Source organism: Vidua macroura, chromosome 2 (genome assembly GCF_024509145.1).
Source record: "Vidua macroura isolate BioBank_ID:100142 chromosome 2, ASM2450914v1, whole genome shotgun sequence".
Classification (NCBI taxonomy): domain Eukaryota; kingdom Metazoa; phylum Chordata; class Aves; order Passeriformes; family Viduidae; genus Vidua; species Vidua macroura.
The window spans coordinates 56,571,614-56,715,792 of record NC_071572.1 but is presented as its reverse complement, the minus strand read 5'-3'; the positions used below and the strand labels follow the sequence as shown (position 1 = coordinate 56,715,792).

Sequence of the window (144,179 nt, the reverse complement as noted above, 5' to 3'; positions counted from 1 at the left end):
TAACAGCAGACAAAGAGTTAACTCAGATGGCTTTGGGGAAAATCCCCTCTCACAGAAAATAGACAATATATTGGAGTTGCTGAGATGACAGTGTTTGATTTGACAGGGTACATAGAACCAGAATCACAGTTTGGATTGGAAAGGGACCTTAAAGGTACCATGGGCAGGGGCATCTTCCACTAAATCAGGTTTCTCAGGGACCAATCTGACCAGGCCTTGAACACTTCCAGGGATGAGGCATCCATAGCTTCACTGGCCAACCTGTTCCACTGCCTCATCACCCTCACAGTAGAGAATTTCTTCTTCACAGTCTAATCACAGTCCCTCTTCTTTTAGTTTAAAACCATTAAAACCATGTCGCCTTGTCCCATCAATATCTGCCCATGTAAAAACTCACTGTCCCTCTTTTTCAGAATACCCTTCAGGTACTGGAAGGTGCTATAAGGTCTCCTCAGAGCATTCTCTTCTCCAGGCTGAACAGCCTCAGCTCTCTCAGCCTGTACTCATAGTAGAGATACTCCAGCCTTCTGACAACCTTCGTGGCCTTCCAGTGAACCCTCTCTAACAGGTCCTCATCTTTCTTCTACTGAGGACTCCAGGTTTGGACATGGTATTCCAGAAGGTGTTCTTGCAAGGGCAGAGCAGATATTTAAGCAAAGTGGCACAGAAAACATAGATGTAGAAATGGACTTTTCCCAACAGCTAGTAGGAGTTTGTTGCCATTAACTTAGGCAGGTATGTATTAGTGACAATTAGAGTACATGTTACTGACCAGCAGTGGATATCTCTGAGAAATGTGCCTTTATGTATTGTGTGCAAGGTGTGGCACATGTGTGATTCCTTGCAGTTAGTGCCAGCTGACTGATGGCTCTGTGCATGCGGGTGCCATCAGGAGTTACCCCTCACAATCTGGATAATGAACTGGGACTTAGAGAATTGCCCTGAGACTTCTCAGTGTCAGTCCTTGTTACTAACAAGTGAATGTGCTACAAGTGAATCAGCTGTTAGCCAAGCTTTGCCAGCTTGGACCACAATGGGTCCAACATGCTGCTGGTGCTCACTGGCAACTCCTGCAGCACTGCTGTCGGTCACAGAAAAGCTTACAGAACACAGCTGCCACAAGTTCTCATGATGAGGGGGGTTCCCTCCTGTTTCCTTCAGCAATGGCCCTTTGCTTTTGTTTTGAGTTTTGTTGTTGGTTTTGGTTTTTTTTTGTTGTTTTTTTTTTGTTTTTTTTTTTTTTTGTGAGGGGGTGGTGGGGGGGTTGGTTTTTGCACTTTAGGCATTGCTGGAGATAAAAAAAAAAAAAAATCCACAGCTGTCCAGTATTGGAGAGCATCAAACATATTTCAGCATTGGCTATTTGAGTAGGCTGAAGAATAATTTTTAAAGGAAAATAACTAAGTGAAGAGAAAGCCAGGAGAAGGTCATTCAAAGAATGACCACAAGGAAACCTCTTACCTTTTCTGAAGATGTGTTTCTAGCACCTGTTTCTCTGGTAGTTGAGTGTTTTTGTTTTTTTTTCTCTCAGCAGGACTAAAGGTTGATCAGCTGATGATCTCTGCAGAAGACTTACCTGTCCTTCATCTTCCTGTAAACCAAGACTATTGAAATAATGCATCCAATAGTAGTTTCTTTGTATACAGGAGTGGTTAGTCAGTTGTTATTACAAACCAAATAAATGTAATTAAAGTCAAACTGAAACAAAGGAAAAGACAAAAGTTGAGTGCTGCATTAACCTGCCATGCTAGCCCAGATCCTGAATGCAATCTTAAAAAGTATCATTTGTCTGGTTGTAATTATATTTGACTAATAGCAGAAATTGATTCTTGGTCTCATTCATTTTGGATTATCCCTATTTGTAAAATGAGCAATTAAAAGGACCTTGATCAAAGAGTATTTTTAAATTGTTTGCTTTTTAATGAGAGAAGAGAGATCAAACAGTAAGCTAGCTGTACCTCAGAGAAACGAATCTGTTAAGGGAGTGCAATGATTAGGGAGATTTCATCTGTGTAGAGGAGAGAAATCTGAAACTGCTCATTCAGATTCCAGTCTACTTCACCTGTGCCACTTAGTGAGGCAAAAGCTTGACTTTAAATTTATACACAGGAGAAAATCTGCATTAATATAAGGTGACTAAAAGTGGGGGGATTTTCTGTTTTCTTTATTGTTTATTACAAATTTTTTTGGGGTTAGATCTAATAAATTGTGGCTATGCAAACAACCAACACATACGTTCAGATAAAAAGAGCAGAATATTCTCAGTGTTCACTGACACGTGCAGTTAGGTGGCCCATTAGCACTTTTATCATGTGATGCTCCCCCATAGGAGCATCAAATGGTGAAATCTGCATTTTGACCTAACAGGGCTCTGAGTCACTCACCCAGAGAGAGAGAGCTCTGTATTCCCCTCAACCACTCTTGCACACATCTTTAATATCAGTTCTCTCCATAGCGCACTCGTACTGTATGTTATATTTTATAAGTAAATCTTCCAGCCATGGGAATTTACAATTAAAATAATCTTCACGTTGAGGACATTTCCGGTACTAGCTCTGTCCCTCATTATCCTACTTCTCTTTAAGCCTCTTAGATGTGAAATTGAAATGGTTAGTTATACGTGGTAAAACAAGGAAAATCTATTTTTATTTTCAAATGATGAAACTTTCTGGTGCATTGGCTGGGACTAAACTTGAGGGTGGTAAATTTTCAGCATGGTATGTAGGGAGTTAGCTACACGACTCATTAACATTAATTCCCATCTGTAAATAATTTTGAAATACTTTAACCAGCAGGGGAGCTATTTCATCTTTTATACTTAGCTAATTGTAAAAATGTATGCTGAAACCATCTGGCCTTAGTGCTTTGATGGACTTCAGGCTTTTAATAGCCAGTCTGATTTCCTTTGCTGAATTGGGGTTTTCTGATCCCTGGCCCAATTCTCCTTCCAAACTAGGCAATACTGTGTTGCTATTTGTTTGTCAATCAATCCCTATCTCACCAATTGAGATGAATAACAGAGTTGGTATAAAAACTTAAGAAGGCTTTGGGCCTCATTCTCATTCATGCTAAAGTTACTTTACACTACTCTGGTTGCTCATTTACTGGGTGTAAATGCAATTTACTGCCTGAGCAATATAAAGTGACTGTAACATAAATGAAAATCAGGTCCCCTATGTTCAGAGCAGCTAACAAATTCAAATTGCTGAGTACTATTTTCCCACAGGAGCTAGTGTACTAGAATTTCAATGCATATAAAGAATGCAACAAGCCAATTAAAAATGAAGATATTAAAGGAGAAATTGAATGGTTATTTCTAAGGTCTGTGTAGAGATGGTTGATCTAAACAATGTGACTGACTTAGGCTGGCTGTTTCCAATATACCAACTTCATCCAAAGTTCAGTTCTAGATGGTGCTTGGAGATTTGCCACAGTACATGGAACAGACTATTCCTATTACTTGGAGAAGGAGGACTACATTTCAGAGGTGCACGCAGGGCTCCTTGACTTACCTGATAGGATTTCCCTCCCAAGGACTGTCACTGAGATTCAACAGTTGTTAACTACTGATGCACAACAGTGTGTTTTGGTAATGGTTGAATGAGGGGATAATGGCAGAAATATCTTGAAACTGTACCTACAACAAATGCCAAAGCAGACGCTGCTACCTCACTGCTTCCCCTGTTTCTGAAGTCATGGTTTTTATTGCCTAAAATCTTTAAAAAATGGGTTTCCTTATAGTGCTCTGTAATGATGTTGATGATCTGAGCCAGTGCTGGTGGTCTATAGGAAGGAAGATATTTGATGGGAAGTAGATTGTTAGTGGGCTATTCCAGTTTAGACAGAGGTCAGTCAGCCCATGTTCTCCTTAGACCTCTTACCCCTCTCTTACACCTGCATATTCATATCAGCATGAACATTCACTTTGATGTGAAGTTCACATTCCTGTCCCTCTCCTCCTTTTCTTTTGGTCTGCTGAAGACACTTCAATAACTCACATACTAGTAAGGAGTTGTTCTGTTGAGAAAATCACAGGCACAAGAAGACTGATTTGTGATTTGCTAATACATGAATCCATATATGCCATAATTGTCCCCTTTGTTCTGTTCAGTACTTCAGACCTATAAATCTGTGCCTATTCTTCTCCCATCAGCTGCTAATCAGCTGATTTCAGTCCTACCTTCACCTTGCTGAAGAGCACAGGGGATGTAGTGTATATATCATCTTATACAAAGGTTAATAGCCTTCTGTGGTTGCTAAATAGCAGCTTGGTTGTCTAACCTGGGTCTCTGTTAAGGTGTGCAGATCACAGTCCAGATCCTTCCTTTGCTTCAGCAGCATTCTCAGGTATCGCTCTGTCTTTGCAGTACTCCTCGTGATGAGCAGCTCCTGAGGCTAGATTCTGTGAAGGAAAACCCATGTGGTTCCTGTCCTGAAATAGCAGGTGTGTTCCTGTTGCACAAATAAACATCAACAAGCTTTGTCCATTTAAAAGTGACTTTTGTACTTTTCTGAGGAAGACCTGTGCCTAAAATTACTTCGCTGATTTTTAAATGAAATGTAAAATTCAGCCTAATGCTCCTATAAGTAGACAACAGACTTTGTGCTTATGGCTGCTAATAAACAGAAACCTCTTATTTTTTGACACTGAGCATTGTGATTTACACCATTGTAATTGATAGTGGAATATTTTCCTAGTTCTCAGTTCAGATAAATCAGTGTAAAAAGTAAAATATTTTTGAGATGTTGCTCCTTCTTTTGTAACTTTCCATTTTGCTGTGAGAAAAAAAATCTATGTAAGTATTTTAGAGCTAAGTTGATCATCATATATTACTTAGGCAGTTATGATTAGTTTTGCAAATGTTAAAATGCTATAACATTATTTAATGTTGTCGTGAATGTAGGAATTTGTAGTGCCATCTATTGTTGGAAGATGTAGACTTGTAAAAGTTGATTTGCATATTCTATGGTAAAGGAGCATAAAAATTTAATGTCTTACTGAGTTTTATTGCAAAATGAAATAGTTTATGTAATTGTATATTTGGAATGTTTTTGCTTTGCATTTTTTGAAATTTGTCAGTCTTCACTGAGAATATGTCTGGGTTTTATTTTCATTACTATCTTGCATTTGAAACCAGACTCTATTTCAGTTTTAGACACTGAGTAAAAGCTTGTAGTGATTTACTGTACAATAGGAAATAAACCAAATTTTTGCTTGTTGGATACAGTTAATTTTGATTAGAAGATTCTTCAAAGGTGCACAGTAATTTGAGCCTGAATTGTCATTCCTAAGCAGTGCTGGGATCTGTTCCACTGATCGAGAAACATAGGTCCATTCTCAGGCTCTTTCCTTCACATATTTGTGGTGTTTGAAAAGTAGTCCTGTCCTTTACTTACAGCAGAGTGACATGAGGCGTGCAAGATGTCTGTGCTGGAAGGGGTGAGTGGCTCCAAATAGGCCTCAGAACATCTAACTGCCAGTCCTACCTTTCACCATTGATGCAAAAGGAAACCTCTGATGAGCAAAGCTGAAAGAGCAGACGTAGAGACAGGGATTTTCTCACCCTCAGCATGCTTGTGAGCTGTTGCCTTGGGAATTGCAGTGGTAATTCTTTTCCTGTGGAAAAGGTGAGAGCTATTTCCTACCACTGTTAGAAGCCCTGAAGAATTGCTAGAGCATATCTAGAGCTCTGTGGTCTCTGGCTGCCACAACAGGGGATATTTGTCTTGGTGACATTTGAATGATGATTTCTTAGTGTTATTTTCCTGTATTGCAACTATTTGCTGCATCGTCACACTCCATAGGAAAAATATTTGTCAAAACGGGGCCAGTTTTACTCCAGGAGTGTTAATCTGCCTTGGAAATGCCTCTAAACCACACACTTCATCACCTGGCTTTTGGGGGCATTCCTGCTTTTTTGCTGCTGTTACTGTACAACAAATAGCCAGAAAATTTTATCTGTGGGAAGAAGGCAGTTATTATCTACATCAATAGGTACATTTGCAGGGTGCTGACACGATTAGAAAGAATGCAGTCTAGCTAAACCCTTTTTAAATGAGGCTAAAAGTCAGCTATGTTGCCCACAGCCATCCATTCCAACTTGGTCTGATCCCTTACTCACTCTTATTTGGTAGTGGTGCATTCCTGCCTGTCCCTTCATCCTCCACTGCAATCCCCACATAGGCAGGCATTCTTTTGGCTCAACTCAAATCCCTTCAATATACCTTGATTTTCAGACATGAGCACGTCATGACCTATGCAGCATTGTGCAGCTCAATATACAAGGACCATGTGGAAAAGCAGAGAAGCAAAACCTAAATAAAGGTTTGTGGAAAAAGAGGGAAGAGAGCAGTGATTTCCAGACAAGGCTTCTCGAACAGGAATGCTTACATTAAACTGTATTTGTTTAAAAATACCAGCAACCTTCAGAGCAAGGACCAAAGCAATGGACCTCCCATGTTCCAGCAGAATGCCCAGAACACTTCCTGTTTTAGCATAAGAAGATCAGGCAGTTTGTGTTTTTTCTTTTTGAGTATGTTGTCTTCATAAGAACAGAAATGTAAACTTTGAAAAGTTATTCTATTTCTTTGCCACTGACAGGATTATTTTTAACAGTTAAAAATAATAATGCAAGAAGAAATAGCTATACCACAGAATGATCAAAATAACTCTAACTGAAAAATATTCTATTTCTGTATGGAAAAATGGCTTTCTTATGACAAATTAGCATTGCTTGGGTAAGTCGCTTCATAAGAAAAATATAGCATTTAAATATAGAATGATTTGCTTTTAAATTACAAACTGTATGTTTTAGGTTTAAATGAATGTGCAATAATCCTTCATTGCCTCACAAATATATTTTTGTTTTTCCTTCAGTTTGTAACCCACAAAATATAACATTTTGGAAATAACATCCTTCTTTTCTCTTACAGCTCTATAATAAGAAGAATAGCAAGACACAATTCCACAGAGATACAGCTTGAGAAGTTAAGCAGTTTGAGACCTTTCAGATTGTTTTATTTTCCCCTGAAATTGATTTTGCAATCAAAAATGTCTTTGTTGTAAACTTGTTTATTTTTGAAAAATGTACATGGAATCCTATTTTCCTGAATATGGTGGAAAATAAGAAATAGGAGACACATCTTTCATCTGATAACATTTTACTTTGAATTCTCTTGTTTGAACTGCTCTCTGACTTAATTCTCTTACTGTTTCCTGTGTTTTCCTTCTGATGTACACACATGCACACATAGTAATTTCAACTCTGGTTATCTATTAACACTTAATCTGAACTTAGAACACAAGTCCTATGAGGAGCAGCTGAGGACTTTGTGTTTGTCTAGTTTGGAGTGACACAGGCTGAGAGGTGACCTCATAGCTCTCTAGAGCAACTTCCTGCAGAGGAGAAGTGGAGAGGGATGTTCTGATCGCTTCTCCCTCTGACCCAGTGATAGGACAGAAAGGAATAGTTTCAACCTGCACCACAGGAGGTTCAGACTGGATTAGGAAGCATTTCTTCATGAGAGGGTGGTCAAACACTGGAACAGGCTTCCTAGAGAAGTGGTCCATGCCCCAAGCCTGTCAGTATTTAAGAGGCATTTGGTCAATGCCCTTAATAGCATGCTTTAACTTTTGGTCAGTCCTGAACTGGTCAGTCAGCTGGACTGGATAATTATCTTAGGCTCCTTCCAACTGAACTATCCTATTCTAAGGTTCCATTGCACTCTACCATTAGTAAAACAGTCAGAAATTGTACTGCTTTTTTCTTTGGCTTAAGTGAAATAGCTGGTCTTGCTAACCACATAAGCTTTCTAGAATCTGTCCTATTATAAGCCATTCAGATTCCTGCATAACAGCTGAACTGTGACAAAACATTAAACTTAAGCTTTTCAGTTGAGATATTTGCCTTATGTTTTTATGGCACTTGGGGCAACCAACAAGATCAAGACTTGAGCGTGTACAATGCTGATTAATAACAAATTATGTCGTGCCAAGTTTCAGAAAGAAAAGACTCTCACAGGCAAAAATGAGTTATTAAACATGAAATAAAAAGACGTGAGAGTACTCTAACTCCAAATTCAGAACCTTTTTGAAGAAGCTTATCTACAAACTTTAACTTAATTTTTAGCATTATGTTGAAATTTTTTGCTTTGGTTTGTAGCAATAGATGAGCCACTGTCATAAATATAGAGGAACTGTTTTTTAAAAAAAAATCTTATAAATGGCCGCAGGCAATTTAAGAAGTATAATTCCCAACTGTTTTGATAAAAAACATCTTAGCAGATTTTCAGTTGCCAAGTGTTTTTAATGCCATTCTGAAATTGGATAGAAGTTTGATTGAGTTGATTTTTCACTCAGAATAAAATTACAAATCTATAAGCACATTTTAGATCTGCTAGCTCAAATAATTAGGTGTCACAAGGCAAAACACAAGTCAGTGAGGAAGCTGAGTTTTATGGATCAGATATGTTCATAACTCTACGGGGGCAATCCACTTGACTGAACACTGCATGTGCATAAGATCCATTAGAAACATTTCCAGATACTGTAAATATATTTTGGAATGTTTAAAGGTACATAATATAGATGTTGAAATGTCTAATACCATTTGCAGTATTCCTTGTATTATATGGATACAGCTTATATTGGTTCCAAAGTTCAACCATATCACCTCTTACATACTGATTTCCAAATTTAAGAGCACTGTTTATATTTGTCACTATCTGACGTCTTGAATCATCAGAATGACAGCTGAAGCCATATATGTATTCATGCTTGATTGGAGGAGATAATGGCAGAGAGCCTGAGCTGTAGAAAGAAAGAGGAAGGTACAGAAGATTACCTTGGCTCTGCTTGGCAAGTGTGATGGCCCAGCAGGGACTCCTGGATAAGACATTAATGTCATTATGGTTATGTATTCATATCTTGACAAATGCTGCTTTGTGCATACATCTTACAGATTGAACATGTAGGAAGAACCGGAATTAGTTTTCAAATGTTATTTGGGGTAATTTGAATTAATTTCCACCCCTTCTCTGTAATTAAAATGAGAAATTATGAAAACTACTAAGAATAACTTTTGAGAAATTAAAAAATTATAAGGCGTATATATGTCTTTTGCTGGAATGTCCAGATTTACCTACAAAGTGGCAAGTGAAATCTTTCATGTGCTTAGCTTGAGAACATGAAGTTACATGCGCATATTTTTTCTAAAATTGTGACTTTTTCAATACTTTCATTTGATACAGATCAAATTAGAGATGCTACAAAGATGATACACTGGTATGGTAGATTAGCCATGGCTAACAATCTGCTACCCTGCTGCTCTCTCCCTGCTCCTCCTCAGTGTGACAGGATGAAAAAATAAGAAGAAAACAACTCATGGGTTAAGATAAGGGCAAGGAGATTGCTCACCAATGACTACTGTGGGCAAAACAGCCTTGATTGGGAGAAAATTACTTAATATTAACAATTAAAATAGAGTAGGATGGTAAGAAAAATAAGCAAAAACTAAAGCACTTTCCCATCACCCTCATTCCCCTTTTCTCAGGCTCCACATCATTCTTTCATTCCCAACTTGCTCCTACCCCCAGTCTGGTGCAGAAAGAATGGGGATTGCACCCAGGCCAAAAGAGCTCCTCTTTCTCATGCCTTCCTCCACTTAGTTTTCCTCTGCTCCAGCATCTGCCCTTCCATGGACTGTAGTCCTTCAAGGTAAACCTTCTTCTGCATGGACTCTTCAGGGGCTGCAGAGTCTAAAGGGAATAGGATCTGAGGTTAATACTTCTGCCAGGATTTGAAGATAAAAACTCTGAGATAACTTTTTATGTGAACAAAGCTACAGATGATGGTGCCATTTTGTGGTGATCTCCATGGGTCTAGTTTTCAAGAGGGTTATAAATTAATGGGGGTGGGAGAATTTTAACACATTGACTCACTGGTATAGTTGGCATTCCTTATGGTGCTATGATTTTACTTGCATACATGAAGTTTGTTTGTTTGTTTTAAATAAATGAAGACAGAAATCATTGGCAATGAATAAATGTCTAACTCTAGTCTTGGGTAGACCTGTAACAAGGCAGGGTATTATGGAAACCCAGGAGGAAAGACACTTCTGCCTCTGAGAAAAGAAAATATGTTGAAAATTGGAAAAGGAGAAGCTTACCAGCCAAAGGACTTACATAAATGCCTATGAATAAACAATTATTCACAGTCTCTAAAGATGGCTAATGTCAGAGCTCTGGAAGCACACATTCATTGGAAGAGGATGTTTCTGTAAGATCGGCAATGGCCATTTGTTCAGTGTGGGATGGTTGTGATTATGCTGCTCTTTTGTCTATTGACTTAGAAAAAGTAAGTTTGGAGAAGCACTTTAACCAGTGGGACATAAGTGCCTAAGGATCAGAATCAGACTGAGATTTCTTTAGCTACAAGGAGAGATTGTCTTTGTTGCTTGTCCATTCATTTCTTTTAATATGTGATAGTGCCTCATGAAATCCATGCAATGGTCCTTGTGGAATATCAGTGTTATCCTCCCTTTCCTCTTTCAGAGTATGCAGCCATAATGTTGCCCTCACTGGACATGTGACAAGGGTTATCTGCTGTAGTTATATTCTACAGAAGAGAGGATAAAATGATATTGTAAGCTGTCTGTCAGGTTGTAGAATTTAATTTGCAAGACCAAACTTCCACAATATTGTGTTTATGTTGCAGTGCCATTTTCTGTTTAATAGAAACATTCAGAATGCTCTAGTTCCATCTGTTATAAATAGTGAAAACTGATAAACACTCTGCAAACACAAGATGCAGCTTTGTGGCAAATTATGTTTAGTACAGCCCCCAAACATAAAGCAAGATTTATAATTTTTGCATCGCTCTTTTTTTTTCCTTTAATTTACTCTACAGTAATTACTCCAGAGCTTTAAGTAGATGCATAAATAACACTCAAAGTTTTACACTAAGTTATGGTGTGAGAAGATAGGGACACGTATATGCATACACACATACACACATTTCACACCTTCAGTTGTAATGCCGTTACAAGTCTTGTTATGATTGCAGAATCTTTGATAAAATTACTTGCAAATACAATTTTTATCATGTCAATAAATTTGAAAGGCAAGTCCACACACTATTATGCATTGTATGGAAAAAAAATCTCAGTTTTCAATTAAGAAAATGGAGATGAACCTGATGAGTAGGAATAGAATTGCAAAGGACTCTGAGAGGAATAGCCAAATATGAAACTACTGCTGTTCCTGGTTCTCAGAAGAAATTGTGTAGCAACAAAGCAAGTGAGTCCCTCAGCAAGACTGTTAGATGTGGGTGAGCTGTTGTAGCAAAAGAAGATTCCTGGTAATGCTGTTTGGATGTGATCACTTTATCACCTGCCAAGAATGAAAACCAAACCATTATACACAGTTAAAGAAAAACTACCTTACAATGTGAAACACCTCACACAGTCTACAAAGACACTTGAAAAGACAGAGTTAAAGTAAGTTTATGTCTTCCTTTGCTCAGGCTGTATTCCAGCAGGTGACTGATGCATTCACTCAAAAAGTGGAAGAAAGATTTTTTTGTTTGTTTTATTTTTGAAGCCAAGATATTTCAAAGAAATTAACTGGAGAAACTTCACTGCAGCCACTACTAGTCATTAAGACCAGTGAATCTGCTGCAGAAAATGTTTGTTTTTCCAGTCAAGTTGCCCAACTTTGACTTAGCTGCCCTTTCCAGGACATATAAACTTCTGTCTGTGTGACCAGATGATCCCATAGACTGGACCTTTTGACAGATGAGGTAAAACAGCTGCCTTTTGAAAGAGCAGTAAAAAGTTCTGAGATTAGTTTTACAGATCTATCTCCTCAATTATAATTGATCTTTGAGTAATTAACTGGAGACATATTCTTTAAGGCAAGAAGTATATTTTAGAAAACAGTTTTTTCCCAGGGTGTCATCCCTGTCCAAGACATTTCTTCCATATCCACAGCCTTAGCTGAGCAACCCATACTGCACATATATTCACACTTTGATATTCTGTTTTCCCCATTGTTTGAAGTATTGACTTCTCCTGTCAATACAGGGACATGGCTTTGATGTGACCCTCAAACTGGAGAGGAAAACAGCAAAGAAAATGTGTATATTCACAGCCTACTGCCCAATGTAGCTATTGTTTAAACCATTAACACGTTTATTTCTCACTTTTTGCTGCAATAGAGTATGTTTGGTTTCTGCAATAAAAGTGCACCATTTTAGGAGTCACATGAAAAGGGGACATTTCCTTAACCCTTAGTGTTTGTCTCTCAGTGCCCTAAGAAAGCTAAGACTCTTGTGCCCAACCATTCTGTCAGCATCCTGTTATAGGGACTGACAATCAGACACTGAGTGATCCTGCTGGATCTGAGAGTGGCTTGACTGCCTTATTCAGGGACACACATAGACACCGTAATGGAGACTTCTCAGTGAGTCTTCCCTCTATTCCAGTATTTCCCCTCTGCTGGTGATTGCCAGAACACATGAAGGATTCACACCAAAAGTTTACAGAATAATACACTTTATTCATATAAAATTGTGACAGGTTAAGATTTGAGGATTGTTTGTGATGGTATCTGACTGCAGAAACATATTCAAAGCAACGCACAGACAAACTCTAATCTACAATAAAAGTGTTCAGTACACACAGAATGTGGTTCTTACATGTCCCTATGAGTGAGAGGACAGGTTCAGCCCATTAACTGATCCCAGCAGTTACTATGGAGTCTTCCTAAATTTTCCCCACTCTCAATGTATTTTTATAGTATTTCTCTATGCTTAGGTGGAGCTTGAATAACTCTAGTCATACAGATGTTTGTTACTGATTGGTGCAAAGTTCCCTTGCTTCACTCTTAAAGGTATAGTCAATAAAATTTAGACACTTGCTCAGTGAGGGGTGGTCATACCTTGGGGGAGGTAACTTTGGGATGGAGCCGTGTGTTGTATTATAATTAGGCTGTAATGAACCAAGTTCATCTGAGGAGAGCGATTTCTCCAAAGCTGCTGGCTTGGCAGCAAGACACCTTCTCCTCTCCCCACTGACTGACAGCTGCTAAGGGGCTTATCATCGAGTTCTCTTCCCTGCAAGGGTTTCAACAGACCCTTGGCCACAAGGTTTCCACTCTGCTCCTCCCTCCATTCCATCCCCTTCAGCAGGTGCTTAAGGTTGCAGACTGTGTGTGTGGGGAATCTTGGTGGAATAGGTTTCGAGCATACTGATCACATTCCATCCAAGGAGTAGCAGCTGCATTTTGCCAATAATTTCTGTAACAAGAAACTTATAACTTCTCTGTTGCCTCTAATTTTGCCTCCAGCCATCTTTCCACGTAAGGCATATCAAATCAGAACATATAATCAGAAAGTGTCCTTAATCTGGAATACAGTAAAGTGTCAAGGAAAAAGATTTCTTTCAAACAGACAGGAGCCTACAAAAAAGGCAGGCCACTTGTCCCTCTGGCCATTATTTCTTTAAATTCAGGTTTTAAGTGTGCATTCTTCTTATTCCTTCTTTGTGACCTTTCTCAAAAGGACAGTCATTTTCTTATCTTTTTCTTCCTGGAGTCAAGTTAATTTAATTTACTGATCATATCAAAGGCTTTATTCTTATGTATGTGTATTTCACTGGATTAGTTTAACTGGGTGTAAAAGAATGTTAAGTAAAGATAATAGGATGATCCTTTTGAACACAACAGGTACAAATTAAGTTGTTAACTATATTATATACCTTGCATTGCTTATCATGCTGATAAGCAAGCTCAATAACATTTAGCTTTGGCACAGCATGTAGCTTCATCAAGAACATAAGTCTTTGGACCAATTTTTAGTTTCAATGAAAACAAAAAAGAGGGCTGCTGATTCAGAAATTAGTTTTGTCCATGGTTCTGCTTCTTCTCAATCATCTGCTCTCCACCTGCCTTGGGGGAAAGTCAGTGTTTTATGCAGGGGCTACTACTACATTGCTGGAAATTATGGCATAGTCTATTACGAGGAACTAAAACTTGTCTATTTTGTAGAACTGGAATTTATGCTAGTTTATCGTATCAGGCTGTGGTGTTAAGTGAAGTAGTTAAGTTCATGCAGGAGAGACAGGGATGGCCAAGACAAGCAGAATGGATGGTTAGATGAGGTGGACATTCAGCTGTTGTCTGCTGAATAGCATTTTGTTTGTATGAACCAGCACCCTGATAAAAATCCCTGTTCCTATCAAATATCATATAAGGTCTTGTGCAAAGAAAGGTCTGCATTTCAAGCCTAAATTACAGCATAGCTTCAGTTACACCACTGAGTTAGGCCAGCAGACCTAATTAATTAGTCATAGAGCCAGAGTCATGTAAACTGGAAAGAACCTTTCTCTGGAACAGATCTGCTCTGATCCACTCTTCAGAGTAGGTCTGGCAGGTTGATCAAAACACTCAGTTGAGCTTTGAGTATTTCTAAAGATAGTGCTCCTAACGGTGGAGATACCTGTGGCTGCTTACCCTCAGTAGGAGTAATTGTTTTTTCCTCTTTATATTTTACCAGAAATTCCTTTGTAGCAGTTAGCTCTCACTCTGCCTCATGCTTTTACTCTGCACCCTCAAAGAGAGTTCAGCTTCATCTTCCCTACACCCTCCAACGGGCTTTTTAGACAATGACTTCCCAAACTTGTTTCAGGCTAAACAAACTCAATTCTTTTAAGCTTGTCCTCATAAGTCATGTACTTCAGGTTTAATCACTGAGAGTAGATACGTGGTTTATCTGAACTTGTGCATTGAACATTGTATAGAGTTCAACCCTTGGAATTCAAGTCCTAGACATATAGCAAATTTGTCTTTGTGTTCAGCAGACAGAGGAGCCAAAACAAATTACAAGATTTATCTTAGATGCATGTAAATTGGCAGAATAACCTAATATCTAAAGTATCTGAATTAATTGCTGTGATCCTTAGATAAATTAACAAAGGCACATTTCTGTACTTATATATGGCATTACTTCAGAAAGGAGCAAGGAATAACATTATTTTCTTCTGTCTAGTCTTTAAAAATATACACCAAATACTTTTAGTTTCTTCAGAATCTTTTTCAATTTGGTAAGGTTTGGAAATCCATACCTTAAAGCCAGAAGAAGTTAATGAGTTACATTTAATAAGTTTAGGCAACGGTAAAGTCAGGGGTTATTTGATTTGTTTGTACAGTGGGATGAGACAGATCAGAGAACTGTGGAATCAGTAAGACAACATAAAAAAGTTCTGTAGTTGGAAGACAAATATACCAATTCAAGCTAATATAATGTACATCATTTCAGTATGATGGCAATTTACAATCAAAACCACTTACCTTGGGAATTAAGGAATTTATCACAATGTGAAACCTTTAAATTATGACTGTGTGTCTTTCTAAGAGATGTCCTCCAGCCCAGTCAGAAATTATGGGTCAAGAATTACCAGGTGAAGTATTGTGACCTCTATTATGCAATAGCTCAGAGTAAACTGTCTGCATAGTTATTTCAAGTTTTAAGTCTGTGGACCTATAAAATGGAATCAAAGTGATGTGCTCCAAGGTCAATCCCCAATAGCTTCCTAGACTGGAAGAAACCCTTTCCTTCTGTCTTAGGTACTGCCATCCTCTCCATTTTACAAATTTCTTATTGCCTGCATTTATTATTGCAATATCTGTTCCAAAAGATGGATGTCTTCTTTTGGTATTTCAACGGGGGTTGTATCTCCTATTGCAATTAACTAGATTTATTTTAGGGCAGTTTCTGACCACTAAGGATAATGAAATTGAAACCCATTAAATAATCTTGGTGGATTAGAATCCTTAACAACATTTCACTTTCAGATCCTTTGAACTTGTTATTTCTTGAATCTACTGCATATGAAAATCTACAAAACAAACAAAACTGATGCATATAACTTCAGAAGAGAACAGTGTTCCAAATCTAGGAAATAATTTGTCTCTCTATTATTGGAGACTTGTGGAAGCACAGAAACATTTAAATCAGCCATAGAAAGCTCAAAGGGCAATTATAAGCTAAAACTTCTGCACTTCATCTTTCAGTTCCTAGTCAGAAAAACATTAGGTTTCAATTTGACATGGTTTTCTTTAGAAAGACCTGTCTTCTCCAATGGAACTCCTCCTGCTTTGCAGGACTGGGCTCTTTGTTCCTGGAGCTGTTCCTTCACTGCTGGAGTACTGTATACCATGTGTATTCTTCTACCTCCTTACACAACAGATACCAGTAAATCTCCAATCTATTATCCTAAATCCATTTTTATAAAGCATAGAAATAAGCTTTCCTTCAGTAAGTGATCCTTCCTCAGCCTTCCAAAAGCAACAACTAAGTTGAGAAACCTAAAATAAATTGTATGCATGTTCTGTAGAAATCCTCTAAACAAATAAAACTGAGAGACACTTTATAGCAGTAATAATTTCTTACTTGCAAGTGTTTCAGAAGACTCCCACAGCAGCAGGTGTTAAGGAAGTATCCATCTGTTCTTGTTTCTCTGCACAGAAGTACATTGAATAGATAAGAGTTTCTAAATGTTCAGGGTTGTCATTAAAATGGGTTAGCTGTGATCGTCACTTAAGGCATTCCTGATATTGAAATTAAAATGAAGACAATCTCTGGCTCTGTTGCAATTTGAAAATGCGATCAATGGTTCCCTGAAGAAACATCCTGTCAACTGAGTGCTTTTTAAATTATCTTCTGAAAACCACTTCAGTATTCTTGTGACTGAACTGGAAGTGCTGTATCAGCAACATTACTGTTCTCTGAAAATATGGATCAAACCCCAGCTGTTGCAGATATGTTAACTGATTAATAAAGTTAAGAGATCTGAAGCCTTTATACTACACTTGAAACTTATGTTTCTGTTTAAATATTGAAGGCTTTTCAGCTTTCTCCTCCAAATGCAAAAAATTACTTGAGTCACTTCTAAGGAAGGCTTCAGAATCTCTAAACTTGAATGCTGCAGCATAAAGACCAGAGGACTGGAGCTTCATCAACACAGCAGTGAAATCAACATGAGAAAGGGGAGATGGCAAACAAGCTGTGAAAAACAACGTCAGTTTTTTTGGAGTTCCTTTGGACAGAAAATATACTGGGCAATAGTATGAATGAATCTACAAAACAGCTATGAAACTTCTACACATTCCAAGGTGGTTTTATACCTTAAGTATTATATAAGCTACTACACTGTCCTATATTCAGATCAAAAAATGGATCTTGGCAAGGAGTGTGAAAGTGTTAAGAATGAAAACTCCCTCTCTGCTCTTTCAGCATTGTACCGTACTCAACGGAAGGAAACAAAAGGAAGTTTTTGCATGTAACACATGTAACAATTATAATATCTTTATAATTAAAGCTAAAATAATAACAACGGAGGTATTAAAGCTTCACATTAGTTTGCAATTTGCAAAGTCCAGTAGCTCCACCTAAGAAAACACTAGCAGTACCTTGCTTGCCGAAGTTTGATCTGTTCATTAAGTTTTCACTTTCTATATTTCTCTGATACTTTTCCTCTCAAGAAGGCACATTGCTTTAAGTCATTTTGCTATTTGTATGTGAATTATGTGGTCAGGATACTTGGTAGGCAAATATTCTCATACCTCGATGGAGCAGTTCTGGTAGTGTTAATCACAACTGTTTACAGCTGAATCAATCTCCAAAGCTTCTGGATCTCAGCTTTGCAATCATCAGTTAAAAAAAAAAATACAGACCTTTGCATCTCCCAAAGAATCCCCTCAAACAAGTAATAGCTGGCCAGCCTTCAGCTGGTATGGGATCTTTCCAGATTTTTAGTCCAACCCTAAATGTAGTAATAAATATAAACTTCACATTGAATTTTTGTGGTTTATCTTTTTTTATTCCTTGGTTGTTATCTTTACTGCGATTGTTGGATATACAAAACTGTGAGTAGAGGAAACAGGGCGTTTCTTTTAGAAAATAGTATATTTGCAATGTTATAGCTGAAAAGTGGTAAAATTTTGAGAGCAGCATTGTTATCCAGATAAAAAAAAACAAATGGCAAACAAAAAAACAACCCACTCTACCATGATATGGACAACAGAGCATGTGATATACTAATTTGTTTGATGGAAAAGTATAGATTGTGTACTAGGATTGCTTTGGCACTCGGCATTTTGCTAAGCCACCTGCCAGGTTAAGCCACTCTAATCATGTAACCATGGCAATACTGCTGGCATCAGTGTGAAGAACTGATTTGTGCAGCCAGGAAGGACTGGGGACCTTAACGCACTAACTGGAGCTGTTAGGAACTGTTTGGAAATAAATATGTAAAATAGGAATAAAAGGTTCTTTTAGATTGTTTAGTGTTTTCCTTCAGGCAATATTTGTTAAGACCAGGCCACCCTGTTTATCGGGCTAAGAGAACATGGTTGTGAGCACTGAAACAGAAAACAAACTGCTGGTAAATAACTGCTGGTTGATTCTCCTCTGCTGCTTTGCTTTTTGTGCTGTGATGGGAAACAACTGCTTCAGTTTTAGCAGGAAGTGCTAGCCTATGTGAACTCCTGAGGTAAGCTGGCAACTTACAGCAGTAATTGCAGAAAATCTGAAAATAAGAGAAACCCAACAAAATTTGAAAGTTTTAATTAGGTTCTATAAAGATGATCAGAGAGTTGGTCAAAATGTTGCTACCATATATTATACCTTTTCTTCCTATCCCTCGGTTGTTTTCCAAATGCTTTTCCCACACATACCTTTCCAGTCCCTCTCACATTTGCCTTTCATGTGTCCCTCAGTTATGTGTTTTCCTAACACCTTTAATTTGCAGCTACACTGCTCTACAAGTAATGGGTTTGTTTTTTTTCCAGAGAGGCAATGATCTGATGATATACTGTCTCCAGCATCAGTGCTGACTTAATTAATTTCTACCCCTATGTCAACAAGGTGCAGGACTGTAATGTGAATCAGACCAGAAAAGGGATCCACTTCAAAGTAAAAACTTCAGCATTCCTTCTCTCCAATTTTCCTTTTTGCGGCCAGGTGCCTGGTTCACACAACAGCCCCACAAGCATAAGCATATGTAAACATAATTAAAGGAATGCCTCAGTGAATTTTATAGAGGGTGGAACACAGTACTGATTATTTCTGATTTTGTAGCCAGATGAGGGAAAAAGATAAACTCATAAAATCTGTATTCACTGTCCAAGCCAAAAGCCTCATTTGCAGCAGAAGAAAAAGGGAGTCCTTAGTGACCTCTCTACACATTTTTATTCTGCGTCTACTTTGGTTTGCTTGCTAGTAGCATTACTTGATGTATTATTTTCATGATAAATTATTTTCATTCATGGCATCTTATTTTACTGGTCTGAATCCCAGTTGACACAGGTAGCCCAAATAGTTGCTCTGTGCTGTGGCCCATGTTGCTAATTTTTCTTAATTCTCTTAATTTTTTATGGTCCTCCTCCACAACTTTTTCTTCTATTCTCTCATTCCTCCATTTTTTCCCCCTTTTGGTAATTTTTCATGGTGAGTGCCAGTTTTCAGTGGTTCGCTAATCTGCCAAACAGCACGGTGCTTTCTGAAGTATATTTGTGTCCTCCAGACTGGCAACTGTTGGACTCTGTACAGGACAGTTGCTGCAGTAACACATATATTCACTTCTGTATTAAATCACGATTTTTTGTAGGCTGTGAAAAAAGTGAAGTTATGATTTTGTATTGAAATAAAGGAATGAAAACTTTTAAAACAACTGTGGCCAAGCAGGAGCTCACTTGAGGATGTGGAGCTTTGAATATTTTTTTAGTCTCTGAAGCTCTTCATTTTGCTCTTATGGCCCCGTTTTTGTATGGACTCCATTTAAAATGTCTTAGCTAGTTAGGATAAATATGCAAGTCAGGGAAGTTCCAAGTGTATCCTTGCCAATAGTGAGAAGTTGTTCAGGGCTCTAGCATTTCTGTTTATTTTCATTCTTCATCTTTGAGAACAGCAAAATTTAATCAAAAAGTTAGCTGAAACATAGTTGGAAAACTAATATGTTGCTTTTAATATCTTAAAATATGTAAGGCTGCTTTAAGGATGATTCTGTAATTTTGTAATCCCCTTTATAATAATGCAGTTACTCAGAAAATAGGGCCCAGTTCTCTCTTGAAAGAAGACTAAAAACCTACCATGAAGATCAGATGATTCACATTGTTTTGGTTTGTTGTGTTTTGGTAATAGGCAGGAAAGAAGGAGCACAAAGGACAGAAAAACCGAAAACAACAGATACTGAAGAGATACATAAATAAATAAATAAGAATTAGAAAAGAAAGGAACTGAATCACTCATAAGTCAGCAAACAGCATGCCCAGTTACTGCATTTGATTGTTAGAAGCATTCATTTTGCTGCTTCTTGAAAGTTCTTAAGAAATTTAGTTATTTTTCCAAACTCTACTCCCTTGGGCCTGCAGACTACAGGGGGAGAGCAGTGGTAGGCAGAAGCTACCACATCTGAATAAGAAAGATGCCTAACACAGTATATTTTCACTGCCAGGAAATAACAAAGAAGCATTCTTGCCTGTTTAGTGGGTATTAAATCATGGATAGAAAGTCAACTGCTTATCTGGAGCCTGGCATAGATTTCCAATAACTTGCTTTTCCTCAAGCACAACACTTGAGGAAAACCACAGAGTGAATCTTTTATAATCCAAAAATAATCTTTTTAGATTTCCATGAGAAAACAGCGCTTATTTATTTAGTCTTTTTCTCTCACCTTGCAATTAAGTCAAATGCTGACACAGATTACTGGGTCATTTATGCCCCAAACTGTTCAATAGAGATGATGTCTTCTAGTATTGTGGATATACAAAATAAAACCTTTATGACTTTTAATAGCAAACCCAATATACAGAATTCCTACACAGCCACATACACATGATGTATAGGTAATAGGTAGTGCATGTAATAGGTGGTCACAGTAGTCACTGTTTTGCTCTCCAGTCTAATCTGTGTTTATAGTTAAAGACATATCCTGTTCGTGTACTATGCAGGATGATAATGTCTGTGCCTGTGTGGCTCTGACAGGCTGATCTACAGGCTTCCATTACCTTGGTGTTTGGGGTGTTGCTGTCCTATCCTAGAGAATTTGGCTTAGTTTTAACAGGGATGTCCATGTGGCTGGACAGGCAACCCTACAATGTTCCATCCATCCCCACCCTGCATGTTCTTTACATCCTGCTGAAAGCTCCCTGACACTTTTGAGGTATCCTCTTGCATGGCACTTACTCCACAAGGCCTTTAGCCTCCACAGTAAAAGTGCTGTCCCTAACTTGTCTATTTATATATAGGCCACAATTTCTCTGCATGCAGCCAGCCCTTACATGAGCAGCTCTGCCCAGTAGTGCTCGTAAGCACTGACCTTAATTTTACCGAGACAAGCTTTCAACTTGAAAGTTGGGGAAACATGAGGGAAGCAGAAGCCTGCAGAGAGGACCACACATTCCCTATCTGCTCTCTTCCTATTTGAGGGCACTGTTCTGTCCTGTACATTGAGGGACTGTATGGCCAACAGCTGGCCTCCAGCAGTGTCTCCATTGTCACCAAGCTTTGTTCAGTTGCATCATGTGTATTGATTTCAGACACCAATGAGCCACTAACTTTTCCATGTAACACCATATTCATGCCTCTGGGATAGGAGCTCTCAGGAAGCAGCAAGCTTTGGCTGTCCCACAAGAGAAGAAAGCAGGAGCAGAGGGCAGTAGCAAGGCAGGTAGGGCAACGATCCCACCCAGGAGGACATAATCCCACAGTATCTGAGCAGGTGCCATACTGGGGAGCAGGGTGAGGCAGTATTCAAGGTTACCAGACATGTCTGCAGTGGTGAAGCAGGTGTGAGGTCAAGTCAGCAAATCGAACCAGTGGTTCAGGATCAGCAGGGCACATGGACAGGCACAGGCAGACCTAAGACAAGTCTCATGGATGTAAGCCTGAGCTTCAATCCCAAGCAAAGAGCAGGAGGCCCCCATGAGGCTTCCCACAGCTCCTCCTCACACAGCTCTGTCCCCAGCACCCTGATCCAAGTCTACAGCTGCACCATATCAGAGCTGCAATGGAGGATGGACAACCAAGCCCCAAGGAGTGGGGAAGAGACTGCAGAGCCTCTTGGTGCACTCAAAACCCTGACAACAACATGCTTATTTCCAGATTTTCATCCAGTCCAGAAGGTATCAGTCTCTTAAAAGTAATCTTGTTAGAGACAAGGCTGTTCAGGGCTGAGATGTTTACTGCAGCCCAGTAAAGTCTGCAAAGCCATATGCTGTTTGATCCTCTGCTCCCTGGCTATTTACCAAGTCAGCATCCAGAGGGGCAATTGGTTGAATTGTGCCAGAATGGCTGACAAACACCAGTCCTTCTGCTGGTCCATGAGGGGCCCTGAAAGCATCATAATTATATGGAATTACATTCTGCAGTACTTAGTGATTCATCACACCCTAGTGATCATTGCAGTGGTTCATCTGCACTTTCAGGTCTGAACTGCTGAGATTTTGATAGGCAGCCATGCACAGAGCCAACAACAGCATCATTGTGCCATATATAAATGTCCCCATCCTGACAGTGAGAGTGCCTCGCCAAGTGTGATGCTGTCTTTTTGACTGACATAATGCCAGTGTGAACTATACCTTTAAGATGCCTGACATACACTTAGTGATTTTTCAGGAGAAAGTGGGGAGTGTGGTCAAACTGAAGGGTTCCATAAGAGGACAGTCAGGTGACAAAATCAATTAGAGCAGCCTGACAAAAATGTTAGCCTTGGCCTTCAGTGGAAATTATCTCTCCTTGCAACACCACCTTAACTACAGTCTATGGCTATAGGCGATGGTATTATGTCCAAGACTTCATAATCCTTTACCATTTCCATGTAGGATATGTACTTGCTGTTTGTCTTTCCTCCATCCTGCTTCTTTGCAAGCCTCTCTCCTTCCTCTCCCCCATGAAGAAAATCTTTAGTTCTGTAACTTTCCCTTCTTTTCTTTAGTCTGTGAAAATCTCTTCTCCAGCTGCTATATAAGAAAGACTGTGTGCTAAGTATTGTCCTTCAGATAAATCATACACAATATTTTAGCTGACGTGCAATGATATATGTAGAAAAGCTAATCCTTCTGACTGCAGTCAAATCAGTTTGGGACCCAGTCCATCACAGGACATGGAGAGGTAACCACTTTTATTGAAACTCCAGCATACTCCTAGAAATACAATGACCAGAAGGAAAGGCCCTTTCCATTCAGTGCCCAGTAACTTTCAGCTACAGATCCAGGATAAGGATCATCTGCTTTTATGTTCAGTAAGCAGATCTGTTCCCTTCAGACAACGTAATGAAGAAAGCATATTTTACGGAAGATAAAAATTGAGACCAAAACAGCCTTTCTGCTGCTGTGGGGGCCTCCTATTAGACCTGGTGTTCAGGGTCTTCATCCCAATGTTGGTGCTTTCAGCACATCAGGTTGGCTTGAATGATGCCATAACTCACAATGAGTGTTACAGGTTTCTGCTCTTGCTCATTTCTGGAAAATGCGGTCAAAAGTTTCAGCTCCCCAGTTTTGTGAGCCTACTGCTAACCAAGAGGATTGAGCCTGGAACTGGCAGGAGATGAAGGGAGTAAGGATGAATCAATCCAATGAATAAAGGAGCCTGCAGGCTGCTTCAAAAACTGGCTCTTGCTGTCTTGTGCTGTGTGCTAGTTCTATCTGTTAGAGCTGTCTCACCAAAAGTGCTCGAGTAGACCAACCCTTCCAGGTATTTAAAATTACAGAACATTGTGAAATAACCTCTTTGGCATAGATTAAGCTGTCCCAGGGTACGTGGGCAGCAGTCTAACAGAACTGCATTTTAGGCAGTTTGGACAGAAGTCCATGTGAATTTTGTGGACAGTGATGCACTGATTCATCTGGAGCAACAAGCATTTTCCAGAGAAAGCTCTGAAGGACAGAGCCCCTTACAGCAGTGCAGGAGTTTAGGTCAGTCCCTGTACAGCCCCAGGTACTCTGGTGCTCATTACCTTCAGCAACGTCATTTATTCTAAAGGTGATCGATATAGAGAATAAGCTCTAAGAATGTTTTATTACAAACAGTTGGTACAGAGGGTCTTATCTGCAGGTTTCTGACTGCCTGGCAGGCAGTGCATCACCTTCTGTTTTACAGTGGAACTAATTGCTCACCTCAGTTCAGCACAGCCAACAGCAGCTACAAACTACAAAGCTCAGGCAGTGCCCTCTGTGAGCAGAGAAACATCCACTAATGGGGACTTCTCCTGTACAAAAGGAGGCACATGTGAATACATACACACACACACATCTCAGCTTGCATATAATGAATTTGTTAGAGCAGATGCCTGCAGACCTTTAAGAAGGACAGCACATACATTTTCTTTATAATAGATGGTGTTTAGGCCATGAGGTGCAACAGCTAGCCCTGGTATAAACTGCTGGTATAATTGCCTGGTGATTTTAATGAAGATTTAAGTAAGCAAAACCTTCCCTGTCTTAAACTAACACTAGGCAATGCATGAAGTCTGTAATTCTCATTATCTTCTCCTAGGTCATACTCCATCCCTTACTAATTGGCTCTATGGGCATCCCATTTTGAGTTACAATATTTAGAACCTTTTCTTGATAATCTAATGTGCAGACAGGTCAGACTCCAAAATGCAAGGTGTTTTTATTCCCATTTATTTTGCATAATAAGTTCTGAACTGAAACCACACTTATCTGCTAGTACTTTTCCATGTCAGTGTGTGCAACTGTTCCAACACAGGTGTGACTTGGCCACTGACATTTCAGTGTGACTCTTCTGCTTTACAGTATTCCTCGTCATTAATTCAAGTATTTCTTTTGTACAGACATACAGTAGGTCTGTTTCAGGGCATGCTTGGACTTCTGTCCAAACATGTTTCAGGGCTCTTGGGTGTCTCCTTGACATTATTCCTTTTGCCGGAATTGGAATATTTCCAATACATAATTCCTTTTGCAGCTCATGCTCACCTGGAGCCTTGTCATGACATAGGACTGCACAACCTCTGATAATCCACTTTTCCAATTAAAAATGCTCCCTCTGCTAATTTTTTGTGGTTATTTAATGACCATCACAAGGATTAACACTTTGCTATGGCTACATTCATTATTTTGAGATTTTGTTGGCAGAAATCACATGTTAGTCTTCCATTTTTAAGCTGCCTTTTTTTTTTTAATTTTATTTTAGGTATATGTTAATGCTCACAACCAGGAAAGCTTCAAAGCTTCAAGGATATGTGTAGCATTATGCATTGTTCAGTTGAACTTGAATAATATAGGTTTTGTTTCCTTCATTTGTGTCAAGCTTTTAATAATTATCAGCTTATAGATATATGTGCCTTCTTAAAATCAGCACCCACACAGGCCACACCATACCTACTTGTGACAAAAACTTTGTCATAGAGTATATAACCTATAGACACAAAAGAAAATACCATGAATGAGCAGCACAGAGTGTTGTGTGCAAAAATCCTGAGTGATTTGTACTCAGTATAGGAAAGAGAGGTTTTCAGGTGGATCAAATAATGAAACCAAAGAAGACCCAACAAAAAAAAACCCTCAACAAAAGCAAATTAAGCTTTGACTTGAAGATGCTGCATAAAAATTGAAACATCTTAAGGATGAAAATAACCCATAAAGAAAAGACCACCTTTAATAGACAAACACAGCAGGTAGACAAGTTTCAAAACCTCAGTGCTGAAAAAAAAAACCACTTGGCATTGATGGGTTACAGAAGTAGCTGGACATGATGCACTAATACAAATGGTCAGTGTTTTCTGCAGAGCAGCTGACCTCACCTGCAGGAAGAAACCCTGAGCACCAAGGCCTTGATAAGCATTTTCTTAACTCCTGATCTGCCCATGTTCACCTTCTGGCTGTTTCTCTGGATGCTGGAACACAGAGTGCACAGGGCAATAGTGGTCCCACCTCGCCTATCACTGGCACCCGAGGGCACTGGGCATATGTAACAGCAATGATGAAATAGTGCTATTCTGTTAAAGTCTAATTCCCTTTAAAAAAGGCACATAAAAAAAAAACAAAAAACAAACCCAAAACGTTCATATCTATGCCCAGCATTTTAGGGCAAATCATTAAAGAAAAAAAACCCCAAACAACAAACAAAAGAAACACAGGCCCAGTCTTTCACAAAGAATCATTAATGTTGGGAAAAACCATTAACAATTAGCCCAACCATTAATGAGCACTGCCAAGTCTTCCACTAAACTATGCCCTAAGCATCACATTACAGCTTTTCTGAATGCTTGCACGGACAATGATTCCACCACTTCCCTGGGCAGCCTTTCCAGTGCTCCACTCTTTCTGTGAAGAAGTTTTTCCTGATATCCCATCTAAACCTCCTGTGGCACAACTTGAGGCCGTTTCCTGACCATGTGCATTCATCCTACCATTTGTTACTTGGTAGAAGAGGCCAACCCCCACCTGGCTACGAGCTCCTTTCAGGAAGGTGTCAAGAGCGAGAAGGTCCTCCCGAGCCTCCTCTTCTCCAGGCTAAACATCCCCAGCTCCCACAGCTGGCTCCTCATGTGATGTGCGCTCCAGACCCTTCTAAAAATCCCTCCTCACCCGCAACACGCGTTTTGAGGGCACGGAGGAGAGCCTTTTCCAGAACAACGTTACTGTCAATAATACTATTCATAGACGAAACGCGTTTAATCAAACCCTTCCCGACACTACACGGCGGCAGGCCCCGAGCCGCAGGAGCGGGGCCGGCGTTCCCCCGCTGCGCTGCCCTCACTCCTTCCCTTCCCCGCCATGGCGGCCGCAGCTTCCAAGCAGCCGCCAGTCGCGGGCTTTGTTCGTCTCTGCCTGCGCCGCCTCCGCCCCTTCCTTCCCTCCGCTCCCTCCCTCTCCCCTTCCCTCCCTCCCCCTGGCCGGCCTGAACGCCCGGAGAGGCCCGCGGGGCGTGGGAACGAGTGGGCCCCGCGTTCCTCCTCCCTCTCCGAGCGAGTGCCGGGGGCCTCCGCAGCGCCCGCCGGCCCCGAGTGCTGCGGCTGAGCGGCGGGGGAGGCGCCATGGCCGACCGGGCGCGGGCGGCGCTCTCCGAGTCGGGCTGGTAAGTGGGGCCGAGCTCGGCTGCACCGCCGCCTCCGCCTCGGGGGTGACTCCGAGCAGCGCGGCGGGGTGGGCAGTGCCCCCTGTTTGAGCCGTGCGGTGCGGGGGGCCGTCCCCGTCCCAGCTCCGCTGGGAGCCCGTCGGTGGCGGGCAGGGGCCTGTGCCGCCCCCGGTGCGCTCGGGGCCTGGCGCTGGCTCGCCCTGGAGAGGAGTTCCGGCCCGTCCCTCCGCCCCTGCGGGGAGGACCGGCACCCCTATCCCGAGGCCACCCCTGAGGTCCCTCGGTATCGGCGGCTGCGGCCTCCCCTCTGCCCCGGGACAGGCCTCGCCCCCTGGCGCCTGCCCGTACTGCTGGGGCTGTTAATTGCACTGTGCACCCCTTCAGTAAGGGAGGCAAGATGAAAAAGTGGAGTTAAGGTAGGGTAAATGAACCACATATGAGGCTTGAACTCGGGTACTTACGTTTTCTTAAGAGCCCCAATCGTTGGGCACATAATATCCATTTTGGAACAGCGTATTTCAACGAGTTGTGCTTTTCAAATACCTACTGTACATGCTTATTTGCTAGCCCAGAGGTGAGATTGCATTGTAGGAAGTTTTTGTTTTGGTTTGGGGCTTTTTCATTTGTTTGTTTGATTGTTTTGTTGAAGTGATTCACTTATTAGTCAATGCTGACTTTTTCCATAACTACTGGGAAAGTCTTTCAACAAACCTAAAGTTTAGTGCTACCTGCTAAAGCACAATGCAACATACACAAAGTTATTTCCAATGGCATGTTGGGGATGTTTGTTTTACTGTTTACATTAGTGGTTGTCCTCGACTGTGGTTTGTTGTATGTCTAAGATGGAAAAGGTTAAAGTGGGTATCCTGTGATTTAGAATAGAATAGGGTAATTTACTTAGAAGGGACCTATGATGATCATCTAGTCGAGTCACTTGATGAATTCAGGGCTGACCAAATCTTGGTATGTTATTAAGGACACTGGCTAAATGCCTCTTAAACATTTGACTGCCACCTGAGGAAACCTCTTCCAGTGTTTGACTATGCCCTCAGTAAAGAAATGCTTCCTTATATCCAATTTGAACCCTCCCTGACACAGCTTTGAACCACCCCTGTTCATCTGGTCACTGGATCCAGGCAGAAAAGATCAGCACCTCCCTCTCCACTTCCCCCACTCAGGAGGCTGTAGAAAGAGCAAAGAGGTTTGGCCCTCAGCCTCCTATTCTCCTATCGAGACAAACCAAAGTCTTCAGCTGCTCCTTACAGGGCATGCCATCAGCTTTGTTGCCCTCCTCAGTATTTATACCTCCGTAAGCTATATAAGGACCTTCACATAGCTTTCCAGTTTTTTGCACAATAGTCCAGGTAAGGCCACACCAGTGCTGAATACAGTGGGATAATCACCTCCTTTAAGCCCCTGGTGATGCTGTGTTTGTTGGGCCAGCTTTTGCTACTTTGTGGTAATAGTAACCAAACAGAGTAATTAGGTGTCCTCTGGTATGCTTCTTGGATAAGTGTATCAAGATCCAAAAATACTGCTCTAAGTGGTTCTGGAGTGCACAGTCCTGTAACTCCTGGCTATTGCCGAATTGAAATAATAATAACTAGTTCTGCTACTTTTTATAACATTTATTTAACGGGAATTTTGGACTGTGACTTGAAACTTGACCCTCTCCTCTTCTGTACTTAGACCTGTCCAAAAATGCAAAGGTTTTCCATAAAAGTAGATTTATTTTCTTAGTTTGCTTTTCTTGCTTTCTATTGCCTATTCAAATTTTTTTCAGTTTTCAACTCTTGAGCCTTTTCAGCTGAATGCATACCATTGGTTAATGGCTTTCAAGTTTTTGGCAGTACAAATATGAGGTGCCTCTGAAACAATCTGAACCTCTGCAGTTTTTGCTGCCCTCCTTGGGGGCATAGACTCTGAATGGCTGTCAACAGTTGTTACTCTTGCAGTCCTGTAGGGAGGGAGCCAGAGGCTGAAAGTTGAAGGGGCAAGTAATGGGCTCATTATCCGTCCTTGACCTAGTTGCATTGGAAGGGGTAGTATAAAAGGGGAGGAATGAATACATATATTTTTGAGGAATGTGAGGTAGAGTGGAAAAATAAATAATGATTTGGAAATTTTGCTTAGCTGTGTTCATACACTTAAAAAAAGAGTAGTAACCTGAGTATCCATGCTTCTAACTGCTTTGCTGGTGCTCTTACTTATGATTTTTCTCATATTATTAGATCTTAGAGTTATTTAACACATCTGTGAGTGAACCTTCAGTGATGTTTAATGTAGTATTATGTGTTGGACTACACTGGTGATTAAGTAATGTTTTGTACCAAATTGGTGGTTACTGTTGCTGTCACCTGATGTCAGAATGATAAGTTTTCTAGTACAAAAGCAAAACTGAGTTTATGTGTTAAAATCTGTCCCCACTTGAACTGTAAAAGCACTGCATGGCATGTCAAGTAAAAAATAAAGGTTGTCCTTGCTTAGCTTAAAATCTGCTAGTTTGTAAAATTCTGCCTGTACTGATTGGATTTTACTGTAAATTTCTTAAACATTACAAGATTAGAAAGTTAAGGCATACACTTGTTTATGTCAGTTTCTGCAACTAGTGTTTACCTTTTATAATTCTGAATGAAAAATAAAGTTATTTTTCAAGTAGAACAGTAATAAATTGTAGTTAATACTAAACAGTAATTATAGATCTATTCCCCTCCCCCAAGCAGGTATTGTCAGAGTAATCTGTTATAAAATTGTCTCTGAATTTGTAATGTTTGCCTTCAGCATATCAATTCCATTTTTTGTTAGCTTCTGAAAGGTAAAGTAGCCCTACCTAGTAAATGTAACAGTGGCAGGTAAAGCTGGGAGACTTTTTTGTTTTCTTTTTGTGATGATGGTGGTGTTTTATGAAAATAAGTAAAAGGCCCCTGTAGTTTGTGTGCAGAATTGTAGTTTTTCTCAAGACGGAGCCCTGCAGCTCTCATTGGAAGTCTGAATTTTTCGGTGCTAGTTCTTTTTGTTACGCACTGCACTGTTCCTTGGAATGAGATATTGGCTCCAGCTAGGGGAGAGATAAGGTGTTTGTATTATGTGTCAGAGAAAAAGATATTCTATCTTGGAACAGAAGTTCTGTATTAACTTTTTATTTAATTATCAAACTTGAGGAAGGCCAAGTGGCAGAATCACCTTTTTGTATTGTTATAGTTACATTAATGAATTTCAGAACCAGTTTTCCAGTGTTCTTATTAAAATATGGGCCTTAATGGAGCATGAATTAGTGAATCCAGTTTTATTGCTAGAGGTGAAGTCCAGAAGAACTGATGAATACATCCCCTTATGTAAACAATAAGTCGTAAAGTACTTCTTATTGGCGTGCAGCAGAATTTTTTTGTGGTGTATTTTTTTGTTTGTTTGTTTGTTTGTTTTGTTAAATTCCCTGGGTGGCATTTCAAAAGAGAAATGACAAGCCAAGACCTCTACAGTGTTCCCTAGAACTTTGCAGGACTTGGGAATTTATTGCACAGAAATGCCAACATATTGTCAAAAATGAAAAATATGCCATGGCCTACAGCAGGTTTAGCCTGTGGTTCACAGATCTTGGGTCTGGTGATTGATCTCTCTGGGAAAGCAAGAGGTGCAAACTGGATAAGTAAAGATTTTTTTTAGTACAGCTAAATGTACTTGCGAGTTCTTTGTCAACTAGTGGAGATTTTTTTTATTGCACTGTGTGATGCCATAGAAATTAGTGACTCTATGGCAAAAAATACTGTCTTGTAAAACATAATGTATTTTGAAGATTATGTAAACAAAGTTGTGACTATGAAAAGTTACTCCCAGAGATGAAGAGGAAATGGAATTGTACTAGTTGTTTGGAAACAAAAGAATACTGCTTAACAGTCCCTGAGAAAACCTTTATATTAATGTCATCGTGGTTGTATATTCTTTGTAAGTGAAAAATATCAAGTTGATGTACAACAGACTTTTTAAACTGAATTTTTGGTATTTCAGCAAGTGAGTGATGTGCTGCATACTGGGTAACTCTGGGTTTAAGACTGGTTTGTTCACATGTATCCTCTTATAGGACTAATCATCTGATATGATCCAAGCTCTAAAGTAAAAGTAGGTGTGTGCCTGGAAACACAAGGAAGTTCTCAAAGGGATGAATCTAACACCACTTTCTAAGAGCACAGCAGGCATTTGGCAAAGTAGTCAGTTCCAGAATTCTGCAAGATGATCTATCGTGTTTTTTTGCTATTCCAGTAAAATGTTTTTGGAAATCACAGCTGAAATTGGTTCCTGCATATTGAGCAAGCTCAGGCAGGAGACAAGATTTTCCTTAGACACAAGCGTAATACACATCTCATGTTTCACAGGAGAGATGCATCTGTTTTGAGACTCTTGAGACTTTTTTTGTAATGTGCAAAATCTTGTGAAGTTTGGTTAGTACCATAAAATCTCAAAATGCCAGTACAAAACAAAATGCCACATGATTGCATTTTTTATTTGTTCAGGTGTATCCCTTACTGGCTGATCTGATCAGTTTGCATTCCTGCTGGGTCACCAGTAATAGGTAGTTAGAACCTGAATTCTTCATGTCATTTTCACTCTGGAGGAGTGCAAAAGGTCCAGCATTTTGCATTCTGTTAATGGAAGCAACACCAAGAAACTAATTCAGATGCTATTTTTTTTCTTCTTTTTAAAGAAGATGAGAGCTGTTTGAAAAATAACTGTTACTAGCTGGAATTGTTACAATTACAAGAAACAAATTAGGTCTATCATTAAAAGTTGAAAAAAAGTATGGTTAAAATTAGGAGATGGAAGGAGGTAGGGGACTAACATTTGGAGCACCACAGTTTGCAGAAGAGAAAACTGAAGGGGGTGAGCTTGGTGAGGTTTATATAATCTGCAGGCAGGACATAAAATGAAAGTAGATGTCTTACTCACCAAATCCTACACAACTATTGCTCACTGAATGCTGCAACACTAGAATTGGAAAGCACTCACTGAAATCAGTAGCAGATTGGTTTAAAAGTGGGTAAAATTTTTGAGTAAGGACCACGACCAAAGCTTATTTGCTGAGGACAAATGGCTATCCTGTGGGTTAAAAGATGAGAAACTAGGTAGAGAAATGATTGCTTCCTGTTGGAACAACGTTAGTAGTAGGTTTCTGCTAGGATTAAGGGTTCGTTATATTAAAAAATTTTCTTAAGGAGTGACAGTACTGTGGCATTGTAGCAGTTTGTTGATCTTTGGGGATTGGTAAAATCTGAACTAATTGGGTACTTGAAGCAAATTCTTCCAAAGCCAGTTCTTTCACATGCACGTGTAGTTTGGTTCTGGTGAATGCCAAATGATGCTCATACAGGGAAATATAATACAAACCTTTCTACACAGTGATAAGCTCTAAATTTGCTTCTATTACATATATACATACATGAGAAGGACAGTGGTCAGACAGCTGTTGGGAATTGTTCACAAAGAATTAAATTATTGTTAGGTCATTATGTTCATCGGTGGTGTGTCGAAATCATTAAAAGTGTGCATTAATGTAATCATCCCAGCACAGCAAGAGTTTAATAGATACTGAAAAAGTGGATGAGAGGTATGGAAGATACTCTGTGCTGAGAAACAGAACCATAGGGGAACAGATGATAGAGATCTATAAAATCCATAGATAATAAAGAAATGATGAGTAGAAAGCAAGAGTAGCTGTTTTTCTTAGGACAAGAATTAGGCCACATGGTGAATTAAACTTGCTACCTGATGAAAATTAGAGTAGCTTGTCAAGCAATGTGTAATTAAATTGTGGAACTTATTTGCCACATGATATTGTGGAACAGAAAAAGTGTGAGTGAGTTAAAATTGTAATTAGGCAAAGCCACGTAGGGATAGTTGCACTGAATATTGAACTCTACAGTGAAGTTGGACTATCAGCTCTAAAATGGTTGATAGCCAGGAATTACTGTGGACACTTTATGTCTAGATATTTGCTGTAGTTTGCATTCTTGACCTGGATCATCTGTCTCTGGCCACCCTTGACAAAAACGGAACTGTGTTAGACAGCCTTAGATTGCATAAGTTAAAACACCATTTATGTTCTTATTTTTATGTTCTTAGGTAAGTGTCCTCACACCATAGTTCTGAAGAAAGGATTTTCTCCTCTTGATTGGAGATTAGGGAAGAGGGAGTGAGGATTTGGAGAGAAATGAACTGAACTGTTGAAAACAGAGTGTAAAGGCAAAGCAAGTGTGACAGTCCCCTATGTACTCCATCTCAGCTGTGATTTCCACTGCCTTGCTGCAGCTCACCCTTCTGGATTTCATCAGTTGCTGGGAGAGACTCTCTCTACATCTTTTTATGTGAGATCTTGAATCGATTTATGCACTGTCTTGGGGAACACAGACTTCACTTGCTGGTTTCTCTGCTAGGAAGCTAAAGCACTAATATAAGATGTCCTTGATTAATAGAATTGTTGCAACTTGGAATGAAGTTGTTGCTAGTGTGAAAAAAAAAAGGAAGAAAGAAAAAAGCTTACTCTACTTGCAGTACATCTGAAGTTAAAGACCTTTAAATTGCTGCAGATCTCTTTTTAACGCCCGCCTTTTCAGTGTCCTGACTTTTCTTGGTAAAGTGTCTCACATTGATTCTTTCAAATCAATGCATCCCCTGGAAATGTGTAGGTTTCCCATAGAAACTCCTTTTCAGAGTTCTTGGAATTTGAATGTATTGAGTCTTGTTTCAGAAGTTACTCACTTAGCATTGTAATTCTTAGGCTTAGCCTTCTTTATGGGATGCAAATACTTTGTTAGGATAAGTGTTATTTAATAGGTTTGACTCTGTGACTTTCTAGTTTCCTTCCTTCTACCTCTTTTTGTGTTGGTGGTCTTCGAAGAACTCATAAAACACTGCACATTATCTCCTGTCCGCTGAGTTTCATAACACTTTCTATAAATTTTTCTGTTGTTAAACTAGTTTATATCATCACATGAGCAAGGTGATGGGGTGGAGCTTGTTACACAATTGAGATTTATTGTTCTGGCTTGATTTACCTCTTCTGTCAGAGAATTTTTTTTTTCTCAGTGTAGTGTTAATGGATTTTGGTAGGGATTTGAGGGAAAGATAGAATTAGCAGCATGCTTGATTATTATTTGCCTTTTCCAGCAAACGCACATGAACTTCTCAATAAAAGCAGCAGTGTGTTTAAGAAGTCTAAAATTTTCTGAAGGTCAGTATTTTATCATTTCAGCAAAAGTAGGTTCTTTTAAACTTACATTTCCTGGTAATTTAAATTATTAGTCAGAAAGCCTGTGTCATCTAGAATGTGGAAATCTGAGGTATTTGGAGTAGATGTTGCATACAGATGAACCGGGTCTCAGGAGAAAGACCTTTGCAAAGTCTTTGTGTTCTGAAATCATGTTATAAAACTCTTGAGACAGATATATTTTTTTTTTTTTTTATCTCTTCCAGTGAGTACTTGAGCAGCAAGCTGGTGGGAAGGTAGCTGGTGATCTTGGTGTAAGGTACTGTTATCATTCATACTGATAACAGAGTGGTACATATTAGGATTTCCTATGTGTATATTTTGTGTGTTACTGCTGGTTAAAATACAGCTTTATGTAAATAATAATGTAGGAGTACATAGGACTAAGAAGCAGTCTGAAGTTTTAGTTAGAGAGAATTACACTTGGAAACATTGGATATTAAATATCCTATGCATCAGTTATTTTTTTCTGTGATTGTCACAGCAATAAGATTAAAATAAATTTAAGACTGATTCTCCAAGCTATGCATATTGTTCATACTTTCAGGAATAGTACATTTTCTACTTCTTTAGAGCAAAAGGAGTATATTTAATGTCATTCTAATAGAGCAGACAGGAAGAAGAAAAGGCTCTCTAGGGGATGAATAGTATATGTATGTTTCTAATCACTTTTTATGTAGTTAATGTAATACACAGTCATGAGGTGTCAGATTTTAGGAGGCCTGGACAGCTCTAGGACTGATGTACAACCTTTGAGTTTCTTTGCACATTTAAGGAAAAAGAACGTGGTTTAAATAACCACTGGTAAGTAATTGAAGCATGACAGGCGTTCTTGTATTGGCATCATTTTGAACCCTTGAGTTTGGGAAATGTAGCCTAGGTTTTGGAAATGAGAGTGATGGCATTAACTGATAGCAAGTGAAGGCTTACTGGGGAACAGATTGCTGAACTCACTTCTTTGTGAGGGAGTGCTATCTGGGGGCAGTGGTCAAGACTGGATTTTTCTTTCTTCTTGTTTGTCTCCCAGTGCTCCAGGAACAGCTCGAGCTTCTAGTGCTGTGTCATATCTGAAAAAAAAAGCTGTTGAAGAAAGCCAGAGGAGAAAAAGCCATGTGTGTTAAGACAGCTTCAAGATACTCTCTGTGGCATGGCAACTGTGTCTTTGGCATGGCCCCAGCCTTAGTATATTTGTGTTCGACTTAGCACTTTAGGGTGGCTGCCAGCCTTTTCTTGGGAAAATGTGAGTAAGAAAGTGTTCACAGCTTGTATCTGAGAAGAAAAGAAAAAAAAGAATTTTAAGAATTTTGTTACATGAGCAAAGTAAACCCTCCACAGTGTTATGACTTTTGTATGTTAAATTACTGTGGCCTGTTGGCCTGTTATGAATCATGGAGTAGCAAATCTTCTCAAGGAGCAGAAAGCTTGCAAGAGCTCTTGTCCAGCAGTTTCTGACTGCAGGGGCTGTTTCTAGCATCTGCTGTTTAACAGCAGTGCTTGCTGCTTGCTGGAAGCTTATCTTATCAAAGTTTAGAGTTAGTGAGGTTATCTTGGGCACATCTCTGTGTGTTACCTGGAAAAGTTTGACATTTTTGCATCGCAGCTATTACTGTTAGATAACAGTATGCCTGTGTTATCACTAAATATCTTCTGTTAAGTAGTTGTTAGAGTCTCATGTTCACTTGTTTTTTTCAGTCTGCTGAAGTTTCACTGTGTAATATTCTTCTACTGTTGTAGAATACAATGTGTGATCTTATTGTTTAAATACTTACAGATGTAAATTGGGATACAGCATTAAATCACAGGCTAGAAGTGTGCATTATCCAGTACCCTTATGAAAGGCATTAGTAATGTTATTCTCCTATTTAATGGGGATATGAAATCACTTAGCTCTGATATTGACGGCAGTGTACTGAATAGGTAAAATACATCTTTCAACAGGTGGATCATCTTGATTCATGGTATTGCTTGTTAGAATTATAAAAATGGAAATTACCATTTATTATGGAAGCACATTTCCACTTATTTTGGTTGATATAGCTGTAATTTCTATTAGGTTCATTGTACAGTGGGAATGCGGGAGACTTTAAAAGGCATCAGGGCAGTTAAGTTTACTCAGAGTTTTCAAGTGCATACTTTTTTTTTTACTTTTGTAACTGTGATGCCGTGTCCAAGACAGTTTTAAATACAAAGCAGAGGTGAACTTTAAACTACTTTTTAGAATTGTAATGCTAATGAACATTACATTTTTCATCTTAGCACACTTTCTGTTATACAGTTGAAAGTAGTAGCAAGTGTGAAGTTTTTGATTTAACTGTTATTTGGAGAAGAGTGCGAGGGGGGAAAACATCAGTGAAGGAGCCCGAGAGAAGGTGGGTGATTTTCAAGGGTCTGGTTCTGACTGTTCGGAGTAGTGATTTCTGAATGAGGCACACTTTGTGTTGAAGTAATGAGCTGCTAAGGAATGTGGAGAGGATTCTTATGTAAAAATATGATCCATCAAGCTGCTTTTCATTGAAAACAGAATGTATAATGAGCACAGTCATGATTCTTGGTTTTCAAACTTATTTAAAGTTGTGGTTTTAAATTCAGAGTAAGGTATGATACACAGTTGTGTGTAATACACAGGTAGGTTTTGATAGATTAGAGAATTGCAGTTCAGCTAGTGTAAGAAACAACCTGGAATTCTGCCTTTTAGCAAATACTTGCCAAATACCTCTGCAACTTGAGTGCTAGCTACAATTTTTGATACAGAATAACATCATATTTGTTTGTAACTGTGAAAATCAGAGTAAGTGAAGGACGTGGATGCATCATTGCTTATACTTAATATTTTAAGATAAACAGGTTTGGGTTTGTTTAATAGTTAAATCGTTCTTGAATATGTAACATAAAATTATTTCAATCAATTTTTGTGTCATTAAATAGTAGTAACAGTTCGTGGTAATCTCTTTGTTAATGGCCAGAGAAATCTCTCACTCTGAGTTTGGTCTGAAAAATTTCTGGCATACATTTCAGAATTTAATTTTGAAGAATTGTCTAAAATAGAATAGCTATGGAATAAGCAAATGAAGAAACAAGAACTTGAAGGTGTTTTTATGTTTGAGGATATGAAATGCTTGAAGCTAAATTTTGTAAATCCAGTGAGTTTTCAGTCTTGATCAAATAACTATTGCAGAAATTTGCAGTGGATGCTCATTTATGATTTTGGAAATAGGGAAAAAAGATTCTCTATTTGTGGTTTTGAGATGGAAAAGATTTCCTTGGAGAATGCTGCTGACAGTTTACCAGTGTCATTTTCTCTGGATTTGGGAATGGGGAAGAGAAGGAAAGATAATGTCTTTCTGAACACTACATTAGTCTCTGTTCTGTTTTCTTAATTTATGTTCTAGTTCCTAACAAAAGCATGCCACCATATGATCATAACAAGATGAAATGGAAAAAGCTTAATTTAGTCTAGAAGAGTAATTGCTGTTATGCTTTAGCTGTGGTCATATTTACCTCATGCTGTTGTACTAGAGATGAGCTTAGTGCTTTGTAACTGCATGATTCTACTCTTAAGTGTCTTGCAGTATTTTTTCTCTTGTTTATAATAATTACTGTGTGTCGATGTTGTTTGATTCTTATAATAATAATATAATTTTTATCTTTTAATAAGAGTAATAACTTTTAAAAGTTATTCCCCCCCACCTCAACTTACTGACAGAACAGAAAGTAATTTTATGTCAGATGAAGCGTTTCTGTGACTGACTTGGGAAGGAAAGGAAGTGAGAGCTTGAATTAGAGGGTCATTCAAAAAAAAGCAGGAGAATAAAGAACATATGTTCTTCTCTGGTTACATATCATCTGGCTGGGAGGTTAGATGAATCTCGAATGCTAAAGCCCTTAATTTAAATACTTTCTCTTCTTGAGCCTGCAGTGCCAAAATACTAAATTGAAAGTATTAATTAAATCAAAGAATATGAAAATAAATCTTAATAGTGAGCTACTTCAGCACCTGATTTTCACCTGTTACTTCAAATAACATTTAGGTAAACAGTATGAAAAGGAATATAATTTGATGTCTTACCATGGCAGATTTTTTTACACTTTATTTATAGCAGTAGTAGCGAAGGGCAATGCATATTTTCTCTTGTGCAAAGTGGTCTTTAAATTATTACTAACTTTGAAAAAATGTTTTCTTTATTACAACTCTGTGGGCATAACTGTAAACATTGTAATGAAAGAATACAGTTCATTTCTAATGAAAGAATCCAGTTAGGAAAATATGCTCCTGATAGCATGTTTAGACTGCTCTTATGGATGCTTAACTTGGTTTGGCAGTAGTTTGGATGATCACCTTTACATTTTTTACAGACCTGTACTTGCATTTAGGATGAGAATACTGTTGATAACATGCTGATGTTTTAGTTGTTGCCAAGCAGTATTTATATTGTCAAGGACTTTTCAGCTTCTCACTCCACCCTATGCAAGGAGGCTGGTGGTCACAAGGAGCTGGATGGGACACAGCCAGGATACCTAACCCCAGTTATTCCAAGGGATATTCCATACCATATGGCATGATAGTCAATGCATGTACTATGGGGAAAGCTGATCAGGGTCTGCTGCTTGGGAACTGGCTGGGCCTTGGCCTATAAGTGGTGAACAACTGCATTGTGCTTCACTTATGTATATATTAATTAAGAATATAATTTTTATTATTTTTCTTCATTTTGTGTCCTATTAATCTATCTTTATTTCAACCCATAAATTTTACTATTTTTTTTTCTCCAGCTCTTTTCCCCATTCCACTGTGGATGAAGGAATGAGCGAGTAGCTGTGTTGTGTTTAGCTACCTGCTGGTTAAATCATGACACTCCTTTTTTGGCACCCAGGATGGGACATAAGGGTTTGAAATAGTGGAAGATCTGATTGGAGCATGTTGAAACAAAATTGTTGTAATTGTAAAGTTATAGAATGGCTTGGGTTGGAAGGGACTTTAATGGTTACCTGCTTCCATCCAACCCCCTTCCCACGGGCAGGGACACATTCCACTAGACTCTAGATTGGATCACTCAAAACCACATCCAGCCTGGCCTTGAACACTTGCAATGCAAGTGTTTTCTGCACAATCTCTTCCAGTGCCTCATCACAGTAAAATATTCTTTCTAATATTTCATCTTCATCTACCCTTGGTATTGATTTGTGCGTGTAGAGCTGTGTTGTATATCAACAATACTTGCTTTAAATGACTAAGTGTATATATGTATAAGCGTCTATATGTTGTTTAAGTAAGAATACTGTGCTGTTGATCACCTCTGGTGGCTGGGTTGAGGTTTTCATTGTACTGAATTTTGTAGCACTGGCTCCCGGTAACATCGTGGTTGTGAGCCTGCTGTAGTGCTTGTGCTCGCACTGCCAGCATCTCCGAGCTTCGGGAGCCATCTACGGGAACCAGGAATAATTGCACTGTGCCCCTTTCCTCCTCAGTCTTGGCTGCAGGGGAGACACTCCTCCATCTTCCCCCCTCTCCTCCAAGCTAATTGCAGTAGCTCTGGAGGAACTTCTAGTATCCTCGGCATATTTGAGCCAGCATGTTCCTATTGCTGTGTCTCCTTAATGTGTTTCAGGTTGAAACAACTATTTAAGAATATGACATAGACATTTGCCTCTGGGTTTGGGTAGCTATGGGTGGTAGTAGGGTGTGTGGGATGGTACAGCCAAGTACCTGGTACAGTGGTCACACCTCTAAATTTTGCAATTTCACCCCAAACAAGGCAAAAAAACAAATGCAGGGAGTGAGTGTACTTTTGAGTCATATGTTATAAATATGCTGTAAATCTAGTTTTAAGGGTCTGTAGAAATGGTTAATTTAGCACAAAGTAGAATAAAAGTAAGACACTTTTGCAGTGTTGAAAATACTGCTCTGTATCCAGAAAAAAATTTCTGTACTGAGTTAAAATTATGCAGTAGTAGTAATAGGGATGTGTGTGTTTTAAGCATTGATGACTACAGCTGTAAAAGAAATTACTTTCTGCCTGGCATTTCAGTTTTAATGTACTTCATTGTTTCAGTAGTGATCCTCATCTTTCATCCCTTTCTTCTAAGCAGATTGTAACTTTTTTTTTGTTTGTGCCAGTTTTGATATGTAGGAGGGAAGGATGTGCCTTGAGTGTCTTAGAAAGCTTAGGTTTTTTTAGTTAAATCACTTGAATTGATTCTCTAAGAGCAGTACCCACTATAGCAGCTATTCTTGGCATCTTTGTGTTGATCATAAAATTCTGTTTTAAATGTTTCAAATACAACTGAAGGTATTTTCTTAGCATCTTCCTTTTTGAGTCAGCAAACACTGGACATGTTAAGCTTTTATTATTTCTGAAATTAATGTGAAATGTCTTGAAGGAGAAGTAGTCCAGGTCTTTGACACTGGTATGGAAGATATGCTTTGATAACAAAATAGCAATTAATAATGTTTCCAAGTTTCATTTTGTAGTTTGATAGTTCAGTGTTGCTTTTGTGTAGTAATAAAGTAAGATTTTACAGCTTGAATTGAGAAATACTAATAGCCTCCTTCATGAGTACAGTTGATAAGCTAAATAAGGTGATTAAAAATGATCAAATTTATACTTGATCTACTAAAGATTGAGCCTTTTGTTATTTATATGTGAGAATATTATGTTACATATTACGGTCTCAATAAGCCAGCTTTTAAGTATTCTTGCTGGAAAAAAATGTAGAAAAGGTTCCTCTGAGAAAGTATTTTTGGAAATTAATTATTATAAAGATGCCAGGTTTTGCTTTTTTTGCTCAATATATAATTAAAAGAAAAAAGTTTACTTGGCCAGATTCTGAAGAGGCAAACCTAGTCCCAGCAAACCTAGTCCCAGCCCTTGCTCAGACAGGGCTAACTTAAGCTAGGTCACCTTGCTCAAGGTCTTGTCTAGTTGAGCTTTGAATATCTGTAAGGTGGCCTGCTCTAGTGCTTAGCCACTCTTTGGGAAAATTTTTTTCTCTATGTCCATTTGAGATTTCCCAGGTTTCAGCCCATATTTCTTGCACTTTCTCATTTCACTTCACAGCACTCAGAATTGGCTTTGTCTCCTTAAGCCATGTTCAGATGATGGGAAGGGTGCCAACTTCTTTCTCTGGTCTGCTCTTCTCTGCAATGAGCAATGATGCTCTCAGTGTCTCCTCCTATGAACATGGGCTGCAGTCCCCAGAACACCTCAGTGGCCTGTCTTCAGCTTGGGGATGTTCTCTAATAATGGGGAGCCCTGAAACTGGACACAATACATTAGACATGGCTTTGTGCTACGGGGAGAGAAATAATGACATTTTTTGATTTGCTGACTAGAGTCTTGCTGTTGCAGCCCAGCATGTCCTTAGGCTTTACCACCGTACGGTGACACTAGTTTGTGTTCAAATTGTTCTACACCATGAACCCACAGAGCTGCTTTCTGTTCAGCTACTTCCTAGTCTCAGTAGTTGGAAGGAGGAGTATGGCTTGGCTCTTATGGTTGAGCTCTGCGATGTTCCTTAGAACAAGGAATTGCTATGGTGGTGCATCTTGCATTGTTCAGTTTTTACTAGTATGTCATCCTCTACACTGTCCCCCCACCCCCAAAAAAATTATTTATGTTACTTTTTTTTTTTATGAAAAGCTGTGCATTTATTTTAAACTTTAATGTGGTCATGTTAATAAAATTTTGACATGCTTATGCCAGCACAAGCTATGCTGATGTGTAGGAAAAAAAAAAAAGCAATGTACTTCTTCATTATAGAACATGTATTACATGGAAAATAAGTTCTCTATAATAACCATTGCTAGAATGACTTTTTTTGGTCTGGCTGCTTCATAAACTTCTGATTTCTCTAATTTCTGAACTGGAGTGTGTGGAGACCAGCACAAAAGAGCTTTTAATTTTAAGTGAAAGTAGTATTTTGAGTTGACTTTCCAGGACTTTCCTGGACTACAGGTCCAGGAAGCTTAAATCATTCTGTTCATGCACATCTTTCCTTATTTAGTCTTTATGGGGGATGATCTTCAGCTGTCCTTACTGTGTCAATCAAAGTTTCTGTCCCAGAACTGTCTCTAATCAAGTGCAATAACTTATGTTTGTAGAGAAGCCTGAGGGTGTGACCAATATGCATAGATGATGTCTCAGAGTGTTTCCCCAGCTTTTAACTGTTGGGTTTTTTTCAGTGATTTCCTCAGCTAGATGTTTTCTTTCTAGTAGACTTTTGATTAACTTCTTTTGCATGGATCTGTGCAGTGCTTTCTTCAACCCATGTTAAATTTTAGCAGCCACTGAATAGTGAATAACACCTTCATATGCTGTATGAAGCACCCTTTTCCTAAGTTCGCTCAATTTCCCACCTGCTAACTTAGGGATGGTGAGTAGCCAATCCCTTTTTATCTCCTTAATGTCACTTTCAACTATATGGATATGTTAAATACCCTCTTTGGTCTTTTTCGTCGTGAAAAAACCTGGTCTTTCTAGTTAATCTTCAGAAAAAGTGTTATGTATTTTTGATCTCCTTTGTTACTGTTGAGTAGAGAAGGGCAGACAGGAGGGAGAGTTTAGGAAAAGCAGATGAGGAAAAGGAGAAAGAAGAAGATGAAGGGAGATACATATTCCATCTCTGTCATTACAGAGGAGAGTACCACATGACTGAGAAAATATGATGTGATGCAGTTTCAGTATTATTCAATTTCCTAGCCCTCAAAAAAGTTAATTACCAGCTTATTAAACTAAATATCGTGCATTGTAAATGACATGAAAGTTTCAAAATTGCAAGTGCGTGGCCTTTGCATGGTGCCTTTTAGCCTGTCATGTACTTGTGATTTTGGAATAGAAGAGTTGGCTGTAAGTCATTTGCAGTTACAAGAGGTACAACTTGGCTTACACAATTCTGTGAGAAGTGGTGACTGGATGTGGTATGTTCCTATGCAAAATGAAAAAGTTTAGTGTTGCCATGCCATCTCTCTGTGAAGATGATATACCTGTTTTATTATTTGACAGACGGAGGGTGTCACCAGTTCCTACTTCTCAGATGAGAGGTGGATATTGCTTGAGATATCTCTGCTGGTTCTTACTTGCCTGCCTGCTCCCATTTTTCTACAGGATGCAGATGTATATTTCACTATGTACTTTTTAGCCTAATATTGCTTTCTAAATGTTGTGGCACTGACTTGATTTCATTATTTCTTAATCACAATATTAGAGCATAAACTTTTTAACCCGTGTATTAAAGAAAGTAAATAGTCCAGTTTTGAGTCATAGCATCATATGATTACTTAGCTCCCTTGATAAAATTAAAAACAAGTTTAAAATAAGCTTTTCAGAGCTATGGAAATCTGAAAGTGTGGTTGTCTTCAAGCTCCTAATACTTAAACTAATTATTGCAAACTTTCCCCTTTGACTTCTGTGGTGGGGCTGCTGCACTGCCCTTGGTACTCCCCAGCACCTGTGTACTGTCATGCCTTCATTTGCTTCATGTGGCCTGTCCTACCCCAGAACACATTTGGCTTCCTCTCACGTCCCTCTGCATTTGGCAAGCACCAGTCTGTGTTATGGCTGGTTTGGAACTAGGCGAGTGCTTCAATTGACCAGTTGATTGCTCCTGCTGGAGATGGATGACAGCCAAGTTCTGTTTCCTTTTTCCACAATGCAACTGCTAATTTGTATTTCTTGCTCCTATCAGGCAGCTGATTTCTGGGAAACTTAGGGGAAACTTAGATGTCTTTGAGACCTCTGTTTCTTTGGCTAAATTGGGCTAAATTTGGCTTGTGTGATTAGAATTCATCTGTGTGACATGGCTGCTGGACAAACTGCAAAATATATAATAATTGTTTTTCTAAGACTAATTGAACTGCATTTAAAAAACTTTTGGATTTGGTCACTAAGACAAAAATGAATAAACTAGACTTCATGTGAAACAGTTTATCTGTTTAATCTTTGAAGTGTTTGCTTTTTCCAAATACTGAATACAAAAGGAGGGGAGAGAAATTTGGCAAAAGTGCCTATCTCTGCCTTATGCTCGTTAGTTTAGCAGCTGGAGTGTTTCAGTCTAGGTAAAATGGATACCAGCTCAGGCCCTGGGGATTTGAGACATGTATTCTGCCTCCTGTGCTTTGTGAATCTGTAATACACACTGTTGTGAATAGTCATTCCTCTTTGATGCCATTCCCCAATTTGTCTGTAATCAAACTTTCTTCAGAGTTGCCTCAGGATCTCAGGCAAATTACCCCTTAGGCTTAGTGAGTCAGTCTGTGGGTTTGTTTGATGTTTTTTTTTTTTTCCCTTTGTGTGTATTTTAGCATTTAGAGCAAGTTCAACAGAAGGAAGTGACAAAGGGTCAAATACCTAGCCTTGAAATTGTGGGGAGATGCTATGTTTATGCAGTGCTGTAAGATGAATTCTAATTTTTGTGCACAATGATATTTGGTGTTACAATTATCCATTGTAGTTATTCTCTGCTAGGACAACGTGCAGTGGTGGTAAAATGTTTTTTAATCCCTTCATGCTTTCAGATGCAGAAGCTAAGCTATTCATTTAAGACGGGTTGAAAGTGACCATTTCTTGAAATACTGAGGTAGATAAAATTTCAGCAGGTGCAGGGAAGATTTTATCAGAATTTATCCAAAATGAAACTAGCTGAGAGGGATGATGTTCTCTTATGATTTATTTTATAAAACATATATGGTTATTGGCAGATAAATATTCTTCAGAACAGGAGAGGATAATTTTTGAAGGGAACTGTCTTCATAGATACAGCTGAACGTATCTTGATTTATTCAAAATAAGGAAGATTATGGTCCTGAGCATTATTTTTAAAATTTTAGTTCTCCCTAACTCTGTTGATGAGGCACCATAACTTGTCCTAACTCCAAGTTAGCTGTGTTCTATTCTCTCTGGAAATCAGAATGCAGCAGTTGTAAATTTAACTTCTCTGTTTATTCTGATGTGTTACTTTTGCCTTCTAACACCTCCCTCAGCTGTTAGAAATCAAGAGCAGGTGTGTACTAAGGTGTTTAGCTCTTAATACTTCAGATGGAAGTAGACTGGAATTTAACTATCTGTAAAACTTGTAAGGAAAACAGAACCTGAAGTAGTTGAGCAGGGGCAGGTGTGTATTAATGAAGGATGGCAGAAATGCTGGTAATTAGAACTTTCAGTTAATCAGCAGTATGCTGAACAGATAACAAGAACATGACTCTTCTTTTAGAATGTTTTTACATTTGCTAACATATTACATCCAGTCAAATAACCCTAAAGCAAAAAAAGGAAAAGCATTATAAAAAAAGCAGCTAGTTATCTGACAAAATGGCTGTCGTACTAGTTACCTGTTCAATAAAGACATGCCTCATGTTGCTCCATTTTTTCTGCATATCCTTTCTGAACTCTGCTGAAAAGACATCAGAGTGCAGAAAAATGAATTATCTTAGTTGAAGTAATGTTAAAAAAAAGCAGAGACAAGTTTACTTATTTTTATTTCTTCTACCTTTGTTCTTCATTCTTATTTCTCCTTTAACACTATTTTTTATCAGTGTCCTTTGCATTTCTGTGTACCAAAGTTTGCAGTTTTCAGTTGTATGAGGAATTTAAAGAGACGTTTTTGGTCAAGGGAAAGTTGGAGTGTGTAAATGCTGCTAATGGCTGCAGGTAAACATCTCAAGCCTTAATGCCTGTAGAACACCGCTCTATATCCCAAGGCTTGCTCACAAATTACCCCATTTCACCTCACTGATAAAATAGGTGGAGCTATGAATACACTTGTAGTTAGTTTTGTAAGTTTTGATGATATATTGCCATTTGCCTATAGAAGATGGAGCTGGAGATGACTTAATTCAGACCCATTACAATTTTCAGAATTAGAAGCAGAATGTATGAATGTATTTCATGTCAAGAATACTTGGATGTGTGCTATCGTGCAGTTTTGTGAGGTGGGACTCTTCACAGTAAATTTTGTAATTGAAGTTGTTAGCACAGAGATTAGGAATTACGTCTACCCATTAACCAAACCTCAGAGGAGATACAGGTGTATGTGCAGATAGGCAAAATGTATAGCAAAGACAGGTGAACAACCGATGGTGCCTGGTTGAGGAAGAAGTCTGTGAGTAAAGAGGGAGCTCTCTGATCAAATTTGTATGGGCAAAGCAACTTTATGAGATCAGCACTGTGACTCATGGCTATTTGACCAGTCTGCATGAAAGCCAAATTTTTTGTTGTCAAACCATTAACTTCTCTTAACTTCTCACTAGAAAGCAGAGTAATAGTCTTGCCAAAGTGTAGGCAGTGACTTGATCTTTCAAAGAGTTATGAGTAATATCAAAGAAAAGATAGCAAATTATGTTTGTGGAGAGGGATGTGAAAATAGTCTCATGAGAAGCATTTTTAAAAATTTTATTTGCTGTCTTGAATGAAGAGCAGACAATGTCTAGAGCCTTAAATCAGTAAAGACAAAATAAATAGTTGGCCATAAAGGGTAAGCATAGGCTAGGTGTACAGCAATACAGAAGCCCTTACTGAGTTGTTTAGTTAGGCATTCACAGTTTGTCAGTGCAATATAGAGAGGAGGGAGTGGGGTGCCTTTTGTTGAATCTCTTTGTGAATTATATTAGAAGTGTTTTCCTGTGTTCAGTGTGAATTTAAGAGCTCTGGTGTATGACAAATATTTACGAGGCTTTAAGGTCATGAACAAATTTTGTAGCATGCATAGCTGACTTCATGCTGTTAATAAAATAATTGAATAGTATGGGTCAGAATGGACGTTTAAAGGACATCTAGTCCAGCCCCCCTGCCATAGGCAACGACAATTTCAACTAGATCAGATTGCTCAGAGCCTCATTCATGACCTTGTATGTTTCCAGGGATGGGGCATCTACCACCTCTCTCAGCAATCTGTTCTACTGTTTCCTCACCCTCATCATAAAAAATTTGCTTCCTTATATCTAGTTGTAATCTCACCATTACCCCTTGTCCTATCACAATAGGGCCTGCTTAGAAGCTTGTCCCCATCCTTTTTATAACCCTTTCACGTATTTAAAGGCTGCAGTAACGTCACCCTTCTCCATTCTGAACAGCTCCAGCTCTCTCAGCCTTTCCTCAGATGAGGTTCCATCCCTCTGATCATTTTTGTGTCCCTCCTCTGCAATTGCTCCAGCAGGTCCACGTCCTTCCAGTGCTTGGGACCCTATAGCTGGATGCAATACTCCAGGTGGGGTCTCAGCAGAGCAGAGTCACCTCTTTCAACAGACCTCTTTCAGCCTGCTGGTCCTGCTTCATTTGATGTAGCTTGGGATACCATTGGCTTTCTGGGCTCTGAGCATATGTTGCCAACTCATGTCCAGCTTTTCATCCAGCAGCACCCCCAAGTCCTTCTCAGCAGGGCTGCTCTCAATCCCTTCATCCCTCAGCCTGAATTGATATTGGGAGTTGCTCCAACCCAGGTGCAGGACCATGCACTAGGCTTTGTTGAACCTCATGAGGTTCCCACAGGCTATTTTCTTGAGCTTGTCCCTCTGGATGGCATCCTGTCCCTCAAGTGTGTCAACTGCAGTGCTCAGTTTGGTGTTGCCAGAAGAGAAAAATGGTAAACCAGATGTCAAGGTGCTTTGCCTGATCACACACAGTGAGGTGCTTTGTCTGCCTCTACTTGTTACTGAGTATCTCTGTAACAGTTCGCTGACGCTGTCTTCATTTTCAGACAGTGTCTGAGAAGAGACTGTTTTCCACCAGATAGGGAAGGTAAAGAAATGAAAGGGTGGGAATACTGTGAACTGTCTGCATACCATTTGTCGCAAGTTTGAGTCACGCAAAATAGAAGAAGGTTATGGGGGTGTCTGTTAAATTAAGAAATTTAAAGCAAATTTTTTTAAAGCAGACACCTGAATTTGCAGACTTTCAGAGTTTCACAGTTACATGCATTATTTGCTTGCCAGGGGTTTCTTTTAATGGTGAGGTAGTCATTTACTTTTTGATGTAAAAATATTCTACACTGGACTGTACAAGCAGTTTATGGCTATAGCTGTGCTGTTGGCTGTTGTGCTGCATGTGCTCGGAGATGGTGACTCCCAGAAGGACATCATTCAGTCATCCCGATGTACACTTTCTTCCTTCTGCATGTTTCTGGAATCTATGGCATCCACTGGTGCTCTAGGTATAAAAGTAATTCAGAATTGGAATTCAGTGTTTTCCCTGAAATCATCCAGATCAATTTCTGTCATATTCCTGAGTCAAGAAATTCAGATATTGGTGAAGGGTGGTAAAATGATGGGTTAACTTCTTGGGCAAGTCCTCTACAAGACTGACTGTAGTAGCTGTTTCTGTCTTTCTGTTAGAGGAAAGAGGAGGAAGCACAAGTTTAGTTCCTCCTAAGAAGAACTTTTTCTTTGATATTCAGGAAACTAGGAGATTTCTTAGGACTCTCAGCAGCATTTGAATGTGTCTATATGTATTTTTAATTGCTGTTTATAAGGACAGAATTTCATTTTCCCTAATATTATGATTCTACCTATTTTGCAGAAGCTTTATCTATTCTGACAGTACTGAAAGCTCTTCTTGCAGTTGCATTCAAACAGTAGGTAAATATTAGCCTGTGCATTTAAAAATGTAGCACTTGTGCTATTGTCTTGATGCCTATTGTCAGGAATGTGTAGTCTTGGAGTTATGGTCCAACAGTAGACATGAGTTTAATTCTCTGTCCAAATTTAATTGCCTAAAATTTAGATGCCTGTGTTGAGCTGGTTACTCTTACATCTCCACTAAATTTACAGAAATAATTGCCTCCAGAAGGCCATTCATCTCTTTCTAAGTTAGGTGTCCAAGATAAGAAAGATAAATTGCTGTGTTGATTGCAAATGGGGCAGTGACTCATTCCGATTCAAATATCCAGCCTGCCCTCTGCAGTGAGGGTCACTGAATCTCATGAGAACTGTTCAGATTGCACTGGTTAGTTGCAGATTGTTTTTTCCTGTTTTTAACTGTGTAGGTTTTATTTTTCTCTATATGTAATTTTTTTATGTTTACGTATTTATGTATACACGTTGGAGATGTCCAAAGAGGAGGAATGAGTCTGGTGAAGGATCTGGGCTAAAAGTCATAAGAGTGGCTGAGAGAGCTGGGGTTGTTCAGCTTGGAGAGGAGGCTCAGGGAACACCTCATTGCTCTCTACAACTTCCTGAAGTTGTAGCAGTGTGCGGGGTCAATCTCTTCTCCCAGGTAATGAGTTGTAGGACAAGAGGAAAAACCTCAGTTTGTTCCCAGGGGAGGTTTAGGATATTAGGAAAAATTTCTTCACAGAAAGGGTGATTAAGACTTGGAGTAGGCTGCCCAGGAAAGAGGTTGAGTCTCCATCCCTGGAGGTTTTTAAAAGATGCGTAGATGTGGTACTCAGGGATATGTTTTAGTAGTGGACTTAGCAATGTTTTGTTAATAGGTGGACTCGATGATCTTAAAAGTCTGTTCCAATTGAAATTATTCTATAAATTTTTATTTGTTTTTGGAGTGTAAGGCCTCTCTTTGTGCATTTGAAGCTCTGGAGTTTTGGATGAGTTCCTGTTATTTGCTTCACCTTTGGTTCTGCAGGCTCAGTTCAGAGGGGCAGTGGTAGTTCATAAAATGTTCCTTTTCATCTGAGCCATTTTTAAAGTAGTATTTGTTTTCTAGGTTGGTGAGCCATAGTTAAGATGGATATATGATACAGTCTAGTGATTTATTTTTTTTTACCGTAGTGGACAATATTAATGGTTTTTCCTTTTTAATTATGTTTTTAATTATAGCATCAAATGCAGTATATCACTGTATATAAAATAAATGTGCTTTTCTGTGTGGCATTTCCTTGGAGGATGTGGAGGAAGGTAACAGACTAAGGACTGTGGTTTTGTGTATGTGATCTTTGCAGTACATGATTTTTGTGGTATTTTTGAATGCAAGTTATAACAACTATGTTGCTTCAAATATTTAGTTGATTAGTTGATTTAATTTAGTTGATTAAAAAGACTCCAAATTAATTCATAAAAACCCCACTTTTTGTCTCTGAATGCTTCTCACCACAAATTCAATTTTCCCTGCAGTACTTTTGTGAGGCAGAGATGTTGTTATCGCTCTTTATGGATGGCAGCTGTGTCAGGGGCTTTGCTTTTCCATTGTGAGTGGAACGGGCAACATGCCCATGTGAGCCAAGTGCCAGGTCCTGCCAGTGCGAAGGCTCTGCCGTGCTACCTGACTGGCAGGTGCCTAATGCTGGATGAGGCTGGGGGCTGCCAGGTGTCACACTGCACCCTGGCCTGCTGGAAGCTGGTGATTCACATGCTACTACTAGGTACCCCCACAGACAGCTCTTTAACTTGAGCACATGAAGATTTCAAGGTCCTTGTTTCTGGAGTACCTTAATTTTTGGCATGTTTCTGTAATTTCTGAATACACCTGTTCCCTGGGGAAGCTAAAATCTTCAATCTAAACTGCAATTTTTTGCACAATTTGTTGATTATGATGAGCTGGTAAATAAATTTATTTTTAAAGTAGAAAACTTTGAAAACTACAGCTATTTATACAAAGAAAACAACATTTTTTACAAACATAGGCTCTTTTCATTCATAAAAAGCATGTTAGCATTCTGTTGTGTTTAGACTTTAAGCATGATGGCTTGCTTATTGGGTTTGTATGGCAAGGTTTTGGTAGCAAGAGGCTACAGGGGTGGCTTCTGTAAGAAGCTGCCAGAAGCTTCCCCCATGTGCATAGAGCCAATGTCAGCTGGCTCCAGGACACACCTACTGCTGGCCAAGGCCGAGCCCATCGGTGACAGTGGCAGCACCAGCATTCATCAGTTAAGTAGGGGGGGAAATGACTCTGCTAGAGCAAATGCTCTCTGACTGAGCATTCTCACTCCAGAGAGAGGAGTGAGAATGTGTGACAGAAACAGCTCTCTAAGGTAGATGCACATCAACAAAGATGCAGTAATTCTCGATCAGCAGCTAAACTTTTAAACTTAAGATCTTGGGTGGGGGAGTGAGAGGTGTCAGGAAAGGGAATTTAACATCCAGTAGGCAAAGGGAGGAAGAGGTGGAAGCAGGGACACTCTTTCCTTGAAGATCGTGACTGGGATTTTTAAGGTGTATTGTTTGATTTATGAAAAATGTTTTTCTTGGTGTCTGGGAGTTTTGCTTATTTATTGTTTGAATTCCTTTTCTGATGTACTAGCTTGCAGGGACTGCTGGGCTCCAGGACGGTTTGGATGGATGGTGATGAAGGATCTCTGAAGCGAGGTCTTTAGAACATGTGGTTTATTATAAGGGGTGAAGGGCCCTGCTTGGAGTTGCTAACCGCAACTTGTGGCAGGCCCAGGGAGAGCGGGGAGAGAGAGAGAGAGGGTTCCAGGTGAGCGTCCCAAGAGGAAGGTCCAAGAGAGCGTCCAGTCCCTTGGCCATACCTTATCAGGGGGCTTCAGGGTGGGCTGGGACAGGACTTGGGCCAATGGGGTTACAGATACCTGATACTTCAGGGGAGGGTTACAGGTGTGGGAAGAACCATACATTGGGGGGTGAGACAGAACATTCCATTTGACCTTTGGATCTCTCTGTAGGTAAAGGGTATTGTTTAATCAGAAGGGGGGATTGCTTTCAGCTTGGCTGTATTACTGTTTTCGAGATGCTCAGTAATTAAGGTTTAGTATTTCAAATCTTGTTCTCATCTCAATATCTGTATTTTCTGACTCTTTTGCCAGGCCATCATATTTATAGGGCTTTCCTATTTCATCTTCCCCAACACTAGCTTAGTTTTGTCTAGGAAGTTTTTCTCAATATGTTGAGCCTCTCAGATGTGACTACTTCTTCTATGCTTAGTGTGTCTTGGCTTTATGGATTGATAAATCTTCATGAATGCTGCATCTGTGGGTAAAATTGGGATACTCTGCTTTGCATGATGTTATTTTCTACTTAGCAGAAGGAGATGAATATTAGTATACAGCTGCATATCTCCAGCAATGCAAAGCTGTTGAGATATGCTGAAAATGAATTTGCGTTTAGTTTATACCCTTGCTGTTTTAGTAGGATGAGAATTGAAACAGACCTTTGCTCTAACATAGCTTGGACTAACAAGTGAGCATTTTTTTTCATGGGTTGAGCAGGGTGGGTTAGAACCAGCATATTTCATAAATCTTGATTAAAAATATTGACAAATGTATTTAAGAAGGTTGTGAAGCCCCTGTACTTCCAGTTAAAAAGCAGGCACCTCCTGGAAGTTTGCAGGATCTAGGATTGGGGAAATGGTGCTGAATTGCCTAACGAGCTTGCTGTTTGTACAAGCTAAAGTATTTTTATTGCAGAAATATGTTGCTTTGTTCAATGAAGGAAAGGAATGGATTTACCTTTTGTAGCTAAAGGTGGTTGTAGCTGCTTGAACTACCTGCAAGCTGCTCTTTTGATGGCAAAAGCATACTATGTCTCTATAGAAAGGATTGTGACTGCCACTGAGAGGTTCCAGATAATCTTTGCCCTGAATTTCACTACTACAGATAGACAGTTTCCTTTTTCTTTCTCTAGGAAAGATATATTCATTCTTCTCTATTGTACTGGTACAGTCACCTGAATTAGTCATAGCAAAAATTTTGCTGTAAGATGCTGCCAGCAGCTACTTGGCTGCCATCCCACAACAAGAACAGACTGCATCCAAGTTCTGATGCCAAATCATGTGTAGGTTAACCTTTGTAACCCATCTCAAATCAACACGTGCTTTCTCTGGGGAATAAATCTGGCCTATTTATAGGAATACTCTGTCTGTATTCAATAGCTTGCATGCAAACTATGCAATTAAATCCTCTTGCAGTTGTTGCTGAGAGGCTTCCACACTGTGAGGCAATGTCTGTGAGAATCTACCTTTGTAGAAAGTAAATCCTCTTTTCACCTTAAGATTCCACATGATTGAGTCATTGAATATGGAAGTATCAGTAGTGTCATGTGCAGGAACAAGTTGCGGTTCCTGTCTGTTCACTTTCATCTGGCATGTGACATGAGTGGCAACACCTAAGTGAAAGATGTCGTCACCTGTGATCTGGGACGTCATGCGAGGAGAGGACTGTGAGCACTGGCACTGTAAGCTGACATCAGTGAAACTTGAGATGCCATACTTGGATGCCAGCGCTTAACACAGAGTAAAGCTGCAGCCGTTAGCAATTAGCACAGAGGGAAAGCTTAAATGACAGGTGTTCTCCAAAATCTTGAACAGTAGCACAAATCGTTTGAGGCAAAGCCTGGTGAATATTTTGTGTTGTGATTTTGGTTTTTTCCTTTCTGTAAATTTACATTAATTAGGGGTGAGAAATATGCTTTTCTTTCTAGAAGATAATTCTTTATAAAAGAAGCATCACAGGGAACAGGTTAAGACAGGGACCTTAGTCTATGAAGTACTCTTCTTTTCTCATTTTGTGTCTTTGATCTATTCATCTGCATTATCTCCATCCAAGATAAAGTTAAAATTATGTGCCTGTAGTTGGGTAACAAGATTACCTCCAAAATGCCTGCTTTTTACTTTGTGTAAAATTGAATGATTCACACTTCACACTTCTGTAAATGTGGCAGTAGAAGAACACTGTGAGAAAAGATTAGTGGGCTTCAGCTATTGTTGCTGCTCCTTTAGTTTTTTTACCTGTAAAAATGAGAATCTTGAAACATTCAGACTAACATGGTGTTCTGTAAACAGTTTAATAATTTTCAGTGTTTTTATAGACAAACATAATAGGATGACAAGCAACTGCAAACAGAAATTTAAGAAATAAGGCAAGACAAGTTTTGACAAGGAAAAAACCAATGCTGTCTTGTTCATTTAATGAAGCTTTGGGGTTTTGGGGTTTTTTTTTTTAGGTACTTAAGAGAAAATGTAGTTTATATACAGCAGACACAGTTGCTTGTAAGATGGGGGATTACTTACAGTATGAGACAATGTCTAACCTGACCGGTTGCAAACACTTTAGCAGCAACTCTTTAAAATTTAAAATTAATTTTGAAAAGGGTCTGGAATAGAAGAGAAACAAATGTATTTCAGTAGGTTTAATGTAAATTTTTTGTGGGTGTAGGTAGGAGTAGTCACCTGCATATCATAAGGGTTCATGAGAAGCAGTTCTGCAGGAAAATATTTTGAGGGTTCTTTTTTTATATTTTGTTATATCCATAAAAAGGATGATGCAGTATCATGCTGTTGAATGGGGTATAAAAAGCAGCTGTCCTGGTTGTTAGTTATGGTGTTTGTAAGAAACATTGAAAGGTCATTTCAGCTTGGTCAGTGCTGTAAGGCATTAGCTGGAGTTGATGTCCAGTTTGGGTACAGCACTGCATGAAAGCTCTATGGGTGGGGGGAGAAGGGGAGGAAAAGAAGTCTTAAGTAGAGAACTAGAAAAGAACATAACCTTCTAGGGAAAGGCTAAAAGCTATGGGTAGTTCAGTTGAAAAAGAGAAGCCTAAGAAATTCAAGTGTTCAAATATTAAAAAATTATAATCTCTTCTCATAGATATCTGTAATACATGAAGGACAGGAATGCTTGAGATGTGGCCCAGGAACATACACCTGATTTCTGCACCTAATTCTGCATTATCTTCTACAAAGTACCTTTGGATAAATTTATTTTGCTTGTATGATTAATGTGTGTCCAATTCTGAAAATAAAAATAGCATTGAGTAGATGAATTGCTATATGACTTAAAGGCTAGAACATAAATTCTGTGTCTAAGAATGTAATAATACTGCAGTGACATGGAGAATGGTGTACTTTCAGGGAAATGTATTTATGTTGTGGATCTTCTCTCTGAGAATATTTTGAACTACCCACTTGAAAGCTGTCAGGGCATATCTGCCCTGGTATCTTACATGCCTTCTTGCATATTATTATATAACATCAGCTTTTTTTTTTTTTTTTTTTTTTTTTTTTTTTTTTTTTTTTTTTTTTTTTTTTTTTTTTTTTTTTCCTACAGTATTGCTGTTTAAGAACTGTGTAAACCCATGGGGAAGAGGAAGATAGAAAAGGGAAAGAAACAGAAATGAAAAACAGTGATTAACTCATGGATGTGTTTATGCTGGAGCTGCTTTTCCTTTGTCTGAATTTTGATTTAGTTAATGGAATTTACTTTTTCCTGCCATGCTTTGATGTTTCAAATTTTTAAATGTTCCCTTTTTTTTTGGCACAGAGCTGATTGTTGTCTTATGGTAGATTTGGCTTTCCTATGCAGTGGAATGCCAGAAGCATCACAGCGTCACTTTGTACCTTGTGATAATAATTTAGGATAAACACTATAATTGCTGTATTTACCTTCATTTTATAAGCTGAAAAAACATAGTTATAAATGACATGAATTTAGAAGGCAGTACCATCAGCTTGAGTGCAGGAGGAAAAGAGAAACAGTACTAAATTCATTTAAAAATGAAGTAACCAACGTGCTTCTGGAACTATGTATTGACAAATCTGTGCTTATGAAGATGCAACCCAGAATCTGACAGTAAGATAATGACTGAATTGTATGGTTTTATGCCCAGTCATGAGGGTTTTTTGGTAATTTTTATGTCATCAGGCTGCTGCTGGTAGTACTTAATTACTTGATAGCCTTACTTTCATCTTTCTCTGCATCCTAATTCTAATCTGGCCTTTTCTTGAGCCTTGAGTAAGAGAATAGTTTCTGTGGATGACAGACTTGTATTGGGTCAAGTTTTTCAGTGCTGACATCTAATTAGAGACATCAGAGATGGTGATGTTTGGGGTGCTGTGTGTCATCCAACTGCAGACTTCTCTCATTTGGTTAATTAAGTGATAGTGGGAACTTAACTTGGGATGACTGATGGTGTTGGTAGACTGCAATGAATTGCTGTGTTCCTGCCAGGACTGAGCAAAGTCACCTTAAAAGATCCAACCAATTGAAATCTCCAAATATCAGTTGCAAAATTGCATTCAGATTCTTAAAAGTGGTTTTTATAACACTTAGAACTTGTCATTGGGACTCTTGGGGGGGAAGAGAACAAATCAATATTGGTAACAGAAAGACTCAATTTCCTACATTTATCTATGTGATAGTTTCTTACACATCTGGTTTAGTGTTGGAGGCATTACTGATTCTCCATGCCTTCCCAATTCATTCATTAGTTGATTGAAATATGTGCTGGGTTTGCTGTACAGTAGATCACCACTTCATTGTTTCTGTTGTGTATGCTGAGAGCTGGTCTTAGTTAATTCTTGTCTGGCTTTTTATAAGAACCTGAGGACTCTAATCTGTCGTATAATCAGCTTGGTTACACAGAGGCCACACGAGTATCAGCTGTTAGTGAGCTGGGACATTACACTAGAAAATAATTGTAACATTCGAAAGCATATGCATTGAACCTATGCTGAAGCAGCAGTGCAAACAACAGTTCATGCTCTCAGAAGGATGGAAAGCCTAGCACACAGTGTTAAATGTATTCTGAACTGGGATTTGGTATCTTTGTCTCTCTTTACCAGTATTAGCAACAGACTTTACATTTCTCTTGTAATTAAATGTAGAATGTATATGTTAATTAGGTTATTTGTTAAGGGATCGCCAATTCAATTTCTAGATGCTAAACAGCTTTTGATCTAAGGTGTGAAAAAAACACTGACCTGAAGGGCCAACAACATAATCTATGAAATTGTGCCAGAATTCCAGTAGATTTTAAACCAGTGGAAATAAAAATAAATGTAAATATGTAAAGCCAGCTTGGAAGTAAGAATAAAATGTGTTAACCAAGGGCAGCATAACTTAAAGATTTTTAAAACTAAGCCTATGTTTTTGCATCTTAAAATGTAATATGTTAAATGTAATATGTTCAAGGGTTGCAAATTGCATTGAGTTCTTGAAATATTCTAAGATACTTCTGGAAGTTGTCCTAATTAAATCTTCTGCTCCAAGAAGGACTCTAGATTAGATCAGCTGTAGCTTTACTTAGCTATGTCTTGGAAAATGTCTGTGGATGGAGGTTCTGCAACTAGTCAGGAGAATCTGTGCTGCAGAGTGTGACCTGTGGTGAAAGTCTGTGTTAAAAATTAAGCAACTTGAAATTTTTTAATAGAAAGTTACACGCAGCAACTCTATTACTTAGTGATAATTTGATTTGCTTTGTTTTATAATGTTGTGTCTTGTATTATTTTCAAAACAGATCCTAGTATCCTTCATGATTTGGACTGCTACTGAGCCATGACTTACTGTCCAGAATGACTATGTATTTTTCATTAATGATAACTAAATTAGAGCTCAGGATTGTACATATTGTTTGAGCTTTTTTTAATTCTTATTGTGCAGTGCTTTGTGTTTATTAATGTTGAAATTCACCTGACAGCTGATCCTAAGGTCACAGAGAGCAGTAAGCTATAGATTTTTGTGTCATCTAGAACTGTATAATCATCACCAAGTACCACCTTGCTATCCAGTCCTTTGCCTTAAATTTGCGGTTTTCTGTGCAAACCAGAGGAATATATCCAGTGTTAACTAATCCTATAGAAGAGAGACCATTGTGTTCATACTCTTCCTTTTCTATGTCTTAATATGTGAGAAAGAATTCTTCTCTCTCCTTGGGCCTTAATTCATTTTCTTTAAGAACTTTTGGTGAAGGGTCTTGCCAAAGCTATTTCAGCAAGTCTTTCTACCCTCTCCTCCTTGCATCCTTCTTCTCTCCACTCATTCTCTTCATCTTTCAGAGAAGTCTAATAGCTGTGGATGGGACATCTTCTATCTGCCAGAAATATTGTCTTCCCCCTAAAGTTCAAAAGGTTCTCACAAGGCTACAGATTCTAGTCTTTGTTATAGCTTATATGAGTTTGCTCATGTGAGTCTATGTAAAATCTAGGATTTCATGTGATCAGCATGTCTGATGTTCTCTTGTTTTCCATTCTTCTGGTAGAGGTGTTAATTTAAAGCATGTCAGCAGTTCTGGATTTTGACTGCTGTAGAGCTTATTGGGATGGGCTGCTATAGAGCTATTAGGGCTATCGCAGTGGGGTTTGCTGTCACTGCTGTATATATTCTAAGACCTTTTAGACTGTAATATCAATTTGAAAAACTTGCTTAGATATGTGTTTGAAAAAAGAATTTTAGTTTGGAGAACTTCCAAATCTCTGTAGAGATTTAGTTTAGAAAGAATAATTAAAAAAAAAACCCCTCAAACAACCAAAAACCCGAAGAAAACCAACTTACATAGTATAACTTTTTTTTTTTATCAATTGTTTTGGCACTCATTCATTTGTCATCCTTGTCATCTGTCAGGATTTTTCTATCTGCTTTGAAAAGTCTTTATTGTTAACTTTTATCAAATGAATCCTCCAGAATATTTTGTTCATTATTTCTTTTGACTTCTTTTTTTGTTGATATAATTAACCTCCCTTTTTCCTTTGAAAAACTTCCTTTAATATTTTGTTTTAAATATAAAATCCAGTACCTCTTTACTGTTTTGTCTAAGCTATCAGTAATAATGGCCTTTGAATAAAGTTCTCTGAGAAGTCACAAAAACCTGAAACTATATTTATTTCATAATGAAATAAAAATTCCTTATTGTTTAAATATAATTTTTATTGTTATCAAAGTTTCTGATTTGTCCTGGGCTTTTGATGGTTTTTTTTGAACTTGCTTAACCAACTCATTCACTCAAAGATTCTGTATATAACTATATGGTGAAGTGAGAGCTATATACCTTTTTGATCTTCACCGTAAAAGAGTGTGTAGCCACTGAAGCAGAATAGGGATCTTAGTTTGACTCAGGCACTCCTCATCTTATATACACGGTGGTGAAATAAGTAACTCCCGTGCCTGCATTCTGATGTGATTGATGATTATGGCTGCATTGTGGAACTTGGTTGGTTACTTCCAGCGGAGAAAGTTGTGCTTTGTGTCTGCTGTGTTAATGCAGGGCTCAAGAAGTAGAAATAAAGTAATGAGTGAGATGGGCAAAATTTCCTTCTAGACTGATGCTATGCAGCTGGTGGTTTCATCTTTTATTTGGGGGAAGTTCTGTTTGCTTTCTTCCTTTCCATCTCCTTCATTCCACACTTCCTAACCAGTGCTTTGGATTTTGCCATCTTTAACATGAAAAATTTGTAGTTTGTCAGATACATTTTGAATGTAAATTACCTGTCAAAATATTAATCAGTATTTATTTATCAGCTTTATTTATTTAAAGTATTTGTCAGTATTTAAAGTATTTATCAGTATTGAAAGTATTTATCAGCTTTTGCAGTTGTTTTAAGGCAGAAAATTTAGTGGCTCTTTACTTATATAGTAGTTACCTTTGCATTTGCTTATAGTGCTGCTAGTGCAATTTAAAACTATACCACAAATAAGACCTAAAATTGCAGCAGTACAGTTTTAAAAAACCTATCACATGTAGATTTGAGATCTCAATTTGTAGCTTTTTTCCTGACCTTCACTGATTTCTCACCCTGTTTAGAGATGCCAATGAAGAGATAAAAATTACGTCACTCAGTGAAGTCCATCTAATCTGAGCTTTTTGAAAGCATAAGGAAGTAAACCTATTGTCTGTGCAGCCCTTGCAGAGGGTGCCCTGCTTAGTAGTTCCTTGTTAGTTCAAGACAGGCTTTTCCACATGCATTTCTCCCTTTCCCAGTTGTCTGCTTGTAGAAGAACTGTAGATGTCCTGAAACCGGCTTCTTGTAGACCTGTGTTGTGAGACATTCTCCAGTTCCTAGGATTTTTGACTCTGGGTCAGGGCTTTGCAAGTGATTATTTTGAATTCTTCTGTTGGGAACTGTAATTATAAAGGAAGGTTGATTCTGGTTTTCAGTTTTATGTACATAGCTTAGGTAAAGCACTTGGTGAATGAAGTATATTGAATTTGCGAAAGAGCAAGTGGAGAGTGTGACGTTTTTGATGATGATATTCTTAGTGATGTGTAATGTGATTAAAAAAGTAAACAAGCTTTATGTTTTGTTCAAGAACCAAACTTCCCCTTTTTTTTAATTGTGAAATACTTGTTAAAGATGTATGAGACTGCCAGTCTCTTAAGTATTCCCAGCAGTTGGAATTTTATAGATGAAAAGAGACTTAGAAAGAGCACACATCACACTATGGGAGGTGTGACTGTAAAGACTTCACTAATGCAGCTGTTAAAATGTCTTAAAATCCATGCTCTATGTGCAAGAACTTGATGCAGAGTATGCTTAAAACTTGCTTTTGATACTTCATGTTTGGAACAGAGTAATTTCAGAGAGGTTGGGGGGAACCCCAAAATAATACAAGTTCTAGTAATTAAAAAGTGAAGGATGGTGTGTGGGGTGGATCTAGAGAGGTGTGAGAGCGACTGACTGTCAGGCTAACCCAATAATAGACTTACAGTTCTCCTTGCATGTCAAACATATTAAAGATTAATTCTAAAACTACCACTGTTCCATCTTTTGTATGACAATAGTCCTTGTCCTTTGGAAATGGGTAAGAGGCTGGTTTGATAGAGGTGACTAAAAAAATCATAATAGAAATATGACTTGCAAGCCCTTGAGGGATTGCTGGGGTGCACTCTGACACTAAGCAGAAACCTCCTTACCACCAAATCCTGTCTCAGGACTTACTGACCCAGGGATAAGGCAGCTCTCCTCTCCAGTGTTACTGTAGGAGAGACAGAAAAGGCTCCTTGTTAGGGAGAGCAGTTCCATCTGGGCTCTTTGCCTCTCTAGTGTTGGTAGGAGGCCAAGGAAGTGGCTCCACATGAAGATGGGGTGGGCTGGCTGAGGAGCAGGAGGTTCCTGAGGGAGAAGCACAGTGGGTGCTTGTGTTGGGCCTCGCTGTCAGCTGCTGGACTACTGTTGCTTATGCAGTGAAATAATTTTTGTAGTGCTTGATATTGCATATGTTTAGAACTGTACTGCTTCGAAGTTATTGGTCTTTATCCCATTCCTACTGAAAGTGTCAGGAAGCCAGTAAGAAGCTAATATATTGGTGTTGTTTAAGTACTGCACTTTTGGATTTTGTTTTCATTTTGGTTTTTCTCCTTTTCCTTGGCACTGAACATTTGCTGTGCTTTCTTTAGGTCAGGATTTTACTGTCAAAAGAGATTTTAGTGCTAATTAACTTGGATTTTCTTTCTCACATTACAAAAAAAGGTGGGGGCAGTAATGACAGTCATTCTGCTTCTATTATGTAATGTAAAAAAGCACCAACCTTTTTTATTTGTTCTAAAAATACATTGACTTTCTTAGTTCATGTTTTTTTATTTAAAGTCAAATGTCATAGACATCTGAGAGAGGTTTAGGCCTTAAGTTTTGTCAGCTAAACATCTGAGAACATGAGCTTGTGAATGTATATTTTATGAGTTCCTTTCTGGGGTTTCAGCTTGGCTTGGGTTGGAGACTGCACTTAAGGAAGTGGTGTATTCCCAGGAGTGAAAAATTAGGTAGCTGAGATGCAAGTTGAACTGCCTGGGGAACTGAGATGATGTAGTGGCTGTGCACCAGTTTTAGGAATGTCAGTAATATTTTAAAGATAGGCTTAAATACCTTGGCGCCTCGTCATCTACAGGCGTACCAAGTTGTAACCAAAATTCTCTATTTCTCAGTGTGCTTTTTTGGGATGATTTAAATTGGCTTTTGCTAGCAAAAGTGCACTTAAAACTTAGTGGATTTTTAATAGTGATACAATACAGTCCATTCTGTTATTTTAAAATTTTGGGTTTTCATCTTTAAGGAGTGAAATAGAGAAACAGTTTAGATTAAGTTCCTGTAAGACAATTATCAAAGTAATGTGACTGGCTATGGGTGGTTCACTGTCAAAACCTGAGGCTACATGAAAACATCTTCTAGGTCATGCTTGATACTATCATGAAAAACCTGGGTGAAATACTAAGCTCAAACATGAGATAACGCTCCTTAAAACTGCAAAGCTGTGAGTGCTCAGGTCAGAGTTCAGAGTGTTGTTAACAAATTGAAAAAGTGATAGGAACAAAAATACAGTTTATAGCAATAATCATTGATGTATGTGCAAAGCACAGAGAAAGATATACTAAATGTATGAGACAAGAGCAAGATGTAGGAAATAAATCTTAAAATGCAATTGCAAAACGAAACGGCATTTCTTGTTGTGAGAATATTAATAGTAAAATTGCCAAGAATGCCACTTGAATCTAGGTTTGTCATTCCTTGCAGATGTTTGCCTTGTGGGTAAAGGAACAATTGACTCTAATTTTGCCTATTTAGTTCTTTAAACTAAAAGCTCAGAAGCTGAAGGGAAGAACAGTGTTAATTGCTTCCCAGTAATAGATACACAGGTTAAAGGAAAAACTTTCTTGGCGATCTGAGTTTTGTATTTGGATAATAATATCTTAAAATGTGGTTTGTTTTTCTTTCTTAAATGGCTGTAGTGGATAGACCCTTAGTGAAATTTCTAACATTTTATGTAATTCCTTTACACAACTGAAATTCAGCAAAACATTTTGAAGCCCTATTAAGAGAATGGCCAAATTTTTGAAATAGCTGGTATGCAGTTTTTCTGTTATGGAACAACACTGACATCCAGTGGTGGTCTTGTACTACTGCGGTCTTTTAAGATCTTAATGGCTTCAAGTGTTCTCTTTTCTATCGAGGTGTTACCAAGTAAGAAAAATTTGAAAGTTTCTGCGATTTTTTTTTCCTTTGAAAACCGTACCGTTTTATGGCACGATTGTATAAATCTGCTTCTGTAGCAAAGATACGTAAGGAACATTCTGATTTTTGCATAAACACAATGAAAATAGCTATATAAAATTTACTATAAAACCCAAATGTTGATTTGTGTGGCTGGCACTGGATTAGAAGTGGTAGTGCCGTTTGTGCTTGATGCTAATATCACAATGATTCTGGAAGAGTTGGGAATCTGAAATGGATAAATTTTATAGAACATCTTTATTTATATTAATTTTCCTTATTTGCTTCTTCCCTTAAAGAAAGCTTCTACTTAATAAGATGTTAATTCTAGAAATGGTAGAAGGAAATTACAGAGGATTTATAGAAAAATGATGTGATAGAAAAAGGATGGAAGGTTAAAGATTTGTGTTTGTGCATGAACTGTTAATTACAAAGAGAGAAAAGACGCTTTTCAAGAAAGCTGCTCATGAAAAATAAATATTATTAGAAGAGTTGTTTACCTGGTGTATTTAATTATAGAATAAGGCTCTCATTTAAAACCTTTCTCTGTGTGTGTGCATGTGTATACACGTGCTTGTTTGTCTGCAGATGAAGTGTTTGATCCAGCAGTATTAAGCAGACAAAAAATGCATCTTGCTTTGATACTGCCAGTTTCTTCAGTGTTAGGTAATAGAGTAGCAGTACAGAAATCTGTCTATTCAGGCCACATCAGGTCTAATTTGTTCTTCATGAAGTAAAGCAGAACATAAAGTGAGATAAGTAGAGGCATACGCAAGATTGGTACTATGGTTATATCCCATAGCAGTGGGAGATTCTGAAAAGGAGAATGCACACCTATAATGTACAAAAGTGGGTTATTAAATTGATGTTATGATGCTCCTTGATATGAAGGAGCAGTGGGAAAACAGCTCTGCCTGTCACTGATGTAATATTTTTTTGTGTATTACAAAGGAAGAATTACTGAAATCCGTTTTTCATAGAAGATTGTTGAGAACATTTTGACAGAAAAATTGTAGATTTGGATTTATATGTGAATGGTTCATGTAGAAATGCTGATTCATGACTAATGGTTTTGTTTTAATGTCTCATTTGAAGTTGGGAATGCAGGTACTTTCTAGGAGATGGTTTTTCTGACAAAAGCTGTTGCTAAGAGTATTGTACTGCTTCATGTCTCAGATGAATGGAACTGGAGTGGGGGGAAGAATAGGTGAGAGATCCCTCAGGTTTCAGCAAGCATAATGCAAAAGAATTGCAGTTGAAACATTTATTTTCCTTTCTCTTCTGATCTCCTTTCTCTCGAGAATGCTTCACAACCATCTCAACCATTTGTGGAAGCTTTATGCCCATTTGATTGTAAGCTGTGATTTTTTTTTTTTTCTTCTAATTTGTATTAATATTCCAAGGCCACAGAATCCCTGTGTGAATCCTGCAGCATTACTTGCTAGAATTCCCTTGAAATCAATGTAGTTGTTTTCATAACTTCAATATGTTTTAAAACATGTAAGAAAGAAGTGTAGTGAGTACTTTATTTCTTGGAAACTAAAGGTACTTTTAGTGTATCTTAGTCTGGTTACCCGTCTTCATCGTGGGAGGTTATGTTGTGGAGTGTGTGTTGCGGGGGTTTTTTTGGTGTCATTGTAAGATGTTAGTGGTCAGCCACTGGCTTGCTTTGGACTTCTTGGAGAGCTTTGTGGAGCTTGGCTGCTGCTCACTCTATGCTTCTCACCCATTTATTTTACCTTTTATTTATTTGCTGCTTCACATTAAGCAAAAGAGAAGGTTGTTGATTGTGACAGCAGCATTTCTGTTCCAGGTTATTCCCAGTGTCTCCTTGATTTATAAAGGAAAGTTGGGGGAAACGGCTTGGAATGGAGGTGTAAAGAGCAAGAATTGACAGGCACTGCTTGTACAGCACAGCCAGGTAGATCTTGGGAACTGGGAGACTTACGTGCACTTCCAGCAGTGTGATGTGGTTCATGCGTGGTTTGGGATTGCTTCCAACCACTTGGCAATAGGAAGTGTGTTGGATTTATGTAATAGGATCACACTGTAGGTTACCTTTTGTTATCTAAGGTCATGGTATTTTGCAAAACGGGCAGAACAGGTAATGCAGATGATGTGAGACACTTGAGTGGATATAATAGACACAGAACTGCAGGGCTGTTCTCTTTGACTCCAGAGCAGGTTTTTACTGTTTTTGGTTTTGTTCAGGGTCATTTTTTTTTTTTTCTTCCTTGATCTAATACAGAGAACAAAGAATTGAGTGACCTTATGCTGTAAAGGTCCTACTTCAGCATATTGCATGCCTTCATTAAGAACAGATAGAAAAAGGGAATCTGATTCCTTCAGAGTCTGGAAAAAGCTCAGACTTAATAATCTTTATGCTGTCGGGGAAGGATTATACCATCTGAAGATGTAGCTTTATCTATTTTAACTCCTTTTTCAGACTTGAGCGAGACAGATGTATTTTTTTCTGTATAAATAAATTTATTTTAAAATAAATTTAATAATGATTTAATAATTTAAGTTTAATAAAATAAATTTGATAATTTATTTTCTTAAATAATTTGTGGGCCCATAGCAGAAAATACTCAAAGCTAAAACTTAGATAGTTCTTATAGGAGGCTGTACAAATAGGAGAAAATAAAACCGTTTATTTAAAAAAAGTCTCTGTAAGTTTGTTAAGAAAATATAAACATGTTTAGGGTACTCATTGCCATATGAAGTAGTCTGTATAAATGTTGTTATGGCAAAATGGAAAAGACTGACTTGATAGTGAAAAATTTCAAGCTTCTGTTTCAAGCTTCTGTTAAAGCAGGAGAGATCTTGCTTTGGCTAAATCTGGTGTACAGCGTCTCCTGGTTACAATTTGCTTCCTGGCCAATTTCTGACAATTTTTTACTAAATCTATAGTTTTGCATCCTGTTGCACAGAAGCAGCACCTGACACATTACTGGAAAGCTCTTTTTTTCTCTATTGAAGTTCTTTAGCAAAATTCTGCTGACAGAATTGTTGATTTGATCTTTTTTTCTTGAAAGTAATTTTGATCCTGATCTTTTGCATTTACCTAATTTATACTTTCATATAATAAGCATCTACAATAACCAAACCAACCAACCCCAAACTATAAAGTATCTCCCCTACACTGATATTCACAGATTTAGTTTTTTTTGAAAACTCTTAAAATAACCAAGTCAATCAGGTTTTCGCTAAAATCCTTTGATGTTTGCTTAAATCAACCTAACAGATGTTCTCAGTAGTATTTTATGATTGGTGTCTCTGTGAGGTTTTAGTCAGATAGGCAATGTTTTTGCTAAGTGCTGTTGCTTAAATTAGCACAAGTCAAAAATTAGTGGTCTTCTCCCATGAATTTCTCTTTATCCTTCTGTCTCAAAAGCTTTTCTAAATAATGAGACAAACTAAACTGAAAATTCATATGTAAATTTATATATAAAAAAGATAATAAAACCCGTCAAAAAATTTTTACTAAATGAGAATGCTATTTTGACAGCTGTGATTCAGTTTTCTTCACTTTGAGGTGCAAAAGTAAAATATGACTCAGCAGTGATTGTTGTAATAGCAGAATTAATCTTGTCCTATGTAGAGAAAGTTTAATTCTAGGTCAGATTCTTGTTTACTCATTCTTTAAATTGTTTTTTACTTACTGGAAAACAGTAGTGCTTATGTTGAAGTACTCGGCTTAAATAACAGTACTCTCTGCAGAGAACTGCAGTCCCTCTAGCTTTAGTAGAATGAAGAATGACTTCATTTGCATTTGGAGCAGTAAAAGAAAAATCCTTCCATGACTTAGCCAACAGTCTAAAGCTCAGCTTATGGATTTTGTACTCACCCAGCCCGTGCTGTTCAACTTATGTTCCGTTTTATGCTGAAGATGGCAGAAGGTAAACTGGTAAAGTTTGATACTGCTCTTTCTAGGAAGTCTGTTGGTGTAATTAAGCCACAATTGAAGTCTCGAGAGCAGGATAGTTTGTTGGATGTATCTGTTTCCCCTGGCACAGAGTGGGAATGCTGTTCTGCTTTACCTTCTGACTCCAACTAATGAGAGCTGCTAATGCACAGGAGTTGCATAAATCTTCCCATATCATAGTAATGAAGCTTAGAATTACTCAGCTGGGAAATTCTGTATTCCCATGCAAGCCAACACATCTTGCTACCTTATTCTTCTCAAGCATTTGTCTTTTATTAAAAAAATAGGATTGTTTCTTCTTATGTTTCTCTATATATATATGCTTTTTTTTTTGCCGTCTGAATTGTTTCATTATTGGCTTTTCTTCTTTTTGGTTATGGTGGGCTAGAGACTCAGGATTTGCTAGATTCCAGTGTTTGACATGAGCAGGTAAATCCCATCAAGTGTCTGGGTTAGAGCACAACTGGGACCAGTAATTAGTCTAGGAACACTGCAGGACTGGAAAGGGCAATGATAAAGTCACCAGGGCTGGAATCAAAAAGGTCTGTCAAGTGTACTTCCCTTCAAGTATTTTGCCTTGTTTGTATGTAACACTGTGCATGTTATTTTCTTCAAAACAAGGTATTTCTTGAAGCACTCAGGAATATTTATTTTTAGCATTTTTTAGTGTATATTACTCTTTGTTTCTTAAATAATTCTTTTATTATTTGGGAAAAGGTGATTTCTTGGCGAGTAATTATTTAAATGTTGAGGAGGAACTGTGTTTCAGACTGGGTGTCTATCAGTTATGTAATGGTTGCTGTGATGTATTTGAAGAAAATGAAGAGCTGTGCAGAAGAAGGCAGGTTGCCAGCTACATAAAATTGAAAACTGGAACTGCAAATGGGTTAGAGTAGGCAAAATGTACAGCAAATGCCACAATTTCTGATCACTCAAGTTAAAATGATCCTTTTTTAAAGTGATTTTGAAGGTTAGAATAGGTCAGCCCTTTAAAGTGGATTCAGGTAATCAATTCAAAACTTAGTGTTCAAAACTTACTGTATACTTACAGAATTTTTTCAGAAAGATACTGATCCTGCACTACCACCATCAGTGTAAGGAAAATATTTACATTAAGTATTTTTTCATGTATTTTTGTATCTATGCTTCACCAGTACAAAAGATAGGAACTAAAGACAATCTCATAGACAGAAGATATGTTTGTCTCATTGATACATCATGTGATACTCTAATTTTTTTTTTTTTTTCTTTAACAGGTGTCTTTCAGATGAAGGAATTGAAGCTTGCTTAAGTTCATCTGAAAAAGTTAATACAAATGATATTATCCTAGTTGCCCTTAATGTAAGTTATGGTAGTGAAAATGTTTTTTATGAGAAATCATGCTAAAATGACAGTTATAATGGCTTGAATATATGTTTGTGTGTCTAATTAAGTGTACTATTGTCTGTGTGATTTATGTAAAGGACAGAGTACTTACCTCTCTCCTTGCCTGTATGAATTGTGAGTTTTATTTGGAAAGAACGTCTACTCCAATCTGCAAAACCTGTAGGAGAAAAAATGAACAGATTTAGCAATAGGAAAATATTTTTTTTTGTTCATGAAGTGTAAAACTAAAGTCAAACTACAAACAGTAATACAGCCAGAAGTGCTATGTAATGATATGAGTATGAAATTTTAGTACAAGTTTGTTAGGATGAATAAAACACCCTTACTTTGACTTCTGGACATGATACTCCTTAAAGCACATTCAGACTACATATCCAGTGTTGTCTACGTATTTTTGTAACTGAAACCTGTTTTTTTTTTTTTTTACTTTACTATAGAAATCTGGATTTGTACTCATAATTTTGGCAAAAAATTAACAAGGAATGTACAAGATAGAGCAATGTCTTGAAATGAATATGCCATAATATTTTTAAGGATATGAGAAACGTGTGCATGTGAATCCTTTTTTTTTTTTCAGAATTCTAGTATATATGTTGTTGGTAAACATTAATAAGTCTGCTGCCTTTCTTAGTTCATGTATTTGCTATTTTATTTTAACATATTTTATCAAATTAATATTCAGATGTTTTAAATGGTTTAATATAAACTGTACTTATTTGGTTTAATATAAACTTTGTAATAACTATATGTAGTTTCAAGGGGGAAAATGATGTAGTCAAGTGCTTAAGAGAAAAGTATTCTCCCTTGGTGAAATTAGAATAATAAAATAATGAAATTATATGAGAGTTGTTGGGGATTATTTTGTCCACCTTCAGGATTTAACCACTAGATGGTTTTAGATGATACTCTGAAAAAGAGGGCCCCCACTGCTCCTTTCACTTTTTCTTTAAAGCATGTGTTCAGTCAGTCATGTATGCAGGCACCAGTTAATGTAAGGAATATGAAAAGAATTAAAGCAAAATTATAATGCAAAGATGCAAAGAATGTAATACAAAACATGCACAAAGCAAGCATTTGATTTCTGGACCAGAGCAGCATGCCCATATATTTGAGAATGCATTGCTGTTTTATACAAAACCCGAATAAAGTACTTGTGAGTTGCTGGGTATTACCCTGCATGTAATCATATGGTGGAATGAGTACTGACATGATAATTTGTGCCTGTGTTGGTATTTCAGGTTTGTTTGATAGATAATAAAAATAAACCAGAAATGTTGCACAAGTACTCCAAAGCCAGAATTAATGGCTTATCACTTTTTATCATTAAGTCAGTTGTTTTTGTACCCAAAAGATTAACTTGTCTGTTGAGTAAGTAGAGGGTAGCAGTGTGTCTTTAATGGCAGGTTAACGGTGAATTACAGAACAGAACAGTTCTGCATTTTACAAATTCTTCCTTGACTGCTAGAGGCACCTTTTAGGCAGAAGAAATCCAGAAGTCAGCTGACCTTTTTTACCATTTTTGATTGTGTGTGTGTGAATTGCTTAAATAAGTATGAAGTAGACATAAATGTATCTTCAGTCCTTCCTTTTATTTTGTCTAACTTAAAATTATTTGTAGAAGTTGTCTGCCCTTCCCACTACTCTGATTGCAAAGCTGGAGATTTCAGCAAGGGCAAGTTCTGCCTGAGCAACCCAGTGGCCTTCTGTGATGGGGTGACTACATCAGCGGACAAGGGAAAGGCTACAGATGTCCTTTATCTGGTCTTCTGTAAAGCCTGTAACACAGTCCCTGAGAATATCCATCTCTCTAAACTGGAGAAAGATGGATTTAATGAATGGACTGTCAGAGGCATAATAAAGTAGTTGGACAGTCCCATCCAGAGGGTAGTGGTTAATGGCTGAGTCCCAGTGGACATCAGTGACAAGTGATCCTCATCAGTGACAATACAGATCCTCAGGGATCTGTACTGAGACCAGTGTCACTAAATGCCTTCATTAATGACACAGATGAAGGGTCCAAGTGCACCCTCAGCAAATTTGCAGATGACATCAAGCTGAGTGGTGCAGTTGACACACCTGAAGGACAGGATGCCATTCAGAGGGACCTGGACAAGCTTGAGAAGTGGGTGCCTGGGAATCTTGTGAGGTTTAACAGGACCAAGTGCAAAGTGCTGCACCTGTGTCAGGGCAAGCACCAGTATCAACACAGGCTGGGGGATGAACAGATGGAGAGCAGCTCTGCTGAGAAGGTCTTGGGGGTGCTGCTGGATGAGAGGCTGGACGTGACCCAGCCATGAGCCCTCACAGCCCAGAACAGAAAGCCAAATGTGTCCTGAGCTGCATCCAAAGCAGTGTGGCAGCAGGGAGAGGGAGGGGATTCTACCCCTCTCCTCTGGTGAGACCCCACCTGCAGTGCTGCACCAAGCTCTGGGGGTCCTAGTGCAGGAAGGACATGGACCTGTTGTAGCAAGTCCAGAGGAGGGACACCAAGATGATCAGAGAGATGGACCAGCTCTTCTGTGAGGAAAGGCTTGGGATGGTTCAGCCTGGAAAAGAAAAGGTTTCAGGGTGACCTAATTGTGGCCTTTCAGTGCCTGAAAGAAGCTTATGAGAGAGATGGAGAGAGAGACTTTTTACAAGGACAAGGTAGTGAAAGGACAAGGGGGAATGGCTTCAATCAGAGAGGAGGTTTAGGTTGGATATTAGGAGGAAGTTCTTTACTGTGTGGGTGGTGAGGCACTAGAATAGATTGTTCATGGATATAGAGAAGTCATGGCTGCCTCATCCCTGGAAGTGTTTAAGGGTGTGTTGGATGGGCTCTGAGCAAATATCGTCTTAGTGGAAGGTGTACACTGCCCATAGAGGGGAGTTGAATTACATGTTCTTCAAGGTGCCTTTCAACCCAAACCATTCTAGAATGATTCTGTGGTACGGATATGGAACACACAGGAACCATTTATAGGACCCTGTGTGCTATTCAGAGACACACAGCTGACAGATGAGTTTCCCCAGATGTTCTCAGATTGAAAAACTGAATGTGCTTCCTTATCATTACCTGGCTATTTTGTGCAACAGAGAGAGGATTGGGCATTTATTCCGTCTATATACTCAGTAAATATACTAAAAGTGTATTCTTATGATTGTTTTTTAATTTGTAATGTACCAGTGTTTCTCACTGAAAACCAGAATAAATCAATTGTTTACAATATTTTGGATACTAAAATACAGTCCTGCTCAGTTCTAGATCAGGGTGCCAGAACAGTAGGCTATTGACATACATCAATGACAAAATATTGTTCAAGTTCTTTTAGTAATTACATTTAGCACATTTTCTTTTGAAAGAGTTGTTTATGATCATAATAAGTAAGGATTTATACATGTAAAAAGACAGAAACTAAAACTACTTTTCTCTAAGTGCCAGATGGAGAGCAGAGAAAGATGTTTTACCTCTATGGAACCTCACAGTTACATTTAACCATTTGTTTTTGTTTATTTACTTAATGTACTTTATTTACTTAATGTACTTAATACAAGAAAATAATTTAAAATGCAAAATGATTTCTTTTGTAAACTCTTGAGTTGTTGAAATTTTTAGCACACAAAGGAGTGGATTTCTGTAATAAATAGTTGTAATTATGGAAAAAATGCTATTCTTTTTTCTCTTTTATTTTTTTTTTAAGTGCATATTTTAAGTTAATATTTTCTTGTCTTCTGTAATCATTTCAGACAGATTTAAGAACGATTGGCAAGAAATTTCTCCCCAGTGACATCAATGGTGGAAAAGTGGAAAAGGTAGACAATATTTTTACTTCACTTTTCTGTATTCTGTGATTTCTGTGTGATGACAGTCTTCTGTGGCACATTAGTCTGCTTTTGTCATTACTTTATGTACAAAAACCCCCAATGTTTGAATATATTATAGTGTAAATATATGAACATAAGCTCCATTAAAGAGGACTTTTTGGGTTTAGCAAAAATCAATATTACCAGCATTAACCACAAGATGGCCACATTTGCATAGGATTTGGGAAAACTGAATCCTCCCATTTCTGTCTAGATAACTATATACCATAGAGATCCGTTACGTATTTTTGAAGGAATTGAAGTGCAAAGAAGACTATAAAGTTACAACATATAATTTAATAGCTGTTACATTTAAGATGTTATTGGTTTTCTTTTGAGAGCTTGTGTCATTACAATGGAAACATTAACTGCAGAAGAAGAATTCAGAAAGGATTAAAGTTGTGATCTCAGAGTTCCTTTCTGAGTACTGTCAAATTGATGGTAAGCAGCTGAAAACATAAGATGCCAGCAATTTAATTCCTGTTAAAGGTTACTCATATGCTTCCCAATTTCTGTTTCATTGTTCTTTTGATTGTGGATTTTTGTTTTCTGCAGTCTTTTTAATTTTTTTTTCAAAATGATAATCAGATTTGTTTTTCCAGTTAAAACTGATCTGCATTTAAAAAAACCTCTTCTACTGCCATCATAGTAAAGCTACTGTGTGCCTGTTCTCTTATTTATTAATTTCTCTTCTTTTGATATATACTTGCCTACTGGTTATCTGCTCTCATTTTGTGTTCTTCTGGCTACCTATTCTGTTCTTCAAGGTTAGAAGCTGATGAACTGTGCACTTTTTCATCTTTTTGCTGTCATTTAGGAACTAGAGATCAGTTGAGCAGCCACAGGCAATTTTTTTTCAGAGAAATTAAAATGACTTAGCTATAGCTGAAATGTGATAAGTGGTTTAGATGGTTTGGGCTTTCAGGTGGATTTATTTTGCTTTATTTTGGTGGTTTTTGTTTGTGGTGGATTTTTTTGGTTTTTTGTGGGTTTTTGGTTGTTTTTCTAGGTGGTTTGGTTTTTGATTTATTTGGTTTTTGTTTGAGTTTTTTTAATTATAATTTTTATTTTTTGTAAGATAGATTGTGGTGTGTCTAGTAGAGTATCCATTTTTACATAATCTATGGATGAGTGATGTCCCTTCAGTTTTTTATGTTTTGATTGGACCATTGTTCAAAGAAGCTATGTTTCTACTTGGTGTTTACAGAGTAGTGGTACTTGAAATTTCCTCTTGATCCAAACAGAGAGTCTTCTAAGCTGGTCTTTTTGTTCCTTAGAAGACTTTGTCAGTGACACTCTGCAGTGAAGTCTTATCTGGACTCCATGCTATGTTCAAAGTGACAGCATGTGTGTTTTCGTTTGTTTGCCTCCTCAACTGTTTTCATTCACTTTTATTTTATAATTGGTATCTCAGAGATGTCTGAAGCATCACAACTGTTTATCTGAAAAACTAATTTTTATAATGTTTTAGCACACAGAGTACATAAGTGATAGAAATTCAACATCAAATGACACTTTTCTTTGCCTGGGGGCATCTGTTGGTATGTCTAGGTATTGCAGAGTGTTTGCTTAACAGTGCTAACAATTTTTACTTTTCTGTTTGACTTATCTAGCTGGAAGGGCCATGTGTCCTGCAAATACAGAAAATTCGCAATGTTGCTGCACCAAAGGATAATGAAGACTCTCAGGCTGCTCCCAGAATGTTACGTTTACAGATGACTGATGGACACACAAGCTGCACAGCTATAGAATACAGTAGCATGTCAAAAATAAGGTGAACAGCTTTCTTTTCCATGTTTTCCTTTGGTACTTAAATGTCCTTGAAATAATGGAATTATTTCCTTAGTAATTTATGACAAAAATTGCTCGACAAAAGAGGCTTTTTTGGATTTGCGTATAAAGGAGAAATTTAAATTCAGCATGCAAAGATACGTATGAATGTAATTTACAGTTCTGTTTATGCTGAACTACGTAATGAAAGAAAGTAGATTTTTGCAGCCATCTACTGAGTTGTAGTTTCACAACACAGCATTTTGGGGGTGTATGTAAACTTGGGCCAAATTCCCAATTTTTAGTAGTAGCAGATCTTTTGTCTTACCTTTGTAGCAGGAATGCCACAGGCTTGACACTCCTAAGCCAGTACAACTAATGCTGCTTAACCATGGACAGGTCTTTAACTTGGATATTTCTTCAGTTAAAAATGAAGAGCAAGAGAACTGATTACTGCTGAACATGGGGATGTTTTGTGTGTTTGGTTATGGAGGTGTTAAAAACAATCTCTGGTGTTTAGTCTGCAGAGTCATGGTGTGCTTTGCACTCTGCTAGTTCAGATAACTTTGATTTAAAAAAGCCCTTCTTCTCTCTTTCTCTGCTAGCTGCAGCAGTTAGATATAGATGTATACTTAATTTTTGAATGTCATCTTTTGTTGTTAAACTGTACCTTCTGAGCAGGAGCCAGCTTGCAGTTTAGAGTGATGCTGTTAGAGTGATGCTGTTAGAACATTCAATGATATTTTAAGTTTAGCTTGAGCCAGCAGAACTTGGAACATCATATTCCAATGTGAATATAAAGAGAGCAATAAAGGAAGGCAAACAGACTCTTGTGTAAGTAGATTCTAGATTACAAAATGTTTAAAGATGAATACCCAGTACAAGACATAATTTGAAAGCTTTTTGATAAAATCTCAAAAATGTTAGAGAACTCATCACTCTAGTAATGTTGTGAGCGCTTCTTTTTGTGTAACATTTAAAGACTTAATTTGTGGTATATGTAATTTTTTCAGGTCTGATGTTGGACTATTAAACTGCAATAATATGCTGTTTCAGTACATAGTGTTACTTAAAATAAAAATCACAATTTTCTTTTATATTATAGGTTTTTCATGAGTATAGTTTCCATTTATCCCTTTCCCCTTACCTAATTTTAATTTTTTTTTCTGTATTTCTTTCATGTGTATTTTTTTATCTCATTTTTTTGCCTTTATCAGAACAATCCAAAAATCCATCCAAACATTGCTACGGTTAAATGCCACTGGTACTGTAATTGGCTGACTCCACTATGAATTTTCCTCACCCTGTGGTATGGGCCTGTGATTGTAACAGTATCTCTAGCGTATTTTAAAGAGATTATTATCTCTCAGTTGAAAGGTTTTAACTGGCTGTGTCCTGTTTCTTGCAAGAAGCAGTTTCCAGATTGCACTGCTTGTCATATCTTTCAGTTACATGTTGGAAATACATGATTCTTTTATGCTTCTGCTATTGCTTTTCCTAGAGTAGATTCACGTGAGAAGAAGATAAGGTTGGCTCCATGTGGGAGCTGTTGACAGAAAGTATTCATATGTTTTTAAATTATAGAGTAGTGAGAGATGAAGCACTACGAGATTCATGGTTTTTATATTTATTCTAGTACACTCCTAGCTCTTAGCAATGTGTAGAAAGGTTCTTTTCTAACCACTCTATGTGTCTACTAAGTTAAATGTCAAAAAAAAAAAAAGAGGTGATTAACTATTTGGAAATCCACTCATAACTGTAAATGTGAGGAACCTGCCTCAAATAGTTGTCTAAGAATATCATCTGATAATCGAAACAAAACATTAGCTTAATTGGTATTATGAAATTGGATATTAACCAAACAGACAATTTGCCAGTATTCATCTCTGTTAGAATCTAATTTACAGTATGGCATTTTTGTATAATGGGTAGGAAGTGTTTCAATAAAGCTATTGAAAAGTACTGTGCTTTTTTGATGCTAATTTTTAATTATGGCATATGAAAATGCTGCAATTATAATAAGTTTTTTATATGTTTCTCTGTGACAGAATATTAATAAATCTATTTGAATTTTTTGACTTTGTTTCTACCTCTAGCCTAAACACTCCACCTGGAACAAAAATTAAGCTTTCAGGAATTGTTGAAGTGAGAAATGGATTCTTGCTATTGGATGACAGTAACACAGCAGTTCTTGGAGGTGAAGTGGAGCATCTTATAGAAAAGTGGGAATTACAAAGGGTGAGGTAACACCACTGGAAATGCTTGTCTTACAAGTTGCATATTACATTCAAAAATGTCAAGCTTATTCTGTTGACTGTGAACTTTCATATAATAAGCTTTTAGAACTGTACTGTCCAAATAGTTGTAGGGCTGCAGCCAAATGTATGCAAGTAGGTCTCATGTATAATGTTGTAAATTAAAAAATTACAAGTGATCTTTGCATGGGAACTGATTCCTTTCTGCAGGGATTGAAAACATTAATGTAATGTATTAAATTTATGTTGGCAAATAGTCATGGGTGGTTGCTTTCTTACAGTGTGTTTGGAACCAAAATACTATGGAGTTCTGCCTTTTACAGATACTGTCTTCAAACTGTGTCTTTTTGAGGCAAAAGTAATAGAATAAATATACAGAAAGCATTGAAGTTGGTGACCTTTGGTATGAGCCCTGTACTGCAAATTTCATCAGTACTTTAGGTAAATTGTGGTTACAAAGTCAAATTGGAGATTTAAAATTCTTCCAACAAGGCATAAATATGTGTAAACTCCTTTCATTTGGTTTCTGTCCCAGTAGAACAAAAGTGGCTGCAGGAATATGTTTTCATACATTTTCTCACAAACAGGTGGAAGTTTCTAGGGCAGGAGTTGTGACCCTACTACCATTAGTCCCAAATATTTGCCAAATTAACTATGGCTACTACAACCATGCACATCTCTGTATTTTTGCATCCACATCTCTGAAACAGAGTAGCTGCTTATGAACATGATGGTTAGTTCTGTATGAAGTACTCATTTTATTGTTGTTCTTGCTAAGTTGGGCTCAGTAATTTTTGTTAGAGCTAGCCTTCTTTGGTGTTTGGTTAAAGTTAATAGATTCTGGCAAACTGGGCCAAAATGAATTTGAATTTTAGAGTTATGTTCCAGTAGATTCTGTTTGCCATCCTTCAGCCTTTATAGCTGAAAATAAGGGTTTTTTTAAAACACAAAAGCATTCCTGGTTTTTAATGAAGCTTTCAAAATAAAAAAAGTTCTGGCAGAACCATCCCATTTTATGATTTTTAGTCTTACTTAGTATTTAGTCTTGTGAGTTCTCTCTTCAGTTAAAGAAGGCAGATGGGGCAGAAGAGAACACTTTCTTAAGAGCTAACACTTTCTTAAGAATGCTGTGCAATTCACAAGACAAGAATAGAACTGGTTTGCTTTCTTGGTGATATTTTGGACAATCTATTTTCATATTTCTTCTACCTGGACTTCAACAGATAAATTTTGCTTTATACTTAATAATTGGTTTTTGAAATCAGTATTAAGAAATAACTTGGAACAGACTCTATTTACATAAATAAAAACCCAAAGCATTTAATAACCAAAGGCGTGCTGCTGACTACAACTTTTAGCACTTGTTAGCCAGCTCTCTTGGCTGTATGCAATATGTGTAACAGAGTGGTAGCTGTCATGATTTGCTCTGGTAAGATACAGAAAGTTAACTATTGCTTGCTGCTATTCCCTCAGCGCTCTGGTTCTCAAACTTTTGGAATTTGCCAGAGTATTTTCTTTTTCTTGTTGACCAGCTCACAGCACATGAACGTGGCCATGTCAGAAAAGCTGTGGCTGACAAGGAATCAGTTTGGATAGGTGAACCATGACCACTGGAAATTGTAGTTCCAGTTCTATATCCAGACTGACAGCTAGACAGATAGAGCTCAAACAAATCTGTAGGAGCTAAATGCTACATGGTAGCAGTTTCCCTATGAACTCTATGCTTCTATCCTTTTCAGAAGGGTTTGTAGCAGAGTACAGCTGACAAATAAGTATAATTGCTAAGATATCTGAGAGGTGATAAGGACATTGCTGTTCCTTGTCTAATCTTGTCATGGAAGCTTAAATAAAATGCTGAATTGTGTTTGCATAAAAAGACATAAAACTTTTATTTGTGTAACTATTTCAAATTACTTGTTTTGAAGCTATTTTTTTATTTTTGATGGCAGTTTTATATTTTCTCTCCACTAGGAAGTCTAAGATGTATTAATTTGGCTTCTTCTGTAGATTATGAAATAAGGAGGTTTTATACTTAGTATAAAGTTAGTGTTATTAAGCCAAATAACATGAAACTTTAGAATCAAAAGTTATCTATTCTGTCTTAAGGTATTACCCTTGCACCTACTTGTCATCTTCTACTTGTTCAATTGTATTACTGTTTTGTTCCATTCAGAGCAGTGTTTGAAATTGCTTTCAGGAGGAATCAAGTTTTAGTAATAAAAGACTCATAATACAATGTAGCATATGTGGAATGAATGCAGTATTACCACACTGCATGAAGAATAAATGTACTCTTCCTTGTAGCATTCAATATCATAAGGTAAATTCTTGCCTGGAAGTTTCAGGTCTTTTTAAGTGTCCCTATTTAAGCAACAGTAAATAAATGAGGAAGGAGTGTAAATGAGACTGTTACTGTGAGATTTTCTTTTCTAGACTATTTGGAAGTATAAGGTGAAGTGTCATGGACATCTTTAAGAAAAAATACAGTTCCAAATAATTATTGCTTTGTGGTGTTCCTCATGTTCTGATGGTGACTGATGTTCCAAACATGAAGGATCAGTATCTGTAAGATATTGCTGGTACCCTTCTTATGACAGAAGAGTATTTTGTATTGCTATTAAACAAAACACCTGACAATATGTAAGTGAAGTCTGAAGCAAATCTGCTGAGATGATTGGTGAGACTGTTTGGTAGGCTCTTAAATTTTTAACACTTAGAATTACAGATCATCTAAAAGTCAAGCTCTTTAGTATACTTCAAGATTTTTCTGTTTTGGTGAAGGTGAGACTAAATATTGAGATTACCTCATGGGAAAAGGGAGTAGTTTTAGGTATACTTCAAAGTACATGTATAAATAAAGGCAAAGGTACAATAGTACATAATATCTAGCAATCGCATATTGTAAACCTTAGTTTCTTAAGAGATTCTCTAGGAAATAAGTTTTTAGCGTCATGATGCAAATAGAACAAAAAGGGTAAAAGAAGTACACTAAATGTATTTATAACAAAGTTTTTTGTAAATGATAGTTACTGCTGGGTTATGAGGAAATTTAATTGTAAGTTAAAAAAGATTGTGTGTGTTGCCAGTTTACTTTTTATTCAGTGCCATGTGAAACTTGGTTTCTAAAACAGCTGCTCTCATTTCTCAGCAGAGAGTGTTCCTTGAGAAGAAGGTATCAGATCATTAAAATTCTTTCATTATGGATAACTGTTTTATGCAATAAATTGCTATGATTCAAAATTCATGTAGGTAAATGTTGGTAAATAGGCAGTCAGTTTATAAGGGCTTTTTTGCCATTTGCCCAATTGCACATTTGAGCAGTAGATTGGAACAGTCTTTTTCTTCTGTGTGATTTCTTGATTCTGATTTGGGAAATAAAGAAAAAAGTGTAAATTCAGCTTGCTCTTCCTGATGATAGGACATGAAGAATTAATCCGATGCTTGAGTTCTTATCTAGCCTATAATTATTTATTGTAATTATAATTTGATTCAGTATGGGAGTTCATTACAAAATTGCCTGCATTTCTCTAGGTACAAACAAGCAAACAAATAGAAATGCCAAAATAAGTGCAGGGTTTATTGCACCTGCCAGGAGTGCCTGCTCTGGGGAAGTGAAGTGACTTGGCCATGAAATCATTGTTGTACTGTGCTGCTTCAGTTAATAGGTACAGGGAGGTGTGAGCATGCTGCAGTGATCAGTGCTTGGTTAGCTCGTATTTCTAAGGCAGCATTTTAAGTGAATTGGTTGAAACTAAAGCACAAAAATTTTATGGTTTCTGCACTTCTAAGTCGTTTTTTTGAATAATTTATTGACTTTATCAGTATTTTTTGCTCTAAGGTATGAATAAAAGGATTATTCTTTTTCTTCAACCTTGAAAGGAATTAATGACTATAAATGATTTAGAAAACAGTCTTTAGCTCTTGAATAAAAGTAATTTTAACTTGAAAGTAGTGGACTAAAAGTTTTAATTTGGGTATGTATTAGCTAAATTAATCTATTACTTAGTTTAAGAAATTCTCTTATAACGTAGTGGCTTAAAGCTTATTCGTGTTTATACTCCATTTGTCACATGATGGGTTTAAATCAATTCTACATCGGGTAATAAATATATAGGTAAATGTCATACATATATAGCCTTAAGTAATTAAGGCTGTCTCTGACAACAGAGAATCTATGTAGTCATGCATGAATGTACATTGGGCAAAAAGTAAGCAATGAAGCTGATAAAAGAGATACATTGTAGGAAATGCAATTTTGGTGCATTTTATCAGCATTAAGGACTTGTTCTTTTTCTTTTCTTAGTAGCATAGCATTCTGTTTCCAGCAGTGGCAAAGAGGCAGTTGTTTTCAGGGAGAGATCACATTCTGAGCACTTATGCAGCCTTGGCATACAGAATTGCTGTATTATATCAGGGGATACAAGTCTGATAAATCCTTTCTGTGTTTACTTATGCATGGGTTCATGAATTTCACAGAATGGTTGAAGATAGAGGTCATCTGGCTCAGTCAAGGCCACCTACAGCCAATTGTCCAGGACAGTGTCCTGGCAGCTTTTGAGTACTTCTAAGGATGGGGACTCCCCACCCTCCCTGTCTCAGTCACCCTCACAGTCAAAAAAGTGTTTTGTGACGGAAGGACTCTCCTATGTTTCAGTTTCTGCCCACTGTCTCTGTCATTTTATTGGGCACCACTGAAAAGAGCCTGTCTCCATCGTGCAGATTGATAAGGTCCCTCTGAACCTTCCCTTCTCTAGGCTGAATTGGTCCAATCCCTTTTTAAAGGTGCTGTGTGTCTTTACAGTATCTACTGGCAGCAAGTTCATTGGACGTTGTATGAAAAAACATCTGGTGCCTATTTGTGTTCTGCTTTGTTCTATTAGTGTAGATTTTGGCATATAACTGAATTTGCTACATGTACTCTATGTGCCTTAGTAATTATGCAAAATTCCGTAATTTTCTTTGTTCCTCTGCCTCTCCTCCAGCCCTCTTCTTAACTTGGGTAACCCAAGATTTAAAAATACGAATTTCTTTTTTGCTGAAAATACCCATCTTGCAAGTTCCATGTTCTTTCTGAAATAGAGACATTTTTCATATAATCTGGTTTCTGGATGTAATTTATTAATGATCAATTTTCTTTTACAGAGTTTGGCAAAACACAATAGGAGTAACATTGGAACAGAAGGTGGCCCTCCTCCTTTTGTACCTTTTGGGCAGGTATAGTGTACTTCTCTTTGTCACTTCATAAAAATACAAATGATATCTATGTACCTTTTTCCAGTTAGGTAAAGGCTGTCAAAACACCTTAGATCTTGATAACTTGCATATAAAAAATGTGCTTGTTAAAAAAAAACCCCAAACTCTGTTAATCCTGTATCTTTGTTGTGCCAGTTTCCAGTAATATTTTTCCTCTCAATTTCAAACTTAACTATATTTAGTGTGTGGAGCCTTTGATTTTGCTGGTCAGATTGTGTAGGCACTTATGCAGTCCCTTCTTATATGCCAAAGAATTTGGCAAGGATCAGCAAATTTCCAAGAATCATTGTGATTACATCACGATGTCTAGCTACATGATCATATTCTTTATCTGAGGGTCTGCTATGCTAATAGAATAAAACTTGGATGGGTCTTTTTTCAAATGACCCAGAAGAGTAATTAAACATTCCTTTTGCATTTTCAGAAATGTGCATCTTCTGTGCAAGTGGATAGCAGAGATCTTGATCACAGAAAGACTCTGCAAATGACAAATGCTGTAAAATCTGTTGCGGACAATGATGAATTTGAAAAGCAGAGAACAGCTGCTATTGCAGAAGTAGCAAAGAGCAAAGAGGTTAGAATGCATGTGTTGCGGCATTTTACTTACTGTGATTAATCTTTTCTTGTCAAGTATTTATCTCTTAAATGACAAATGCTTTCTGATATTTGCCTATGTATAATTCTACTCCTGTATCTTTAAAAAGATGAATCAGGCTTACAGTCCTTTTGAATTGATGGCTGCGTTCTTATTTTAATAGAGCGAATAACTGTATCATAATGTTTTATTGTAGATACGATTTTGCTACCACTACTGAAAAATGAGCGGTTTACAGTTTTGCTAATAAGCTTTAAGTTATAACTACAGGTTATCAATTTTCATCTGTTCTTTTTAATTCTCAAAACCCCCATGATTCGCTGAACTCAGTCTGAAAAAATAGCTAGGAAATTTAGTTCTAATGTGTCAGGTTTTTATGTTCTCCTTTGGTCTTCTTTTTAGTTTATTTCTCAAAGAGCTTACTAAGTTGTAACAGCTAGAATTATATACCCTTTTTACAACCTCATTTGGGCACCGGGAAAAAATTCCTATCTAATAAATTAATCCTTTTCAGTGTGTGTGTAACATTAGTGCTTTATTTGTTGACCCAGAGCGTAATCAAAAAAAAACCCTAAAAACCCACTGCAACAAAAGTTTCTACTTTTTCTACTAGCTAAATATTTTCATTATTTCTGTTTGCTGATGTTATTTTGTGCTTATCTAAAGACCAAGACATTTGGAGGAGGTGGTGGTAGTAGCAGAAGCAATCTCAATGTGAGCGCTGGAGGGAATCGAAACAGGGAACTGTTCCAGAAAGAGAAGATAGCAAAACCAGAGGGGAAGAATGAAGGTGTCTACCGAGAACTGGTAAGACGGAAGACTTTAATGGAGTCTTAAATGTGTGTAATATTAAAAACAAAACCCCAAATAAAACAAGAACAAAACTAAAATACCTTGACGAATTATGACTTTCCTTTCAATTAATTTTGAGGTCTGCCTAAAATACTTATGGTGCTTTTGTACCTTACTGAGATAGTTATGAGTTTCACTGTGATTCTGGGCTAAACATTTATTCAGTAAGATTTAAAGATGTATCTCTGAGGTTAGACTCCACTAGGTTTGGGGTTTTGTGGGTTTTTTTGTAGGGTCTTGATATGGCTATTTTTGAACCAGACAGAGTGTTATATTCATGGGATTCCATGTTTTTGATGGCAGCTGTTGAAGTTAAGTGGGTAACCGGTATGATTTTGGTAGTTACCCACCAACAGTGCAGGTGCAATGTTATTTTCTGTACTTAATACTTTGTGATTCCTGTTTTGACGTTTTGTCATCATGCTCTATACAGTTTGGAATATCGGAACCTGCATTTCTGCACAAGTAAATTGTTTGCATTTCTTCACTTTCTTCTGTAAAACATCTAGCCAATTATGTTTTATCCATATTTTAAGAAGTAATTGGGTTTTGCATTGTCTGCAAAAGTTGTGAAAGGGTTCAAACTGGAACACTTGGCTAGTTTTGATACTCATATTATTTTGAGATATTTCTTTGAGTTTTCATATAGACTAGGAGATTTTATGCTTGAAGGCCTGTAGTAGTAGAACTGGAAATGAATGACTTAAAAATTGTACTACTAAAAAAAAAATTCCCTTGATTACCTGGTTCTTTTGAGCTTATATGCAAAGATTTTATATAAAACTAAAATATTTAGAATAAATTAAACAAGAAATAGTGTTTCAATAAAAATAAAAGAAAAATTAATGTAAAATCTAGTTGTATTTATTACTTTTGTGTGTACCTTTTATTTCAGGTTGATGAAAAGGCTCTAAAACACATAACAGAGATGGGTTTTAGCAAAGAAGCAGCAAGACAGGCACTTATGGATAACAGTAACAGCCTAGAGGCAGCATTAAATTTTCTTCTGAACAACAGTAAACAAAAACCCATTCAGGGACCACCACCTAGAGGTAAAGCTTGCAAAGAGATGCTTTAAAACTGTTTACAAGCCAAAGAATTTGTGTATGGTGGATTACTAATGTAGTTACAGAAGGGCATATTTGCATGTTTTTTTCCTGCAAGTTGGAATGCATTGCAAACCTGAAAGCAAATCCCTAAGAAAGGCTTCTGTGTATTATATTCTTGTCAAAATTTTTGAATTGGAAGTCAGATATTTAATTTGCCTTAAATGGGAAATGTGTATCCTAGAATCACAGAAGAACATGGGTTGGAAGGGACATTAGAGATCATCTTGTTCCACCTCCCCCACACCCACCTCCCAGACAGAGAGGCCACCCACTAGACCAGGTTGCTCAGGGCCCCATCCAACCTGGTCTTGAACACTTCCAAGGACAGAGCATCCACTGCTTCTATGGACAACCTGTTCCAGTGCCTCATCACCCTCATATGATGAGGGTGAATGATGCATAATGAATTTTTTCATCACATCTAACCTAAATCTCTCCAGTTTGTAGTTTAAAATTGTTCTCCCTTGTCCTATCACTGCTTTTCTGTGACAGATTTTTTTAAAGACAGAAAATACAAACATTTTGTAAATCAAATGAAAGCATGTGTACGCTTTTTAATTTTTTATTGCCCATTCACGAAAAGCCTTTAATGCTTACAGGTAAGGGGAAGGGCCGAGGCCGAATAAGACCTGAAGATGAAGAAGAGCTAGGAAATGCCAGACCATCTGCACCAAGCACACTGTTTGATTTCTTGGAATCCAAAATGGGTACTCTAACAGTAGAGGGTGAGTTACTGAAATTAATGTATCTGGAACAAATGTTGGATAGTGTAGGTAGAATTACTTTTCCTAACTCTGTCACCTAAAAGTTGATTCCTAGAACTTCCTCCACAGTCCGTCTTTAAAAAAAAAAGAGTGCTTGGAGAATTATTCCTCTCAAGAAAGGTCAAATAAGTTGCTCAGTGGTGGTTAGATGTCTAAAAGTCAGTAATTTGAAATAAGATGACATAAACCACAATTTGTTAATCTGACTGGATTCTTCCTGAATCATGAATCTTTATTTATGATATCATAAGTCTTCACTGTATTTATCAAAAATTAAAATATTCGAAGAAAATAACTTTTAAACATACCAGCATTCTACATTATATTTGTAAACTGGTCAGGTAATGAATATAACCACATTTACAGAAAGCAGATATAGGGAATGATATTTGAGATATTTCTTGGCAACTCATTTTGCTTACCAAAGATGCACTGAATTTTTTACGACGAGCAGAAATGAAAACAGTGATGGTGATTTTGGCTTACACTGCAAACATTGATTTTTCTTTGGGTACATTTTGTGATTATATTGAGATATTACAGAAGGTTTTTATGTTTGACTGAAAGACATTAAAGGAAAATGAAAGAAATAATCTCTGTGGGTTATTTAAATTTCTTAGTGTTTTTGTAGTAAGTAGGTAATAGTAGCTTATCAAGATTCATGAAATGAGTGAATTGCTTTTTTTAAGTGATACTACTGATTGCTTAGGGGTACTTACATGATCCTTTGGATTTAGTGCACATATGTAGACAATAAAGCATCGTGTTATGCGAGTGTAAAACCAGATATATTTATTACATTTACTTCTGTTTATAATCTTCAATGTTGTATTTTAAAGATAAATACAGATCGCTTTTATGAGTTTTTTTTCCTCTTAAATAAAAATAAAAAGATTCCATAAATGTCATAAGAAGAAAAACATAATTTTATTAAAACTTTTTCTTCAGTTACCAAAGGTTCTGGCATATTTCCTAGCATGACACAGGGTTTTTGCTTTTATGTTTTTTATCACTCTGTTGGTTTTTCTCACTATATCTGAGTGATCAATATGTAATCCCGTGTACTATTCCTGAACCATACTTTCCTGGAAAAAACTCAAACCCAACTTGTTAGCATTTTTGAAGAGTTCAAAAAGTGTTCTGATTATTTTATGAAATTCTTTTCAATCTTTCTGCCTTTTTTTTTTCTGAAAAAAATAGATGTTGTACTTTGTAAGGCTTTGAAGTGATTGCTTAGTTTCATGTTCTTAGCTTTTATTTTCCTTACAGAGTGTGTATAGCCCATAGGATTGCATCTCTGTTTCTATGCCAGGTTTTAGTTTTGCTTGCAGAGTCTTTGAAATGGTTATTTCAAGAAATACATAGGCATATGTATTTTTTACTTTCAAAAGTGATTCTTTCCTTGCCAAATTTGAGAAAAACTCTGCGGTCTGATGAATTCAAACACATTGTTAAAATCATATATTGAAAGTCAATTTTCTGCCATTTTATTTCCTCTGCCTTTGAAAATAATTTCAGCTAAATTCTTAATTATTAGTTGTCTTAAGTTCCATTCAAACTGAGATGACAGGAGTTCTAAAAGTATTTGCTGAGTGATCTATCTGCAGTGACCATACTTAGCACTGTGAACTCTTCAGTCACGAAGTCTGCATCCAAATGTCTGCAGAAAACAGGATATATATATATATAACTAGTACCTCCTAAATTTAATTTGATCCTGTCATCTGTGAGCAGTAGAGAAACATAGTTTCACTTCGAGTTAGAAAAGGATTGGTCAGAATTGAAAGGCACGTTGGACACACTGAGCAAAACAACTCAAATATGTAATATTACAAAGCCAAGAATGTCTCTTCATTGATTTTCCTGCACAGTAATACACTAAGGAGTGCCCAGGATGGCAGTTTTTTCTCCATTTATATTCACCAAACACTGTGGTATACTACATATAAAGAAGATAGATTGTTTTGCAGTATTTTTGGCATCTTGCTGTCCTGTATGGTCTCTAAAATCTTGTATTGTTTTTTAGGTATTCAGAAAGAAAGGGGTTTGTATAGGGACAATGGTTTTGAATAAATGAGCACACCCCTACTGTTACATGTTTGTGTATGACCAGAAGCAGATAATTACCTGGAATGGCCATATTTACCATTCTTCAGACAGAATGTAATTCCTTCTAAATGACTGGGAGTTTGTAAAAAACAAAAGGTGGTTTTGCTGAACTGAGCCAAATATTTTTAATCTTGTACTACACCAAATTTTCTTCAAAATGTTATGTGATCTGGGGAGAGAAAGTGTCTGAAAAAAAGAATTGTTTCTCTTTTTAAGTACAGAGGATTGATATGCTTTGTGCATCCCTCCTTGTTTTTCTTATCTACTGTTTCTAATTACACCTGAGACCCTAGTAGTGTGGAGAATTTCTAAATTCACTTCTGCCTGGGTGGTTCTATTGCAGAACTGTTGTTGAATTTTTTTCTTTGATTTGGTACGTTTTCGTACTTGCATTTAGACCAAGTAGAAAAACATTTATGAGTTGAAATACCTTTGTATTTTTTAGGAGGTACTTATATTCCTTTTAAAAGTTAAGACAGCACATTAATTTTCTTGTTGTCTGCTGTTTGCTTTTTTAAAGAAGTACTTATTAGTTACAAGAAAACGTGTTAGTGTTTTGCCCCATAAGGGATATCTTGTGATGTTTTTATGTTTTATCTCCTCTTTTCCATTAAGGAAATATTGTTTTACAGCTATCAAAATATTAAATATATGACTCCATGATCTGCTAGCTCTTTAATTGTAAAACACAGCATATTTTAACATACTTTATTTAAATGAAATACAAAGAATTAAAACAAACATATCCTTAGCTTTAAATTGCATGTTTGTTTATTTATTTATTTATTTATTTATTACTGTGAATCGTTAGTGGTACCTACAAAAGCATTTCTGTGTTGAAATTAAGTAGTCTTAATTTTGGCAAGAGAAACCTGCTGACTGCAAGAGAGAACACAAATAGCAGACAAAACTACTTTCAATTGCAAGCCTATGCTTGCACTCGGTTAATTTCTGCTACTGAACACAAAAGATTTTTTCCATTAATCTCCTTATTGTTTTCTTTTGTTATAAGGAACAACTTATCTATCTTTGCTAGCTTAAATAAGTAAACACAAGGATTATCAGACAGAATAAGATGATACCAAGAGCTCTGGCTATAGTATTAAGGAATAATGAACATTATTCTTTTATCTAGTCACAAATAGATTGAAGGTTTGAAGTAAATTGGTAATGCAATACACTGTAATTAAAAATATTTGTTTCATTTTGTGGTCGCACAATTTATTTGAATATCTGGGAGCGAGGATGCTTGGAGGGAAAAAAGAGTCTCACTTTTTGAAGTTAAAAGAAATTTGTAACATTTGAAATCTGCCATGTTTTCAACAAGCATGGGATGCTATTGACAAGAGATCCAAATTGAATAATTGTCATATTTCTCATTCAGCCTTTCTTCTAAAAATTGACCTGTAGTCAGAGCTAATTGTGACTATCAAGAAAATCAGTTCTATTTGTTGTATTGGTATGTTAACATTGATGATATATGTTACAAGGCTTGTACTTTTATTTTAAAATCTTTAAAAGGGACAAATAAAAGTTTTTAAATATAAAAGGGACAAATATAGTAAATTTCATACATTTTAAAGAATAATAAAAAATTAACAGTTTTTGTTTGAGTCCTGTAATCCAATTAGTTAAAGTTTGTAGTGAATACAGAATGTTTTGGATTTTTTTGTTCACTTCTTTATTACTCTTCTCAGCTTGTATTTGATTTGTTTCAATAGAAACATGTACTCAGGTCCCCGTTCCTCAATGTTGCTACATTTTAGAAAGAATTATATTGATATTTATTTAACTTGACAAAGCTATTGGGTTATGGGAATTTTATTTCATGACAGGAAGTGTGTGCAAATGTATCACTAATTATCTTCTAATTTTTTAATCTTTTGGCCAGTACAAGATAGAACATACCCTGGAGGTAGCTGTCTCAAAGATGTAATTCCATACAGTTACATAAAAGTATTATTCAGTTTGAGAGGAGAAACCCAAAACATTGCCACCAGTGTGGGAGGGCTGTGGTCGTTGAATTTAGCCACATTATTAAACAAGATAAAATCCACAGGAGAGGACCATGGGAAACTGTAGTCTTTAAATTCCATTGTGCATTGAGCAGTGCTTTATAAATTGTGTTGGCTGGCATTTCCAAGTGCAGCAGGTCCTGCTGGTTTCTTGTGATCATGGGAATGTGATTGGTCCTGTATGGTCCTCTTGCGTCATCACATACAAAAGCCAAAATGAGTAACGTGAGTGAGTGACAAATGCTACTTGCCATCTCAAAACTTCAGAGTAGATGCCAAGAACCTTATAATTAATTTTTGAATGTTTTTTTCCAGACAATGTTCCCAAACTGGTTACAATGATGACGACTTTCATCACTGTTTGAGAGTAGCTTACTACATCTTCTTGTTAAATGCCAAATTAATATTTGTTATGGCCCTGTAGGAGGCATTACTTTTCTGGGAACGGTTGCTAATGGTTTGTTGGAGTTGGGGCAGGAAGTGTAAGCAGTTGTGGGAATGTGAATGGGATCCCTTGATGCTATTTTTTTTTTTTGATCCCTATTTCTCATAAAGAAACTTTAGAATCCCTTCATTTTTTTGGTGATCAGGCCAGACAGCACAAATACCTGAAGAACCAGTACTGTTCTCCTGGCTTTTTTTGTTGACTACTGTTGACTAAGTAACATTTACTGTTACTTGGCAGTTTTCATTTGCAAGTGACCTGTGCTTGAATGTCAATCAATCAGTTAATGTGTCCTGCTCATTTAAGGCTGCTGTGTATGATGCAGTCCCCAGGGAAGCTTTTAGTACAAGAACTGCACCTCTGTAGAAAACACAAGTTTATTGGATTTTGCATACCTTAAGCTTAGACTAAAAAACTCAGGTGTTTCATGTCAGCCTTTGTATGTCACAGTAAGGGACATATAAAATAACCTCCATGCTCACTGTTTTGAAATTCTCTAGTCACTTTACCCACTGTTTAACATGTAGTATTATTTTAACTTTCCACTACTATTTAAAAAAAAATCTGTAATAAAAGGATACAACACACTTTCAAATCAGCTTGTTGCTTTTATGTTATGGTCACATTATATTGTGTAGACAATATTTAAAATTACTCATTACATACTATGAAATTGAATAGAAATTTCAGTAAACCATTTTGAATTATAGAAGAATATGTCTATGTTTTGGTTTTTCCTTGAGGCTTTAACTAAATTGTAACTACTTTACATGCATTTTTGTTGTATAGAGTCCTTCTACCTTGTATGTACTAAGTACTGTCACTACCTATCTCAGCTCAGGAAATGTTTATTCATTTAGAAAAGGGGCAAAGGACAGCCCTTAGGAGGAAATGTTTTGAGTCTAAGTCAAACCTAATATTCTGCCACCTAGGAAAGTATTACCATGCCCAATCTAGTCATGAAGCCATTCCTGTTTTTTTGTTTTTTTTTTCTGCTGGAACAGTTACTTTAATTTAATTAATATAATGTTACAGAATATTAAATAAGGTGATTTATAGTGAATTAGGTTAGAGTTTTATGTTCATTTTTCTGTAATGGTGTGTACAAGGGAGTAAACATTCAGTGGTCATCAAACTGTTCAGTCATTTTGTGTCTAATTAACATTAGGAAGAGACCTAAGAGCTTAGGTTGGGCATATGAAGAGTGGAAGCCTGAGCATTTTACTACCAGAAGAGAAGAGGGAAATTAAGTATGTTGTGAACAAAGACAATTAATTAATTAATTTGGAAGTTAAATCTTTCTAGATGATAGGAAGTCTGTAAAGTTGATATTATACAGAAGTGGAAAAGTGTAATGAAACTATTTAGTGAAAAGTTACAGATGTAAAGAAAAACAGTATTTTCATGTCTCATGTGTAAAGAAGAAATAAAGAGGTACTTCTAACTTTAAAGGTGTTATTCTAACAAAACAAAATTAATTATCCAAGATTTAAAGTCATCTTTGCATTTTTAAAAAGAAAATGCATATTTATGAAACTCTTGTGTCTTTCTGAGTAGTATATATTTACATATTAATGCAGTAAAAATGTAACAGGTTTCAAAGTAATATATTATAGAGTAAGATGTACTTTTACCAAGATCATATTCAAGCTAAGCCATGCTTGTGCCATGCTAAAAAACAAGAACACTAGGTCATATTAATAAAGCAAATGTGACTTCTATAAGTTATGCTATGTCAAATATATGTAAAAATTGAGCTAGATTCTTATTGGGCAATTTTGTAAATTAAATTGATAAAAATTCTGTGACCTACTACTAATAATGTGATGCTGGAAAGGGTTTTTATAAAAAAATAAACCAGGCAAAATTGACATTTTAATTTTAACTTGCCATCTTGTGTATTATTATGAAAGTTGATACATTTGCTGTCAGGTATCAGCATTCATTATTTCTAGTGGTAACATTCCGTTCCATGGGAATGTGTGAGAGCTTGAGTTCACAGTCCCACCAGGCCCATGCACACACTAGGCTCGTGGACACAAGCAAGAGAATGACACCTTTGCAGCTACCCACATGGCACAAAATTGCTCATGTAAACATGAATCCCTTTAATGGGTTTATGTTTTCCTTTTCCATCAGGTTTAAAGTCTGCTAGCAGATCTCATATCCAGTCACCAACACGCACACACCCATGTGAGTCTGTCCTGGCCAGGAGACCCCTGACCCCTGTGGTACCTACCTCAGACACTTCTGGTCCAGTTTTTTGGCTGATACAGCCTGGAGCTGGTAGGAGGGTTACATAAATGTACTTTATATAAATCTGGCCACTGTGTGAGCCCAGACCTGGGGTCTCCCTGGCAGATGGCCTTCAAGACCCATTCTCTCTGGTGTTCAGCTGCCAGGTCTTCCTTGTCCCAGTTACCAGCTTGTCCTACCTCAAATTTGCCAGTTTAAAAACGTGTCCCCTCACATATACAACAGAGAATTTAGAGAGAGAAGTTAATAAGGAGATGAGACAGGTTACAGTGATCACATGCAGGATTGTATTGACCAGGAACCTACTTACTTGCAGCTCTCCTAATCTCATTTCTTTATTTTCCCCGGGTTCATCTTCATTTCTCCTCTCCTTTTGCTCTTCACCTAAACAACCCATTAAAAATTCTATGTTTGCCTAAAAAGCTCATAATTCCATAAAAAGTTTCATAGATACCCAAAGCTTCCTTCCTCTCCAGCAGGCCATAGCATGTTTCCTCTTTTTAGTGATATTCATTATAATCTTGTCTTTATTCTCATCAGTTAAGAGTTTTGGTTGAAGCTCTTAAAGGTGACGCTTGAGCAGGTCCTGTTATGGCTCACTGATCAGAATCTCCAGAGGCCTGGGCTTTGCTACATTTCTTGTTATCTACATTTTGCCAGCTGTGTTCATTTTATCAATTCTGTTTCTTGCCTTTTCTTTTTTCTCCTGAGTAAGTGTTAACAAGGTATTTTTACAGAAAGTTTCAATTCAGATTAGAAGTATTCCGTTTTCCTCCTCATTTTCCTCCCTCCTCCTTTATTCGTCTTGGAATTCTATTTTTCTGTCTTAAATGGGTCTTAGTCAAGTGGGTTGTTGATGTCCATAGGGAGGAATGAGTAATATCCTGGAAATCTGTGCCTGGCTTTTCTCTTGCTCATAGGTGGTTTGGTTCTAAGTACAGCCCAGTCAGTGTAAATTTTCCAATAACTAGGAATTGCACTTCAAATGTGTCTGGTAAATTCTCTGTGTGTACCATTCCATTTCCATGTCACAAAGATGCATACATTTCTGAAGAATACTGTTGTTTTATCAGAGTCTGAAACAGTATTTCTAAAATGTATTTGTGTGAAATATGTTAATTGAGATAATTTTTTTCTTTGTAGAACCAAAATTGCAATTTCAGCCAACACATCAAATACAGCACAAAGTTGTGAATACAGAACAGAATGGCATCAAAGAGAATCATTCAAGACACGTTTCTCGCAATGACATGAGACAACCAAGGAATGAGAAACCCCCTCGTTTTCAAAAGGATTTTCAGAATTCAAGGCAGGCTTTGGAAAGTGGTGGGTTCCCAAGAAACAGAGGTCCTGAAAGGCACAGCTCTTTAGAACACTGGACAGATGAAAAAAATAAAAGTGACAGACATTATCCTAGAAATGATAGGTCAAAGGATTTGGGTTATTCCATATCCACTCACCAGAGTGATATTACTTTCAAAAAAAGGGATAACAACATGCAAAACAGAGTAGGAAAAGGAGTGTCTTTCTCAGAATTCAAGGAAAATTCTGCTGCTCAAGATGTGACAGACAACAATAACCAGAAACGTGGGAAAAGGGAAAACCAAACACACAATTCTGAAAATTTTTGTGATAGGAAGGCACGAACAATAAGTAGCGAAGCCTTTATGGTAAAACGTGAGCAACATTTTGGTGTTAATAATGATTACCAAAATCCCAGTAGGACTGATAATTTTAGTGCTGTACCAAATGGAGATACTGAGCATCATCAGAAAGGAAGACGAGTAGGACCTATCAAATCGTCAGGACCGACTCCAATCCCATCTTTTGATGATAAAATGTTGTATTACAACACCGGTCCCAAAAGGAGAACTGGGCCCATCAAACCAGAGAAAATACTGGAACCATTGAGTCACCTGGAGTATGGAAAAAGTTGGAGACCAGGGGATGAATGTTTTGCTCTTTATTGGGAAGACAACAAGGTATGCCTTTGCCAAATTGTACCTCTAATTGTACCTCTAATGTATCTCCACACATGTGGGAGATATTTAGCACTCTACCACAGAGACATGGCCTTTGTTCATAGATGTGTAGTGTGCTTGTTGTCTAGCTCTGTGCTCTGTTTTTTATATTTATGATGTATGTCACTTACGTTCACTGCACAAAACTTTCTAAGTCCCTAAATCAATACATGTTTCTGCCATGTAGGTGGAGTTTAGGATGTCTTAAGCTCCTCACTGAAGCATTTGACTTAAGTGCCAAAAATTTGAAGGGATGAATATAGGTGCCCATATTCTTTGCTGAGGAACAAAACCAGGATGCTGTGCTATCTAGAATATTTATAATGGTAGGTGTGTAATACCTTTCTGAGAAAGAAGTCAGTAGGCAGCCTTTAGTAGCAAAAAGAAAGAACAAAGTCTGTAGGAATAGGGCTGTAAAAAACCTGCTAGTTTTCTTTCAATCACTACAGAACAGAAACAGCAAAAGGCTTAATTTTGATTTTGATTAGCATTTGTATGCTATCAGCAAAAGAATTTATGGACAAATTAATTATGCTGCATGATAGATCTGCATTACTGATTTTTAAAAGTTTAAATACTTTATTTTTAGCTCTTTTCTCCATTAATAAGATTTCTCTTGCCGCAGGACGTTTTGCTTTCTTCTCCTTTGCTAAGAAAGTTTTAGGCTGTTTTCTTTGATTTGTCATCACTTGTACAAGAGTTGTCTGCCATGCTTTGGGTTTTGCCCCTTTCTGATAATCTGAGAACTACCTTAAATATGGTTGTTCTTTAAGTACATTTTATTCACACCCTTTTCTGCTTTTTAAGAATTTTTTGTTAAGTTTACTTTATTATATTTATTATAAGTGTCTAAGTGTTTTCCTTTTTTTTTTTTTTTTTTTTTTTTTGGTCTGCATTAGCTCAGCAGCATAACTTTATTTTTCTCTTTTTTGTTGGTATGACTAAAACCAATGTTAAACCATGCAGGATTTTTGGTAGTGGCAACATACAGTCAGTTGACGCTCTTAAATAGGAATATGTAGCTTCAGTGGATGGATTAGTGTGAAGTATAATGGCATATTACTGAGTTGTTTCCCATTTTGAGAAGCATACTTGCATTATTCTGAAATGAGATCTTGACATTTTGGAAAGTACAAACCTTGCAAGATAAATACATATTACATAATCCCAGACTGTAACGTATTCAGCAGATTAGAAGGTGTGTTTTGGGCAGTAATTGGTTTCTTGGTAGTTTAAGTAAATGCTGCTACTCACTTCTAAGACAATTCTGCAATGTGATGATAAAATACAGTACTGAGCTTAACCATGTTAGGAGGCAGTGATTTTTGGTTTGTGTTTAGAAAACGGACTTTATGAAGAGGCAGCTTTATAATATTTTCATCATATTTTTATCATGTTTTATTTTGTGATAAGATAGGTATACAAGTACATACATGCAAGCCATATCAGTATGCAGCTAATAAGCACTTACAGATGTATATTTTAAGTAAACATCTTAAAATAGCATTTCTCTGTATACAGCAGCATTTGTGTTAGTGATGAACTTGTTCTGCTTTCAGAGAGATGAAAGCAGGTCTTTTAAATGTTCAGTCTACTTAAATAAGCTGCGTATCTTCTCAATGAGTATTCTAAATACATTCTGCCATGTCCTTGGAGTCTGTCATGTGGAATTTTAAGATATTTGGTTTCATAACTGGTACAAATTTGAAACAAAATAAAATACTGACTAAGACTAAGTATATATACACACACACGCAGACATATATGAAAAGGAAGTTGTTAAGTATTTGTGGTCTTTCTGGTTGTATTTTGTGACCTTTGAAAATTTCTCTTTTAAGTTCTACCGAGCAGAAATCGAAGCTCTCCATTCCTCTGGGACAACTGCTGTTGTTAAATTCAGTGATTATGGAAATTATGAAGAAGTGCTTCTCAGCAACATCAGGCCTGTTCATGCAGACACATGGGTATGTGATAACAAATTGTATTAAAAAATATAAACTACATAGTCTGTACAAAATATGTAACTCTTAACTAATTAATGCCTACTCATGCAAAGAACGCTACCTACATGTGTAGAAAAATAGTTGCGAAGTACACGCACAAAATCTCAGATTTTAGTTGTCTATATGAAACCTGATAGATGTGTATTATGATGTGATATTCTTCCTGTAAAATAAATTTCAATTGTATTTTTTGAAAATGAATAATTGATCTGTCAGCCAAACAGTTTTATGCATGTTTTCTCTCTTAAAAGTTGTTACTTACTCTATTCAACCCAATTTTTTGTTTTATTTCATGTACATTGTATGTTGTTCTGTAAGGGTTAGGAAACAGTCATTTAAAACATATGTTCTGAAGCTTTTCACTACACGTGTATGTATGACTAAAAATACACATCTGTATCCCTTTATTTTGTATCATGATTTTATTCTTGTTTCAATGATTTCTTCTTTGCCAAATATTGTAGTGGTCACGTATGCATCAAAATCTGTTTTATGAAGTTTAGAATGTATTAGCCTTACGGAAGTTGGAAATTTCAAAAGGCTTTACTAGTGAATATCATGGAAGCAGAGATACATTTTCATTAAAAAAATATCAGGAATGCACAATTCTTTGCTGTTTACTCTTGCTATAAAAGGCTGCGCAAAAAATATACATCTGTATATTGATTCCTTAATGATAAGTTGACTGTGCTTATGTTAAGTTATTTTGGGTCATAGAACCATGTTACTACTGCTGCAGAGGCTGAACAGTCAACTCCTGTTTCTTCCCAGTGGTCTTTTAACATGTATTGTTGCTTCTAGATCTCAGATGCCTCTGAGATGGCCTTTTTGTACTTAAAAAAAATACCTGAAACTCTTTCCAGCTGATGCATTGCTGTTTGTATGAAAATTTACCCTTTTCTCCTGCCTTCTTTTTGTCCTACTAGCTGACCTGTAAGGTGCTAGTTACTTACTGTATGATTGTATTATTTTAACCCTTTTCTGGGTTAATAATTAGACTTTTCTTCATTTGATTACAGTTTTGAGGAGTGGCTTTTATTTTACTTTAAGCCACTGAATGTTAGCTCTCATAGTCTAAGAACTTGGCCTAGTATTAAGACAAAGTTGATCTTGGTAGTGAGGTGCCATTTCCTACTTGATCCTGGTAATGAGGTGGTCATTTTCCCTGCCTCTTCTGCCTATGTCTGATCATGAGTTCTTCCTCATCCCTCTCCTCTCATGTTGGATTGTCAGTCGTGTAGCCACAGGATGAGTTGAATGAAATGGACCACATTTTTGTTCCCCCAGGTTGTCTTATTTTATTTCAGCATTAGCTTGTTAAAGCTGACACAAGGGTGGGACAATGTATGGAGAGGCGATTCTGACAGTAAGTACCATAGTCCTGACATCATGCTGCATCCTAATTGAGTCATTGAGGCTTCCTCTGTTATTACTGGAGACAAAGGAGGAATTTCCAAGGACTTTCAGTCCATTCAAAAGTGAAAAATACCTTTCTCAAGGTTCTTTTTTCTTTCAAGGTAGCCTAGTTGAATTACATAAATTCAAACAATGAAATTTCTGATTATGACAGTTACACAAGATAAATGACAATCAACATCTTCAGAGTAAACATCATTTTAATTAGTTGTTTTCTGACAAATTTTGCTGCTAGAAGGTCCTTGCAGCTATAGGATATTTGCAGAAAAACTTGATTAGGACCCACCTCTTCACTTCTTTGTTTTTGGGTGCTGAGCATAATCCTCATTATGCATTTGCAGTTCTTAATCACCCATTGATACTCAGGTTTGTCTTTTAAGCTGAACACTGTTGACCATTTTTCTTTGTCTCAGTGTTCTTATTATATATGTCTAGTTAGCATGCATGAATGCAAAATAAAGTTATAATGCTGCTTAGTTCTTTGACTTAAGATTCAAGTAACTAGGGTGTATTTCCTCTTTACAGGAGAACAAAACAGATCTTAAACTGACTTCAATAATTACTTTTCTTTTACTGATCAATGCTATTGGCCCCAAGGAGCATGTGTTACTGGAAATATTATGCTGATTTTTATTTCAGTTGTTCCAGATAATTTCCAGAAAGCTAAGTAAAGTCCCTTTTGCAGGTGCTTGGGTCCATCAGTGCTGGTCACTTTTTAAACATCACCTCTTAAGGGCACCAGAGCACGCAATTCAGGTCAGGTGCAAAGGGTTATAGTGAACAGGGTGACATCAGAGTTTTGGTGACCGGTCACTAGTGTGGTTCTGCAGGCTTCATACTCAGCCCTGTGCTCTTCAACATCTTCATTAACGACTTAGACATAGGTCTCAAAGGAGTAAGTTTGCCAATAACGCCAAATTGGAAGGAGCTGTTGACTCCCTTGAGGGCAGAGATGCTCTTCAGAGAGGCCAAGAGAAATCAGAGGCACTCACCAAATGTATGAGGTTGGACAAGTGCTGGATTTTCCACATAGGATGGGGCAACCCTGATCGTGTGTATACAATAGGTAATGAGAGGGTGGAAGCAGTGCTGCAGAAAGGAACCTGGGGGCCCTGTCAGTGGCAAGTTGAGTCATCACTGTGCCCTGACAGCCAGGAGGGCCAACGGTGTCCTGGGGGGTGTCAGATACAGCATCATCAACCACTCAAAGGAGGGGATTGTCCCAATCTACTCTGCAATGGTGTGGCCTCACCTCAAGTCCTGTGTGCACTTTTGGACACCACAATATAGGAAAGACATTAATCTATTCAAGAGCATCCGGAGGAGAGCAGCAAGCGTGATGAAAGGCACTGAGGGGAAGCCATGTGGGGAACAGCTGAGGTACTTTGGTTTGTTCAGCCTGGAGGAGACTGAGGGCAGACCTCATTGAGGTCTTCAACATCTTTATGAGGGGAAGGTACCTATCTCTTCACTCTTGTGACCAGTGACAGAACCCAAGGAAGCGGCATGAAATGGCATGATTCAGGGGAGGATATCAGGAAAAGATTTTACACCCAAAGGGTAGTTGAACACTAAAACAGGCTCCACAGGGAAGTGGTTGCAGCACCAAGCCTGACAGAGTTCAAGAAGTATTTGCACAATGCAGTCATGCACGTGATGTGATTCTTGGGATGACCTGTGCAGGGCAAGGAGTTGGACTCGATGATCATTGTCGGTCCCTTCCATTCAGCATACTCTGTGATTACACTATTCTTCAGTTTTCTTAACTGTACTGAAAACTTGTAGAAATACACTGTGAGTTCTAATTCAGACTCCTTTTTGAAAAAGTTGCTGATACAGAGAGAAGATTTAGTAAACTCTATTAAGGCATAAATTTAGCTTATGTCTTAGAATTGATTATTCTTTATTGTTTGTTTCAGTGCTGTTTGTTTAGTACTCATGTTGAATTTAATTTTTTGTCCAACAAATACAAACAGATGAATGTATGCCACTGGGAGGAAGAAAAAAAAGCAAAGCAAAACATTGCTTGGCTAGTCACTTGAAAGAACAGCCAAAGTACCACAGTGACCTTATTTTGATGACATTACATACTATATAAGCACCTCAGCTTCTGGTCTGCTTTTGGCAACCTTTATAAGTAATTTTTGGTTTGTTTGGTTTTTTGGTGGGTTTTTTTGCTTTGTTTTGTTTTCTCTTAACTGTAGATCAACTCTGCCTCATATTCTCAGAATACATTGTGCTTACCACCTTAATGAAAAAAGTATAATAATTGATTGTGTACTGTCCATTACCCAGTTTGCTCAGAGTTCTTGTAAGTTTTCAGTCTGTCTGACACCTTACATGCAGCTATTTATCTTTCTGATGGCTAGAAGATAAAGCTGAATTTTACATTAGGTAAACAAAAAAGGTAGTGGTTTTTTTTTTTCTTCAATACACATACAATAGCAATATAAATAGATTTAAGAACACTCGAACTGCTAATTGTTTTTCTTAGTGCCTGAAAAATATGTCCTAGGTATGCAATTCATAGATATTTTAAATAATAAAACTGCATTTGAGTTCCACTATTCTAGAGTTCATATAAGTGTCCTGTATGTAACACTACAATACTGTATTCCACTAGTTCCCTCAATGTAGCAGGGGTCACTTAATTAAAGTATTTTAATCTAAATAAATAAAAAAAAAGTCACTGAAATACTATTGTAGAAGTAAGAACTACTTGTTTTTTCTTGTAAACAATGTAAAATTATACTAACAACTGAAAAGCATTGAAAGGACCTTCCTGAATCACTTAATAATTTGTTCTGTGGAAAAAAAAAATAAAGATAATACTTTAAACTCTAAGTCTTAATTTTATTCTCTGTTTTGTAGGATATTTTCCCTTAATAAATTATGAAAAGGTACAGTCTGTTTATCTTACGACATTTTCCCCCAAAGCCAAATAAGTCTTTGCTTTGTTTTCCATTCTCTATTTCCTTAGTAATGTCATAGGCTTTTTTCCATCCTATTTACACTACAATTACCTTTTTTTTGTTTTCTACTGACATAGAAATAAAGGAAATAAAGGAAATAAAGGAAATAAAGGAAATAAAGGAAATAAAGATTCTAGCATTCCCTATGTATGTATGTATGTTTGTAGTTTCACTTATATATGTTATAGCCTTAACTGCTTGTTCTCTAAACAAGCTGGAATTCTTACAGTTATTCTAATTCCTTAAGCATTCCAGTTATGAAGTGAAGGCTATAGTTTAGCTTAGTTTTCTCTTCCTGCAGTGTCTTGCAATGTATTTCTGCATTAAGATAAAAGAAGGCAAAAAATATTAAGGCATAAATATTATACATATTCCTGTTTTTTTCTAGAGTTTGTGTTGTTCTGTGGAGACTGAAAATCCACTGTGGAGGTTTTCTCAACTCATTTCTCCAGTAAGGAATGAGCTGAAGAAGAAAAATAACAGGATCTTGGATTCCAGTTAATTCTTGCTGGCAGACAGTTCAGAGTTCAAGTTTGATAACATTGTGTCTTGTCCCAGAGCTTTAAGAGCTTCTCCGTGTGTTGAATTACCTTAAACTGTAATTCAGGGCTTGATCATAGCTTTCCGTTTCAGGTAAGTGAAGAGGTAAACTCCTATTAGTTTTCTAAAGGTGCTGGAACCTCCCTCCAGGAGTGTAAAGAGCAGTGCTGAAAACCACTAAATGGTAAAGGTTTACAGCTGCTTCTTTAAGCTGGAGAAGACTTTTGCCTACTTGTTTTATGGAGGTGTTAAACCCATTCAAATGTCTTTATGACAGGCTAATAACTACGTGAAGGATTGGGTGTTGTTTCTTTGTGGCCCTTAAGCCTGGATGCCCTTGGCATCACACCATGGTCTTTTTGTGTTGTGTGTAAAGCAGGAAGTCTTTCCCACTGAATAATTAAGTAGGTGCAGTAGATACATGTGTCCTGGTTGGATGTCTTATCTAGCTTCTTTCCTCACTGACTGGACAAAAACCAAGGCTGGTTAAAGAGAATGGTACAACAGTCTACGTAATCAGTTCTAAGATTCCTGTAGAAAAAATGTCCCTGAGTATTGCATCAGAGAAGACTTTGATGTCTTTAATTCTTTGGCTTCTGTACTGTTAGGAAAATCTCTAGAATAATTGTACAGTTCAAAATAATTCAGTGACTCAATTCATTAAATGAAGGTTGAGTGTTTTGGACTACTCATCTTCCTGAGTGATGGTGGACATTTGTTGAAATTAATCTAAAACATTACTAGTGTGACTTTAGTTTCCACAAAAGGCTGTATTTTGGCTTTAAGAAAGCACTTGAGATGTAGGCAGTAATTTTGTTGGGTTGTGCCTGAATTTCCATCTTGTCAAGATACGGTGATTTACCTGTCCTCCTAGGCTGAAAAATTACTTTTCTTAGTCTACCTTAAACTTTTTTTTTCTTACCTGAGACTTTTTGTACTCACTGGAAATATTGCCTTAAATTCCATTGCATCTTTTACAGTACACCATCATACATGCCCTACAAACAGTTAACCTTCAGGTTCTCTCAGGATAATTCTTTATATAATGATTTATTTCCCCAGCCTTCTTTTAAGGGGAATTATTTTGAGAGAAACTTTTTGGAAAACACTTGCCAGGCCTGGCTAACGGCTAGTAAATGTTTTTCTTTAGCACCTTATCCTCTGAGAAGCTACATAGTTTTTCAGACTTTAACTTGTATCCATGTTGGAATATAGACAGATACTCACAATTTTGCTATTCCTCTGAAAGTTACTAGCCCTTAGGTGAAACATGGTAACTGACATTGAAAGGTGGGTAAAGAACTGCATTTTACTTTTTAATAAACTTAAAGGAGGCGAATTTCAATTGAAGAGGTAATTTCTACCAAGTGGGCATAAACCAGGGGCTTTCAATTTTATGGTTGTATCAAGGCATTGTAAAATATATTTAAGTCTTCACCTTGAACATTCCATATTCATCAGACTGTGAAATATTGTTACTAATTATTACCAGCTTTACAATTCAGATTAAGGACATATTCTTCTTGGGGTTTACAATTATTAAAAATAGCCATGACAGTTGAAGAAGCACTCTTGGAACATTACAGTGTTCCTCTCATTCTCCCATTGTTATTAATTGTAATTGCATATAATGACAATTCATTATTTGGAGACTGCATATGGGTTTCTTCCTTGGGTTATTTTGAGACTATTCGTCACTAAACATCTTCCTTTAAACTGAGCTGCAATTTTGATTTGAGATAGCATAGCTTTACCTGGTTAAAGTATTGTTTTTGATCCTGCTCTAGTGTGATTAAAGTTCTTCAGAATTTAATTTTGAGAATTCTGAAATTTTTTTGCTTGGATTTCTCTGTATTGCCTGTGTTGAGATTGCAGATGTTGAGTAAAAGAAGTTAGTTGTGTAAAAATACGTGGACTGTTCTTGCCATCACTATTTCTATCCTGATTTCTCAGTCTTCTTCACTTTCCCATGTTTTGAGTTTGTCCACGTGTAATTAATTCAAAGGACTTTAATTAAAGAGGAAATGAGAGGAATTGGTGTAGTACTCCTGACTGATTGCTTTCTAAGGAAGGGAGACATGATACTGTTGGTTTGGTATTGCAGAATAGAAGTGATGATGAATATAATTTGTGGAGTATGTGGGGTATGTGTGTGTGATTCCAGATCTTATTCCTATGTATGCAGCACATGTTCAATAGATATGTTACTTAATGTACTTAATGAAGTTTCCTTATACAGCAGTGGTTAATATCTGGAATGCTTGAGTATTTCTCTTCCTTGTTTGATGACTTACAGGTGTTATCAGTAATAATATCTAAAAAAAGAATTCTTTTATAATACAAGAACTAAAAAAAAGCAGTTTACTGTGAAGGCAGTTTTTTTCAGCGAGGTGATTTGTTTTTCATCATAAATGCTAGAACATAGGAAACTACTCTTCTAGGCTGTTTTTTGGGTGGATAAGGGGAGAAGGAGGGAGGTTGGGGGAGTTGGGTTGTTGTATGTTTTTTGTGGGTTCTGTTTTCTAGTGTTGAAGAGATCTTTGCCAAAGGGGGGCACATGTTTCTCTAATGAGAGTGAGAGTTGATTAATAAGAAAGCAATAAATAGATGATGGCTATATAAAGGGACTTTTTATCCATGTTTTATGTGTTCAGTGTGTATGTCACACATATTGAACATCAAGCATGATAGGATCTTCTAACTTCCCACCTTAGAACATTTGGTTATGCAGGCAGATACCAGGGACTATCTCATTGCTCAATTCAGATTCTCCTATGCTTATGAAGCCTACTTATAATGGGTCTTTTCTTTTTGTGGGGTTGTTTTTTTTTTTTTTTTTTTTTTTTTTTTTTCCCCTTTGGTACCTATTTGGAAGTGTTGCAGGTTTGCATAGTTATGTAATAATTTCCTATTTGATGAATTTATTCCTTCTCTTCATCTCTTTTCTGATGTGGTCATTTTTGTTCTTCCTCTAGACTATATGTTCTCATATAGGACATCCACTGTGGGTCACAAGGCATATAGGAGCAAATGAAAGCAGTGGTGTTTAGTTATTGCCATACTCCTTGTTCCTTTCTTGACAGAGCTCCCCCAGTGTCCGGTTTCAATATAGGACACTGCTGAAGAATGTTCTTGAATGTTTACAACTGACAGTAAAATTTTACAAGATATTGGATGCAGACTTGTGGGGTTTCTCTTCTTGCTTGCATTCCTTCCTGGCCTATTCCAATCTCGCTTCTTTTCCCTATACAAATAATCAGCCTCTTTTTGATGATGTCAGACACACGTTAGGTTACATCAGCAATCCTCATAGCTGGGCATTTCAATTATGATGTGATGGAAATCACATCATAAGTCACAGAGTTTCATCAGTGCCTGTGGGTGAGGAATGAAGCTGAGTCCCCACTGAGAGAGCTGAATCTTCCACAGATTCAGTTCAGTTGAAGGAGAGAGCTACACAATAAAAGTTCATCACTCAACCTGGAAATGGACTTCCTTCCATATCAAAGTGGGAAGGGAAGTACTTGTGAATGTGAGTAAATTGGTTCTATGGGGTTATTATGCAGTAGTTTTACTTTTTTTTATACATGGAAAATTTTGTAGGTTTTTTTTTTATTATTTTATTCTTAACTTATTGTGTAAGATGTAAAAATTATTGCAGATTGGATATCACAGTTTTATGATAATAGAATTGCTTAGTTTGGAAAAGGCCTTGAAGATCATCAAGTAAAATCATTAGTCTAGCACTGTCAATTCAATCACTAAACTATATCCCTAAATTCCACATCTACAGGTCTTTTAAATACTTCTAGAGATGATGACTCAGTCACTTCCCTGGACAGCCTAATCCAAGGCCTGACCAAGGCTTCTATGAAGATATTTTTCCTTATATCCAATCTAAACCTCCCTTGGCACAGAGCTTCAGGTGATTTCCTCTTGTCTTAATACTCATTACTTGGGAGAGGAGCCTGACCCCCACATTGCTACAACCTCCTTCAAAGTAACTGTGGAGAGTGATAAGGTCTCCCCTCAGCCTCGTTTTTTTTCAGGCTAAGCATAACCCCAGCTTCTCAGGCTGCTCCTCAGAGGACTTGTGCTCCAGACCTTTCACCAGCCCTGTTGTCTTTCTCTGCACATGCTCCAGCACCTCAATGTCTTTCTTGGAATGCAGGGCCCAGAAATGGACAAAGCACTTGAGGTGTGGCCTCACCAGTGCCCAGTACAAGGGGCCAATCAGTGCCCTGGTCCTGCTGGCCACACTATTGCTCATACAGGCCAGGATGCCATTGGCCCTCTTGTCCACCTGGGCACAGTTGGATCATGTTCAGCCACTATCAGCCAGCACCCCCAGGGCCTTTTCCACTGAGCAGCTTTCCAGCCACTCTACCGCCAGCCTGTGGAGCTGCCTGGGGCTGTTGTGATCCAAGTGCAGGACCTGGCACTTGGCCTTGTTTAACCTCTTAAAATTTGTCTCAGCCCATCCAGATCCTTTGTAGAGTCCTCCTACCCTCCAGCAGATCAGTGCTCCCACCCAGCATGGGGTCATCCAGCCTGACTGAGGGTGCACTTGATCCCCTCATCCAGATCACTGATAAATACATAAAGCAGAACTGGTCCCAGTACTGAGCCCTGGGGAACACCATTTGTGACTAGCCACCAACTGTTCTATCCTGTGGCAGTATAAAAAGTTCCTAATGTTTTTAAACATATTTTGCCCATCATCATCTTTTGAACCTGTTGTAGAACTTGAAGGATTACATGGTTTATTTTTTTAAGTCATGATTATTAACTAAAATATAGGTGCAATTCAGCAAGTTTTAATTTAAAATATAAAGCATACAAGGTGTAAGAAATGTAGAAGTCCTGACATTCAAGTTAAGACACTCTCTTTTTTATGGGGCTGTTCTGTGTTGTTTCATGGGTAGATTCTGTTTCAAGACTCTTTTAAATTGTTGTGTCCTTGCACTACCTGTATGCAGTTTTGTTTTGGTTTTTAATTAGGTGTTGGTTTATATATATATTTCTTGAGAATTTTTCTGTATATTTATGGAAATAAATTTTGCCATGTTTAACTTCCTATTTTTTTTGTGTGCAGTCATTCACAAATAAATTCAAATAGGTGTTTGTTTACTAAATATACACCTGTGTGGGACTTGGGGGATTCGTATGTCAAATTCTGTCATGGGTGAGGTTGTGCACACAGCCTTCTTTTTCATGTAAAATGTGACCAAAACTCTCTTATTCCCTGTTAAGATATTGATAGTGATTTTATGTCCTAACAGGGAAGCATTAGATAATTTCTCATGGTATAACTGAGTGTTTTCTTTCTGAAATTTATGTTGGCAGGATTTTCTGTTTACATGCTAAAACAGGTTCAGCAATACAGCAAATACTTCCCCCTTCTTTTCACCCTTCTATGGACTTGTATGATTTTTCTCAGAAGTGCACTTTGTGCAGAGAAACTGAGTCCTGATATTTTTCCCCAGTCTGTGCAAGTATTCTTTTTTGCTGTAGTTTAGGACTGTCTGTATTACCAGCCTGGCAAAAACACTTCCAATTTGTGGCTGTTTTCTGGATGAATGGAGAAAATCTGATGTGTCCATTGATTCTGTGTTAATTTATATAGAATGTCTCACTTTAGTGTATGAACTTTTCTTGTAGAAATTGAAAGTAAACCTTTATATATTTATAGTTTTATGTTGGTATTGCTCAATGAAGAAACTTTTCACTGGTGAAAGGGATATGGTCTGAATGGCTTAAGTATGTACTTGTAAGGAATTTTTAAAATCCATTACTTTTTCCTGTATTGAGAACACAGTGACAAATTTGCAGGAAAGTATGTCTATTTCCACTCCAACTGTACAGTAAGAGTTGTGTGTTTATTTCCATGTGTGCCAGAGAGAATGACTGCAAGTATGAATAAACTGTGCAATACCCTTAAGGGAAACCAATAAGCCAGCAATATGTCTGTGGGATAGTCATGCCCCAGGCTTACATTATTGTAGTTTTATGGAAATGTAATCGAAAAATTGTCTATTTAGAAAACAAATAAGTGTTTTGTTTCCACAGTTGAATCAATGAAGTAAATGAAATGTCTGATTCCAAGTTAGCTGTTGTGTTGCTTTTAGTTGTCTCAGATTAAGTATGTAATTATTTTCCTTGCCCATCCATTTATTTTCTATTTCTTGATTTTTTTTCTGAAAAATGTACTAATTTTCTGCTGCTTTCTTTCTGATGTTTATTACTTCACTTGAAAATCAGGATGTGTATGGTTTTAGCAGAATCATATAAAAATTAGTTGGTTTTGAAGCTCAGGTTCGTTATATTTTCAGCAGAGGAAACAGGAGACAATTCTCATTAAAATTAATAGTGTATATTAAATTTTTCAGGATTACCAAATAATTTTATTATAAATCTAGTATCTTTAATTGATGTGTAATCAGGCATTAGTTGAAAAATTGCTGGTCCTGAGCATACTTTATAGAATTTTAAAAAACTGGCCAAGAAAATACAAAATTTTCTGAGGTTTGGTTAATGAAAGTCAACAAAATATATTATTATCATTAATTTATTTCAGATGATAAAGAAAAGGCTACTCAGGGAAGGATCATCTTGAAGTTATTATTTGGAACACAGGAAAGCAACAGTTGCTATGGGATAGTTCCATGCCACTTAGTTTTACATACCATAGTTAGGGGCATATTTGCTTGTGATCCATCTGTGTTCAGTGGAGAAAAAGACATATCCTCATAAGGATAATTCCCTTTTTCTAAGTGTAAATAAGGGTAATAATGGGTATATGTTTTATTGTTTAATTTTTAAATGCTGTTACAGCAAGTTTGTTGTAAGGTGGTCAGTAGCTGTTGAAATTGACTGTTCTTGCATTAGGGAAATAGTAACTGGTTTTCTGTCTTGGATAAAAGGCTTTGTACAGAGCTTGTTTGTGTAGTACATCAAAATCTCATAGAATTTGAGAAACAGTGAAGGAGAAAGACATCACTAGTATAGTAGATTAAAACATTTTGTAAATGGGTAGAGATCATTCTGGCTGCATATAGAATGGCAACAAACAGTAATTGTGTAGTTTCAGTTCAAAATCACAGGGTGTTTTTCGTAAATCATACCATACCACATAGCAACTCAATTTTATCCCTTTGAGGACAATTAAATTTCCTAATAGTTGCCATGATACATTTGACATTTCCATTTCTATCACCACTGTTTTACCTAATACAAAATTTTACCGGAGTGAAGCTAGGGCTAAAAACTTCAACAAAGCTATTCATGGCTGAGACACAAAAGTCAAACCAGAATTACCTATGGAGGACTCTGCATGCAGCATATATGGGTTTATACTCACATATCTGTACTAATTACCTAAGGCTTGCAAAGTCCGATATGCAGCGAGGTGCTTATTGGGTCATGAGTTTCAAGTAGGAGAAGAACTTGTATACCCTTTAGATCCTTTACAATTGCTTATCCTGCATGTTTGTTACAGACAGAAGATAAGGCAGAAATAGTGCTAAGAGTTTATATTAATGATCTGATGTCAGTGAGGGGTTAGCTGTATGCAGATCTAGCAGTATAACCTCAAGCCCCACTTGCTCTTCTCATTATAATTTAACTCAGGAATTTGAATGCCCGTAGGCCCAGTCTAATACAGATGTGTTGTACACTGGGGGAAAAAGAAGTGAGCATCTGCAGGCTTACAAAGGTTACTCTGGGAGAAGATTACTCTGTGAAAGGAACTGATATTTTAGGTAAGAAGCCTATCTTGCAAAGAAAATTGATGAAGAACAAATATGTTGAATTGTTCTATAATAGACACTTAAAAAAAAATCAGTACTTGGTTAAGACCCTTGAAAAATCTACATTAGTCGTATTCCCTTAAAATTTTTTACTTAAGTTTTTTACATCTCATTTAATAGTAATTTTTGAAATTATAGCCTAAAACCACTCTAAAGTTGTATAATAAACCCTTCCCCCACCCCCCCCAAAATCCTGCTTCATTCTTAGTTATGGAATTAAAAGAATACATTTAAGTATTCAGATAAAGTAGAAGTTCCAGAGAATACTGTAAACACTTCAGCAAATTATTTTTCCTTACAAATATAGGATATATAATATATTGCATATAAAATAATTAAAATTAATTACATTTAGCTATTTCTAGAATACTTGTGAATTTCTCAATGTGGCCATAGTATGAGTTTTCTCTGCTTTCTTTTTTTGATTCATCTGGATAATCTTGCAGTCTGTTTTTGATTGATCCAAGCACTGGTAAGAAGAAAATGCAAAAACCAAAACAATTATTCAAGGAGCTCAACACTGGATGATTAGTCAAAAGAAGCAAAATCTGAGAAAGGAATTTAACCAAGAAAAAAGAGATCACTTGGTGTTTTAACAGCAGGAGACAGTTGTTGCCTGAAGAGTGGGCAGTGCAAAGAGGCATTAAATCTGGATCAGGAAATGGAATTTGATATGCACATGAAAGGAAAAGTAATTTTGCAAGGAAGCCAACACTCTCTTTGTACTGAACCAGCAAGTTCCCCATGCATTCAGTGTGTGGGTGAAGTTAAAACTACGGTTTAACTGAAACAGAGGTTTGACACTACCTAAATGGAAAATATCTTCTGCTTTCTTTGCCTTCTGTCTCCTCTTTGTCCCACAGTCCCTGGCCCCACACTGCTTCTACATGCTGCTTCTTCATGCCTCCCTGCTCTATCTTGGGTGTTCATCCCTTAATAGCCCACAGAGAGCTATAATTGAAAAGCTTCAGCAGAAGGCCCCAGTGAGTGGAGCAGAATTTTCTATCTGTAAGCAGTAATAGACAGAGGTAACTACTTTGTAAGTGGCAAAAGTGCAGAAACTGATCAGCTGTGACTTGCAACTGCTTCCTAAATATATGTGAACACAGCATTCAGCGCAGCTTTTGTGTCAATGCATAAGTTCTGTCTGGTTCTTTACTGTAATCCTTTTATTCATTCTCAGAAGTTATGTATATATGAAGTATTCACTTTAAATGACTGTGTTTTAAAATTAAGTCTCTAACCAGTTATTTTGAATGCAATTAAAGAAGTCTTGCAGTTGAAATTCAGAGAGAAAGCTTTTAATGAAGTATAAACTTACTCTGCTCTAATATTGTTCATTTAAAGAATAAATTGTTTGGTGAAGTATGTTAAATGCTGGATTTATAACTGTATTCCTCAGCTATGAAATCCATTGACTTTTTTATGTAAAAGCAGGCTGGTAGTCACTTGGCTGGATGGAAGTTACTTGCTGATTCACTAAGCTCAGCTGGTCAAATATGGTGGTGGTACAAGCTCTTCAGAGTATATGGGTCCAAAATACAAGCACTGGCTGTGCATATGTTCCCATTTTACCCTTCTTTAGTTCTCGCTTTTCTTATGAGATGGAAAATATCATCAAAAGTAACAGCAGATTTTTGCAGCAAAACTTTGAATGGAAGATGAATTTTCAAATTACTTATCCTTCCCTATTTGTCCTTTTTTAAAATACCTAAAGAATGCTGCCATGTTCCACCCCCTCTCCCTTCATTCTAATCTGTTAGTGCAGAAATTTCTTTGTGTATTTCATTGTTTGCATTGTGAACCTTTCCTTGCTTTTTCCTATGGATCTGCCAGTTTCTCCTGTCTTTAGCAGTTGTGCTGAGTGCTATCATTTAATCTCAGTATTCATAGTCAGAGATGGGCATTGTGTAAGTACTAGCAGAGTCCTTGATCCTGGAATTTTAGATAAATAATGAAAAATAAGCTGGAATATGGAGATAATAAAATACATAAGTTTTTAGAGCACTGTACTAATATAAAGCCTCTACTGATAATAGAATGAGAATGAAGATGCTCTAAGAGAGATTTGTGGTCACCTTTGCTTTAGAAAATGTAATCTAGATCTTATATGGATAAGAATAATTTAGAATTAATCCCAAGCAGCTGATAAATTGACAGCAAGCAGTGAGAAAGATTGGAAGAGTAGAGTTGATAGCAAAATGTGTGACCTAACTGCAGTTATAATGGAAGAAGTATAGACAGATAAAAATTTTTGGTTGAAGAACAGAAAAAAACAAGGAAGTGAATATAAGATACACATAGTTTTGTCTGCAAAGAGTGTATACTGTTCCAGAAAGTGGCAGTTTTCAGTAGGGTGGAGAATTTTTTTAAAAAGTGAGATAAAAATCCATATATTGGAATTAATTGTTTCTTTAAGGTAGTAAGAAATTTCCTTAATATAGAAATACGGATAAATAGGCTGTGCCTGTTTTGCTTGAACAAGACTGAGAGTGAAATCTTAATGTAGGGAAGGTGTCCAGAGGATGGAGCCAAGCTCTTCTTGGTGGTCCAGCCAATAGGCAATGGGCAGAAACTGAAGCACAGGAAGTTCCACTTGAATATGAGGAAGAACTTCATTATTGTGCAGGTGACCACATGCTGGAATAGATTGTCCAGAGAGAGAGGTTGTAGACTCTCCCTCACTGGAGATATTCAAGAACTGTCTAGACACAATCCTGTGCCATGTGCTCTGGGATGACCCTGCCTGAACAGGAGGCTGGACCAGATGACCCCCAGTGGTCCCTTCCAACCTTTATCTCTTCTGTGATTCTGTGGAAATAAAATGGCAATAAATGGTGAAAGATCAGCAGTAGTGAATTGAGGGTCAATGATTAAGAAATGATGACAGAAAAGAAATTCAGTTACTTGTAAAGTAAGAAATTTTTAATAAAGGTACGACTTGGCAAATTGTCATTTTGAAGAACATTAGATCCATTTAGGATCAAATGTGAATAGGTAAGATCCAAGAAATGACAATGTGTCATCTGACAAGAAGATGGCAGAATTCAACAGGACAGTCAGTAACTGTGTGTGGAGCCACTGTGCATAGAAAGGAATCAGGGAACACTTGAAAAGTATTCTGTTACTAATTTGTTATTACCATTTCCTGCATTGCTCAGATCCACATTATTTAGAGCTTCAAGAAAGTGAATGTGATTTCACATTTCACTCTTGCCTATCGCAGTAAAATTTCTTAATTTGGAATGCATGCATGTGAAGTTTTAATTCACTGTGTATAAACAATTACACCAAAATAGAAGTGCACAAGACAAATACCGGTTTTAATTTGGCTTTATTGAGGTCAAAGGATCAACAACATTAACTTTGAGATTTGATGAAGATTTGCTGCTGTGGAAATTTACTTTGATGTGTTTACCCTCAGAAAGAGGTTGGCTATACACTGAACTGTTTAATTTCTGTGCTATTTTCAGCTATTCATGTTTCTGAGAGCATACCGAAAGAGCTAAAGGTATTTAGACCGCTTCAGGTATTTAGCTTAGTTTTTAACATTTGCTGCTAGCGCAGCTTGCATTGTCAGTGATGGGAGACTGGGAGATGATCTCGTATAATAAGTTGAGTATTTCAACTAGGGCTAGCAATATTGGAAACCGTGTGGGCTTTTGTGTTAGGCATCCAATGCTCTTTTTTTTTTTTTTTTTTTTTTTTTTTTTTTTTTTTTTTTTTTGGATAATCAGTGTCTCTGAACCTCTTTATATGAGGGTATTTATAGTATTACAGGTGGTAAAAGAAGTACACTGAGAAAGGTTTTATGGCAGAACTGTTTCTCAGCCTTCAGCTACAGTGACACTAAGATGTAGATCAATTATGCTGATTTATATATAATCTGTTTTCTTCCACAGTTGTTTCAGGCTGTCTGTAGTAATGCTTAATCTGGAAATATAGCTGTGACCACAGATGTGCCCTCTATATAGGAGACCTTACCATGAGGAATGTGGTTTTTTGTAACTGTTACTTTAAAAATGCATGTTTATTCATATTCATGTTAATTCAGAAAGAAAGGTTTCTTGAGTAAGATCTCACTTTGCACAAAGAAACTTAAGCTGTAGGTTTTCCTTTCTGTTGCTTAAAGTGAAATATTTTACTGCTTTGACTTGCTTAATCTGTTACATGCATGCCACACTCTGACAGTTACTGAGTGTTGGAATTGTTGATAAATTTCTAATGAATCATTCAATGGTCTTGCTTTGTATTGCTTTATGTTCCTATGTTGTGAATAAAAGGGACTGAGAGTTACATATCCAGTACTTTTCCCCAAAAGCTAATTTCTTCCAGCAAGTTCCCACTAGACCTGGTGTCTGTTACAGTATAAAGATATTAAAGAAATTAAATCAAACCTGTTTTTCTGAGATAGCATTTGGCAATCATACTCATTCTCGGCAGCTTTTTTATTTTTTCAGCCTATAATTTTTTCTTTGACATACACTCTTACACTCTTAATTTTTTTCTCTCTCTCCAATGTGTACCACCTTCAGATATTCCACTAGATGAATGTTTTTCCACTCAATATTTCTTGACCAATATAAATACATAGTTATTTTAATCTTTGTAAGTAATTCTCTAGTATCTTGATTATTTTAAAATTTATTATTTTTTCACCTCTGAATTCTATATACTTTGTGAATATCTTTCTGGTATGAAGATGCCTAGGAGTAACTGAATATTGCAAAGACATTTACCTCCCCTCTCATTATTCAGAGCATATATTTATTATTGCTGCACATAGAAAATAAATCTCTAAATTCTTGTAGGCTTTTTTCATTATTACTGCATCATAGATTTTTATCTAGTGTTTCAGATGTGTGTATTAAGCATGCATATTTCCAGGTGTCGTTCCTTGTAATTCTATTTCCTAATACTTTTATTTCATTCCACACGCATTTGTGAACTCCTGAAAATTGATACTTCTCTTGCTGTGGCAGGTTATTGAGGTTATTTTGCTTCTTGAGTTTGTTGCCTGTATGACTCTTGGAAAATAATTTTTATTTAATATATATGATTTTTTTTCTTCCCTGCAAGTATTTAATAACTTCTGTTGCCCTGGGGATTGTGTTTTGAGATTTGCCAGCTTGATTTTGTTAGCTTTCCTAGGTTTGAAAAGCCCGCTCCCATCCCTCATTTTAGTAAGTGGTCGTCAGCACAGAAGCAGCAGTTGCTACATGTGCATGGATTCACCATTCCATGTATATGTCTGTATGTGGAGTGTGTATGTATGTGGGCATATACCAACTCATGTATAATTCATTTTCCACCTCTTTCTTTTAAAACAATGCTATTTACCCACAGGAGGAGGAAGAAGAAACGTATGAGCAAACCCTAGAATTCCGCAGAGGAGGTGATGGTCAGCCACGGCGGTCCACACGACCCACTCAACAATTTTATCAACCCCCCCGAGCTAGAAACTGATTAATAACAAAATAAAGGTAAATATAAGGTACTGGTGCTTTATATATTGGTTTAGATTTCAAGATAAACAAATCTGGATTGTTCTATATTTTTCTTAGGGGTATTGGTATATTTATGATAGAAGTTGGATATCTCTGTTTCTCTGAGTTTTGTGTCTTAGGAGGACGTAATATATCTGTGGGAAGAGGGAAAGCAATAAAAACACTTCAACAAATAGCTTTTGGCTTTTGCTTTATGTCAAGACTCATATCATCTCAGTAAGCTTTTCTCTGATTCTTTTTCACCTGAGAGCAGCAGCAAGATTCTCTGGTTTACATACATTTGAAACAAGCTTATTTGAAACAAGTAGCTGCAATCCCTGCTGAACTCAGGACTGTCTAGCTCTGTCCAAGGTCCCATATTCTACTTTTTATAAGCCATTTGTGTGAATAAATATCCTTTCTGTTTTTTTGCTTGCATGAGAAGGAGAAATATAAAATCTGTGAGTTCACCATTAAATAGGGAGATGCACAGACAAAGAATATTTATGATACTCTGAATCTTGAGGATATACTTGCACCTATACCTTATTAATTAACAGAAATTAAGGGATTATGTATCATCCTTAGAAAAGACACCTGCTACATACATTAGTACATTTAAAAAGGTCAGCCAGATTAAACAGTTACTTAATTTCACTGAACAAATCTCATAAGCTCTCCTGCTTGATTGATCTTCTAAATCTTTAATTTTCAAAAGATGGTCAAAAGTCTGTCCTGACTAAAGAAAGCTTTGATAAGTCACATAATATTTGATGTACACCTACAGTGTGTCTTTATCTTGAATCTGATTTTTTTTACTAGCCAATTTGTTTTTACCAATCTCTTTTTTGTTCTTTTCATTACTCCAGTCCTCCATGTTTTGTTGGCTTAACACCTGAAGCTTATCTCTGTACTTTTTGATATTTCTGACATGCAGTAACATATGATTCTACTTTTTAGAGTATATGTTAAAATGTATTTTTCATTTATGGCAGTAGTAGCAATGTAAGAGAGGTGATAATTGTTCTATTTTTACCAATATAATTTGAATTTCTATTTTAAGTACTTGTATCAGTCACTAATAATAAACATGTCCTGAGACAATTCATGCAGAAATTATTCTGGGATATGCATTGAGCAGAGTTTTAACCAGCACAGTTGGCCCTGAGCAGTGTCAGGGTGATCAGTTGAATAAGAGGTGTGAAGTGTACACAGCAGTCAAAGCCAGGGAATTTTTTTGTTTCTTAGGTAATATTTTTGTTATTTCTCTAATTTTACAGTATAAATCTGGAAAACTCTTCTTAGCTTTGGTCAGCTATGAGGCACCAGAGAAAGTGGCAGTAACTCCTGTATCTCAAGAACAAGTTACTTGTTGGCAGATAAGGAGCAACCTTTCTAAGGCACAGATGATTTTTCCTTGCAGGTGTTCCTATACTTTATTTTAAAGATTATAATGGGATCCTGATTTAAATGGACAGCAGATCTGGTATCAAAACTTACCTGGCGCAGAAAATAAGCCTTCACAGCTTTTCCTTTCTATTGGGCTTTGCCAAAAATAAGTGGTTGGTGTACTCAGTTCTTCACTGGTTTTAAATGGAGGCAGAAAATCAAACACAGTCCTTTTCTAAATTGTTTTCAGTTTACCTGCACTTGTACAACAACATAGCTTTAATGTCTTGACACGTAAAAGTTGAGGAATATTAAATGTCGCTAGAAGTGGATTTCTATATGGATTCTGTCTCCTTTTAATTTCTTAGATCTTTTGAGAGCATGGCATACTGTTCTTATTTCAAGTTTTTAATAACCTGTTAAATAAAAACAGTATTTATTGGGGAAGTTTTAAGGGATCCAGTGAGACATAATTTTACCACAACTTTCCACTGCAGGATGCTTTACCTCTTCAACAGATCATTTATTGACAAGTTTACTTATTATGCCACCTTTACTTACTGAAAGGGAGTATCTCTCTATCATGTTAACTAACTTAATGTCTTTTTCCTGAAGAGATGGAAAACCATTGATGATGATTATTTTGTGTTATAAATCGGTAAATTCCATATAATTTTAATGTTGTAGTTTGTAACATTTAAAATTCCAAGGTATCTTGTTCTCAAAGGCAACTTAAGCAATACTAAAACTGGAGTTCACTGGCCATATTTGTATTGGGTATGATAGGGATGTATCAAAGATGAAGCATGAGGTCCATATAGTCAAAGTATCAATTAATATACAGAATCTTTTAGATCTACCTGTATGTCACTTGACAAGGAGGACTTAGTATTGCAGTGGTGCAGCAATGCAGAAATGAGGCTGTACTGCTTCCTGCGTTAGTGTTCAGCACACTCATTCACGTGTTGAATTTGGGCATGCACATCTGGAATTAGTATTAACAAATAATCGGTTCAAAATCTTTGTACTGCAAGGAGTCTTAAGAGGAAAAAGGTTCAAGATTTTAAAATTCTGAATTGTTTTTTAAAAGTGGAATTTGGATCAATGGAGCTGTTCAGTCTGGGGAAGAGAAGTGTCTAAAGGGATCTCATTGCAGTATTTCAGTATTTGAAAAGGGGGCTTCTAAAAAAGATGGACAAAAATTGCAGACTTGCAGGAAGTCTTGACCTGGTGATTTTTATGAAGACAGATAGATAAAGTAGAAGTATGGCATAGTCAGTACCTCACTGTGATTGCAGTTGACCTAGACATTATCATTTATTAATATCTATCAGTGTGAGGTAGAGAGCACTAAGTCAGCAGTTAAAGTCAGTCAGAGGGAATTTTATGTGGGTATGAGTCAAATACTAGGTTTAACAGGTCTGTTAAATAAGATACTCCTCCTAGAGAGTCAAGATACAAGAATTAGAATCTAACAATAATAAAAATACATCCTGAGGTTACATTTTCTATATAGAATATGTTTATAGTATGAAATTAAAGTGGAGCAAATAATCAGAAATGAGTGTTTTGAAGGGTCAGACCTTTTGGAGGAGATTGAAAGAACCTATGAGTGTGTACCTGTAATTGCTTGGTCTTTATATGCTTTTTGGGTCTTCCTTTACTCCATGACAGAACTAATCAACACCTTGTCACATTTGCTATAAAATCTGTATTGAAGTCCTTAACAATGGAGAAATTGTGGTTTTGTGAGAGAGAAGTCTTTACCAGAAAGTGTTCTTTGTAGCAGACTGATCATATTTATTACACTGAAGTGCAGCCTTCTGATTTATTCTTTTAAAGAATTGTGTCTCTGTAAGTACTGAACAGCAGATAGTCATTCTTTTAGAGGAAGAAAACAAAGTGATGGTGAAACCTATGTTGCACAGAGCTCAGGGATGGGGGTACTTATGGTTTCTTGAGTGCCAATACTTTTTGTTCTTATCTGTTGTATTTTAGTTTTTTCATTTAGAAACCTTCTTGGAGTCGGGGGGAATTCACTGGCAGCTCCCAACTTGCTGAACACTTCTTCTAGAAGAAATTCTGGGGTTTTCCAAGAAGCAGGATGGAACAAAGAACGCTCATGTGAGCAGAAGGAATTTGGACCTGACACCACAAAAGACTTTTTTAAAGTTCTTAGTTAAATGAAGCTGGATACTTTTTACATATGAAAGAGGCAAATTGTCATTGCTACCATCAATAAAACCACAATGCACTATTCTATTCTTTGCCTTGTATTCTTTTTACTGAGCCTCCATTGTTAGTTAACATAATAATGTATCATGATTTTTTCTTAATTTTGAACTGATTTTACTTCTAATATTGCTTCTACTAAAGTAAAATTAAAACACATTTTCTCAAAAGCTGACGGGGTTGGGCATTTAATTTAGATTTTTGGTTAGTATTAGTGAAACGTGTTAAAAAAATTTCAGCTAATTGTACAGTACAATTCTGAATAGGCTTTTGACTATGTTTTTTGTGTTTATTTTCCAAATTTGCTGAAAGACAGATTATAGATTTGCTTATTGTGTTTTTCATGATCTGTGATCAGAGGGTCAAACGGGAGAAAGAAAAAAAATAATCAGTTTCAATAGTCAGTTTCTAAATAATTAGAGGTAAATATTTTCTTTATAGGAATATTTATATTAAAGAAATAGAAGCAGTTCTAAAAGGTACAGAAAAGTCATTTAAACAAAAAATACTGAAAGATGCACATCGGTATGTTAAGCATAAATATGTGTATAAATGCACACGTGTGAGCTATTGGATAGTATGTACTAACTTTCTTGTAGTTTTAAACTATGCTTTCATTGCTTCATATTACTAGAATTTTTTCAATTGACATCGATGTTTGAAAGAATTTTATGTCTAACTTTCATTCTAAGCTGTATCTTTGAATCTTATGTGATTATGGCAAATAGTTGAAATGTCATTGTTTCTTTAGTTGAGAAGCACTCAAAATCTAGGTAACATGCAAATCCCTTCTAAGCTTTATGCTGACCATTTAAGACTGAAATAGCACATGTGTTTTGAGGTAGTTTTGTAAAGATAGAATTATACCTGAGAGATGTATTGATGGTATAAATTGTACCGTTAATTCTGCTAAATTTCTCTCTGAGTGCTCATACAAAACTGTTTGAATAGAACCTTATTTGGATGATAAGAAGTTTTATATTGAGGATGTAATTGAATGTATCTACAGTACAGAATGTGGATTATTGTCTGAATGCAGTCAGATCTTACCAATCACATAAATTTTTGCAGAATAGTAAGCAACCAAATGTTTTGCTGTCTTAATGGATCCTAAGCAACTTCTTCATAATTATGATGAACCTTACTAATAATTCTAAAGAATTTTGGAAGTTTTAAACATGAGCTGTACAATGTTAAAGTTTCTCACTATCAATTAATACACAACCAGTTTTATGAAGTGTGTTTGATTTACATTAGAAACCACTTTCCAAATAGTAGGAAACAGCCTGGTCAGTTCTGCTAAATTGTACCAGCAAATAAATAAATAAATCTAATACATTGCATGTTGGATACTTTACTTCCAATATTATTGCTAAGACCACTGACAGCAGCTGTTCAGCTTCATTAAGAAATGCAGCCATAGCATTGTTTTAAAAAGCTGTTTTGACTTTCCTTTGCATTAAACAAGCCCTACAGTCAGTGTACCAAAGCAATTTCTAAAATTAAAATAACTTCTATGTTCTTTTGAGCTTTCATTCTTGCTGTGAACTAAATCATAAAATAAAGAAAACTACAGTCTTATTTAGTGAACTTTAAAAAAAAATGCCTAGTTAAGAGATTTTAAGACTCTACAAATACAAAGCAGCATTCCTCTCTATCGGCTGTGGCATTCTGAGATTATGGCATGTATTTGCAACTGTAGGCAAATGAATTATCCTTGACAATGTTATTTTTCTTTGTGAAAGAGTAAAGACCATTTCCTGGTCTTTTTACTGAGGCTGTGAATCTAGAAAGCCAGACTAAGCAACAAGCTCCAGAGTCTTCTTGAAAAGTCATGTAGGCTTTGTATGTTTAATGATTTTTTTCTGCTTTGGCTTCAATTGAAATAATGTATGCTGAAAGTTCTGCCTTTCAGGATCTAAAGAACTGTTGTTTGAATAGTTAAAAACTTATTGCATCAACCTGTTTTGAAAAGCAAAAATTCATATTTTCATGCTTATTGATTTTTGTATCTGGAAACAATATGACAATAAACTAGGTAGGTATATAAATTAAATTCTTGATTTGCATAGTCCAACAAAATAAATAATACAATAATTTGCCAGTCATAGTGTAGTAAAGTTTGCATGCACAAGAACAACATTAATTTATTTAACTTTTGTGTTCAGAAGAAATTACTGTGTCTAGATCGGTCCTCAAAACTGATGTGAAAGTTAACTTCCAGTTCAGCAAAAGCAACAGCAAAAGCAAGCTCCTGAACTTGGTGTGGCCACATCTGTGTGGTTAAAGGGAAAAAGGTGATAAGGAGCACTGCATCCTGGTCATGCACACTATTTATTTACTAGCTTGATTTGTGGCTCTGTATTGGAGTGTTCTTGGCTAGCTGTTGCTAAGACAAAGCTGTCACAGAGAAATTTTGCCCTTTGCAAGGTGGACATGAACCAACCTGTGCTTCTTGACCTGTGAACCAGTAGATCCCTGGTTCATGGCTTCCTTTGCTAGGATTATAGATAGAGATTTTGAGAATTTCTGTGTTGAAATTAGGAATGCAATTCAAATGAAGTGTTTTTCTTGCCTTGAACTTGTGTATGACATCTTTACTGAATGCAAAAAAAAATCAGAATTTCTTGTTTAAATTATTCTAAAAGCTTTATGCCAAGTTGGTAATACTATCATTGACTAAGATTTTTTTTCCTTTATATTCTTGAGAGATAAAATAATTTTGAAACAAAAAGTGGAAATTATGTGGTCTTATCTTACAGGTTTTCAGAATTTTGTATTAAAATCTGATTGAAATTGTCATGTTTGCATTTAAAATTCTTCCTTGGTCTAACATCTTCTGATAGATAGTCACATGTATATTTTAGTATAGCTTTTTGTCACTAGCAGGTACTTTCTTTTTAAGTCTTCAGCAGCAGCTGTGCAAAGCATTTTAAGGATCGCTTGTCAAGGTCACTTTTCCAAGAAACACTGCTGGAATTTTCTCTGCAGAATCTCTTGGCTTGAGCCTTATGCAGATGAAACTTGTTGGGCTTTCCAAGGCAGTATTAACAACACATATTTTCATTGGGATGCAAAATGTTGATATCACAGGAAAGACAAATCTTATCCGTAAGACTTATTTGACATTAGATAAATGAAGATTTAGCTTGAGGTAAATCTGAGGGGATATTTGCAAGAAAATTCTCAAACAGCCAAAGTAGCTAATGAATGTTGGTAGCTGAAATAATCTGGTAGTGTGGGGTGTACAGTCCCTTTTTAGCATTATGGTTGGAAGGAGCTTCATACAGAAAAATGTCCAGTGCTTTTATGCCGACACAGGAATATTTCATTTGGAGTGATTCTCTATAGGTGCATTCTTGAAGAACAATTCTATTTCAGCTGTCTTTTCATCACATGACTTGATCCAACTCTAGTAAAATGCTGTAACTTTCTTGAAAGTAGTGTAAGCCTGAATAATGAATGACCAATTGCACAATTAAGTTCAGTTTAGTTTTCGGTTTGCTATACAACTATTGGTGTATTCTATAGGGGTTTTTGTCTTTATGGGATGTTTTTGAGTGACTTACTGTAGGAGAGCAGCTAAACCATGGAAGGTACTCCTGGCACTGACCTTCTCATAGCATGGTATGCATGTGAAAAGCTTTCTGGTGCTATCTTTAAAAACAATTGTAAAAACTCATAATTACTCTTATTTTCAGCATTTATTTCATATCACTTGCTTTATGTTGGCCTGTTCTGGCTTTAAATTGCAATTTTGTTCTGAGAATGATTCAAAATAATGGAACAGAAATTATATTAATACTTAATTTTCCCACAAGATTGAGAGGCCATAAAAAGTCAGTTTCCATGCAAGCACATGGGCTGTTGATGGACATAATTATGTCTTGGAAATTATGATGTTATGAGTGAAACCAAAATCTAGTATATATTGAAAAAAAATCTTACATGTATTCAAATAAACAGGAACTGTGGGGAGGCAAATGATTAGGTGTATAAGACCAACAGAGAACTATAGATTGTCTAAAAAATGATGGCAGCTGCTTCGAATCATTTCATAGTGCCTTGCAATTTTTCATGCAACTTGACTATTTCTGTCATAAAATGAATGCCTAGGTAAGTTTTGTGCAGAAGATATTTTGTGCAAAAGATAATTTTCAGACAGTTTAGTTTGTCATGGGATCTTGAATGCTTTGCATTTATTCCATGTATTTCTAAACTGCAAAGGTTAAAGAAAATAAATAATATTTTATATTTGTTTTATAGTCAAAATAATCCCAGGCATATTTTGTTAGTCATTTGATGAATGGCTGTGCCTCTGCTAAAACGGCTATAATCTAAATTGACTATACACAGATTTAAGTCTCAATCTAACTGTATTTGTGCTGAATATTTTTCTGTAGCTATTTTGCAAAGGAACTTGTTTACAATAATAATAAAAGTGAAAAGTGGAATAAAGAAGGAATACTTATCATTTTGATAGGTCATGAAGGAAACCGTGGGGGTTTTTTTCACTGGCGGACTAGAATAGCATATACAAAGCCTATATTCCATGTATTATTTGAATGCAAAATAGCTTTCTTCAAAATTGATATTTTTAATTTTTTCCCCCAGTCTGCTAACTAAAAAATATTTTAGCCCAGTGTAATTCATGGGATAAGACAGGTGATCTGCTCTAACATTTCACTGTTCTTGCCATATCAGTCTTGTGATCAAATGCTCCCAGTAACAGATATTCTTGATGGCCAGGTACTAAGTGTGGTTTTTATTTCAATTTATTACATTAAAGTGATTATCAAAACTCGAATTAACTTTGTACATGGCAAAGATGAGACATGTTATATTGACTTTCATCACAAGTAGGAGCCACAACTCAGTTTCAGTGTACTCCAGCTGCAGAAATGACAGTAGAATTCAGTTGTGCTGCTCCATTTTGCTTAGTTGCGTTAACTTTGAGCTCTCATTTTCAAAAAGAAAATAAATTCTTACAGCTCTACATAAACTTACTGAAATGGACTGAGTTTAAAACAAGAAGCTGATGCCTATTGCGTCTTTAGAAAGAAACAGAAAATTGCAAGAGTTGTGAAATGTGAAAACTTGCCATTAATATCAGCCAAGAACCTTTATGCTCTGTGTACGTGGAATTGGGCAATCTTTTCCAAAATAATGAAGATCTGAACAATTCCTATATAGAATAATTGTATTTGAAAACAATTTATTCCTGTATTTCAGTCTCTATATCCTATCAGGAACCTGGTTTTCATTGCCCCTGGCACTTTGGCTTTCTCACAGCACTTTGCAAGAAGCCAGGCAATGATTGGGAGTATCAGATGAATATTGATAGAGAAGTTAAGATACTGATGTTGGTGTGTGAGTTCCTCCAAACTTAATGTGAGATGCTGTACCCTAGAAGATGTGAAAGAAGCTGTGACACTGTGGTTAAATAGGTGTAGAAGGTGAATGTTGTATCATTTATGCATAATGTATTGCAAAGTGTACTTGTGCACACTGGAACAAGGTCTGGACAGATGGAAAAATAACTTTAAATTATGATATGGTAAGAATTTTTTCCAAATAGAGTTTGCCATGTGCTGAAAATTACTTAGCATCTTGAAACGCATATACTGATTGGCAGAATGTACAATATTTATAGAAAGAACTTCAGATTTAAGATGCGTTGAATTTGTCATCCATATCACCACCTTTTTTTGACTTCCCTGTTTTGCGGTAATGTGATTCTTTTGAGGCAGGTGTTAAGAAGGTCTTTAACGCTTTGCCTGACTTGCAGGTGAGATACTGTTGCTTTCTAGTAGGCCAATAAAACCACTCTGCCACTAGGGTATTAATTTTCTCTTTTCATTGGTGGTAAGAGATAGCAGTAGCTATATATTATTGTCCCTTGATACAACTGGAGACCACTCTTTTAGTAAGGGCAGACCATGTAGTCTCTTTTGGACGAGGTGTGGGTCTTATGCTGAAGGCCAGCCAATCTGTATAACTGAATTTATGTGCTCATCTGAGCAAATCCTTGACGTCTCCTCCTGTAATTTCTCTACCACCTGCAGTAGAGAAAACATAAATGACTGATGAGTCACATTGTTTCTTTGTTATGTGCAGTTATGGTCTGTTTAGGTAACAAGATCCCGTAGAGTCTATGTGTCTCTCAAGAAAATGTGTGTCTGAAGTGTTTGGGCCACAATGTTCACTTGGGCCTTTTCTGCTCTGCAATCTGTAAGCCGTTAACCACTGCATTTTTTTTTTACTTTTCCCTAAGTAACATAACACCTACAAATTTAGCCTAATGTAGTACAGAATACTAATGATGCTTGGTTTTGATTTTGTATGTTGTTTTTTTAATGAAAAAAAATCTACTATTTCACAGGGAAAATATTCTGCTTTGGGATGGACTGGGCAGGAGTAATACTATTGTGTACTTTTGTCTCAGATCCTTTCATCAAAGGCTGCTTATCACTGCTACTTAGCATTTTAATATCGTATTTTTAAGGCAATTTTCACTTTGATCACATAGGATTTAGACTTTTATCCAGATACATTTTCAGCATAGCAAATAGCACTCTCCTGAGTCCTTTGCATATGTGGTCTTTGTTAATTTTTTTTATGGACATTGATTAACTTATCCCTTTGATAAAGTTCCTTAGCTCTTGAAAGCACTTAGCTCTAATTCCCTATTACTTCTATTACCAAATTGTTCCAGAATTTAATTCCCCAGAAGGCTAAAAGTCTTCTAATTATAGCCTAAAAATATTCAATTATACACACTTGTGCTTGTGTCACTGTTGACCTTCACATGATGAGAGCTCTTATCTGACCCTTGAGGTATTTTTCCTGAACTGTGCTGAATGACGGTGTGGAAGAACAATATTCTGTGAATCATGCTCAATAGCCATTTGCAATGTGGTAGCACATTGTCGCAGAAGGTTCTGTGATTCACATGGTCCTTCATGCTTAAAATGTGTGCAGCAATTTCTATTCACTTGTATATATCTTCACTGAATTGATTAATTCTTTAAACTTATAGTCTTGTGTGCCCTTCTAGTGGGCAGGGAAAAAGACTCTGTGGTGTTACAGCAGAATAGATGGGACCTCAGGAAATGCACTTCTAGGTCAACCTCCCACTCAGAACCATGCCATCTATAAGATCAAATAGGGCTCACTGCTCATTGATCAGGACTTCATCCAGTCAGGCCTCGGAAACATTCAGGCACATGGAGGCACAGCTTTCTGTGCAATCTGCTCCAATGTTTGACTTGCTGTCCTCAGGGGAAAGAGTCTTTCATTTACATACACAAATCTGTCCTACTTTAGTATCTGGTGGTTGTCTTTTGTCCTCCTGCTGTGCACTGCTGTGGAAAGCCTGACTCTATCCTGATATATCTCCCTATTGGGAGTAGGTCCCCCAACCGCTGTCTTCTCTAGCTGAACAGTCCCCTGCTCTGACCACTGCAGTAGCCCTCCACTAGATGTCTTCCTTGTATTTTCAAACCCAAAATTGTATACGATATTCTAGTGGGGTCTAATGAGACCTGAGTAAAGGAGGATGATATCCTTTATCTACTGTCTGTGCTCCTCTTGGTACAGCTCAGAATAGTATTGGCCTCCCTTGCTGCCAGAGATACCATTGGCTCATGTTCAACTTAGTGTCTACCAATATGCATAGGTCTTTTTTTCACAGAGTCCTCCCCAGCCTGTACAATTGAAAGGGGTTCCTCCTTGCCAGGTATTGGACCTTTTATTTGTTCTTTGTTTAATGAGATTCCTGTCAGCCCATTCCTCCAGTCTGTCTAGGTCCACCCAAATAGACCTGTCTTTGAGCATATTATTTTGTTCTCTCAGCCTGTCTTCAGTTTGGTATTTTGCAAACTTTAACAGCAACCACTTCACTGCCTCTTTCAAGTCACTGATAAAGATGTTGAAAGGGACAGATCCCCCACAGGGCAGTCCCCTGTGGTACTGCTGTTGTTAGTGGCATCCAGGCCAGTAGGTTTGTTGTCTTTCTGCAGACATGTAGCATATCAGCACTCAGTGACCAGAGATCGCAAAGGAACATAGGTAGGACAAAGCTTAGTTGATGTTCTAGCAAGAGGTAATCAAGTAGTTGGGGCTCAGTCCGTAATAATCTGTGCTACAGAAGGCAAGTGAAACCTTTGCTCAGTATGGCAGATCTGCAGTAAGACTCTGTGGCAGCGGTTACCTGTTACTACAGTGTATCATGTGCTATTTTCTATTCTAATTATAGTTTCTGTGACTCTTTTTTTCCTATCTTAAAATGTCTTGTCTTCTTGTAAAATATTAGGAGTATCCAAACCCAGGCTATTTTAAAAATAATTCAAAGTAAGGAAAGATAAGGGTGTAATTGTGATGGAAAGAATTACTTGTATTGTTCAGTCTCTAAGCCTGGCTGATCTTGCTGCTACTGTGAATTTGCTCTGACATGTTTCTAAAGTACTTTGACTCATGCTGCATGTATGCCAGGTGACTGTCACTCAACAGAACAAAACGGTGCTCTGCTGGCAAATATTGGAGTTCTGTGTCAATCTGCTGATGTTTCTTGATGAGGTGTTGACCTGAGTGGTGGTTAAATTCCACCTTGAAAGAGTGAGCAGACCTAATACACAAACTTGGACAGTAGCAACTGAGCCTAGGGTAGAAGAGGTTACTTATTCTGTTGATGTTGTCAGTATGAAGCAACTTTTAAGTCCTAAATATACTCTTTGGAATGTTTTGAAGTAGGGCAGGGAAGACATCCACTGATGGGGATATGTAATACGATATGGTAGGACCCAGAAGCAAAGTACTCTAGTGCTGTCAGAATAAAATCTCTCAGCTAGCTACTTTTGTTTCCAATGTGGAATAGAAATGAGTGTCTTGGACAATGTCAGGACCAGGGGTAGCCTTGGGCACAAGTTTAACAAAGTCTGATGAGCATTGACTTGGCAGCAGAGAAGCTGGGCTAATTTGTCTATTCCCAGCAGTGGGACCTGAGGAACAGGGAGCTCCAAACTGCCTCCAAAGAGAGTTGAAACTGTACAAATCATGAGGGTAAGCATATCCTGAAGCACCCATTTAAAGAAAAATAAATGCTTGTTTCCTCCAGGATTTGCTCTCGATGGGTATGTTTTATTGCCAGCAGTTACTAGCAGGCACTGTAACATATATATCTGTTTATCCTGTAAAACTTGGAATAGACTGTGCTGGTCACAGGGTAATCTCAAATATTGGAATATATAATTTTTTTATTAGCTTACCACATCACTTTAAGTACATCTCTTACTCTATATTTGCCTGTGGCCTGCAGAATTAAAGCATTACCTGAGGATTTATGTGAGAATAGACTTTTAAGAGCCTACATTTATTGAACATTTTTTAGTCCAGTTCCTCCAGCTGCTTATTTGAGTGTTCCAAATATGAAAGTTGTTAGCATATTTAAAACTTTACTTTGCATAGAGGTTTATACTATGTGTTCATTTATTGTGAGCTATGATATGCTGTGAAGAGAAATAACCCAAAATACTGTCTGAAAGTCAACATCTATATGTGTTTAATTGAAGGAGTTATGAAGGAGAGACCTCAGCTGTGCTTGGCAAGTTCAAAAATTACTTCCAGTTTATCTAATGCCACGTAATATGAAATGAACAAGATCAAATTATAATGCTATGGCTCATTGGGCACATTTGATTAAGATCATTGTTCATTCACCTAAGAGCTGTCATTTAATACTTACATTGTTGGAGAAATGCACAACTTGGAGCCTAGTGCTGCTTACCTTTCAAAAGAAGAGCTATTTCTAGAACATAGTTCCTTATGAATATTGTAGCACAGATAAACATGAGCCTGGATGACATTGAATATATTCTCTGCCTAATAACCTTTTCCTTCCTGAGTAGTTACATTGGTAGAAATCCTCTTACTGCAAAGTCTTATCATAATTTCAAGAGTCATTCCCTTTCCCTTATGGAAACAAATTGGGGTAGTATAAACACTATGACTGTACCAGCGCAGCCAAAGCAGAGTGATTTTTATTTGTGTCCTTGTGACATATATCTGTGTCCTCTGTCATATCAGCACCTGAGTCTGCTCTTGAGAGTGTGTTGGGTGATAGTTGAAACAGGCTGCCTCACCAGCTTCAGGGCGTATTAGGAGATACCCAGTCCCAGGTGGTGAGTGCCTCTGCCCTGTGGGAAGACAAGGTTTTGTGCTATTCTGCAACACAGACAATTCCTTTTGAATACCTGTAAGTCCTAAGGACTTTTTTTTTTTCATAGTGAAGGAAAACTACAGTATTAGGCTATATGTTGTGATAGAAAAAACATACCAAAAAAAGAATGTCACAATTGCAAGTAAACATCTGTCTCAAAAATGGTTTATGAACTCTGCAAATACATTGTTGAAATCATCACTTCTTACATGACAATAAAACCTTTGCTTTCAGAAATAACATTTACTAGGGATCATGGGTTCTAGCATCAGTTTTAACATTGATTATGCTCTGGTTTCATACCTTTGGTTTTGAATTGTGGCTTCTCTTATACTCTGTTTGGGTAATTCTGATGTTCACTATGATATATAGGATAATTTTCTTCTTCCTAGGGTATAAGATTTCTCTTCCTGCTGATAACCCTAAATTTCAGGCTTAGATCTATTAAAGGTAGCTGAAATTTGGGGTTGTCCAGGATATACAGAAATATGGATTAGAAATTTTCTTGTCCATATAGTAAAAAATTCTGAAAGGAGATCTGAATGGCTCTTTCACTTCTCAGCTTAAGAGAGGTCAACTTGAATGACAGGAAGCTCATGGAATTTATGTGTTGATCTTGATTACTGCAAAGCTCACATTTCTATGGTGCAAGAGAGATAAGCAGATAAAAGATAACTTTTTTCCTAAAGGAAGCAAAGAAACAATCAACCCCCCAAACCCCAAAATGAAACTACACCAATTTCCTATAGTGTCCTTTTGTGGCTTCTCCTTGCTTTTTTGACTTTTAAAATATATGTTCTAATAAAACATTTGAAATTACCTTTCTGCTTGTGCTGTGCTCAAAACACAGTAAAAAGGTGTCACTGATTATGAATGTTGATAGATTCACTATATAAGCTTATAAAACCAGAAATATTTTACCTCTGATCTTTTGCTTACACAATGACTGCTCAGATGAGAAGCACTGTATGAGAATTTATTTTTGAATGTTTAAATTAGGAATTTTGTTGGTTTAGATTAAGCACTTCCTTTCTTTTTTCCCCCAAGATACATGGAAAATTGACAAAATGTTCTGCATTCTAGTCCATGTTCCTCAATCTAGTTTTGAGGGATAGAAGAAAGGGGTAGTCATGTTCATTTGGACAGAAAACACTTACAGTCAGCCAAATATATAGGTTTTGCGTCAAACTTCTCAACACAATGTGCTTCACTTTTCCATCTTTGAGTGAAGGGGAATTAATGGACGTTCTGAAGTTAGTAAAAAATTGATCCAAATTCTTCAGCAGTATTTGTGTTGAGAATATCTAAGCTGCTGTCTCTGATGTGTGTTCTTCAAAGTGCTTGTGTTGATTACTTGGATTTTCAGCACGTCTTCACAGTTTTGTTATTCTCTGGTAATTACTTTGAGAAGCATCCAGGCAATATTTCAAACGGAATCCCTTCAGTTCTAAATGAAAAATGTCTAAATCGAAGTTTCTCAGATTGCGTAGAAATTTAGGAATACAGCTTGTTCATTAGGGATAATTTCAAGCAGATGCTACTTACAGCGATGGAAAGGAATATGTCTGGCAGCTGCAATTTTCTTTTTGCCTCAGATGACTTGTTTCTGTAATGGCTTTGTAAAGGCATCTCACTTCTAGAAAAAACTTATTTGAAATGGAAGGTACAAAAACATGAAAAAAATCAGTTTGATTTATCTCCAATTTCAGTTATATTTGCCTTTTTAAATAAATGCAGTATGTTATGCCTGTGTCCATACTGGCTAAAATTGCATTGTGTTATGTTTCAACCAGGGATGCCCATGATTCAGTCTGTAGCCTTGGTGTGTTTGTGTCTGTTGCTGTATGAGAAAGCTCCTCCCAAATCCTTGTGTATTCTGTCATTTAGGGCTCATCTAAAAGTAGTCATTATCATCATTGCATCAGTTAAAATACAGTAGTTGCTTATTTAAATTGGCTTATATTTCAAGGACATTTTGCATCCTTTGCCATCATTAATAAGCAGATTGTTGTTGATTAACAGACCTGGATTTAGGTGGCAAATTTAACAGTTTCTTTGGAAACATGAGTTGGAAGCACTGATCTACAGAGCATAACTACAAGGCTACCTTGAGGGCCATCTCTTCTTCCTCCCTGCCTCCTATGCAAGGGATACAAAATTAATAGTGCAAGCCAGAATTTTGGATATTCTGACAACAAAGAAACAATCCTCAAAACATCTACATGGAGCTTATTTGTTGTAGGGTGTGAAATTTTGGAGAGAAGACCTTGACTTTTCACAGGGAAGTTTTAGCATAAGTTGTTACTGAGTGAAGCGCTTGAACTTCTAAACTGAGTTCTGTGAATTGCCAGGTGAAAGCAACTCTGGCAATGTGGTTGTCATTGGCTGTCCAGCCAGGGACCATGTAAGTGCATGGTAGTTTGTAACTCCTGATGTTAGTACAGCCCTTACCATGGGAACACAACAGTGGGTTGTGTTTGGGGGCTGTACACTCCCTGGCTGTTCCTGTTGCAGGTCCTGGTGGATGGCCACAAGGCAGCTCTTAAAAGAGATTTCTGTGAATTTCCTGCTTTGCACTCTCCATGTTTGTGTCACTGGACTTGTTAGTCTGAAAGCTCAGAGAAAGCAGTGGAGGTTGACTGGCTTTGCAGAGTGGTTTACCCTCCTAAAGTGAGTTACCTTATTGTGAAAGGCAAGACTGTAGCAGGGGAAAGTAATGGACAAAATGGTGTCACATGAATAAATACATGTGATAGAATGTCTTTATGTCCAGCTGAGGTGTATACTACTGTGTTGGGATGTCAGTTTGAGTGGTCAGTATTTTCATAGAACATTTGTGGTTTTTTTTGTTTTTTTTTTTTTGAACACTGATTCTATTTGTGAAGTGATTTAAAGAAAGTGTAATCAAATGTAATTGCTAGTTGCTTTTTCAATCCTGTATTTAAGATTGTTCTCTTTTCTTGTAATAGAGCAGTAAGTCTTACTGTAAGTGTGTTTATTTTGCTTGGGTATTATTAATTTTATTAACCAGATATAGTTTGGATAATTTGCAGGTTTTCTGTTACACAGAATTTTGCCTTTCTCTATATTCCTTCTCTTTCTGTTGTTAGAAGGTACTTCTTGCAGAACATTGCAGAAGTTTCTGGTTAAATGGATTGCAAGGATGAAATATATTTGTCCTATTTCCATTTTTATTGCACAAGGAATCTATTAATCTGTATTTTTATTGGTTTATAAAATAGAATGAAATTCAACTACAAAGCTCTGCTTTTCCCATTGTCTCTCTTGTTTTCATATAAAAATTGTTTCTCTGTCCCAATTTTCTTTTATATTGCAGGGAAAACCTTGCCTTTTGTTTAATATGCCTTTTCTTGTCTGCATTTGAAGGGAGATAATGTAATAAATTTTGGAGTTAGAATCAAGTCACGCAAATGTAATTGAGTAATCCTAAGAGAAGATTTGCTAAGTCAATTATATTAATGTGACTATCCAAATTGCTATGAGTTTCCAGACATTTAATTAGTACCTCTGGCAGCATACTCTTTTCAGCTTTAGGTATCGTTTTCTGCTCTTCAAAATATCCATAGCGACTTCAATGCTTAAGAAATGAAGCTCAACTCCAGCTCCTCTCTTTCTCACCAGGGTTCTGCCTTTGCAGATAATTTGATTTCTTTTTGGAAACACAATTCTTTGGGGAGCGGGGCAACTAGCACATGGCAATGCTTGTTAGTCTGGGGAATACAGCATACAGAGTTCCGTGGTTAGAACAGAAAATTGAGATGTACAGTTTCATTTGGATCACCCTGCTGCCAAATGTACCATTGTGTTTCCTTCATGCAGCAGCGCTGGTTGGAAACTACTCGGATTCATCCTGTGCTGGTGGCTTCAGCATCATGTTGTTGTAGGGCCTTTGTATGTAAGAGTCATATGTACACAGAGACAGTGAAAAAAAAGACACTAATTGTGGAACTTAGTTAAAATGGTACATAAACATTGATATCTATGGGGTTTAGGGTGGCAGATGTGCAGGTCAAGATCCAATTCCTAATGTGACACACACAGAGATTACATTATTAATAAATTTGGAGTTTAATTTGATAGAAAATAAAATACATGAATGTACAAAGAATGTACAAAGAATTTCATCAGATAGGAGTGATATTCCCAGGAAATCCTGTGAACAAAAAGTCCCCCAGAACTGGGAGATGATGCCATTACAATTTAAAGAGCCTTGTAACAATGATGACTACTAAAGGCAGAAGTTTCTGAGAGCACTAGGAAAAAAGAAATAGGGTGAAGTCTGTGTGTGAGAGGGAGGTTCACTTTCTCAAATGAATAAAGTGAGGATTATACGTCTTTAGTGTCTGTGAGTGGAGTCAAGGTCCCTGCTGCTGGGCTTGGACTGCTTTCTTTCCATCCTTTCTTTTTTTCTTCTGCTTCTCCCTCTCCCAACCCTTTTGCTATGTGCAAACTTCATATTCATGTGAAAACCCTCTGATTCTTATGGAGCCTTGTCAGATTTACCTGTGCTAAGAAAGGACTCTTAACCTGCAAGCTGTGTTTGGGGCAGTACCAGAAGAGTATAAAGGACAGTCCTGGGTTGAATCAGGAGAGTGACATATGGTTTCTTCCCTTGGAGGGGGAAAAAAATATTTTGGTTTTCCCATTATCTGGGAATTTTTTTCCAGGGCTAGATTATCAAGAGCTACCAGCTCTTGCCATCTCCTTCTATGTACTGGCAGTTGTCCACAGACTGAGGCTATAGCATCATGCCTGAAAGGAGAATTGCATGATCGTGCCTTCCCATTCCAGGTCCATTGCCAGTATCGCCATTCCTGAACTAACACAGACAGCATCCAATTGATACAGAAGCTGATAAGATTGACCTCTGATCAAGTCCATCTACTCTTCTTTATTGCTACAGCTGCTGGCTGAGCATGTCCTTAGACATGGCTGGGCAGAGCCTCAGGGTGTAACCTGTGGATCTGACCTGCAGTTTCAGCCAGTGTGACTGTGAGTCAGTGAACTGGGTGCAAGCCAGGAGCTCTGTGTTGTTGCTGGTTGTTTGGGGATTTTTGTTGGGTTGGTTTGTTTGTTTGTTTTCTTCCTTTGGATGTACAGCAGGACTTAGCTTTCTTCCAGCTATAATTTTCCAGTTTGTCAAGTTTTCCAATTCTAATGGAGAAATGAGGACAGATTGAATGTAATTATGGCAAATAGTAATGAGTGGAACAGCAGAGGAACAACAGAAGAGAAAAGTGTATTCTTGTCGAATCACTCAGAAATTTATTAAGAATGGGGTGATGATGGGGAGGAAATTGTTATAGGTCTGTTCCCCACAGGGATGACAGAAAGGAATTAGGGTTATGGAAAAGAGGATATGAATCTATTGTGTGAGTCTTGGAAAGCGGAATGGCTCTGTTGACTGACAAACAGGCAGTCAGCCCAGAAGAACTAACTTTCAGAGTTAGTTTCAGAGTTTTCCACATTAGATGAGGAAAGCTTTGGATAAAACAATCCTTGACTTCAGAGGGGTTATAGTCAAGAAAGGGGAATCTGCAGGGCCTTGTTTGATCATTTGCAGCAGAGCAGTGTGCCCTTGTTGCACAGGTGGCTGATGGTATCCTGGGCTGCCAGCAGGTCAAGGGAGGTGATCCTGCCCCTCCCTGAGCACAAATGAGGCCACACCTGGAGTGCTCCATTCTCCTGTGGCTCCCAAGTACAGTACCAATGTGGATGTAATAGGGAGAGGGCAGGCAAGGGCAAAGAAACTGATGAAGGGACTGAGATAACTCACATATGAAGAAAAGCTGAGAGAGCTGTGACTGTTGAGCCTGGAGTAGAAAATGCTTAGGAGCATCTTGCCACTGAGTACAAAATACCTGCAGGGAGGATGCAAACAGGATGTGGCCAGGCTCTTTTCAGTGGTGCCCAGTGACAGAACCAGAGGCAATGGGCACAAATTGAAGCACAGGAGACTCCCTCTGAATGTCTGGAAATATGAGGATGACTGATCACTAGCACAGATTTTCCAGGGAAGTTGTGAAGTCTCCATCCTTGGAGATATTCAAAAGCTTCCTGGACCATGTCCTGGGCAACCAGCTCTAGGTGGCCCTGATTGAGTACGGATGTTGGGCCAAATGACTTCCAGAGGTCCCTTTCAACCTCAACTACTCTGTAATTCTGTGATTTTGTGAAAACAGAGTTATTTTCTTTGAAGATGTACTTGGTAGAGGTGCCCTTTTTTCCCCCTTCTTCTTCTCCCCACCCTGCCTCCACCCTGGCCTTTGTTAGAGTGGGGGAAAAAACCCAAACTTGAAACTTTTCTTATTCTGGTGGTTAATAGGAAATAGAACCAGTTTATATGGACTAAAATACAATCAAAGTGGCCAGAGTAATGAATAATAAGTGTGTGATGACAAGAATAGCAGCAGCTCTTGTCCTACGTAACAATTATATCAGCAGTTCTTGTTCTGCCTAACAGCTCCTGGGAAAGGGAGACCTTAAGTGGGTGCAAGGATACAGGAATCTGCAATATATGGGAGAGTGTTCACAGCAGTGGATAAATTAAAAATCTTCCTGCTGTGATATCTATAACTAGCCCTGAAATGGATTATCCATTTAGGGATACATCATTAACTAATGAGAAGCATGAGATGCCTAAGATTATATAACTATTCTAGTTTGGTTAGAATTATGATAAGATGCCTTTGTGAAAGCTGGAGATGATTAAGCACAAGGTAACTATATCTTGGATTTTAGCCCTGCAGGAGTGACTAAGGAGTTACTAACCTGTGTCTGAAGATAGAGGTAAACTTTCTCTGAAAGCAATACAACAAGTGACCTTAGAACAACTGACCTTAAAAAAATCCCTCTGGGTGTTCCCAAAAGGTATCTGGAGATGAAATTGTTACAGTTGGATGCTGGACCTAAGGATGGCAGCAGTAGTGGTAGAAATTCAGCTGAAACTGTACCTACACAACAGACCACCAGAAGTCTCCAGACTCTAAGGCATTTTATGTGTAGGAAGGGAAATTTTTACACATTTGCAACAGAATCATGGAAATCTTTGGGAGGATGGATTGTAAGAGAATAGAGATAGTGCTGAAGACAATCTTGCCCCTGAGGAGTTGCAGTTGTACTAATTACCAAAGAGTAAGAACAGCCTTGCCTTTAATAGGTCACAGCTGTGGACAATATGGATGAGTATTATAAAAGAGTGGGTTAGTTAGTGGAGAGGAGAGTTGGTGTTTGTTGGCTGTGCTGCTGTGCGGCGTAAGGGTCAGGCAGTCGTGCAAGGGACAGTAAGGGTTAGTATGTGCTGTGAGGGACAGGAAGGAGTTAGCCGGCCTTGTGGAAGGAAGAGGAAAGGAGTCAGTGTTGCAAGGAGCTGCCCGTGAGAACTCACAGAGAGAAGGTATGAAAGTTTTACAGTAGGATGATAAACTGATGGTCACAGTCAGTTCCCACCCACGGTCCCAAGCACTGAAACTGACAATAATCCTTTAATGATCAAGGAAAATGTCTGGAATTGCTGAATAACAAAAATAGGCTTAATTGACAATAGATTGAGAGTATAGGTGTCTAAATACTTATTTGCTAAATCTCAATCATCCATTTAGGAAAGAAAAAAGTTTTTCAACAAGGAATCAGTCTCATGTACAGGCTCAAATTCAGCTTCTCATGTTTGGGCAAAAATTGCATTTATCTTCCAGCTGTTCTGGTCTTTATTCTGTATTCCATTTCTCAGAGAGGGCTTCATTCTCTGTGAGTTATCCCTGAAGCTGTTCTTGCTTGTGGGTATTCACCCCTACATTTTTTTATTTCTTGTGTTGGTATTTAGAAGAACTGCTTTTTGTGGGTTTGTTTTGTTTGTTTCATCTTAGCTGAATGATGCCTAAGGAGTTATCTTCTGAGCTAGGAGAAATACACAGTTGCTGAATCTGAGCTCTCTTTCCTCTTTGCTGTTGATCTGAAAGTGAAGGGTAATTCATTACTCTTTGCCTGTCTCTACACAGTCAGGTCTTTTCATCTTCTGTCTTTGTTACCTATGGAATGAAGACAACCAGAGAAGGAAAAGCAAAAGCTGTGCTGCTGGCTGTGGGCTGCTGCCAGTGAGCTGTTCTCTTGTGCAGGGCTCTCTGGCTCAACTGCAAAATAACCTTCCTAGGCTGCAAGTACGGTCGATGCAGACCCTTCATCTGATTTAGGGTTCAACAGGGTTTTTGTGAGAAGCTGATTTTAATTGCTTAATAATTTCAACATGGATATAGTGATTCTTGTGTCATTGGCTCATTAACTGAATGCAACAACAAATTAATATAAATTGGTTATGAATATATGGAGGTGGAAAAATAGGAGTTACCTAAACTATTTGAAACAGCCCAGCAAAATACTCAAGTTCATTCTGAACCCTGCAAAGTTTGTCAAGGACTATCACAGACCTCCAAATGTGTTGAAGATTATGGATACACTTAATTTTGATTCTACAACATAACACTACAGTCTGTTGTGCCTTTCCTATCTCAGGAGTCTTCTAGCCACTCTCCCTTCCTGGCAGTGTCTTTCATCTTCAAGGTTTGCGCAAGTCAGTGTAACCCCCTGATAGCTATTTGGTTTCCATCCCTCGTCTTGATTCAGCTGAATCCTTGGATGTCAGATGAGGACATAGTAACCATAGCCTTGTTTCTGCCAGCACCTTCTTTCATCCTAACCATGTTGGCCTTGGAGCACCTAATGTTTCTATACTCTCCAGGTGTCCAATTCCTAACCCAAAGTTTATTTAATTCTAGGTAGATTACTGGCTAGATCATCTCTCCTATTACACAGACCCCTGACTGCTCCCTGGCCCAGATTAACAATGTGTCAGAAGTTTAGCTTTCCCCTTGTTGTTCCAAACACAAATCCTAGTCACAACTGACCATAACCTGAATATCCTGTTTTTGTAAGTCAATTCCTTGAGTACAATTACTGTGACTGGAGAGACTGATCTGTTCCAGAGTTACTTGTCCTTGTTGGTGATGTAAGTAATTTTAGCTCTGCATACTGTGGATGATTGACTAAGAAATGGATTTCTTCCTTTCCAGCTTTGTTTGTCTGAGAGCTTAGATTTTTATAATCTCATGTTTTCTTGGCAAGGATCAGGGTAAAAAATGTTATTATCAAAAATCAGGTATTCTCTATTCTCTCTTATGTGTATATCTTACCAATCCATAACACATCTCCAATTCTTCCAAGCTATTAGAATTTCTGTGTAAGGCTAGAGTTAGAATGATGAGGTAGTTATAACCATGAAGGTATAGAATCATACAATGGTTTGGGTGGAAAGGACCTTAAAGATCCTCTAGATCCAGCCCCCCTGCCATGAGTGGGGACACTTTCCACTAGACCAGGTTGCTCAAAGCCTGATCCAGCCTGGCCTTGAACACTTCCAGGAATGGGGCAGGGAGAAGGAAAATGTACATGGGCTCATCTGGCTGCACTGAAAGTGTGAGACTTTGGACTTAAGAGTTTCAGATCAGTCTCCAGACCTTCTTTCTTCACAGCAATGTAGGCTTCACCTTTTTATATCTGTTTAGATGTATGCTTCCTTTTTTTCCTTTTTTTTTTTTTTTTTTTTTTTTTTTTTTGTTTTGTTTTTTTTTTTTTTTTGTGAACAGAGAAAGGTGTGACTCTTCTCTGTAGGGTTAAGGAAGGAGGAAACAGACCTATTGCATGAAGAGTAGGAAGGGACCTATCCAAATGAGGAACTCGCTCTCACTTGGGATCATGGTGGACTGGAAGTTTGATCTACTCAGAGGCGGGGCATATAACCTGTCTTGTTATACCTGGGATGGACAACAACCAGTGTAATTGTTTAACAGTCAGGGTTGGGATTAAGTTTAGAGATACCAGGTTCTGAAGTGATTGATTTATTGGTGGATTTTGCAAGTTTTTGCAGGGGTAAGGTAGAATTGTGTTCTGGTAAGGCAGAGTTAACTCTGGGATGTTGTTGTAAGATGAGAGTTATTTTTGGGTTGGGTGCAACATGGCATAAAACCTCGTGTCTGCTGAAATACTGAGGTATCCTGAGGGAGAAGGGGACATTAAAGAGAGGTGAGCTGAAATCAGATAGAAAAATGAAATTAAATTATTTTAGATTAGATTATTTTTTATTTTAGATTAGCTCAATTTATGTATTTCCCTAAAACTAAATAATTACCACCATAAGTTAAGGGTATTTTACAATTTACAGTCCTTGTGCACTTAACCAACCATCTGTAAATGGATGCAGAGGTCATGTGCAAAACACACTGATCTCTCCACTCTTGGTGTGGCAGAAGCTTTAGAATAATGCTTGTTTTGGAAAAAAAAACCCACAAACCATAATTGAGTTTTTCCTGCATCCTTTATGCAAGAGAAAAACAAAGACAAGTTTGAAAGAATGAAATGGAAGACTTAATAAAATCCATGTGGAGATTGAGAAGAAGCTCAGGTAGCTTGCTCCAGGGATGGATTTTGCCTGTTCTACAATGAATGGTGACTTTTCTACCTCTGCTTTTCTTCCTCTGAAAGAACTGTATAGTTTTTTTCTTCCCATGCTGTGTAGTGTATATAGTATAATTACATTTCATCATACAGTGAGATTCCACATTGTTATAATTTCATTCTGATGTAGTTTGTTTTTTAATCACATCCCTTTACCTTTTCTAAATCAATATCCAATCACTGTTGCTTAAGGGGAAAAAATAGCAATTCATTAAGGCTTGCCTGAAAGAAGAGTATGAGCTTTATCTCAGTAATGTGCATGACAAAGTTTAATGAATCATTTAAATATTTTTCATTATTTTCCACTTCTTATGCAATGGAAATATCATTTTGGAGTTGACAGAGAGCAAAGGAGCAGTTCCTCATTTGGATAGGTCCCTTCCTACTCTTCATGCAATAGGTGTAACCAGAAAACCCATTTATAAAACACTTTTTCAGGGCTTCCTATCTAAACAGGTAATTTTCCCGTTCTTGAGAAGGTCAATCTTACTGATGCTAATTTAGCAATAACCAACACATGTTTTTTTCATGGCTTGTACCAGTCTTTTTCAGTTCTTGTATAAGAGAATCTCTCAATATTCTGAACTACCACAGCTGTTGAAATAGTAGTGTTTGGCTTTATCCCCATCTGTTTTCTGTGCATAAATGGATGTTTTCAGCTATCCAATGGGAGAAGGATTTTTTCCTTCTATAGTCAGGGTGGACCAGTGTCCCTCAAGTAGTACACAAGTAAGGGATGGGGGGCAATGGACACAAGCTGCATCAAGAAAAATTGACATTAGGGAAAAAAATCATAGGCAATCAGATATTGGAAGATGTTGCCTCAAGAAAGTGTGGAAGATGTTTGAAGACACTCTGAGCTCAATTGGATAAGGCCCTGAGCTACTTTATCTAATGGCAAAGATTCTGCTGTTGCATGGTCAGACCAGATGACCTCTTTAGGTCCCTTTCAAGTTAAATTAGTGTATGATACCAAGAAGTAATCAAGATGCCTGTGCTAAAAACTGACTTTGTCAGGCAGTATTGCCCCTATTTCAGTCAGCAAATTACTTTACCTGATAAAATGTGCAGCATTTTCTAAGTCTAGAGCTGCTACCTGTAGCACAGTAAGGCTGTCAAAGTTGATGTAAGTGGTCCTTATCTCCTTAGTCATTGCCAATAACATGCAAATTAGTGTCTTTATCCTACCACATCTGTTTTCTGCAACTCACTGGGGAGGGAACTGATAAGGATGGTAATTTTTTTCAGCTGGGTGAATCTAGGCTCTACTGTCACATATTTGTAGGAATAAACAGGGGAGATTCAGCCTGAGACTAGTGAAAATCTCAGTCCTTCAGCTTATGAAAATACCAAAGAATTCAGTAAAGCCTCCTTGCCATAGTTTCCCTCTGCTTTTGAAATTGCCTTTTTCACATGGCAATTTTTTATCTAGCAGTAGAATCCAGGTTAGCAACAGGGATGATTCATGTCTTCTGGGCATTTTCTGCAAAGTTTAGTTCAATCTTCTAAAAAACAAGAAAAATAAGGAGACTGGAGACTTTGTAACAGTCGAGGTCATTTCACATGCATGTTTGCAGAAATAAAATTATAAGACTTCAGGGATCAGTCTAACAAAATATAAAATTATGTACATTGGTACATGTTTCCATTTAAAACTAGGAATAATTTTAAAAAATGAAGCTAGGCGGAAGTAAAATAGTAATGAGTTGATCACTCTACGCTGTAAATTCTTGAAGCATAGCCTAATGTGTAAGCAACCATAACCTTTGGGGAAAAGAAATATGTCACCCAAGGCTTTCTTGCCCTTGTCTGGGTTTTGTGGTTTGGCAGTGGGGAGAAGCTGTAGAGAGAAAATCTTGTAAGCTAAGTCCATGCATTTATTTTTAGTTTTATATGAGGCGTTTATTAATGGCAAAATGTCCTTGAGGTTAGGAAGAGGGGTTTTTTTCCTTGGCACAGAGGAGTTTCTGCATTCCAATTTTGTTGTGATATGCTCTTTCCAATTAATATTAAAACATTTTGAGAGGAAACAAGGGAAAGCAATGAGATTGGGGAGGTCAAGTTATTAACCCCGTGTTATTTTGCCCTTATAAGCAACAATTATAATCTAGAGCACACAGGTACCATTAAGTTTATCCCTTAGACCACAGCCAATTCCTTTCTACTGCAGATTTACTCTCATATAAACTCTGTGAGTTCAACTTAGTTCAAAATCCAAAAGCTTGCAGGAAATTGGTGCCAGGATGACCAGGGAATGGAGAATCACTCTTTCAGAACAAGTTAAAAGAAACAGGCTTGTTCAGCCAGTAAGAGAAGGTCTGACTACATAGTAGAACTATATCCAGGGTAAAAGCTAGGAATCAAGAGTTAGAAAGGAATGGTAAAAGGTGAGTCAGATGTATTCATTTTTCCATGGGTAAAGCTAGATTAGACTCTAGAAGAAGGTTCCTGGCCTTCAGAAGGGCATAGGCTTGGGATGAATTTGCTGAAGGTGAAATAGCTTGGTTGACTCCATTAGAAGACACTGACCTTGATTCAGGAGGTCCTGCTAATCCATATCCAGGGGAACTACAGAAGGGTACAGAGCCGTGTGTGACTTTTCTTACCTCTCTCCAGAATCTTTTGCAGTTTAAAGAAGCTGCAGTCACTATGAGAGATTTTTCTTGCCTTTGATACGTGGATGATTATTTGTTCTCTGGGGAACGTGATTTAAGCAGTAAAATGCCATTCACAGGTGATACAAAATGCAAAATTATATTTTGTTTTGACAGAAAGCTTTTCAGGAAGTTAATTTGACTAAATCAGTCATTTTCTCTAGACCAAAGATAATTTCCTATTTTTTTCCTGAAAATTCCAAATTACTTTTAAAGTATTCTAACAATATAGAGAGAATCCTATTTGTCAGTCTCACTGAGACGGAGTTTGTGTAAGTTTGAGTTTGTAGTTTTTGTTATTCTTTTCCTTCTTGCCCTCTGGCCTTTCAGTAGGAAAGTATGTTTCCATAGATGTACTATCAGAATTACTTTTTCTACTTTTAAGCTGATTTTAAATTGATGAATGTGGTCATATCCCTGTTTATCTTGCAGTAGCTTTTTCTGGCAGGTAGCTTACTACCTTTTGATCAATTTCTTTATCTCCTAGGATGCAAATATGCATTTGTGAACTTTACGTTGAAAACCTGTCACAAACTTGATCTTTCTTCTGCTTTCTAATCCTTAATTAAGCATATTGACATGTTTTTAGCAGGGATGATAGCCTCCTGTGGAATAGCCAGCAACAGCACTGATTCTGCCATTATATTTATTTATGAGACATCACAGTACATGGAATCATCACTTTGTTCACTGAAATCTTTGTAAATTAGGAGGAATTTATCTCTTTCTATGCAGAGAAATCATACTATTCCCATTCTAATTCAGCGAGAATCTGGTTCAGATTGGGTATGACCTCAAAAGTTTGGAGAAAATTAGCAGGTGAATGTGGTATGTTTTCTAAAGGACTTCAAGAGTAAATGAAATACACCAGGGCAGATTCATAGCTGGTGTAAATTACTATCACTCCACTGAAGTGGGTGTAGCAAAAGCAGTTTAACCAACTGACAGTCCCTCAGGTGTGCATTTGTTTCTTGTTTTGCTGCTGATTTTGAAATGAGAGGATTCCAAGTGAACCTTTGGACCAAATTATTCTGTTGAGGTTGGAGCAGGTCACAGATAAAATAAGAGTACAGATCAAATCCAAGCTTTTTCCACATGAGTTAAACCCTAATCATGGCTTCATGCATTCTCAGAATTTGATTCCCTGCAGCCTTTCTCCTGCTTCTGCCTGATCCTGATCTGGAATTAAATTGTTATCAGGATCACTGTAGCATATGTTGTATTACTGTGTATATCAAATAAAAGTTGGAATCTTGGCATATTCAAGACTGGGAATAATCTTGTCTACCACAGAGCACTTTCTGAGAGTCAGCAGTTCATCCAGTGGAAGCATCAGCATCTCCCAAATGCTCCTACAAAACAGGACTGCATCTTAATATTAATAAAGCAGGGAAGTATTAAGGCAACATATGCTGTAACTGTGCAGTCTGCAAGTGAATTAACACCTTCTAAGAGTCCTGATCAGATTTCCTGATGATGGAGCAATGCTGTGCTTTGTCAGATGACTGCCTCCTCATTCAACATGGCATTGTGGGGTTTGTGGCATAGTTTGTTATGTTTGAAACATAAAGATGGGGATTTTTTTTTTTTTTTCAAAAAAGAGAAAGCACCAAAACCAAGAATAATTATTTTTGTCTTTGCTGGAAAACATTGTAAAAATGATGCTGCAAACCACTCAAATTTAAGTCTTCATTATATGGATTCTGGCAAAACTGTTCTATTTGCCAAAAAATGGTGACTTTGGCATAAATTAAATTAGTGTCTAGAAACATTTTTTTAAAAAGCAAGTTCATATTTTAATGTTTTTTCATGTAAATAGTTTATAAAACTTAAATACATACCTGACTTAGTACCCTGTTTCTCCACTTGGTGTGAGAAATGTTTCAGTGAGCGTAGTTCTCTGTTTGCAGCAGGGCAGTCTGAATCTCAGGTGTGTGGTGAACTGCTTCCTTCTGGTAATTGCATTTTGTAGGGGCAGGGCAGCTCTATGTACTAACCCCACAACTGGTAAAGCCAAAATATCATTCAGGAGCATGTGACAACATGATTTCACCAGGTCCTGCTGAATTTTGGGAAGAAAGATGTTGAAATTCCAGGTTGGTCCTTAAAGGTCCAAACCCCTCTATGCCCCATCTCCCTTCCTTGATCACATGCACATGACAGGTGTGTTCAGTAGTGTAATGAAATTAAATGTTTTTAATTTTAGCCACAGTTCAGTGTTGGGTTTTGCCCCAGGGACACAGAGTCTATGTGTGTGTACATGCTTGTTTCCTGCTGGGTCTGATAGCAGAATAGGGCTTAGTTCCCTTCCTGCTCAAGCAGAGAGGTTACTCTAAAATGAATCAGACAGTTTTTAATGTGAGATTAATGTAAGAATTAACTATTCAGTGTGATCTGCTTCTTAGGAAATGCATTTATTTACCTTAATTTCTGCTTTAACTACTCTTCTATTGGAATATGATATTTTAGTAGAAGTGTTTATGTATTAAAGTATTCTTCTATTAAAGTGAGAAGCTATGCAGTATAGCCATCCAATAATAGCTTTTAATTATTCTCTAAAGTAAAAATATGGGCAGGAATGTTGTTGTGGGCATGTGGTGAGAATATTATAAGAAATAGAAACATTGTTATACAGTAAGGCTTTTTTTCCTCTATAAATTTTCTTTTTTTTTTTTTTTTAAATTTCCTTCGGGTTTGGTTTAGTTTAGAACAGATAATTGTAGAAATATATATTTTTAAGGTATTCTAGTTTAATATGAATAAATTGGTACAATGCTGGTGTAACCATTCATTTTTCACAAGTTAGTTTTATTGACATCAGTGAAAGAAAAGCTTCTTTATTCTTTCTCTGTAATTACAGTGAACACACTATTCTATTTTTCCTGTATTGTGAGCGTTTAAGCACCGAACAGCTTGTTTCAACCTTTGAAAATTCAAGCCTTAATGAAATATTTAAGTACAATCAGTTTTAGTTCTTGCTGAATAGAAAATAGTGCAGAAAAATAGAAAATAGAAAAAAGTGCAGAACAAAACCATATTTTTCCTCTGACTTCCTAGTAATTAGTCTTTGCCTTCTTTTTGAAACACCAATGTTCTGCCTCTTTGCTCTTGGAACTTAACAACATTTTCAGTGCTTTTCAAAAATTGCAAATTGAGACAGGCCTAGTTTCTTCATAGTTTTTGCATTTTAGGAATATGGCATTAAGGAATAATTTAACATGCTTTTCTCCTTTGTAAACCATGCAATTTAAACTACAACAGAGGTTTTCTTCTGTTGACACTTGAATATGCTTGTGTTTTATGTTGAAATCAAGAGGATGTCTGCATGAGGGCTGAGCACTAAAAAATTTGTGATGTACGCTAGTGGAAAGGTTTCTATTCTGAAGTAACT

General features: G+C 37.2%; 1 protein-coding gene across 3 annotated transcripts; it reads left to right on the top strand.

The window, feature by feature from the left end:
• Positions 1-26,916: 26,916 nt before the first annotated feature.
• On the top strand, positions 26,917-117,419 carry TDRD3 (tudor domain containing 3). Of its 3 annotated transcripts, none has more exons than XM_053969982.1 (15): positions 26,917-27,097; positions 34,562-34,591; positions 68,129-68,213; positions 71,985-72,050; positions 73,715-73,875; positions 75,968-76,109; positions 81,269-81,340; positions 81,804-81,953; positions 82,641-82,781; positions 83,722-83,878; positions 84,535-84,660; positions 92,668-93,506; positions 95,384-95,509; positions 113,631-113,778; positions 117,158-117,419. In XM_053969982.1, exons 1-14 carry the CDS (start codon positions 27,057-27,059, stop codon positions 113,748-113,750), a joined length of 2,256 nt encoding a protein of 751 aa, XP_053825957.1. In that variant the 5' UTR covers positions 26,917-27,056; the 3' UTR covers positions 113,751-113,778; positions 117,158-117,419. The 3 variants fall into 3 exon arrangements, with proteins under 3 accessions (XP_053825957.1, XP_053825956.1, XP_053825958.1); XM_053969981.1 differs by having other exon boundaries at positions 26,919-27,097; positions 113,631-113,767; XM_053969983.1 differs by lacking the exon at positions 34,562-34,591 and having other exon boundaries at positions 26,919-27,097; positions 113,631-113,767.
• Positions 117,420-144,179: the final 26,760 nt, after the last annotated feature.

Excerpts from the sequence above, each read along its gene's own strand:
- TDRD3 (XM_053969982.1), top strand. The coding sequence starts at position 27,057 with ATGGCCGACCGGGCGCGGGCGGCGCTCTCCGAGTCGGGCTG. Across the intron at positions 27,098-34,561 it reads GCGCTCTCCGAGTCGGGCTG|TGAGTACTTGAGCAGCAAGC; the intron begins GTAAGTGGGGCC and ends TATCTCTTCCAG. Across the intron at positions 95,510-113,630 it reads CTGTTCATGCAGACACATGG|GAGGAGGAAGAAGAAACGTA; the intron begins GTATGTGATAAC and ends ATTTACCCACAG.